General features: G+C 38.0%; 8 protein-coding genes and 1 long non-coding RNA gene across 10 annotated transcripts; 1 reads left to right on the top strand and 8 right to left on the bottom strand.

The window, feature by feature from the left end:
- Nucleotides 1–18,408: 18,408 nt before the first annotated feature.
- On the bottom strand, nucleotides 18,409–28,130 carry LOC136255822 (TNF receptor-associated factor 4-like). Its single transcript, XM_066048717.1, has 2 exons — nucleotides 27,942–28,130; nucleotides 18,409–20,199 (listed from the first exon to the last, which is right to left on the bottom strand). Exon 2 carries the CDS (start codon nucleotides 20,185–20,187, stop codon nucleotides 18,589–18,591), a length of 1,599 nt encoding a protein of 532 aa, XP_065904789.1. The 5' UTR covers nucleotides 20,188–20,199; nucleotides 27,942–28,130; the 3' UTR covers nucleotides 18,409–18,588.
- Nucleotides 28,131–29,143: 1,013 nt separating this feature from the next.
- LOC136255829 (TNF receptor-associated factor 2-like) lies at nucleotides 29,144–30,751 on the bottom strand. The gene has a single exon (XM_066048724.1). The coding sequence runs from the start codon at nucleotides 30,134–30,136 to the stop codon at nucleotides 29,192–29,194; it is 945 nt and encodes a 314-aa protein (XP_065904796.1). The 5' UTR covers nucleotides 30,137–30,751; the 3' UTR covers nucleotides 29,144–29,191.
- An 11,709-nt stretch (nucleotides 30,752–42,460) lies between these two features.
- Nucleotides 42,461–49,810, bottom strand: LOC136255825 (TNF receptor-associated factor 4-like). Its single transcript, XM_066048720.1, has 2 exons — nucleotides 49,590–49,810; nucleotides 42,461–44,085 (listed from the first exon to the last, which is right to left on the bottom strand). Exon 2 carries the CDS (start codon nucleotides 44,073–44,075, stop codon nucleotides 42,504–42,506), a length of 1,572 nt encoding a protein of 523 aa, XP_065904792.1. The 5' UTR covers nucleotides 44,076–44,085; nucleotides 49,590–49,810; the 3' UTR covers nucleotides 42,461–42,503.
- A 3,546-nt stretch (nucleotides 49,811–53,356) lies between these two features.
- On the bottom strand, nucleotides 53,357–56,623 carry LOC136255833 (uncharacterized). Its single transcript, XR_010701120.1, has 2 exons — nucleotides 56,207–56,623; nucleotides 53,357–53,693 (listed from the first exon to the last, which is right to left on the bottom strand). It is a non-coding gene; the product is annotated as an uncharacterized lncRNA (long non-coding RNA).
- A 3,426-nt stretch (nucleotides 56,624–60,049) lies between these two features.
- Nucleotides 60,050–63,591, bottom strand: LOC136255823 (TNF receptor-associated factor 4-like). The gene is made up of 2 exons (XM_066048718.1): nucleotides 63,438–63,591; nucleotides 60,050–61,913 (listed from the first exon to the last, which is right to left on the bottom strand). Exon 2 carries the CDS (start codon nucleotides 61,845–61,847, stop codon nucleotides 60,255–60,257), a length of 1,593 nt encoding a protein of 530 aa, XP_065904790.1. The 5' UTR covers nucleotides 61,848–61,913; nucleotides 63,438–63,591; the 3' UTR covers nucleotides 60,050–60,254.
- A 5,897-nt stretch (nucleotides 63,592–69,488) lies between these two features.
- LOC136255832 (uncharacterized) lies at nucleotides 69,489–73,142 on the bottom strand. Its single transcript, XM_066048727.1, has 2 exons — nucleotides 72,736–73,142; nucleotides 69,489–69,860 (listed from the first exon to the last, which is right to left on the bottom strand). Exons 1-2 carry the CDS (start codon nucleotides 73,062–73,064, stop codon nucleotides 69,608–69,610), a joined length of 582 nt encoding a protein of 193 aa, XP_065904799.1. The 5' UTR covers nucleotides 73,065–73,142; the 3' UTR covers nucleotides 69,489–69,607.
- A 3,774-nt stretch (nucleotides 73,143–76,916) lies between these two features.
- Nucleotides 76,917–85,138, bottom strand: LOC136255824 (TNF receptor-associated factor 4-like). Its single transcript, XM_066048719.1, has 2 exons — nucleotides 85,042–85,138; nucleotides 76,917–78,714 (listed from the first exon to the last, which is right to left on the bottom strand). Exon 2 carries the CDS (start codon nucleotides 78,647–78,649, stop codon nucleotides 77,060–77,062), a length of 1,590 nt encoding a protein of 529 aa, XP_065904791.1. The 5' UTR covers nucleotides 78,650–78,714; nucleotides 85,042–85,138; the 3' UTR covers nucleotides 76,917–77,059.
- Nucleotides 85,139–85,163: 25 nt separating this feature from the next.
- LOC136255816 (serine-rich adhesin for platelets-like) lies at nucleotides 85,164–104,949 on the bottom strand. 2 transcript variants are annotated; one of them, XM_066048711.1, is made up of 19 exons: nucleotides 104,719–104,949; nucleotides 104,566–104,658; nucleotides 104,370–104,410; nucleotides 104,026–104,100; nucleotides 103,817–103,880; nucleotides 103,250–103,387; nucleotides 101,743–101,833; nucleotides 101,130–101,224; nucleotides 100,644–100,706; nucleotides 99,576–99,631; nucleotides 98,280–98,428; nucleotides 97,260–97,372; nucleotides 95,568–95,762; nucleotides 94,791–94,958; nucleotides 94,433–94,502; nucleotides 94,290–94,381; nucleotides 92,764–92,865; nucleotides 91,430–91,567; nucleotides 85,164–91,371 (listed from the first exon to the last, which is right to left on the bottom strand). In XM_066048711.1, the coding sequence occupies exons 2-19, from the start codon at nucleotides 104,644–104,646 to the stop codon at nucleotides 85,276–85,278; spliced, it is 7,827 nt and encodes a 2,608-aa protein (XP_065904783.1). In that variant the 5' UTR covers nucleotides 104,647–104,658; nucleotides 104,719–104,949; the 3' UTR covers nucleotides 85,164–85,275. The 2 variants fall into 2 exon arrangements, with proteins under 2 accessions (XP_065904783.1, XP_065904784.1); XM_066048712.1 differs by having other exon boundaries at nucleotides 104,566–104,949.
- A 6-nt stretch (nucleotides 104,950–104,955) lies between these two features.
- On the top strand, nucleotides 104,956–118,706 carry LOC136255820 (inter-alpha-trypsin inhibitor heavy chain H4-like). Its single transcript, XM_066048714.1, has 5 exons — nucleotides 104,956–105,267; nucleotides 105,322–105,432; nucleotides 106,555–108,059; nucleotides 113,028–113,151; nucleotides 118,208–118,706. The coding sequence occupies exons 1-5, from the start codon at nucleotides 105,047–105,049 to the stop codon at nucleotides 118,479–118,481; spliced, it is 2,235 nt and encodes a 744-aa protein (XP_065904786.1). The 5' UTR covers nucleotides 104,956–105,046; the 3' UTR covers nucleotides 118,482–118,706.
- Nucleotides 118,707–144,179: the final 25,473 nt, after the last annotated feature.

Genomic DNA, 144,179 nt, shown 5'->3' with positions numbered 1-144,179 from the left:
TTTCCTCTTTTCCATCCTTTTACTGGCTGCATTGAAATGAAGAGAGGAGGATGGTAAAGGGAGGGTCATTGTTAGAACTGTGACTTGAAATATACAAAATATTGGATGTATTGGATGTACAGTGTCAGTATATTGTATGGTAGTACTGTATATTAGGGATCATGGAGGTTTGGGTTATTCTGGCCAAAAAATCACCCAAAAACCAGTTTCACAACTCCATCCTGGTGCTTTGGCAGTATTGGTTAGTTATAACCAAGCCCATGTGCCTTTGGTATGATCCTAAAGGCTTCCAATAAATTGTTACAATTTTTTACAAAAAGAGAAATTTTTTACTGACTAACTTCCTGCCTGCCTGCCTGCCTGCCTTCAGGCAAGCGTAACTTGATAACGGCTAACTTGATTTTTTCACTGTTCGATGTCACTTTGTCTTGACACATGCCTTTTGGAATACCACAGTACGTACAATGCACGCATCAGGACTTACCTTTGTCCTCCTCTGTGTCCCACTTCCTTTTGCTGACAGCCCAAGGTGTCAATTCGTGGTAGCATGATGCATGACTTCCCTACAGTACATTTAATGGGAACCGATTGATTGCAGAGGCGCTCCTTTTACTGTTTTCCATTTGTAGTGCTGTGTAATGGGCTAAACATAGCTGAAAGCTAAACTATATTAAACTACTTTCAAACACATATCCCTACACAATCACCACATGAGCTCTTTCGCAAGTTAGAAAGAGTGGATACTTTTATACACATACTTTATCAGTTGTGCAGACCTTTCAGTAGTATTCACAACAAAAAAAAACACCGAGTTATACCGTGAAAACCAACTACGTGTAACAATGCTTGATCAAGATACTCTAATAGTGCAGTCACCCTATTAGAATATTCATTAGCTGAGTAGCAAGTAATCTCGACTTCAACTACCTTACAAGTCACCAAGTTACCTTATTACCTAGTTCAATATTTTATTCAGTTGTAAATGTACAAATATTTAATCAGACACACAAATAATTTTGTTCAATATTTCCCATAGTAAAGAAAGAACAGTTGGATGTTGTGCTACTTCTAAACACCAGGCGCAATGGTGGAATGGTTACCCAAGGAGCATCACTAGCTCTGTAATCATTGCCAGCAAAACAACAGCATCAATGCAATATTTCTGGATATCCATTAATAAACACAACAAGACTTCATCATGCCAGTAGGTGCATCTACCTTAGCAAATTAATTTAGGTAAATGTTGTGCTAAATCTTATAAGGAGGCAACACAAATAAAATTTTAGTCATCACAGTCCTTTCTTGGCTGCCACTTCAATGTTTTTCACCCTAGCATGCCGCACCCCTTTTCACAAAACTTCCCTTCCTGCTTGACAAAAAAGCATGCATACATACACTTTACAGAAAACAATTTCACGAAACTATAGGCACATGCCTACAGCAGTCTGCTTAACACCACTAATACAATTACTGAACACAAATGTATGCACAATACAAGAGGCACAAAAACTTGAAAAATTTTACCATTTGTCTAGATCTGGAGAAAGCCACTTTCGCTCTTTCAATTATGTTCTGTAAGGACTGAGTCTCCGTCCAAACAGTCGGTGGGTAGCTTGAAAATAGTCCTGATGGCAGAAGGTTTATTAGGTCGTCATCACTAGCATTCTGGAAAATTAAGACACACAATTAACAATAATATTGCAGAAACAAGCAGACCACTTAAAGCAGAGTGGTTTATACTTACGGAAAGCATCCGTACGATACTTTCTTCCTCGGCTCGTTGCAATTGCCGGTCCATCGCTATAGCAGGCTCGGGCTGAGCTGGGCACCTGCAGTTTCACAAACACAATTACAGTAATACTGGCTTCTACACCTTTATAACAAATACGTAACGCCTTACCAAACAAGGTAGATTTGAAAGGAGTGTAAGGACTGAGGCTGGAGCTCTTTTTCTCGTGGCAGCAGTGCAAAAATGTGCGAAATGGTCCGTGTACATCCGTATACGACACGTGGCCTAACAATATCCACTTGTATGACTTTACATAATCAGTGCTAAAATGAGCAACAAGTGAGTTTCAGGGTGAGTAAGTGGAAGAGCAAGTGTGAGGACTTTATCCAGGAGGTCACAAAATGAAATTCTAGTACTCGCTGAGTGGAGGGTAGTACTGAACCTAAAGGAGCAATGTTTCAAGAGTTAGTAGGACAGAACAACTACTCAACATTGCAGAGCAGAGTTAGAAAGCAATGGGAGCCCATAAAGACTGGAATATTGCTTCGACAGCTGTGCGAGCTGGAAAAAGTGATAGCTACTTACTCTAAAAGCCACAGAATGAAATTAGTCAAGGTCAAACCAATGTGGTGTTTACCATTTCATTAACTATTATAGGCTGGTTAACATGAGCAATTGTATGGCTTGTGTCTTCTGTTTCACTACAAAGGATATGTGACAATGAAGGATTCAAAGTGCCAACATTGTCAGCAACATTATCAACAACGTTAATGGTACAGATGACCCCAAACCATCAACACCAGTTTCACTCACCATTTCACCTGTACACTTCTCTCCATTTACCTAAATTAATTTGCCACTGTTGTTCACTATTAACAACCTGTTCACTGGAAGAACATCATGACTGGTTCATAATTGGAACAGAAGGTATGTATGACTGGTGTATCTCATATGAATACGTGTAATACTGGGTAATGGTATACTCCTGCAAGAGTTCTGTCATTGAAAATGTTGAGTAGAGACACAATAAATGTCTGCAATTTGATTATGTTTGGCTTCTAATCGCTTGTAAGAGTTTTTTATGTTATAGCATTGTAGGCAGGTAACTTGTAATGGGATCATGTCTTAATAAAGTGTGCTATCAATGTCAAGTTTCTTAGCTAGGATTCCAACCTTTATTAGTGGCAGTGGTGAAATGGAATGACCTCTGGTGGGATAGTAATGGTGTTAGCACACCAATTGGCTGTATATATAATTATGTAATTTGTTTTGTTTTTTAGGCTTTACAACACAATTGCTAAAGGTTTTGTAGGATACCTGGTTCTACAGTCTGTTTAAAGTTGTTACATAAAGTATGTTTGAAAAGGTAAGGAAAGGAGAAAAAATCTGTGATTGGACCTGCAGTGGACAGCCTTGAACCAATTGTTATTAGTTTTTGTGATGTTAATAAGCAGCATGCATTTATCAATCCATCCATACTTCTCTAATTTCAGGCCTCTTGCATTGGTATCGATGGTGTATATATGCTCGTGGTGGACCTAAAATTGATCTGGGACCTCTATATACAGTAGATGGTAAGTGGCTAAGAATATGAATTTATTTTTGTGCATTTTACAGAGAACACAGACAGGACCTGTGCTGATGTGATGACAGTTTTTCAGTGGATTAGATGTGAAGATGATGGAAGTTTTTCAGCACTTTAGTGTGATCCAGAATCCAGACCGTGCTTTTGTCTCCATTCAAATGGCACTCGTGTTAGCAGACTCATATTTAGATCAAACAGGGTGACAGATGATACCTGCATGGAAGGTAATATATTAAATAACTTAAGGTAATTAAATTCTTTCTATTTTGTAGAACCTCAGTGTCCTGAGATCAGATGACAAATATTTTGTGAAAAATATGCAACAGACCACAGAACTGGATGTCAAATTAGTGAATGTAAAGGCAACCAGCACATGTGCTGACATTACAAAGCATTAGACTTAAACTGTTTGTTGTGCATAAAAATGCACTAAAGTGTGGTCAATAACATTTTCATCTTGTTCGTTCACAGATCAAGTTGACTGTCCTACTGCAGACCAAGTCAGTGAGCAATGTTCTCGTCACTGCTTGACAGAAGGTGATGATGGCTGTCCAGAGTGTATGGAACGATGCCCAGGTCTGCTCTACCATTCCAAATTGATATATCATTCATATCTATACAGATGGTGATATGGATGAATGTGATAGCAATGATGACAGATGTCCAACTGGTGGAGTTTGCATTGCTAGGGGACGTTTTGCTGAAAGAAAGTGTTTGTTTTCAGGTAATTATCACAGCTATTTAATTAAGTTACTAGCTGACTTCCTGCTACACAGGCCCAGGTCCCTGTTGTGTGTAGTGAATAATGAATACACATTGTGACACACTATGCAATTACTAGTATTGTATACAGTTGTATAGATTCCTGTTGTATGCATTACAGTAACTGTATAAATGTGACCAGATTTTACAGAACCGAACCAAATCGCACATCAGGCAAAATCAAACTAACACCACCAGTGGATAGCTACACTATCGTACTACAAGTTTTGACCCTCAGCACTACTCAAACTACACGAGGCTGCTTTTAATAGACGTCTTTTCTGGGTGGTGTAGAGTGCCCAAATGGCGGTTTCAGGCCTTGTGAAGGACCTGGCTCGGCAAGAATCAGTGGTTTACTGGTGGACAGCCTTATAATGTTGGCCAGACGTGTTCTCTGTAGATTTTGCTACATATCAGCCACTAAGGAGCCAGCACAGCCCTTTAATCTCGTGTCTGGACTCCAATCGTGGTCTGCCTCCATTTTGAGGCCTATCTTTTGCCCTCCCCGCCACCCCCCAGCCTCCACCCCCCAGCCTCCACCCCCCAGCCTCCACCCCCCAGCCTCCACCCCCCAGCCTCCACCCCTTTGTGAGCACTCGTGATACTACTTCGCTCGTCTAACTGCTCAGATTTTCTATCTTATTTGGCGGGAAACTGTACAAGCAGCTACAAGTACTGGAAGTGGCTTGAAAGGTAACAGATTGATGCATCTTTTGTGTAAATTTCATACGCGTGCTTGCTATCCTTGGAGAGTTATGCTGGCTTTAATTCTTTAAAACCGTTTATCTCGAAACTTCTAATGTGCGATTTGGATCGTTTTTCCAAAATCCAGTCACAAATATGTCTCTACTGACCAACTTGGAAATTTTCAAAGTCACCTACCTTTGTTGTCCATCACAATAGGAATGGATGAAGGTGATGTCTGTGAGAGGGAAGAAGATGACAGTGAAGAGGACATGAATGCAAGACATTTACTAAGAGGAGTTGCTTCTCGTAGAAATTCTAGACGATTTCGTCCAGTATGTCATGTAATGCACACCAAGAATTCACTCAACTATTCAAATTATTTCAGGTGACAGTTCCTTGCCCAAGAGGTTCCTCTTGCTTACCATTTAATGCCACAATCAACACTTGTCAATGAAACTGATGGTAAAAGAAATATACAAATATTATTCCATTATTGTTGTTACGTGCATTAAAGGTCCTTGCTTTAATGAGAGCAGAGGATTGGACTGTGATGACAAAGGAATGTACCGACCATTACAGTGTTCTGGTGATAGCTGCTGGTGTGTAGATCCTGAAAATGGAACTGAAATCATGAACACCAGGGTTAACCAACGTTCTTCACGTAGACTACCTGAGTGCAGTGACATAGTGTATGATGCATGTGTTGTTGTTGTGCGTGCTGGGCGCTACAGAGTGGAGCACAACCGATTTGGCCTAGATGTGTCTCAATGTAGACGTTGTCTTTGTCAGAATGGACAATTTGATAACTCAACTTGTGTTAATGGTCGCAGTTGCGAGCTAATCACTCCTAGACGTCCACTAAACTGTGTCTTTGAAGGAATCCAGTACCAACATAGAGATGTGTTTGCAGTTGATCGGTGTAACAGGTGTAAATGTCTGAATGGAAAGATCACACGGAGAAAGTGTCGTCGTCATGATGGTGATGATGATGATGAAACACCATGTGATATGTGCAGAGATATTCCCATTGACCCAGTATGTGGCCCAAATGGTGTCACCTATGACAACTTGTGCACAGCATAATTCTGTGCTGGCATTGATCCAATAGAAGTAACAGAAGGTCCATGTTCCACTCAGGTCAGTAACCAATATTATACCATAACAAAATTTAATTATTATTTATAGGATCCCTGTGAAGACTTGTGAAGAAGGGCTGACTTGTATACCACATCGGATAACATGCTCCACAAGAAGAGGGTGTTTACCCAAAGATTATTGGATGTGCAGTAAGTAGTGACAGGCTAGTGTGCCTGAATACACAAGACTCTATATAAATTCTAACAGGATATTATCTGTTGAGGGTTTACTCTGTAATGTCATGGTAACTGCTACGTAGACTAGAGTATACAACAATGTTCAAAATTGTTTGCAATAACCTTTAAATTTTTCAATCCTATTATCCTATTATTTGTTTTCCATTTTAGTCAATGAAACAGATACAGACTGTCCAGTAGATAATGAGGATGAAGAGGTGTGTGGCTCTGATGGAATAACTTATCCAAGTCTGTGCCGGCTGCTCCTTGAGTCAGATGATGTTTATGTTATATATGATGGTCCGTGTAATCAAACAGAATGTGTGGATGCTGAAGTAAGTGTCGACAACTGCTGTGTAAACTTATACACTACATACCCACATTCATACACAGTATATTTTGCATAATCATACTAAGCAGTACAAGAGGATATTGCTATGAAGTATGATAATGCTTTACTGTATACTATTCATGTCAATACAGGTGTGTGGTACAGACTTTGTAACATATGCAAGTGTCTGTGTTCTGCAGTCACAAAACCCAAATATCCGAGTTGATTATGAAGGTACAATATTTTCCACTTACAATCTTTATAGTGATGTCTTTCAGGTTCTTGCCTTGATCCAGTAAGTGAGGATACACTTGAAACATTTTGTGATCGTGTACGGGCAGAACATTGTGTGATTCCTGATGCGTCTACTAGTGTTGTACATCCAACAGATGGATGTTGCCCAATTTGTGGTTAGTGTAAAATAAATACATCAGTGTTCAAAATTATGATGTACATATGCCATAGCTTAATACTGCTTAGTGTTTATTGTACAAGAGCATGTAAACACATAGGACTTTTTTACCCTAAATTTTGTGTAAGCTAAAGGAGTTCTGTCTGAGAAAGGAATTATCAGCACAACAACAGAGACTTCTGGAAGCCCAAGAGGTCATTCAGTCAGAGAGTGCCAAAGTGGAAAAATTGGCTGCTGTAAAGGAATCCCTCCAACAACATTTACAGTTGTCACGTTCACAGGTACACAATCTCCAGGAGGAGGTCAAAAAGGGTAAAGAAAAGATTAAAGAGCTCTGGCAAATAAATTGCAAGCAGCTTACAGTTCATGGCAACCTGATGTTTGAAAGGAGGAAGAGATGAAACTAGTACAGGATAGACTGAATGAGGTAGAAATGGATCTAACCAGGCTGAAGGTAGAAGGAACAGGTATGACAAGTTTTGTCAACTCTACCAGTTTTGTCATTTGCTAGTGTAACCCCTAGTACTACATGTACAGTGTATTCTGTATTACATGACCTCCAGGAGGTAAGGACAGGTCATGTAGATTTCTTGAGACAAACAAGTGTTACTAGCAATGTCCCATTTCTTCAGTCAGGCGTGATGCAACCTACATCCAAACTTTCAACAAATAGTCTGCAACATACAGGCGGATATTTACACCAGTCTACAGTACAGTCCACACAGTGGCAACCACTTGAGTTATTTGGACCTGTGGGCCCTTCTAATAGTTCAGGGATGAATGTGGTAACCAATCCATATATGTCATTGTCTAACACCTTATTCTATAGCAGGCCTATCAGTTACAAGTAGTGGATTTCCAACTGTCACTCCCCTGCTTGGTCACTGTCAGGTACAACAACGTCATGGGAAAGCTCCCCCTATAGATGAGTTTACCGCAGAAGACAGTCGGATCACAATTGATGATTGGATACCTATACTGGAGCGTGCTGCTAGCTGGAATAGTTGGACAGAGGATGCAGTTAGCTGGTCACCTTAGAGGCCGAGCACTACTAGAATGGAAATTATTGGATTCCAAAGACAAAGCCACTTATCATACAGCCATAAAAGCATTGAGGGAACATCTTGACCCTGGAAATCAGTCAATAGCAGCTTTGGATTTTCGACACACCAGCCAAAAGCCTAGTGAGACCGTATCTGATTTTATACGGCAATTGGAGAAAGTGTTTCAAACAGCATTTGGTCGGGAAAATCTGTCAGCAGAAACTAGAGATATGCTATTCTATGGACAATTACAGGAAGGTCTGTCATACACTTTAATGGAGTCGCCATCAGTATCTGGTTCTCAGAACTATAGAGAATTGTGTGTAGCAGCAAAGAAAGAAGAGAGGAGGTTGGCTGAGTTAAAGAAGAAACGGCAGTATTTGAAGAGTGATAGATCATTATTGTGGTCAGAAAGTTTTAATAAAAGATCACTACAAAAAAGTTACAACAGTACCCAGAAATCTGGAGGTGACTGGAACAAACATAAAGCATTTGGGAAGCAGCAATCCTTGAGGTGTTATTTGTGTGACAGCCCAGGCTCGTGACTGTCACGCCCGCAAAACTGAAAGTCAAGGTAAAAAAACAGGTGCTCAGGAGAAGAAAGATAACAAGATGATCCAAACAAGGTCTTACACTGATAGTGGTAGAGAATCTCGATGTGTAGAGGTAAAAATTAAAGAGTTCCTGTCACTGGATTGATAGATACAGGATCAGACATAACCATTGTCCAGGGTAACTTGCTTTACCACATTGTGTCAACAGCAGAGTTAGAGGCTAGCAAGATCAGATCAGCGGATCAGACAGCATGTACATATAATCAAAAGCCCATAACATTAGATGGGCAGATAGACCTGAACATCAGTTTTGGTGAGAATACATTGTGTACTACTGTATATATCAAGTTAGTAGCTCCTGATGCACTATTATTGTCTGACGCTGTATGCCGTACCTTAGGTGTAGTCAGCTATCATTCTAATGTGCAGGTTGTACAGAAAGGTCTGTTACAATAACACCCATCACTATCCCTATTAAGAAGGATATTCTGCCACTTGGGGAAGACCAGGACACGGAGTCCCAAGTCAGTGACTACTGTAGAAGTAAGGTCAAGGGAGACTTACACACCAGGAGAGCTGTCTAACGACACCACCCTTGCTACTGAACCAGCACAAACCTTGGGAAGCGACATGAATGATGAAAAGGAAGAGCCTATAGCTAGTTTACAAGAGCCAAGTGAACTAGAGTGTGTTCTCAAGCAAGAGTTGGGTAACATCTCACAAGTGAGTCTGATTAAAACTGTACGTTTGCCTGCCAATTTCACTGCAGTAGTACCAGTACAAGTTCTGAATGAGAAAGGCACAGTTATGTTATACCCTTCAGATTCACTGGACACCTCATTGAACATTGTAGAGTCTCTTATAGAGGTAAATCAGGATGGCCCTTATGTAGTAGTGGTAGCCAATACTGGAAAGTCCACATACCAGTTACAGAAAGGTAGGGACTTAGGTCAAGTTGTTGAAGTAGAGTTAGTTATTGCCAAAGATGAAGACTTACCTGTTGTCTGTGAAGGGTCAGTTGAGGAGGCAGTAAAGCCCCTACTAGATCAAGTAAACTTGTTTGGTATCAGCCTACAATCTAAGAAAACAGTTGAACGAATTAAGTGGAGACAACAACAGATGAGCAAGATGCTGAGGGAGTCAAACAAACTACTGTCAGAAGAGCACTTACCTTTAGAAGATCTGTTAGTGGAGTATCATGACATATTTAGTCTAGAAGAGGATGAGAGAGGGGAGACTGACCTGATTGAATTTGATATTGACACCAGTGATGAGGCCCCTAATTAAGAAACAGTTGGTGAGAAGAACACCTTTTGCTAACCACCAAGAGATAGCAAATCAACTAGAGAGGATGCAGAGAAGTGGAGTTATCACACTATCTAAGAACCCATGGTCCAGTCCCGTTGTCTTGGTCAGGAAAGGGGATGGAACACTACGATTTTGTGTAGATTGCCGTGTTCTTAATTCTGTTACCAAGCCAGACCTATTCCCTTTACCAAGAATCAACGACCTTTTAGACCAGTTGGGGAAATCCAAGTGTTTTACGACATTAGATCTTGCATCGGGGTATTGGCAAATTAAAGTTCATGAGAACAGCCAAGAGAAGACAGCATTCATTACCCACCAGGGATTGTATGAATTCAGAGTGATGCCATTCGGTGTAATAAATGCACCTGCTGTGTTCCAGCATTTAATGCAGAGAGTATTGCATGGAATACAGTCTAACAGTGGCAAAGAATTTGTATCAGTCTATTTGGATGATGTAATAGTCTTTTCAGAATCTTTGCATGACCATGTCGTTCACCTGAGAGCTGTGTTTAATTGTTTAAGGAGAGCAGGCTTGAAACTTAACCCAAAGAAATGCAAATTTGTTTGCTATGAAGTAGATTACTTGAGTCATTGGTGACACCAGAATTTGGATGCTGTAAGGCATTTCCCCATTTCCACTAACTTGAGGCAGTTGAGACAGTTCCTTGGGCTAACATCTCATTATCGTCATTTTGTTATGGGTTATGCCAAGATTGCTCACCCATTGTATTTACTCACTATAAGAAGGGAGCAGTTTTCCAATGGACAGCTGATTGTGAAGTAGCCTTTGAAAGCTTAAGGAGCAGGTTATTAACAACACCCATGCTTGCCTATCCAGATTTCGATAAGGATTTCATGCTGGAAACTGATGCTAGCAAACAAGGCTTGGGAGCCATACAGTCACAGTACCAAGATGATAAGAAGTTACATTCGGTAGCATATGCTAGCCGTTCTGTGTCCACAACTGAGCCCAACTATGCCATCACAAACCTAGAAACATTAGAAGTAGTTTGGGCTGTTACTCATTTTAAATATTACCTTTATGGTCACAATGTGACTGTCATAACAGATCATTCAGCTGTTAAGGCCATTCTAGGAGTGCCTATCTCATTGGGCAACATGCTTGATGGTGGAACAAGTTATACGGAAGTGGAATTAAGAAAATGGAAGTAATTCACAGGGCAGGAATTAATCAACATGCTGATGCACTTTCACGGCAACCTGTCTTACCTGTACCACCTGACTCGGAGGCCAATTCAGAAGTTCAAGTTGTTCACATTTCTAGCACTGATGATAGTAAACCTGATACCATCAGCTCTTTACTGTGAAAAGATCCTGGTCCTGGTAACAACCATGAGAGTAAATCTTTTGCTGGAGAGCAGTTAAAGGATCCTAGTCTACAGCCAATCATTCAGTATCTGTCAAAGAATATTCTGCCAGCAGAACCTCAACTTGCAGCAAATGTAGTTGCTCAAGCCTCCACGTACACAACAGTTGATGACATCCTTTATTTCAATGGACAGAAGGGTGATTCTCCTAGAGCAGTGGTACCTTGTGGATTGCAGCAAAGCATGATGGAGGAGTACCACAGTGACATCATGGCAGGATGCTTTTCTGGTCCGAAGATCTACAAAACCATGTCTCGTCAATGGTGATGGTAGAACATGTATCGAGATATCACCAACCACACCTGTGGTTGTGCCCATTGTGCTATTATCACTGGTTCAGGGAGAAGAAGCTGCCCCCAATGCAACCTATTCCTGTAGACCATCCTTTCCAGATCATTGGCATTGATATCATGGAGCTACCTTTGACAACTAATGGCAATAAATACGCAATTGTATTCAAAACCTCTTTACCAAATGGCCAATGGTTTATGCTACACCTGACCAGAAGGCTGAAAGAATCACTAAGCTCTTGGCTCAAGAAATAGTGCCAATGTTTGGAGTACCAGAGGTATTGCTATCAGATCGAGGTACAAACCTACTGTCGTGTCTTATGCAGGATGTGTGCAAGTTGCTTGGAATGAAAAAGTTGAATACCACTGCACACCACCCCCAGTGCAATGGGATGATAGAACGGTTCAACCAAACCTTGAAGACTATGTTAAGGAAACATGTTTCCAAATTTGGAGTGCAGTGGGACACATACTTATTAGGAGTCCTGTGGGCTTACCGCAACACGCCACACTCTTCAACCGGTGAAAAACCTTCATTCTTGCTCTTTGGATTTGATTGCCGTCATCCAACAAAGGCTGCCACTTTACCATCTAAGTCATTGAAGCTAACTGATGTGGCAGATTATTGAGAAGAACTACCTATCAACAGCGAGAGCCTCAGCAGCCAAATCAATTTTAAAAGCACAGAAACATCAAAGACTGGATATGATAAGCGTGCTAAACCAAGTAGACTCAGACTAGGAGAGTGGGTTCTGATTCACTTCCCACAAGACGAGACAGGCAAAGCAACGCAAGCTGTCAAGACCTTGTCACGGACCTTATCGAATTACCTCATGTGATAATCCAGATAATACAGCAGTCAAGGTTTTCTTCCCTACAGATCCATCTATCCAAGTGCATCAATCTAGGATCATCAAATGTCCACCTACATTTCCTACCAACTTTTATTGGTATGGTGGAAGGAGGTCAAAGCCTGGCAGACCTCCTAAACAAGTGCAAAGGCAGTTGGAAGAAATTGATGTAGAAGTTGAATGTTCAAGCACGTATAATAATTCTACTGATCTAACACGTGATGAAGACCAAACAAATTCTCAGGTTGATAATGGTGTGTTTCCTGTCCCCAACAGTACAGAGTCAAGCAATAGTCCTGAGTCAGAGGAGAAGGATCAGACACTTGTAGCTACTAAGAGCCAGAAACAGAGAAGTGAACAGTCTAAGCCTAACAAATGTCCATACTCGTTGAGGAGTCATCAGAAGAACAAGTTCTTTGGATGTTCTGAAACATGACGCTCGGGACAAGCTTACAGTATCTAGTGTGTACAGTATACTAGTGTGTGCAGCAATGTTCAAAATTGTTTGTATTAACTTCTGAATTGTTAAATCCTCCATTTTAGTCAATGAAACAGACACAGACTGTTGATGAGGATGAAGAGGTGTGTGGCTCTGATGGAATAACTTATTCAAGTCTGTGCCGTATTCTTCTTGAATTGGATGATGTTTATGTTAAATACGATGGCCCATGTAATCAAACAGAATGCGTGGATGCTGAAGTAAATGTTGACAATAAAGCACTTTCCCGTGTAAACATATACACTACATTCCTACATACATATTCAGTATGTACATTTAATATAGACATACTAAACAGTCCATGAGGATAGTAGTTGAAGTACATTACTGTATACTATACATGTTTATACAGGTATGTGGTACAGACTTTGTAACATATGCAAGTGTCTGTGCTCTGCGTTCACAAAACCCAAATATTCGAGTTGACTATGTAGTGTTCAAAATAAAATACATCAGTGTTCAAAATTTAAATTGTATGTTGTATGTACACTGTATCTTAAAAAGTATAATACTGTTTAGTGTTTATTGTACAAGAGCATGTAAACACTCTAGAATTTACAGGACGATCACTTTTTACTCTAAATTTTGTGTATGCTAAAGGAGTTTAACTAACAATTTTATGCCTATCATCTTTTAGGAAGAATAGTGAGTTTAGGAATATACGAAGAAGGACTGAGTCAGTATACTGAACTATTTGCTGAACTACAATCAGTGGATGCAGTGCTGGAGCGTATTGTAGGCAGTGGTACAATACCTGATGATGATTTAGATGCATGTGATATATCAGGATACATCACAACAACCAGTGAGTTAACATATACATACATCTATACGCTGTATAATGATGTTATCTATTCAGACAACTTTGAGATCCTTTTTAAAATCATAACTGGAACAGACCCTATTTTTTGCTTTACTGCTGCTGATGATTTTTCTGAATTTGTCAATAACCAAGGAGATGGCAAAGTTTCTGAAATCGTTCCAGATCCAGTGATCAGCTTTCTGACAGTAGCTTCTAGTTTGGAACAGATGTCCACTCCTGCAGGGGCAGTGGTGCAGCCAGAATACTGCCACCAGTACTTCTAATGTTGTCCACTATATTTGTAATTATGAACATTTAGCTGTGTGTTATGAAGGTGACTACTAGTAACACATGTACAATGTCACACTACATATTATGGCACATACATATTGACCTGTACTATATATATACATCTCAAAATGCATAATGTAAAGATTTTAAATTATTATTATTATTTATTTGTCAGTATGCAATTATGTACACCAACTACAATATATTATATGTACTGGGCATTCAAAGCATCATCAATTGAATCCATTTGAAAAGTTGAGAATCAAACTATCTAGCAGTTGCACATGTATGAGCAATGCATGAGATGGCAACTTTTATAGCTAATATGCAGGCCATATAATTATACATTTTAGATGGAATCAGAAGCCATTTAACTCCCTTTTACCACTGTCAGAGTAGCATTGCTTTATTATCTGTTGCTCAGTGTCTTGAGCCAGAAGTTGAAACCTGTTCACATCACAAACATTTTCCAGTAAAGCAAATCCAACAAAGTTCTGTTCAGCATGTAATCAAGTACTTACATTCTATTCACTTTTACATAACATGAATGCATATGCTCCATAAGGAGGTTTTTGTACAGCAAAAAAGAAGTACAACTGATACAATACAACTGCTAGCAACTGAATGAAACATCGTAAATCAGTACAGTATCTGAAACTATACTGCATGTGTACGCAAATAAAATAAAGGGTTGATTGTCCATTCTTTATGGATGCCAAATAAGATAATTTGTGACATGGATCTATGTCCAGCCTAATCAGTAAACTCTTAGAGCAGCTAGGTAAAACTACTATGTAATAATATTACACTGTGAAAAAGGTGGGATATAAGATGGTATTTCCAGTGGCTTATTGAATACAAATAAGCCTTAATATAAACCCTGTATTATACTCATGTTATACTTTAGTATAATGCATACTATACTATTACATATACGGTTTCAGTTTATTTATCACATTACCTGAAATAGCTTATATCTAATATAATGCCCACACTGAACCATCATATATATGGTTTCAGTATGTTTAACACATTAACTAAAGCCTTACATGAGATAGTTAGTATAATACAGGTTATATCAATCTTTTTTGTATTCAATAAGCCACTGGAAATACCATCTTATATCCCTCTTTTTTCACAGTGTTAGCCTGCTGCCAAATAAATATTAATTTTTTTTAATGGCTAACTTTTCAACAATTGCAGCTTGTGCATGACATGTACAATGCCACCTCACATTCAGTTTATTATGTTCTTCTGTGAATATGGCAATATTGACAGTCAACCTTACAACATACACACATTCAGTTTTGACATACCAGTATTATCCTCCCTTACATCTGTTTGTCAATACAGAATGCTTGGAAGATCCAGACAAATCAAGTGTTGTTCAGTGGTCTTGGAGCTGCTGTTGCACTGCCACTGGCAGTGGTGTGTTCATTAGAGCAGTTACTGATGCTGAGAGGGAAGCAGGTAACAAGAAGCTGCAGTTTTGTCATGAGGGTGTAGACCAGTTAGTGTGTCTACAGGAAGTGGACAGCACACAGTAAGGACACACGCAACCAATGGTGCACTAAGAGTTGAAGGGATGGTAAAAGAGTTGCAAAAATTCTTCTAACTATATAGCAAAATCAAGATTGCAGCATTCTTATTATTACCACCACTACTCTAGAACCTTTCTTGCTTTCCAAGCACAATATCATGAATTGCACATGAAGAAAAATAACAAATTTTTCCCATGCCCTCTGTTTATGTAAACAGTCCAAGAGAGACCCCCTTTTGCCTTGGTGTAAATTTGTATCTGTGTAGAACTGATGCTCTTGTCTGTCCTGTCCAATTACGGCATTCTTGCATATTTGGCAATCTGTGGCAGTGCTTCTGGCCCTTTATTCAAACTTAGCAATGGCCGCTTTCTGACTCATTCTTTACTTTCCTCATTCCTTGATTCCCTCCTCATGGATCTGCACTTTGACAAGAGGTCAATTTAATATGCATATTTTTTGTATTGGTGCTACAACTTCAGCCAAAGCAGCCAGTATATCAGACTTGCACATACAGCTCTATTCAGTCTCAGGCAATTGTTACTTATGGTTCTTCCACATGTACAGTTTTCATGTTCATAGCCAAAACCAGTTTCATCCTTTAGTTCAGATTGTTTTAATACATGCATTCAGATCTTTCTTTGAATCTCTACATGCAAGTATGTGTTATAATTATAGTGTCTCTAGTATAATTGCTCTCTCTTTATGTAGTTCCAATTTTTCTTGGGTGGAAAGGTTCCACATTGGAACCTTTCTTTGGCCATTCACCCAAGTTTATTCCACATTTCCCCCTAGAGGCTAAAAAAAAAAGATTGGTAATGTGTGTTTGGTACAGTAAATTAGTAGGCTGGGTGGCGGGACCCTGTGCACTTACCAATATCACCACAATCTGTGATTGGGGGTGATCTCCAGCATGGATGAGTCAACCTCCGGTACAGTATAGAGTTTATACGTATTGTAAGGTGAGTGAACAACATTAAGATGGCATTGGTCTTGGAGCTGCTGTTGCACTCAATGCACTGCCACTGGAGGTGGTGTGTTTATTAGAACAGGTACTGATACTGAGAAGGAAGCAGGCAACAAGAAGCTGCAGTTTTGTCATGAGGGTGTAGACCAGTTAACTAACTTGTGTGTCTACAGGAAGTAGACAGCACACAGTAAGGACACATGCAACCAATGGTGCACTAAGAGTTGAAGGGATGGTATAGTGCCACCAAGCATAAACTGCCATTTTTAAGTGGAATTGTACTAACAAGACTAAACAATATATTACCTCGCAACAATAGAATATTTATACATTACCATCTATATGCCTGGAAAAAAAATGTTTTAGTCAATCAGAATGCAGTGTTTTTTCTTAAATTTTAATATGCATGCTCCTTAAATTGCCTTTCTCAGAAAACTTGAAGTTTGAACTTCTATAGCACTGTTTAGGACAATGTAAAAGAACTGTGCTAGCATATCAATATTCATGATTAATTTTTTCAATGAATATCATTGAAAACCACAGGAATGCCACTAGAAATACGTAGCATTGTAAGCATAAACATAATATATATACTATTCTGTTAGCACGATAGTATTACGTTGAAAGGATAATTAGGCACCATAAACCCAAGTACATTTTTTACCAAATTCGTACAAGTATAGAGAAGCCCTAGTAGGGTTTTGGATAATATCTATCTATAACTATATTGTACTACTCTTAGACTATCTTCAGGTGTATTTTTAAAGACACATGTGTGGGTGTGAAGGAGGAACAGCATTTTGCAACAATGGCCTGGTTTTTGGAATTTTCCTTGTATCTCTCTATACAATTATTCTATGTGGTATAAGGAAGCAATATATGTGTAGCAATTGCAGTCACAATGTAGTACTGTGTGGGAGAAGAAACAAAAACTAAAATTCACCATAGGTTTTCAGTGTATGCAGTTGGTAGGCAGCAGCTAGATAATTTAATTTCCAAAAGGTAGGTAGGACCATAAAGTACAAGCTTGTGTAATTTCAAGCCAATAGTATTTCCACTGAGGAGGAATGAAGTCATTTATTGTAAAAATGCAATATGGAAATCCATGGATGGTGGCACTATAAAAGAGTTGCAAAAATTATTTTAACTAGCAAAATCAAGATTGCGATATCCTTATTATTACCACCACTACTCTGGAACCCTCAGTCTTGCTTTCCGGGTACAATATTGTGAATTGCGCATCTGTAGCCATAAAGAAAAATAAAAAACTTTTTCCATCCCCTCTGTGTATGTAAATGTGAGGAATTAAACCCAGTCAAACCTCATTCTCATAGGATTGTTTTCACATGACACCACACGTACAGATGATGATGACCAAAGATGTGCAATTATGATAGTTTGCACAGCTATATACACAAGCAACAAGTTAGCTAGGTCATGGGATCTGATTAGAGATCAAGGTCATGTTACGGAGAAAGTTTTTCAGTGCTGATTTTATTACTTTTCTTGTAATTTAGTTTATAAAAAATCAGAAAAAAAACTTAATTTTGATTTGTATAGGTAATCACACACATTTGAGTGCAATTTTGGCTGTTACGAGTACAATTATTCCATAATTGCACAAAAATGCGTGTGATTGCCTACTAATCACATAGTGACCACCCTTCGTGGTTTGTAGTACACATCTATCCAGTTCTATGTGGCCATTAACTTCTACCAGGTGATTGCATCATCCTTCTTTGTATTACATCATTTGTTGTTGCACTTAAAAGGCTTCACGTGTCAGCAATTCTGATTGGCTACTCAAAATGACTACATATGTTGCACTTAATAGGCTTCTATTGTCAGCTTATTTGATTGGCTATTCATTATATCACTTTCTTGTTGCACTTAAAAGGCTTCTGTTATTCCGCTATTTTATTGGCTACTTTACAGTGCAATTACAGAAACAAGGCCATGCGATTTGGGATTAATTGCACTCCTACTATTGGGACTAATGTATGGCAAATTAAATCACTATGTGATTATAGTTATAAATGCATATCTTAAACACCTTCCTTAAAGTAATTAGATATGATGTAATGACAATACACAACTACACACGCTTGAAAAATACTACTAAAACACTTTAATCAGCACACACACATGCTCACGTACACACTACTTGTGGGAACACACACACACACACACACACACACACACACACACACACACAGTAACTACAACCTCATACAGTTGTCATGTATGTTCTGTGCGCACGTGAAAAAAGATGCTATCATCCTTAAGGAACAGGCATCTACTGCAATTGGCAACATCGTACAGTCTTTCATTAGATATGAACTGGTCATATTTGCAGATTAGTGCCGATGATCTAGAAAACCCAACCCTGTCAACAGCAAAAATGCTAGATAAGTAGTGATGATGATTATCCTTGATCTGGTTTAGTAACTTGATTGTGATCTTCCTTCGCAGTGGCCACTGTAGCCGGCCATCATTTGGACCCTTCATGAGGTACAGGCACAACGACAGGTGAGTACCTCTACCACTATCATGGCCAGCAAGATTAACACAAAACTTCAACTTGTACACACCTTCATCTATAAAGAAAGTAGTGAACCATATTTGATCTGTTTTCTTTGTGTTGGCAAAATTTGGTAGTTTAATGGTCACTGGACAGACAGCAGTAGACTTTAATGATGAAATGTTTAGATGCTGTCCATATTGAAGAGTGTTCTGAAGTTGTTGCTCTAATGCATTTATGTTCTGCCATGCAGCAGGTAATTGACGAGTTTCTAGTTCATTTACTCTCCTCTGAACTGCTTGGAGTGTGTTTTCCAGGGCAGCTATTTGCTGATTTCTGCTAGTTAGTTCACTTTTAGTATAGGACAAATGTTTTTCCATTTCTTCCTTGTTATGCTTCACCTGATTCGCACGAGTTATCACATCAGTACAGCCCACTTCATGATACTCACAATGTATTGATTCCAATGGACAGATCTTCAAGTGTTCTTCCATGTCACCTCTTTTGATAGTGCCAATATCACATTTGTTAGGACAGGGTAACAGAATGCCTGGACACAGTTTCTTGTGTTCACCTTCAATAAACTGAAATTCATCTCTGATTGAACAAAACTGACAGACAATTTTACGACGTAGACACTCCATCTCCACATGTTTAGCAAGATTCTGTCGCAGTAAAGTCTTTCCACAATTTTCATTAATGCACTCAACTTCTTCAAATGGACATCTCATCATGTGGGTACTAATTTCTTCACGAGGAATGTTATCAACATCACACTTGTTAGGACATGGCAGGGGTAGCTTAGGACACTGTTCCTTGTGTTCACCATCAATTATCTGGTACTCTTCGGTGATGTGGCAATACTGACAGTCAACCCTACGACGTACACATTCAGTCTCAACATGTTTAGTAAGATTTTGTCGCTGCATGGATATTCTACAATAATTTGGACAATTCACTTCTACAAAACGGCATCCATCACTGCTCTCAAGGTGATTACCAACATCATTCACTTCACCCTGCCACTCACACCCTTTGTCTTTGTTAGTACAAAACACCTGAAGACTCTTTACAAGTCTATCGATTTGTTTATTTGGAGTAGTTGGGAATTCCCCACTTCTACACAATATGCAAGTGTTGTTAAGAGTGGATGTTGCATTCTTCTTCTCCAAACAAGATTTACAGATGTTGTAGCCACAACAGACGATCAGATAAGGATCTCTAGTGGGGTGGAGACATATCCTACAAAGTAACATATCCGGTGGAGAACCGACAAAGTCAAACTCATATCCACCAATATCCTTGCTAGTTGCCATTTCTTCACACACCTACATTGACATAATTATGTGCAGCAATTTATAATATCCAGGTTTATAGAAATCAAACTAGGGGGCACAGCATATTGGAAGATGCATGAATGGGATCACCCAGTCCACTGAAATGCTTACATAGATGTGTACCCATTTTGATTTTACACAGTGCTTAGGAGAAATTAAGAATTCAGGTTTCCAAAAATTAGGGATCCATCATAAAACATAAAACAGGGCATACTTTAATACTTCTGTAACAATGATTTTTATCACATCATTCACATGCAATTAATTTTAGTAATGCTATTCTGAACAATATTTTAAGTGGAAAAATTGAGATACTCTAATAAAGCATTCAGGCAATACAGTGGAACCTTTCTTAACGGTCACCTGAGTTGGGCAGTCACCTCAACATAGCAGCCACGTGACTATGGTCCCGACCAATTCCCAATCAGTTTGTATAGAAATAGTTTGCATTAAGCGGTCACCTCTATAACACGTATAACAGCCAGCTTTAGCAGTCCCCAACAGCACTTCGCTACACAAAAGGCCTCTCACAAAGTGGCCAGCTACAGCCATTACGGTGAGTAAACTAACTGCACTACTTTATACTTCTGTAATACGGAAAAGTTATAAACTCACAGTATAGAAAAGTTCATGGCCACTCCATGGCTTTACCTCTTAGTGTGATTCTAATTAAAGCTCACCTTACTATCTTGATACCAGTCCTGGATTTGCAGTTGTGTAGTTAACAGTTCGCCGTCTTTAAGGAAGTCCTTGTTTTTACTCACAGACTTTGTAGCCAGGGATCATAATCAGTTCAATTGCTGTCTCCAAACTCAGAGTTCTTTTCTGCTAATTTGTCTGCTATGTAAGTAAGCGATGTACTGGAGTGTAGCTAAATGCATTTTGATAGCTAAACCTGAGTATATAAGTCCCTGGAACCTTTGTATCAAGGCCAAACCTCAGTTTATGGCCTATGGCTGCTTTAAGAAGGATATTGAGTTCGGCAGCCACCTCTCTATAAGGCCCCTATTTGCGGGTGATTATTAGTTTCTCATCCAGCCTTTCTAATTATTATGATGCGGGCGGTAGGGTATTACCATTATGCCATTATTTTATAATATTAACACACGGATGTACAGACCTTGTCCAAATTGTCTTTTTTTCTTACTACAAACATTTCCTTCACCAGCGATTCTACTTTTCGTGATCGCCAACTGTTTTTCGACAGTCAATTGAAAGCCTGCTTTGATGAAGTCGATAGAACACAATTGCAACTGGCACTGCAGCAATTTGTTAAGGAAAACAACAGTTCTCCTGGCGATATATAACGCATTTTAGCATTCATCAACAAAAAATTATAACAGTTTGGTACCACGTGTTCTTCTGAGCATGCACAGAGTTAATAATGGCTTACCATGCGGTAGCTTAAGAAGGATGCGGGCAGTGGATGAGAAACTAATAATCGCCAAATAGCGGCCTAAAGGCCAAATATTTCTGGCCCGAATGTGACCGCTTTAGACAGGTTCCACTGTATAACTGATCTCATAGACCAGACACTTAGAACCCCTTTTCTACATACAGACACCCCCAGTTTATAGAGCATTTTCATATCCTTGGTTACACAATTGGTCACCACATTCTTGTATCAGGTTGAAAATCACATCAGCTGCTTTCGGCCAGAAATGTAGTGACTAAGTGAGTAAGAGATGTATCGATACATATTCTATCATTGGCTTCCACAAACACAACTGGTTGTAGAACCCAGTAACAAAGAACCATCTTTCAGTTATACAAACTGATAACTGTTGAATCAGATTGGTGGGAGAACAATTTAATGCTTGGTAAATTCTGCTATACAATGTAATGTATGATGTTTATCTTTGAGAACCTCTCCAAGCTGCAGCCCCAGCAGACACTAAGGCTTGAGAAATGATTGAAGCAATGAGAACGTTTCTGACTGACACATCAAAGAAGGCAGACAACTCTAGGAAAATCTGGATAGCATAAATTGCCCAGTCTGGACTGTTCACTCTTTGCTCTCACAGCACCCCAAAATTGTCTTGCTGTCAAGAATACAAAACTGCATGTCTACAAATATGTAAAGGCCCGGCACATAAAACAGTTTTAAAAATGGTCACCAAATTGAGGAAGAACAAGGGAATGTCTGAGGTATATAAAACAGAAGGACAACACATCTGTACGGCAAACACATGACATATCATACACACCACACACATACTATAGAGATGTGCTCAGCAAACTTTTTGATCGCATTGCATGGTTAAAGTGATGAGCAAAATGCTGGGTGGATTATCAAAAAGTCCACACTGAAGAAAAGCAACTCAGCACATTTTGCAATAAGCTCATCTCCATAATAAACACACGCACACACACACACGCACACACACACCAAAACACACATACAAAAAGCTCAGACACAGGCATATCTTTGGAAATAACCTTCAGCCATGGACTACTACAGCCATGGACTACTACAGCCATGGACTACTACAGCCAATGGCAACTGACAAGCAGACGATATCTTGAATAAAACTAAAAACTCCTGAAGACTGAAAACACTCAATGTCAAGGGGAATTTCAAAAATGTCTTGATTAGAAGAATAATCTGAACCACAAGGCAACAAAGAATACACAGAAGAGTCACCAGGAAAGAAGATTTAACAAGAAACTGGACAGCAAACGCGCAAGCCAAGATATGTTGGGTAACTATTACTCGCTGTATCCCACAAACCAAGGCCAACTAAATGAAAGGGAAGGTAGCTTGACACCAAGTAGAATCAGACAACCTGCAGTAGTAGATAGAATCAAGGTTAGCACATAGAAGGTGCTAACTAGTGTTCCACCAATAATAATATCAGTATCAAATTGGTGCCAATATTGGTTATTAACACTCGAGCACTGAGGGTTACTGTAGTTGTCTTGTGAGGCTGTGTGAATTTGCTGTTACCACTTTAACTGCTGCATACTTCATTCATAGGTTAAAAACAAGGTATGATTAAGCTTCTCTTGAAGAGTTTAACAAATGAAACGTGTGAATTGTGCTTTATTCAAGTTAAGGAAATATTTGCTGTTTGTCTTGGCCTTCCTCACTTCTTGATGAACTCTCGATGTACAAAAGTGATAACAATAAATTCTTTTCAACCATAGTAGTGTATTACATCTAGTGACATTCCACTTATTCAGATGAGGGATCAACAAACTCGACCTAATCAGGAATGAGATTTAAGATTTCAAGATTTCCATAAGATCTTAGTTATAGTTGTTAACTGGTCCAGATTTTACCAGCGATCTACAACATTTCAGACCAGGCTTCTTGCAGCCCCTTTGGATTTAGACTTGGTTCTTTAAAATGATGAGTCTTCACAGATCACGTGGTCGGTAACCCTATATGGTAAAAATAGGGTGTGCTATAAGAGGCTAATGCCTAACAGGACTATAGTCCATGTGTTACCCAAGGTGTTGTCACACAAAGACTAAGTAAGCTATTACACTATTTGCAGCTGCTTGTTTTGTGCAAATTGGAGCTATTGTAAGTTGTTCATTAGGTACAGATTGCATTTTTATATCTGGTTTGAGGTGACAACCGTGGCCTGAAATAGGACAAAACAGCAAACCCGATCCACATGTTGTCACCTGACACCATGAATAGTACAGTACATCCATATGTTTATTCAATTTCCCTGAGGGTTTTGCACAATAGCACCTTTAAAAAGCAATATGAAATCTCAACCAATTTAAACATCCTAGGGCTAAAGGTAATTAAAAAGAAAGTACTCATGCGCTCCACCACCTAGTGCTGCTTCTGAAAAAACTATTTCGTCCTGCAGGTTAACATATGTACTGAGCTTCGTTACCGTCTTTCACCAAAAAAGTTGAATACTTGCTTTTCTTAACAATAACATGTCAAGAAAACCAGGGATTTAGAAACTCGAAGGCCCTGAGCTGTAGTGCCCTTGCTGCACTCAGGCACTACTAAGGGCCTGAAGGTTTTTTGGTTCTTGACGTCTGACTTATTCTTGTTTATTGTACCTTGAGTTGACAGCTGCTTGTAAACAAGATTGATGTGTTTCGTATCGCCTCAGAGCGTGGTCTCTATTGGAATGAGCATGGCACTATGGGATTTAGAGACCCAGCACGTTTTCAGCCAATCAAATTTCAGTATCAAACATGTTGTAGTCTAAAGGAAACATAAAACAAGTGTAAAACTGAAATACATTAGTCAACCGTGGGTGTGTGTACAAGTGAAATGCTTAATAGTCATTATTGGTATCAGTTAAAATGCTCTGTAAATTATAGGTATGGTATTTCTGTACTAGCATTAACCTAACAAAAAGCAAAAATCTGGAGGAACACAACAAAGCAGATTAAAATCAGCCAGAGTTAAGTGGTCTGCTTTTCCTACCTGCTTTACCAAGCTCAGCGGCAAGCCAGACGGATGAGCAATCTGGGACATTGATGGAGTTCTGGCTAACCCAGCAATGGCTTGATGTGGCTGTATGGTTCTGTGATGGCTAAACTTGTACTTTTAAGTTTTGAGCCTGGAATTGCCCTAATAGATCACTACAGCAGATTCTCTCTAAATGGATTCTTGGGATCCAGAATCAAACAGTATGGTCCCTCCCTACAATGATGGGTGCTACCCAAAATACTGGCATTAATAACGATCACAGAATCATCATACACAATGAAAATCACTCAGTACATCTAACTTCAAATCCAGCATTAAAAACAAGAAACACTTACAAATGGCTGGATATTTTTTTTTTTAATTTTGGTCTGCCTTCCTGCCTACTTGCCTGACCACAGCCGCAAGGCTAAAAATATTACGGATGTTTTTTCCCTCCTTTCGTGGGGCATACAAAGAGAAATTCAATGGCATATTCCTTCAGGAGGCTACATACAACTCAGCTTCTAGTGATCTATTCTGCATGAAACTTTCACAGGACATAAAGCAGAAGTTGGGAAAGACTGTGACTAAGATTCACTGTTTCCTATTTTATTGACCTCAAATATGTATGCATACAGGCAGTTCATTTTTCATTATTCATTATAGATATTGCTAAGGGCACCAATACAACAAATGCTAAATCGGTTGTGATTCTGAATATGCCTTTTGGTATTGTGCAACTGCTACACAATCACATGACAAATAAAAATGTTAAGCATAATTATAAATAAAATCATGGGAAGAGAATCTGCATGCTGACAGGCAATGGGAAACAATGAATTTACTTGGAGTGGCCTTATTTGGGCATCAGATTAGGTTGCAAGAATAAAACAGCTGTTTTGGGCTCAACTCAAGAAAGTGATTGTCACCAAAGAAAGAATGAACAACAACAAACTGTTGTGCATCAATCGGTTGATATCAACATTGTGAGACTCTTGTATCGTACTTATCAAAGTGCATTCACCCTTCCTCACCATGCCCACTGTTCCACTTCCCAGTTCACTGCAGTTACAGTTTTTTTTTAATTGTATAACCTCATATTAATGAGTATATACACAAAACCTATTTGCTCACATGAGTGTGTTGTACCTTCTCTGTTCACACTCTAAATAATAACTGGAACAAATGTTAACAGATATTGTAGGTGTGTGTGTGTGTGTGAGGTAGTTGTGAGAATTATTGGCAGCGTGAACAGCAGCATTACAATCTGCATCCTGGCTGACACAAAACTGAAGTGGAAAATCTTCATTTAAGAGTAACCAACACAGCATTACCTATGTGCTATGTTTGAATTTAACTGTATTGTTAGTTGATGCTAACAGTTTAAATCATCAGGTGGCTCATCACAACCTACAAGTATTGTTTGGCTACCATCCTCCTGAATACTTATATATCGTAATGAGTTTATTGACAGTCAGCAAATTTTCTCTTCAAAGGGTACCACTCAGGGAGATCCACATGCCGTGGTAATGTAAGCTATCAGCAAGAGTTAATAATAGTAGGGAGGGAGAGTATCTAACACCCAATAGGCCTGTATAAAATGAGTGCATAGAGTGATCTGGCTTCTTTCCAGATGTGTTGATTGCATGAAAGGAGATGTGGAATGCGGCACACCACTGAAACACGATATCGATATATGACTTACGAGGAGAAAAAGGAGAAATCCAGACTGAAATCGAACCACAGCCTAAGAAGAAGTGCCAAATGGGAAAAAAATAACTGGAAACCAGGAATTCTAATTGAAGTGCTCTGAAACTAGCTGCTTTCCAATGTGCTGCTCGAGTCTTCTCCAAATGTAGGACACGTTAATTCTTGATGTGGCTGCCTTAACTGAAGATAATTCTTCAAGACTTGCTGTACTACTGGAGTTTTCTTCACTAGAACTTGGACGGGTTGATTCTCGAATGAGCCGTACTGCAAACGATACTTCCCTGACTCTTCTGTAGCTTAAATTTCACACTGGAGTTGCCATCATAACATCCCACATAATATTGCTGCTACTGCCTTGGCTACTGCTAACCACCCCGACTGCTGACTATCGATTTTACAAGGCCATACAAAATGTGTGCAAACATGTGCAATGTGGTCGTTAACACCATTCGAAACTACAAAGGAATATGGAAATACTCCATGTGACCTACCAGCTCATTTTATACAGGCCTATTGGATGTTAAATACTTTCCCTCCCTACTAATACTAACTCTTACTATCAATGTGTTGCTGTTGGCGAATGTTATTATATGGCTGTGGTATACAGTTTGTTATGATGCTATGGCAGGTGGATCTCTATCAGGTTTGCAGTCTAGACTTAGGACCAGCCTATGGCTACTTTTGTGAATACTGCTATGACATGATTATTTGTGAAGGCAAAGAGTCTACCAACTGCTAAAAGAGTTTTTTGCTGGCTGTGAAGTGAATATCACTGTGGATTCTACTATTGGCTCATGTTATCTAGTGTGCTTTACAATGCAACAATTTTTGCTGACCAACGTCAGGCTAAGGTTGATATTATTGCTTTGAGTTGACAGCAGCAGGCATCCTTAGCCCCACAGCTAATGTAATTGCCTGCTAATCTTCAACAAATTGTAACCAATGAGAAAGAGGGTACAGTTAATAAAAGTCTAATCTGCTTATATCCTGGGGTAGCTCAAGGTTATAGCTCTGTGAATCACTACTGCACAATTATGGAATAGCTTATAAGCTGCAGGGAAGGGTAGCTACAGATTACAAAAGGTGGTGTCCGAGGTCCGAGCATCGATATTAATTTTTTTGGACAGTGGCTTTCTAAGGTTACTGCACCACACGATGCAAGCAAATTTATATGTGGACGTTGTAGTCATAGCTAGGTCTACAGTGTAATAATTGATCGAGTCTTGTTCAGGCTCTTATAGTTGTTGTTGATACTATAGGCAGACAGATGACTCTTTTTCAACAGAACTTCAAACACTTGATAACTAATTTTTGTAACAACATTGTGATTGGATTGTAACTTTTTTCCTGGACATATCAGCTGTGTTAGTCGTGTCGCATTGGATTATTATATATAATTTTGATAGTAAATAGTTCTTATATTGAGTTTATAGTGTTCAATCCTCATGTGCCGGATCCAGTAGCTGCTCGAGTCTCAATTTGATGCTGGGCTTTTCCCCATTACACTGTGATACCTTAATAATGTAATTCGTGTAGCTATTAAAAAAAAATATTGTGTCCGAAAGTACATGGCGACCGAGCCTAAAACCTTTATATCACTCGCTGTTACGTACTGTACATATTAACAGGATCTTACCTCAGTTGTTCAGACGATCGCGAGATCCAAGACTCCGCTGAGAGTAGATAAAAACACTGGCCTTAAACCGATGGCGGAATAATCAGTACTCCTTTTCCAACTCAACAAAATATTAACAGCAGTAGTCCAGAGTAACTAGCCACTACGTACACTCGATTCTACTATACTACCGGAAATCACGCGGACATGGTCACGTGATTAGTAGAATCCCGTTTACCAGATGATTTGCTCCAAATGTTCATGTGAAAAAATAAATTTGTTCACAGAAAGTTCATAAATCCATGGTCACTTTCCAAAACCTAGCCCACACATTATAAATAGGTGGATCTCTGGGTTAGTAGGGCACTGAAGAGCAAAAAAAAAAAAAAAAAAAGTCACCACCTAGATTAAAATTGCCAAAAGTTCATAGATTATTGCAGGTTCACGAACAAGACAAAAAGTTCATAAATCTATGAACTTTATTCACAACATGGCAACACTGCTGTTTACTATGATACCAGTGGTTTTTTAATTTAATTAATTTTTTTTTCAATTTAATTTTTATTTGATTAGCCGAGACTGCTCATATTACAGGGTTTTGTATAATATTATGATCAAACACCAAAAACATTAAAAGGGTATAAAGGTGGCCTTTCACATAATATCAGTTTGTATTGCAATTAAGTGTGAAGTGTCATCACTGCATATAGACTATATACTGTTAATATGCACACATAAATACCTCTACCATGTCCTAACCATTAGCAGGGTGAGATTATTCTTGTGAAGAAAAGTTAGTGCTCACAAGTATATATATACCTTGTAGCTATTCCTGTATGTTGTCATTATCATGATGGTCACTACTTCTATTATGTGTTGCTTGCATTTTTTGTCCGGCCATTGATACTGATTATGTAACAATACTCACTGACAGTCAACCTTACAACGTAAAGCTATGCATTCAGCTTTGACATGTTTTACCATCATTACCCTCCACTCACCTGTTTGCAATTGTAACAAATTGATCAATTTGTAATTGTTGTCTGGTGGCAGCAGGGTGTAGCGGACAAAGTCAAGCTCACATAATACCCAGCGATACATGATGCATTACATGCTCTTATGCATACTATTACATAACTAGTGTATTGTACAGTGTATTTACACACAGCAGTTGACACTCTTTAAAAATATAATTTGACTATCAGAATATGTACATGTTCAGTAGTTAAAGTGAACAAGCATGCATAAATTATTATAATTGCATACACAAGCTATACTACAACTACTGGTGAAAGACAGTTTATTTTAAAGAAAATGTTATCATCTTTGAGAAATAAACATGATGTAGAGAGAGTGTAGAGATCTTGATAGGAGATGAACTGATCAACATTACACACTAGTGTTTTTGTGAGGCTAACTCTATTGGCTACTATTTTAGTGGTCATTGCCTGATGGTCTCTGTCAGCAACCTGATTGAGTAACATCACTTTAACATCCATATGTACTGGCCATTGTAGATTAGCATCATTTGGACCCTTCAACAGATAGAGATACACAGACACGTGAGTGTCTTTACCATCGCCATAGCCACCAGGGATCACACACAGTCTCAACTTGTAGCCATTGTCATGGCTGAAGAATGTTTCACTGTACCAAACTTGGTGACTTGTCTTTGTTTTGATGTACTCTGGGATCTTCACAAATGCTGGACATGTTTCATTACCTGACAAGGACTTTATTGATGCCATGTTAAGCCACTGGCAATTCTGAAATGTATTCTGCAGTTGAGACTCCAATTCATTAATCCTTCTCTGAGCAGCAGACTCGATTGATGTAATCTTTGCTAGTAGTGTGGTTTCCAATGCAGCTAGTTGTTGTTTTGCAGTAGTTAGTTCAAGTTTAGTATAGGACAGATGCTTTTCCATTTCTTCCTTGTTGTGCTTCTCTTGGTCTTTGCGAGTTATAACATCAGCACAGCCCACTTCATAATACTCACACTGGATCACCTCCAATGGACATGTCTTCAAATGTTCTTCAATGTCTCCTCTTGTGATAATTCTGATATCACACTTGTTAGGACAAGATAAAGGAAATTTAAGACATTCTTCTTTATGCTGTCCCTCAATGAGATAACGGTCTTCAATGAGATAACAATACTTACAGTTAACTTTACGACGCACACATTCCATCTCATGATTTCTTAAGTCTTGTCTCATCAAAGATTTCCCACAATTATTAACACACTCAACTTTCTCAAGTGGACATATCTTCCTGTGTTGGTTTATTTGTTCTCGAGGGATGTTACTAATGTCACACTTGTTGGGACATGGCAGGGGTAGTTTAGGACACTGTTCCTTGTGTTCACCCTCAATACTCTGGTATTCTTCTGTGATGTGACAATATTGACAATCAACCTTACGACGTACACATTCAGTCTCAATATGCTTAGTAAGATTTTGTCGCTGCACATGTACCCCACAATCATTAGGACAACCAACATCTTCAAAATGGCAACTACCAAGGTGTTTATTGATGTCATTACTTCACCTTGCCACTCACATCCTTTCTTTTTGTTAGAACAGAACACCAATAGACTTTTGACAAGACGGTCAACTTGTTTGTTATGAACACTAGTAAATTCTCCACCGCAACACATTGGACACAGTTTTGAGGTAAATTTTGATTTCTTTGTACCATCAAGACAAGACTTACAAAATGTGTGGCCACAGCAAAGAGAAAGTTGAGCCTCTCTGCTTGGATAATAACAAATTTTACACAGTGAAGTTTCCATAGGTGTGTCTACAAAATCATAATCAAACCCACCAAAAGTCTCATCTACCATAACCTTAAATCTGCAAGTAAAAAACACACACACAAAACAATATCAGGCATACAGTAGCATACCAGAAAAATAGTAGCTAGTAATAAGATTATGATAAGATAGTAATAAGATTGTGATAAGATAGTAATAAGATTGTATAAAGTCATATAATACAGAAGACAAGTTTTGATGTTTGCCATGATATAAGGAATAATAGACTCTTTATGGTTTCAGACATGTTTACAATTTCCAGTCACAACCCATAATATTTCAAGAGTAGATCAGTAGGTGACATTAAGGAAACCACTTTATCCTGCACTGTCTACAGAGATGTCAAACACCTATTGGTCAACTAGAGTAGGGACCATAGCACATCGATAAACAGTATTGAAAAAAGTGTTAAATCACAGTAAAACAATAAGAAGTGTTATATCCCTACTGAAATGCACAGTAGGGATGTAATACTTCTTATTGTTTAATATTATGTACTACTCCAGTTTGTCTCAGTACTTTTTGTCAATGTGCTATGGTCCTACTCTAGTTGAAAATTCCAATTTTTTAGTGTTAACTTTTTTGTAAAATAAAATCCCACCCAAAACAGCTTATAGCTGTAAAAAAGTGCACATCCAAGTAAAGCAGAGTTAACTGCGACAAAAAGTGATGATATCATAGTGCGGCCACATGTGAGGTATGAAAGCTGTAAAATTAATATTACTCAGATAATACAATATTATTGTTAAAGTGCTAATGAGAACTATGTGATGCTGCTAGTTTTTAAGTGTGCGAGCATCTTCATAAATTTGATTCTCAATAAAACAACATGTATAGATTTTCTGATAGCAATAAATAGTTTGAGTTTGGCCGCCTTTCCTTTGTTCATAGCATTGCCGTATGCAGGAAAGGCGGCCAAACTCAAACTATTTATTGCTATCAGAGAATCTATTCACGTTTCTTTATTGAGAATCAAATTTGTGTGGCATTTATGAAGATGCTCACACACTTAAAAACTAGGAGCATCACATAGTTCTCATTAACACTTTAACAATAACATTGTATTGTCTGAGTAATATTAATTTTACAACTTTCATACCTCACACGTGGCCGCACTATGATATCATCACTATTTGTTGCAGTTAACTCTGCTTTACTTGGATGCGCACTTTTTTTACAGCTATAAGCTGTTTTGGGTGGGATTTCAAACCTTTTTGTTAGAATAAGCATACTTTCACTGTTGAAAACAGTAGGTAGGTATCCATTAGTTTGACAGAAACCCCTAAGATTACAGTGACAGAATATCAAAATACAACTGTAATTTTAGTGGCATGTAACTGCAGTCAACTAACGCTCGTTTTAACTAGTAAACCCTTACCTTTCATCTTGCAGTGCATTAAAACGATCAGGATACTCTAACTCTAATAGAGCAGTCACAAATACAGCAATCAAAGCTACAGCATAGTTAAAACTTCTGCCTAGCATTGCATTATGTAGTTAAATTGCTAACTACTTACAGACTTTAATTACAATATTAAAATACAGCACTTGTATAAATGTGACTGTTTTATTAGAGTGATTGACTGCTCTATTAGAGTATCTCGATCTACTTCAAGCTAGAGAAGCCACAACCCTGCCCACATCAGTACAAGCTCTTGTGAAATGAAATGAGAATGTTAGAGAAATGGCGAGTATGTCCAGAGACAATAGAGGGGCGAGCAATTATGTCCTAATGTAAATAAACGCCTTTAAAATTAATTTTATATTACTAATAAATAAGCGCACCAGAACTATGGGCTGCCTTATGCTATATATTAGAACTGAAATGGATATTAATATATATCCTATGGATGATGCTTTATCAGGAGCTTATAAGGACCAAAAGCGAAATTTCTTACACTTTGGGCTGACAGCCAACTTGGAAATATCCCATCTGTGATCCTATAACCTACGTCAGGAGCAGTGCCTTCGATGTGGTTGCCCCCTTGCTGCCAGCACTCACTGTCTCATACGCCGTCCAGGGATGTGCCCACAGTGGTTGGCACCGACCACCACTCTGATAAAATAGCCACCAGTACCACTCAACAACCACTACAAATTCACCTCTGACATGCAAAGTTAAGGCCCCATACTATACATTTCTTGGCCCAACCCTATCTCTTCTAACCACCACTACTTTAAACCTGGGCACATCACTGGCTGTTGTACACTAAATCCATCTCTATAGCCAGTTAGAACAGCTGCATTACAGATCCTTCTTACCAATTACTTAAAGCTGCAAAATGCAGCCACAGCCACCTCCTTAATAAGCTAGGTCAGAGAATTTTGTCCCTATAATAATGACCAGTTTTCAATGTTACAGTACTATTAGTGAAGGATTAAGTATCAAGATAGGCCTGCTGAGATATGCATACGCTACAACGTGATCTCCGTACAACCTCCAAATATAGCACTATAATTTTCACCCTGGTCCAATGGCTAATAATTGCATACTGTCATGATAGAGACTCCACTGGCTGTACAAAATATGTTATCATGGGAGTATGCGCTAATTACGTCTTTAAGTTTTACAACACAAATACACGTATGGTTAAACTCACTGATTGTATGTCTCAGTGGCACTAAATTTCTTCAACATGAAAAGGTAACCTTCGGGCGATGAGACAACAGCCTTAAGATTAAATTCTTGCAAAATCACAAAAATAACACAGCATTCCAGTGGTTTAGTGGTGACCACAACACTGCCCGAGTAAACTGTGGTGACATTTCAGACTACCAGAAGCCCTGGAATGCCTTCAATACATGCCAGTGCCAAATATCTAATGCCTGGCTTTCATCCACAGTGGACCTGTCTTGGTGGCCACTTGTACAGAAGGCTTCCTCTCTATAAGAAGATCAACTTTTAAATTTATCTGTGTGACATCTATATGGTTAAATCAGTGCCTTGCTAAAGCAGCTACCTGCTTATTAAGCCAAGAAATTTAATCCCAAAAGTAACCATCTTACTGTACCTACTTATCTGGTATATATAGTAGCCATATTGCCTAACAGTGACACATCATGAGCCATCTAAATACAATCCCTGAATGTGTCATTTTGTGCACGGAGTAATCTGCTATAAGGTTGGCCATAAAGTGACCAGTGTATATTGTTAATCAATAATAACCATTGTTACCCATACATACTTATACGCATTTATACTTTTTGTAACTCTTCCTCTGCATGTTTACTGATGGACACTATGCGGTATTGTTGACTTGTCCGTGCATAATGTGGTGATTTGGAATGCCAAAATGGTACGTAGCATTTCTTGTATGCACATGTTGTGATGTGTCCACACATCTTAGAAATAAATGTAATTATATTCTCCTCTATAAATACTCGGTTCCATTGTGTCACTGAGTTGTAAGTGGGTTGAGTCTGGATCATTCAGAACATTTGGGTCACATTTTGTCTTGGCCAATTGGATCTCATCCACTGACAGAATGTATAGGATCAGATCATGTGTATAAGTTACAGCGCAACTTGTCTATTGCCACCTTTGCTCAATATATGCAGGTGGCAGTGTATAAATTCTCACTTTGGAATTGGCTTTTCAAGAGAGGTTGTCTTTCTATACTGGTGGCCATTAATACAAGTTTCCTTGATTACAGCATATGCAGCAGAAGCGCCTTTAGTTTGCAGGTGAATCATTATCTAATTTTCAGGTGGAACGTGAATTAATATGCATGTAAGTGAAATATCACTTAGTCAGTTTGTAGCTTGATCTTTAGCTAATTTAAAACATTAGTTAGTTTACAGGTGGAACATCAACTAATTTGCAAGCAGAACATTAGATAGTATACAGGGGAAACATTATTAAAACATTTGCAGATAGAATATTAACTAGCTTTTAGGTGAAACATTAGCTAATTTGCAGCTACAATATTAGCTAGTTTACAATTGGAACATCAGCTATAGTTTGCAGCTAGAACATTAGTTAGCTTAATTTATAGGGAAACACTTACCAGCTTGCAGGTGAAATATTAGCTAGTTAGCAGTTGAACATTTCCTATGCAGCAGATAAAATATTAATTAGAATGATGCTGAAAAATTAACTATTTTACTAGTGGTAACTCAGCTAGTTATCAGGCACACCACTGCCTGGTTTCAATATAGCAAACGTAACATCAGCCATAACATTAATTTTGCAGTAAAACTTAGCTAGTTTGCAGCTTGACCAATAGCTAATTTATTAACTAGTTTGCAGGTGAATCATCAGCTAGTTTGCAAGTGAAACATTGGCTAACTAGCAGGTGAAACGTCAGCTAGTTTGCAGGTAAAAAATCAGCTAATTTACAGGTGAAATGATGACTAGCTAGAAGGTGAAATATCAGCTAGTTTGTAGGTGGAATATCTGCTAGTTTGCAGGTGAAAACTCAGCTAGTTTGCAGGTGAAACATCAACTAGCTTGTAGGTGAAATATTGACTAGTTTGCAAGTGAAGCATCAGCTAGTTTGCAGGTGAAACACTGGCTAATTTTCAGGTGAAGCATTGGTTAGTTTGCCGGTGAAATATTGGCTAGCTTGCAGGTGGAATATTATAACAATACATAGCAGCCAGCTGTAAGCAGCTAAAACCAGCTACAGGCAATGTCAGATTGCTGCACACTACAGAGAGCTACAAACAGTAGCTAACATCAAGCACACGCACAGCTGTTATCAGCTGTATAAAGTGGCAAAAAATAGCCAGTTACAACAAACAAATTCAAGAGCAATTACAGTGACAACTTACAGTAACAGCAAAGTACAAGTAGCAGCACTATCAGCTGTAGGTAGAAAGCAGTATCAGCTGCCAGTACAAGTAGTGGCAGCAGCAGCCTAAAGCAGTACATTGCAAGCAGTGTACAAAACTGCAAACAGTTGCAGACAGCTAAAGTTGCTGGCAACAGCAACAGCTACCAGCAGCATCCAGCAAAGCAGCTAACAGTTACCAGCTAACAGTTAGCAGCAGCAACAGCTAGCAGTTACTACCTAGCAGCCGCAGCAGGCAGCAGTAGTTAGTTCAACAATATATAGTAAACAACAGAAAGTACTTTCTTTTATATTCCTTAGTTTCAGCATTTTAAGTTCTAGCTATAGCTTCCATAAATCAGCCCATGAATCATTCTTGGTGTCTATTATGTTGACAATCATATGATTATCACATGCTGAATGGAGAACAACCTCTAAAATGCCAAATCAGAATTTCTGCCCAATATCGGCATTGCGGGTCCGAAATCGGGTTTTGGTGTCCGACGTCGGCCTTTCATGTCAGCGGTGGTGACCCTTCAGGGCCACTGTAATAAAACACATGGTGACAATTCTAAATATTATTGGTGGTTTTGCATACTTCCTTTTAGGGTAGCCACATGCACTAATTAAATACACATACTCACAGCTTGTTTCAACAACTGTTAACCGCAGTTGTGCTCTGTGTCATTTTTAAGCCGTGCTCTTGGAGGGCAGATTACGTGGGGGCGACTAAATTCAATGAAAACAACAATATGGGTTTTGTATTTGGCCTCTAGGTCGACTGAGGATGAGTGAAACTTTGTTTGGTGCTGAAATTACAACTGTAGGGTAATGATGTATGGCAAAATCGATGATGTGAATCTTGAGACGATTGAAAGAATATTGAAGCGATACCAGGGCAATCAATTTTCGGAATGCACAAAGGAACACAAGGCATACATCTGCGGTTGTGTCTAACCGCATGCAGAAAAAAAAACAAAAAAAAAAAAAACGAAACCTCCCCTTTGATGTCGGCAATCTCAATCTTGAAACAGTCTGCATATATTTGCTTCACTGTTTGTGTGGTAGTTGCTAGTGACATAATGAGTTCAACTCTAGAGTTTCAGAGGGATAGCATAAGTGACAGGTGAGTTACAGACAGGCTGAATTTGACGTTAACCCTCACGTGTAGTGGCTGCGTCACTTATTGTCCGCAGCGCACATTTCTGCTTTACTAGTTGCACGACTCACTACCGTGAGTCTTGATTATTATGACTGGTGAACCCAGATATACCACATTAAAAGAAAAAAATGGTGCTGCACACCCTGCTATCAATTATTGTCTGAAAAGTGAAATATCCATTACGCTTCATTGCAATCAAAGTAGCTACTAAGATGATTTCTGTTACGAAGTCATCTCCCTCTAACATCTTTTAATTTTTAATTGGGCATGTTTCCATGCACACATATCACTAGGGATGTGTGTTTCCCCGACAAAGGTGCTAGTGATATGTTTCCCTACTGGTTTCTTTGTTTACCATGCCCAACACCTGTGTTTATATGCTTTTCTGCTGCTGATACTACGACTATATAGCTGCAGGGCTTGCTAGCTTTTGCTGCTGCTCATGCGTAGCTACTAACTACTGCTGCTACTATAATACTATAGCTGCTAGTGCTACTGTACTGTTACAACACTGCAGTTACTCCTTACTGCCTCTACTTCTACCAACTAGCTATATTATATATTATACTGCGTGCTATTTACTACTGTAGCTATACTGCTACTGTTTATACTGCTAGCTGCTATTGCTACTGTTGCTCTATACTAGCTACATGCTTGCTGCTACTGCTGATATACTAAGTGTTTTCTTTATGTAGATCAGAAATCGAAAGCTGTTGACATTTGCTTAGATGTCTCATGTATACAGGTAGCTTTCATATAATAAATGCATAATTTAATTTAAAGACTTTTAAATTGTACATTTTACCTGAAGCAATTTTTACTTTTTACTTTACAGTGTCCAGCACTGAAGACCTGACAGCAACTATCACTGCAGCCTTTGAGTTACTTAACCTAGTAAAAATTATAATAAAGACTTTGGCATACTTATGACACAGCCAAAGAAGCAAAACACAAAATGGACTACTTTTGTATTTGAGAGATTTTATATGAGATTTCAGATTTTTGCTTTAGAGATTTGCAGTCAGTTATGTACCGCCAAAGTCACTTTACAGTACAGGTACAAATCCATTGCAAGATATCTGGATAAGATACATGTGCAAATTATAAGCCATTCATACTGACTACTGTGATTGGGTATGTCAGCATAATGTGAGTGTTGGATTTGTAGCATACATTGTTTACAAGTTGTTCTTGTTTTCTCTTCACAGGTGAGATGTGACAGATGTAAAGCATGGGCACACATGCATGCTATTTGGCAATCACCGAAGCCAAATTAATCATTAATAATAAATTCTATACTGTTTATAGAATGCCATCAAACTATATTTATGCAGAAAACATTAGATACTTTACAGTATAGTATTGTATGCACTGAATACTAGCTAGCTTAATTTTTATTATTGTGTGTTTTTTTTCCATTTCCATATTTGTCTTCACTTAATACTAGCATAGATAGTATATTCTACGTACGGGTACATAGAATATAGTATCTATGATACTAGCTAATGAAATAAATTTTTTTCTGGCACGACTGTAAGACAGCATGCAGACCATCGTTGAAACCGGGTCACCACTGCTGATCCGGATGACCCACTGACCCAGAATTAATTAAAGCCGAGGCATGCGATAAGAGCTATGTTTCTGGTAGTCTCGAGCAAGCGAGACTACGTTTTTTCAGCGTTCGATTTGTGTTGAGTAAACGAGTAGTTATGTGATAACTAAGCCGGTAAGTTTATAATTTAAAATCAGTCAGTGGGTTTTGGTTCCACGTAGCTACTGTGAGTTTACAGACAGCAATTGGGTGTGGCTTCGTGCATACCTAGTATTACAATTACCTGATATATTAAAGTGGGTGCGGCTCACAAAAGTATTTATCCTGCTGCAAGACTAGACTATATACAACTCGTACAATAATTGATTAGTGAGCGTGGCTCTACGTAAGCTTGCAGACAGCAACGGACAGTTTCGTGCTACAGACTGCACTTACCAATAAATGGCTGAGTGTATGTTTGTAATGTGATAAGTGGATGTGGTTGTGATCATGTGGATGTGGATGTGATCACGTGAGAAACAAATTCGTTTCTCACGTGATCCAATCCAGGTTGGACCCAGATAATTTGTAAACCGGATGACTCAGAGAAAATGTGACCCGGTTGACCCGAACCGGTTTCAACGCTGATGCAGACAGCTCTGGCTAAGTTCAACATGTTCTTTGGCTCAATAGTTAGTTAGCACTAGAGAGTTTAGCTGCAGAGAAACAGAAATAGCTATTAAAGGGCAAAACAGCAGGAGGTAGCTGGTAATAGCAGCAAGTAGTAGCTGGTAGTAACAGTAGCTATGGCAGTAGCAGCAACAAGCAGTAAGTAGAGCAGCAAAAAGAGCTCAGATCCTGCATACAGTAGCTGTGCAGCTAGTAGACAAGTAGAGTATATGCTGGTATTATGGGTCAGTGGGTTACATAGCTTAAAATAAATTTAATAGGTTGAATCATGCAGATTTAAGATGAAAGGGATGCTACAACTTTAGATCAACATAAAAAGTGATCAACAGCTAACCACAAATCCAATTAAGAGGTTACACAGGACTATAAACTATGTCACTATAGAAATACCATTCCAGATTAGCTACCTGTACCCCTTAAAAAATACAACTAAGGTGTTTTGACAATCTCTAGAATTGCTGCAAATGTTTCCATAACATTTACCATAATTCAACATGACATGATGACCTTGTGAACATAGTGACTCATAATACCCCCATATGATTCGTAATACCAACACTTACAAGGCTTCAGTGAAAAGATCAAACACCCAATACATGGCAAGTAAATTTTTTGAAATTTTAGGATAATGTAACATACGGTTACACCTTTCCCTACAAGTAGTGTGAAATATTGGGGTCACTGCATTGGGTGATAGCAGTGCTTTTAACTTAAGTGACTCTTAATTACCACAGCCACTCTAGTAGCAGTAGCAGCTATTAGCAGTAGTAGAAGCAGCAATAGCAGAAACAGTATGCATGCACTTCGCAGGGAAACACGCATCCCTAGGGATATCTGTGCGGGGAACGCCTTACCTGGGGAACATAATACCCGGGCCATAGGCATGAAGCTATTATGCTCCAAAAATTAAGCATTATGCTTTTGAACAGTGCTCAAAAAATCACCTATTATGATTTTGAAAATTGCCCATTATTCCCAAAATTATGCCACCATACTGAATTGGCTAATAATGCCAGTTTATTGTTGCATCAGGCCATTTTCACTTATGTTTAAGCTTCAATGGTCTTGAATTCTTTAGCTGGTTGTAGTATTACAGTATTTCATTTCAATGTGACTGCTTTGTTAGAGTAAAATTATATTCAGTGACTGTTCTATTTATAGAGTTTCTGACTGCTCTATTAGAGTATCTTGATCTTTTTTAACGGAATTGTGCAATATGTGACCATATTTTGGAAAACCATACATTTGGGCACAAGCAAAATTTGTGGAAAAACTCGATTGAAAATTTCAGAGATTTTTTTTAATTATTTTTTTTTGCACGTTCTGATGAAGCAACTATTAAGCCTTCTTGCTGTGAAGTTTCACACTCATAGCTTCTTTTATCTAGGAGATATACTCAATTATATGAGACTATGTAGCAGTTTCACATTGCATGGGATAACAATTAACTTACAAATTGGGTGATTTGTTCATTTATAAAACCAAACATTTTTCTCTTTAGACGTGATTTAATTGAAGAAAAGCACTAAGAGCACATGATTAAACTATCTAGGATCCCTTTTAATCCATTTTAGATTGTAGGAATGGAAACGTATGTCAACAAAGTGATTTGTCATCATTTGTCCCACTTGATCACTATACAGTACTATAAACTGATATTGAAAAGTTAGTTTGTTGTGTATTAGACAGTAAACCAGCCATATCTTTGGAATGCTTCATTGTATCATCACAAAATTTTCACACAAGGTAGATAACCACTCAGTGCTTCATTTTAGCAATAAAACAGAAATTTGACCAATGTGCCAAAATGTATGGTTTTCCAAAATAGGGTCACATATAGCTACAGATTTTTTTAAATTTATTTTATTATTATCAAGTCTACCAGTTGGGCACTGGAGGGTTTGCACAGAAGGCCGAGCCTGTACGAGGTGCTTCACCACTAGCCCAGGGAACCTAAGCGAAAATCGATGAGTTTAGTATCCTAAAGTAAAGTGGGACAAATGCTGAAAAAAAAAAGCCAATCCCAGCGTGACTTCGATCTGCAGGCCACCCGGATACCGGCCAAGCGCCACAGTGGTCAAACCAGGGAGGCCACCTAAGTTGGGAATTTTAAATCTTTCTACTGTTAAAGCCTTATAATCACCTCAAAATGCTAGCATAATTCCTAAACATACCTATTATGCCCGAAATCATGCCGGCATAATCGCCGCATCCCTAACCCGGGGAAACATGTATCACTGTGACTTGTAGATCGCTAGCCAGCTAGTGATATGTGTGCGAGGAAACACGGATCCCTAGTGATATGTGTGCGGAGAACACGATACTCGGGGAAACACGTATCACTGTGACACCGGTATACCAAGTGGAGTGGCCTTTCGCGTGTATTGTACATGATCTTACCTCAGCGGAGACCGGCTCAGACGAGACTTTGGATCCGCTGACAGTATAGATAAAAACACTGGCCTTAATCCGGTGGCGGAATAATCAGTACTCCTTTTCACAACTCAACACAATATTAACAGCAGTAGTCTAGAGTAACTAGCCACTACGCACAGTACAGGCACCCTCGATTCTACCACAGTATATTACCGAAAATCACGCGGACATGGTCACGTGATTTATAGAATCCCGCCAGTGGTTTTTATTTTATTATTATTTGTTTAGCCGAAACTGCTTTTTTTTTTGATGGGACTGTATGGTGCTTACTTTTTTAGCCAAAACTGCTACAGGGTTTATAGCTAAAGGTTGTATAATATTTTAATCAAGATTACTCCAAATATTAAAAGGATAGAGCAAAAAAAGGGTGGCTAGGTAAGACATGCATTGCTAGCAGTCTTCAGTGGATAAACAACCCGAAGGAATGATGTACTGTAATAATCACTGAGGCAGAACCGAGGTGATTATTACATCATTCCTGAGGACTGTTAATCCACTGGAGAATCCTAGCAATGCATGTCTTAGTAATTTAGACAATAGCCTGTGGTGACTGGAATTTTGTTATGAACCCACAAAGTATGCAATTTGTTTGTGGCTAGGTGTCTTACTAGGTTCCACCTGTTTACAGGTGTCTTACTAGAATAAAAACCCTGCATACTTTACAAATATCAAAGCATTCTTGACATGCCATTGTCTAAGGTATAATAGGCTAGTGCTTACTTGTGAGCTATAAGTTTTCTTCTCTTATCTCAGCTAATAGTTTGGACATGGTAGAGGTGTATATGTGTGCATATAGCTATATGTACAGCGATGACACTTCACACTCAATTGAAATATTATGTGATGTAACAACATTGATAGTCCTGCAGCCTTACAACATATAACTATGACATGTTTTACCATCATTACCCTCTACTCACCTGTTCTGTGTTTAGTTGTTAAAAAAAATTGATTACTGAATTTGCAATTGGTATAGCAAACAAAGTCAAGCTCACATGATACCCAGCGATACATGATACATTACATGCTCTTGTGCATACTATTACATAACTAGTGTATTGTACTGTGTATTTACACACAGCAGTTGACACTGTTTAAAAATATAATTTGACTATCAGAATATGTACATGTTCAGTAGTTAAAGTGAACAAGCATAAATTATTATAATTACATACACAAGCTATACTACAACTACTGGTGAAAGACAGTTTATTTTAAAGAAAATGCTATCATCTTTGAGGAATAAACATGATGTAGAGAGAGTGTAGAGATCTTGATAGCAGATGAACCGATCAACATTACACACTAGTGTTTTTGTGAGGCTAACTCTACTGGCTACTATTTTAGTGGTCATTGCATGATGGTCTCTGTCAGCAACCTGATTGAGTAACATCACTTTAACATCCATATGTACTGGCCATGGTAGATTAGCATCATTTGGACCCTTCAACAGATAGAGATACACAGACACGTGAGTGTCTTTACCATCACCATAGCCACCAGGGATCACACACAGTCTCAATTTGTAGCCCTTGTTGTGACTGAAGAATGTTTCACTGTACCAAACTTGATGACTTGTCTTTGTTTTGATGTACCCTGGGACCTTCACAAATGCTGGACATGTTTCATTACCTGACAAGGACTTTATTGATGCCATGTTAAGCCATTGGCAATACTGAAATGTATTCTGTAGTTGAGACTCCAATTCATTAATCCTTCTCTGAGCAGCAGACTCAATTGATGTAATCTTTACTAGTAGTGTGGTTTCCAATGCAGCTAGTTGTTGTTTTGCAGTAGTTAGTTCAAGTTTAGTATAGGACAGATGCTTTTCCATTTCTTCCTTGTTGTGCTTCACTCGGTCTTTGCGAGTTATAACATCAGCACAGCCCACTTCATAATACTCACACTGGATCACCTCCAATGGACATGTCTTCAAATGTTCTTCAATGTCTCCTCTTGTGATAATGCCGATATCACACTTGTTAGGACAAGACAAAGGAAATTTAAGACATTCTTCTTTATGCTGTCCCTCAATGAGATAACGGTCTTCAATGAGATGACAATACTTACAGTTAACTTTACGACGTACACATTCCATCTCATGATTTCTTAAGTCTTGTCTCATCAAAGATTTCCCACAATTATCAACGCACTCAACTTTCTCAAGTGGACATATCTTCCTGTGTTGGTTTATTTGCTCTCGAGGGATGTTACTAATGTCACACTTGTTGGGACATGGCAGAGGTAGCTTAGGACACTGTTCCTTGTGTTCACCCTCAATACTCTGGTATTCTTCTGTGATGTGGCAATATTGACAGTCAACCTTACGACGTACACATTCAGTCTCAATATGCTTAGTAAGATTTTGTCGCTGCACATGTACCCCACAATCATTAGTACAACTAAGATCTTCAAAATGGCAACTACCAAGGTGCTTATTGATGTCATTCACTTCACCCTGCCACTCACATCCTTTCTCTTTGTTAGAACAGAACACCAGCAGACTTTTGACAAGTCGGTCAACTTGCTTGTTATGAACACTAGTAAATTCTCCACTGCAACACATTGGACACAGTTTTGAGGTAAATTTTGATTTCTTTGTACCATCAAGACAAGACTTACAAAATGTGTGGCCACAGCAAAGAGAAAGTTGAGCCTCTCTGCTTGGATAACAACAAATTTTACACAGTGAATTTTCCAAAGGTGTGTCTACAAAATCATAATCAAATCCCCCAAAAGTCTCATCTGCCATAACTTTAAATCTGCAAGTAAAAACACACACAAAACAATATCAGGCATACAGTAGTGTACCACAAATATAGTATATAGCTAGTAATAAGATTATGATAAGATAATAATAAGAGTGTATAAAGTCATATATAGACGGGTTGCCTTTTTAAGGCGTGGTTGTTTTACCGTAAATTTTCCACATACTTTCCGAGTTCGCTAAGTCAAAAATGTACTACGTCTAATGGAGAAAATGAACGTTTCAGTTAACTTTAGCAAGCAATAGTTAGCCAGCCTTCAGAACAGAAAGTATGTTATAGAGAAAGGTTCGAGCTATAACATATCCAGCGTGTAAGGTGAAGGCTGAACGAGAAGATGCTTTTCTCTCAATCTCGGGATTTTGGATAGCGATAAAACTCGCTGAAAACATTCTTTGTAAGACTTTGCTACTACTTAGAACGATAGACTGGATGATTTTAACTCACCTTGTACCTTTGAAGAATCAAAAACGTTTGTGAAACTATTTTTTAAAAATGGGTTTTTTGTTGACTTCTTGACCAACATTGTAATCATGCGTAAAACGGAAAGTCGCGTTTGCTCGCGTTACACAAGGGACACGCCCTAATTAGGCAACCCGTCTATATGATACAGAAGACAAGTTGCTTGCCATGATATAAGGAATGATAGACTCTTGTATATTTCACAAGTACTGTATACATACAAATTTTTGTATGTTAATATTAATGAATTTCAGCACAATTCATTTTTATAAATCACTCATTTTCACTCAGGTTAGATACCCATATATCTCAAAAGTTGTTGTTTGATTTTTTTTACAACAAAGTGGTATAGGCAAAAAAGTTTCAACATAGATACTAGAGTATTTATGGTTTCAGACATGTTTACGATTTCTGGTCACAAGCCAATATTTCAAGAATAGATCAGTAAGCGAGATTACCACTTTATACTGCACTGTCCGCAGAGATGTCAAACACCCATTAGTCAACTACAGTATTGATCATAGCACATCAATAAAAAGTAGCGAAACAAGTTGGAGTAGTGCACGATATTAAATCACAATAATACAATAAGAAGTGTTATATCCCTACTGTGCTCAAGATACCATAATGGAAATGCACAGTAGGAATATAACACTTCATGTTATTTTATTGTGATTTAATATCGTGCACTACTCCAGCTTGTTTCAGTACTTTTTGTCAGTGCGCTATGGTCCTACTCTAGTAGAAAATTCCTAATTTTTAAGTGTTAACTTTTTTTGTAAAATTTTTGTAAAATAAAATTATTATGACTGATGAACCCACATATACCACATCAAAATAAAATAAATGGCGCCATACACCCCAGCTATCAATTATTGTCTGAAAAGTGAAGTATCCATTATGCTTCATTGTCAGCTATGTTCAACCCATTACACAGCATTATGAATCAAGAACTGCTTGAAAAGCACCTCTGCAATCAAAGTAGCCACTATGAAAAATACAGACGGTTTCTGTTACGAAGGGAAGCCATCTCACGCTACCACCAAATCGACACCTTCCACTGTCAGCAAAGATGAATGGGACACAAAGGAGGACACTGGTAAGTCCATGAAGAATGCATTGTACATACTGCGGTATGCCAAAAGGCACGTATCCAACTGAAGCCATGTCGAACAGTGCAGAAATCAAGCCCGTACCCTTAGCTGTTATCGAGTTACGCTTGTCTGAAGGCATCAGTCAGTTACTCTGTCAGTCAATCAGTCAGTCAGTCACTAGCAATTCCGTTTAAATTTTTTTTAATTTCATAGCAACTTGTTGAAAGCATTTTGGGTTGATCTGTAGGCTTGTTTAACCAATACTGCTTCATTGTTGTCAGGGAAAAGTGAGGCTGGTTTTTGGGTAATGTTTTTCATGGGCCACGCCCAAACCTTTGTGGTCCCTACTATACAGTACTATTGTACTGTATGATAACATAGAGCTAATCTTGATAAACATTAATTTTCTAGGATGAAAATTTCATAGACAGCTATAAGCAGCTGCAAAATATGCACCTCAAAAATTAATACATATATGGTGGCTGTGGATGTGGCAGTAATTAATGCTTCCACTTCTATTTCACATGGGACGTACGTCCTACATTTGTACTGAAGATCAAGGTAGTCCAATAAATAGCCAAGCTGTGTAGTTTTCCCAAAAATAGGATAGTGTGGTAAACTGGAGCTCAGGAGCGGTTCAGTTGATCAGGCTTTAACCTGAGCACTTTTTTTGAGATACTCTAATAGAGCAGTCAGATATCCTAATAAAGCAGCAGTTCCCTTCTCTTTTGGATGGCACTGCTTTTCAGCTCCAGATTCATTCTATTTTCCCTGAGGGAGCATGCTTTCGTACCCCCATAAACACAGCCCTTAAATAAATGCTACAGCTATTATTTGAATCCATATTCCTTGATTGTTCACAGAAGTTATCTGAGCAGCTTGTTCTTAGTTGGAAAGGCGAAGTAGACTATCCTGCAGTGTCATTTAGTAATATTTACAGTAAGGAAAGAGCACTACTCATTCTACGGATGACTTACCTTTCATCTGCTGTGTGTACATTGTGCTGAAATGTACTAGAGCTATTACATATGGAGTAAGTACATGAGGGTTTCTGAGGTTTCCAGAAACCAGTCATGTTCAGATCAAGATACTCTAATAGAACAGTCAATCACTCTAATAAAGCAGTTACAGTATTCAGAGCAGTAATGTAGCAAGCTTTATAGCTATAAATCAGGATCTTTATGTACTTTATCAGTGATATTATTGTATAGTTAGTGGAGGGCAGTTATTCTCAGCAGGTGATCACCTTTTTTTTTTGATCTACAAAAATCTAGCTATGCTCTTGTCAGAAAACAGTCACCAAAAATCCTGGAGCCACCTATGTCTTCTCAGGTTTTATTAATTTGATATACTGAATAGTTGTCACACTAGAGAGCTACTTTATGCTACAAACACTCACCCTCAATTAGTGGCTACCCTTGAACAGTAGCTGCATCAATTTGTGACACCAGGCTAATAGTAGCTGCGGAATTTAAGTAAATACTACTGAAACTTTGTATCCCTGAGTTACTTAAAATTTGTAACAAAGCATATTAGTTAGGGTGTTGTTTAAGTTACTGCTTTATTAGAATAGTTGACCAATACATTAGAGTGATACCTTACTTGCAGTGTTTTAGAAAATGTATCCAAGATTTCTTATAATTTTGCACTATTTATTCCTAGGAATATTCTCTAGATCTTATCACTACCTATATTATTCCCAATAATATTATTCTGCCGTAAACATCAAGCATGTGATTGCCAGCATTTTTGAGACAAGACAGCACTAGAGACAGTGTTACAGCCTTGAATAAATAATGATAGTGTATGGGGAGTACCTTTTAGAACAAGACATTGCATAGTATTATTGTCATTAAACAACACGAGAAAAACATGTATTGCTTGAAGTTTGCATCACTTAGAGTTCCAAGCATCTATAGCACTTGGAGCTTGTATTTTGCAGATAGTAAAAAACGGTAATTACTACTTGCATGGTACTGTCCTCAGAGTAGTATGTACTATGTAACTCTGAGCTTTTTCTGAGAGCAATAAATTGCAACTGCACAGTGGTTATTACATTACCAAGAAGCAACAAGCTACATACGAACATACATACAGTAACATATTATGATTTAAAGAATTGCAACTCACTAATATAGTGCAGAGAACACCACAAATTAATGAAATCATACCTCAGTACCACAACTACAATACTACACAGTAATGACATCATAGCTACCTCAGCAAAGTATTTTCCAGCCATTTACAAAATTAATAATACTTATATATTTAGACCACAAACATAACACATCTAGAATGCAGCACACCTGGCACACTAAGGTCACAACCACAAAACTGGTACAGTTCTGAAAAGTGAAACTTAATGGCATGGGAACACCGTGTCTTGTTATATTTGGCAGGTGTAATAATGCAACACCACTTGAGAGAGAGAACAATTGCTGCTAAAGCTGAGAAAATGTCACAATATTATGCTCAGCTTGCCAACAAACTTGTGACCTGCCTTGATACAAAATATTTTGAACTACTTAAATTGAAACAAAGGAACATCTGTATGATCAGACAGGTAACATTGCTGGTCAATGATGACCTTATTTAGAGTCAAAGCAACTTTTGCGAATTATCACCAATCTACAATAAATAAACTCCACGTGCTTAACTACATATAGTGCTGCTTATCAGAAAGATCATTATTTCATATCAGTTCAAACTACATCATGAAGAAGCATCACCAGTATACCTTATGTATACTAACAATGTAAACAACTATACCCCATACTGTGTTGGAAACTTCTAAGTGCCTTAATCTACCCGTGCTTCACACCCTTGATACTGTACACAGTCTCAGGGCTAGATTTTATAAACACATGTTTTGTTTACTGGTAAGTAGTAGACATACATGACGTTTGGCCTATTCATAGTGGGTGTACTGATGTATGTTAGCTAATAGTTTGACAAGCACAAAAGGTTGATGTGAGAGACGGGAATGGTGTACTAGACTAAACTGGACCAAGAAACACATACTATGACCACTACACATAACGTTAGTAAGTAATAACCATTAGGTAGGCTTGTTCACCCCATGCACCATTTTCACAAAAGTGCAAGCACTTTTATACGGAAAGTTCCTATACCAGCAATAGGACAATGCATGGCCACCCAAGAAACAATGTACTATACTAAGCAATCGAGCCATATCCAGGCAGTAAAACAAAATCCTCGAACAAAGAGTGTTTCAAAAGTTCAGATGTAAAACATGTAGTTTTGTATGAGCATTAGCTATATGTGCGCTTCCAATCCAGGTAAGGGTGTCTATTATCTATCAACCACTCCGCTACATACCGCATAATAGTTGTTTTCAAGAACAATAAAAGTTATAATGATTGGAACATGTTACCAAAATAGCAATATTGTAGGTTCTGACTTATGCACCTATCAATGTCAAGCCCCACAGCCAGGGATCCCTGGGGATTTGACATCTACATCTTGCCCTACCCTGGGGCATTTGGCGGCAGCAGTTTGCTGAACAAAAAAGTATTTTTAAATTAATAGATAAATCAAATCCCCTATAGAAACCCCTCTACATAGTGGGGTTTTGACAAGCTTCTTAGCCCCAGTGCTGGGAAATTTGACACTCAGTAGTAGACTTTGTCAAATTTGCCGCTGCCTGGTGGGGGGTAGTCTGATTACGCCAGACTATAGGTGAGGGGTGGGGCATGACATTAATAGGTGCATTATACTATTGTAATCTGTGATGTACGTTTGCACAAAAGTCAAGCACACCAGCAAGGCTGACTGCTGAACTCGAGCCCGGCTGAACTTAATACTACCATAGATCCTCACCCATTCAGCCCACTCAAGTAATTGCGCTGGCCACAATCTGATTACAACGACCCGGATTACAAATAGAAATAACTTTATTCTAAATCAACTATATCACTAACGTACTATATTATTCTCTAGAAGGATAGTATCACCGGACGAGACCTTCGGCGAGTCAGTGCCCGAATCACGCTACATTCGCCAGCCAGAGTAGGAAGCGGCAAGCACGTTGAGGAAAGGATTAATACTCCTTTTCAGTTTGCCTTAAACTAGTAAACACTAGTAGTGACCAATCGCACTGTCATCTCGTACTGTACCAGTGTACTCCCACCACAGAAAGTCCCTATCGAGGGCCGTACCATGACGTCACTACATCACATGACAAATGGAATTGTCGGGGATAACTACCACTAAAAAAAGGAATGTGAATACTTCAGTAAACTATTTTAAAATGATAAACAAGTCAGTGTCAGAAAAAAATGTTCTCAGCTAGCTATTAAATAGTAGACAGTATATTACTACTAGTTATTCAGTATAGCTATCTGATAGTCTAAGTTACGAAGTTTCTTATTGGATTAAGCTTGTTTTCAAAATAGCACACAGAAATTGTCCTCAGATTTAATCTCAGAAAAGCATAATTTTTAAATTTCTTGACCTTCAGAATGGCATGCACAAGCAGCACAACCAACAGAAATATCCTCAGATTAAAAGACAGCCCAAAAATCCTTAAGCTTGTTTTGAAAATGGCTAAATTATCTCCAAAACCATGAAAAACATCTTAACACTTCATACTATCATGTATTCAGTCTCATATGGCCTAATTATAAACCACAGCCACTTTTTTTTAAAGACACTTGAGTTCCACATAAATCTTTGCGGATTGCTATGCCCATAAATATGTGATTCCCCGGCTGGTCTTGTGACCCCTGGGTTAGCAGCCCAATGCAGAGATTACTTGACAATCACTCCCACAGCTATATAGTGCTTAGCTACTATTCAACCTGACACAACGTACACAGTGCACTACCTACAACCGGTCATTTCAACTGTTCTAGTTTTATGGCTGTGGATATAGATATAATCATAGTGTAGGGTTTCAGCAATAAAAAGTAGTGAAACAAGATATGGTGCAAGTGCATGTGGTAGTTATGAGGGGAAATCCATACTTGGCATTGTAGCAGCAATGCATTTTTTTTTTTTCACAAACACTAAAGTAGGGATTAATGCCAAATAGGGTGCCAGGGTATAGCCAGAAACTATAGTGTAAACTGAATCATCATACCCTTGCACATATAGCTACAATAAAAATCACTGAAAGTTTCATTCCTCAAGCTCTCTTATAATTAAAAGATCCTCCCTGTAAAGGACACTTTATACTTAACCTTCTTATAAAGAACAGTTGTGATTCCTATAGACCTTTACCAATACAATTCTACCTCTGAGAAAGGACAACTTTCTTATAACAGTAAAATTTCATCAAAATTGCTTGATCCCAAAGTGTCCGTTAAATAGAGGTTCCACTGTACAAAACACTATAATAGCTATTGACATTGTCAATAAGCACTGTATTAATTCATGCAGTGACAATAAATCAAATGTCACCATAAGTACCGATTAATAGGCCAGACCGGATCTGCAAAAAGATGTCTTATAGCCTGCCAATCACTTGTACCGGCCTGGCAATCCATTATGGCTTTTGGATATGGTAAATTTGGTCACTGACATACCATTTATTTAGTATTGCTTAGTGTGTTAGGAGTTATGATTGGTCAAACTTGGGATTTTGGAAAGACTATATATAAGATCCTTGGCCTTTTCACATGTACAAATCTGGTCACTATATACTGATCAAAATAAACATAAACCCACACACACGTTTTACAATGTGTTTTCAGAAAACCAGGCTTGTGTCCATGAATTATGACCAGTGCTGCTTAGTCAGTGAGTAATCTTTAATGTACAAAGACTACTATATAATTAATATATGACTATATTTGTCCTCCCCACGCACTCACACTTTTGAAATCTTGTAATTGTCCCTGGAAGCTTTGAACAACTAAACAATCAAGCAGACTATTTATATGAATGTGAGTTCTGGTGAGTTCTAACAAATTAAACATACTAATGCTATGACCTTAAGCTAATTCTTTCTTTTGTATTTAGCTATGAACAAGATCAGAATTGTAAGATAATACAGAAATAGATAATGGGGTACAGTACTGAAAGCTAGTGGCTTACATTGTACAGTACAACAATAACATTGCAAACCTATACTGATACTATTATGTGTTGTCAAAAACCACACCAATAACAATATGACAACAAGCATTTAAATTACTAAAATAGACAGTTTATTTGGAAAAACATGATGTCGTCCTTAAGGAATGAACATGTCGCAGCCACTGTGTGAAGATCTTTGTACGAAATAAACCGGTCAACATTAACAACCATTGTTATCATGAACCCTTAGCTATAATTTGTCATAACAATACGATCTTTGTCAGCAATTTGATGAAGTAACATCACCTCAGCGTCCATATTTACTGGCAACTCTAGTTGGTCATCATATAAACCCTTCAACAGGTACATATACACAGACAAATGAGTGCCTTCACCGAACCCATTGCCAGCAGCAATCATACACAGCCTCATCTTACATCAGTAATAAAAAAATGCTTCGCTGCATGCAGGCAGTCGATGGGATCCTGTTTCAAAGCCCTGGCCCAAATCATCTACAGAATGTGTCTGCTACAATGGCCAACCTGGGAAACCCTGCTGAATTTTTCTGTGTGTCTTTCCTCTGTGACATTTTCCACTCAAGGTACTGACTCCTGATTATGTTTCGACTCCTTTTACAATTTAATGAAGTGAATTGCCCCAATGACTGTAAGGTATTTCTGTACAGTGGCAAAATCTTACAAGACACTCATAGTCCAACACAAATCTAGTAGTGCATACAATAATTAATTACTCACACAAACTATAGTTACTATTCAACTTGACTCAACTGAACACACACACAGTGTACTGCTATATAGAAGAATACCACTTTATTGAGCATTGAGCTAACATGGAATACTAGAAACAGTGTCCTACACTGATAGATTCTGCATGTATTGCATCTACATGCCAAACAATGCAGGAGTGTACCATGTAGGAAGCATTTCAACATTGTATATCTAAATAGGCTCTATATAGCAGACACATGCAATATACTGTAGGATACAGCATCGATAAGCTACATAGCCAATAATCATCTATAGAAAACTGATCCACTAATATTGGTCCAGCAGCTGCTCCTACAGGCTACACTAATTAGCTGCACAATGCATGCTCAATATCTACAACTGGAAAGATAAAAGAAAAAAACATTTTGTGCAAGATCAGAGCAACATGCATCCGGTGTTCAATTATTCTAGAATTTGTCAGGAATTGGGATTTCAGTGACTAGGGTAATAGTTAAAGCTAGCTAGTAGCTACACTATGTAGCTATGTTCACAACAATAAAACCAGAACAGTACTAGTCTCATAGTCAAGACTGCCATACATGCATGTATTGTTGATTTTTATGATTGGACAAAGCAAGATACTACAGTTTATATAGAGCTAGTGTTGCAATGTAGTGATGCTAGAACAACCATTTGCTTCTCATATACGCAATTGTGTGAAGTGACTAACAGGTCTCAACAAGCTTAGTAAGATTTTATTGCTGTACAAGCACCTCACCATTAAATAATTTAATTAGCGCATTACAAGTTTACCAAAGGGCCACATCTCCAAGCCTCCATACCAGGACACTGGCCAAAACAAGCAACAAAATTCAAATCCAAATAAATTTAGAATCTGTTTACATAAATAATTATACTTTCCTGAGATAATTGAATAGCTATACGTATATCTCACATTATGTAATCAAATTGATTGATGTTATACATGTACGTGAGTGACCAATTATAAGACATTTTCATAAACAATTTTATCAGTTTAGGTAGCTATTATAATCATTTCTTCTTGTTCTCCTTGTCGCCTGTTAACCAGTAGTACAATCCTACTCCAGCAGCAACCAATCCAACAACAGCAGCACCAGCCACAGCATTCTTAACGTACGTGTTATACCCACAGGAACCAAGTTCTTTTAAAAACTTGTCACTGAATGTTTGGCAACTTGCAGTGATCAAATTGTAACTTCCCAGGTAGTATATTACTTGAGATGCTAATTCTGCCAACCACCTGTTAAACAATACAAATAATAATAGCTATAACTAACTATATTGCACATTCCACTTACTTACAGCAAAACATTTAGTATAGTGTATGATTTTATAGCTTACAAGGTTAAGACCCCTATAATCAAGTTGCTGTTTATACCGTACTGCACAATATGCTATCTGTTTTTGTTTTGTAACCATGGATACAGTACAGTATCTACACCAAAACAGTGAAGCTGGGTGCGGCCCTTCCCAAAAGGCCAGGATGAAAAGTTGTTAATCCAAGGTGGCGGCAAAGAAACGGCTGTGATGGTAGTAAGTGAATGGAAAATTTTAATAACGACAATTCAGATAAATTTGTGTTACCTTCTTCAAGTTTTTCTAGGATTCTGCACCAAATTCACCTGAAATGTCATCACAAAATGTTTGCCATTCATCTACCATCACAACCATTTCTTAGCCACCTTTAATTAATTTCACAACTTTTTTCACCCTGGCCTTTTTGGAAGGGATGCATATTTCATTTACAGCTTGATTGCTTTGAACAGATGTCACTTTTTTGTGTCAAAGCCAGCATAAGCCGGCTTTGAGTTTTGTTTTATGCTTTTTTTATAGCAGCACGACAGACATATGTGACTATATGTATGTATTTGAACTTATAAATTCACAAAGCTAATATATGTTCTACAGGGTGTTACATACATAGAAAACACATGTATGGGATTTGTAAAATCAAGCATTTCCAGGTGGTTAAAACACCAAGGTTTACACAAAAATATTACTGATTAGTATATGTAACAAGTACGCAAAAAAATTGGAATTTTCAACTAGAGTAGGGACCATAGCACATTGATAAAAAGTACTGAAACAAGCTGGAGTAAGAGTGTTATATTCCTACTGTGCTCAAGATACCATAATAAAAATGCACAGTAGGGATTAAACACTAGCTTATTATTGTTTTACTGTGATTTAAAATCGTGCACTACTCCAACTTGTTTCAGTACTTTTTATCAATGTGCTATGGTAGTTGAAAATTGTACTTGTTTGTTAACTTTTATTTGTAAATAATTATTATGACTGGTGAACCCACGCATACCGTATCTGAAATGGTGCTATGCGCCCCAGCTATATCAAATATCTCTGAAAAGTGAAACTTCGTTGTCAGCTATGTTCAACTCAGTACACAGCAATATGACTCGAGAACTGTTCGAAAAGCACCTCTACAATCCACGCATACTGAAAGAAAGAAATGGCACCGCACACCCCAGTTATATCAACTTGATTGGAGTGTGCATTTGTGTTTTATGACAGATTTTGAAAAGTGTGCGAAAGTAGAAGAGAAAAATGAAGAAAAACCTAAACTTTGGCCACTCGTATCTTGGAAATGGTAGGAGCAATTTCCTTCAAATTTGGTATGTTGACTCCCCTACCTGGCAGGCAACGTTAACTCTACAGCAAAATTGATTCCAATCGGTTTTGGGATCATGGAGCTACGTATGTGTAAAAGCTACATTTTTTGTTCCTGTCAACATACCCACAGTGCAGTGCACTGGCTTCTTGGACCATAGCCACTGGGAAGCCATATCGTGCTACTGCAAATTGATACACTTTGCATTGAACTGGGGGACAAAGGTAAGTTCGTGATGCGTGTATTGTACATACTGGAAATGGCAAAAAAGCATGTCTAGGGACGAAATTACATCAAGCAGTGAACTGTATCAAGCCTGTAACCTTATACATTGTTGAGTTATGCTTGGCTGAAGGCATCATTTAGTATTTTGAGTGCTTGATGTGCTTGGCTGAAGTTAGTGCTGATGTAGTTTCGTCCCTAGACATGCTTTTTTGTCATTTCCAGTAAGTATTTTGAGTGCTGATGTGCTTGGCCTATAGTACTTGGCTGAAGGCATCATTTGAGTTATGCTTGGCTGAAGTTAGTCATTTATAATTAGTATTAAATAGGATTTTTTTTTAAATTCCATAGATGCAGAATTAGTAGTCACATTTTAATCTTCATATATAGAATAAGATGGGTCAGTTGTGCATGCAGGTTATCTGTCACCATGCACATACCTCTAAAAGCTTACGTTACACTTTACTACCTCACCTATAAATGATGGTTAGTCTATTCTTACAACACCCTATCCCTATGCAGGCAAGGAGGGGCCGGATTTGACCAAATTGAAAGTCTTTAACTCTGGACAAAATTGTAGGTTTAATCTTTACTTTCTTTGTTACAAGCATTGCCTAAATCTGCACATCTGGGAGCTATAATGTCCTTGTTTGCCTGTATTGGGGTGGGGTAGGTAGGTAGGGCAAAATTTTGATAGGTGCATATTGAATTTTCACACAGCAGTGTGGAAAGGGTGGTGAGCAACAAGGGAGTCAACCGTACCTGGCCTATAAAGACACAACACAATAATACAATACAAAGATAAACAAACATATGAAAAGTACAAACACTGAAAAGATGAGTTCTTCAACACCCATCCTTGTGCACAGATACAGTATTTGCACACGAGGGTAGGATAATCAGACCTTAAAGTTGTCGTCACTGTTATCTTATAATCGGGATTTCCATCATCTGAGAACATTCTAACATTAGGGACGACTTTCTTTCTCCCCACGTGATCCTTTCTCTTGGAAAGCTCAAAGATTAGACGCCTGCTCCTTATTGGGAGGTCCGACGATTCAACAACGATATAATGATGATAAAAATCAGAATTAGGACCACCTTTGCCAATGTAGATGTCGTAATCTTGCTCGTCATCCAATATATCTCTTAGCCCTAGCAAAAGGAGGTGGTCTGACGAAACTGCTTTCCTCCTCTCCACTCCACCTCACTCCTTTGAAGTTAGCACTAGACATTTTTAGCTGTTATCACGCAAACATCGTTTGTGAAAGCCCAGGTGAAAGCCGATACATAGTTGATATGATACGGAGAAACGCGATATTCCGAGAAATCGTAATAGCGTCGCCGGCCCGCCGGCATAGATAATGAGCCCTATGCGCCGAAACAAGGGGCCGGCGCATGGTTGGTGTTTATACGACCCGTGTTTATATCAGTCCTGTTATAGGAATGTGTCTTCTAATGCCTCATCCCAGATGGTAATTTTCCTATTTAGTACCATCCAGTTCTGTATTTCTATGAGTATTACTCTGGCAGAGCGACGACGTTATCAAGCACGGCAGCCATACAAGTTTATAGAACTTCACATGCACCCTGTAAGATTTCACCATCATATCTACATGATAGCAGTGGTCTTTGCCTTTTACAATGCACTTTCAGGTTTACTTTTGTCTGAAACCTCAGTAATAGAACCAAAAGTTGAAGAAATTTTCTTAGTTTTTGAACCGAAACACTTTCTATCAATTTTATAGGCTAGAACTAAAATAAATTACTGTACTAAAATTTAGTTCTAGTACCCTAGAACCAAAACTACGCTGATTAGGTGACCAGACCATGCAGTTGACTGTATATGTGACTGGATTTTGGAAAAACGATCCAAATCGCACATTAGAAGTTCCGAGATAAACGGTTTTAAAGAATTGAAGCCAGCATAACTCTCCAAGGATAGCAAGCACGCGTATGAAATTTACACAAAAGATGCATCAATCTGTTACCTTTCAAGCCACTTCCAGTACTTGTAGCTGCTTGTACAGTTTCCCGCCAAATAAGATAGAAAATCTGAGCAATTGGACGAGCGAAGTAGTATCACGAGTGCTCACAAAGGGGTGGAGGTTGGGGGGTCGCGGGGAGGGCAAAAGTTAGACCTCAAAATGGAGGCAGACCACGATTGGAGTCCAGACACCAGATTACAGGGCTGTGCTGGCTCCTTAGTGGCTGATATGTAGCAAAATCAGCAGAGAACACGTCTGGCCAACATTATCAGGCTGTCCACCAGTAAACCACTGACTCTTGCCAAGCCAGGTCCTTCACAAGGCCTGAAACTGCCATTTGAGCACTCCACACCACCCAGAAAAGACGTGTGTAAAAACCAGCCTCGTGTAGTTTGAGTAGTGCTGAGGGTCAAAACTTGTAGTACGATAGTGTAGCTATCCACTGGTGGTGTTAGTTTGATTTTGCCTGATGTGCGATTTGGATCGGTTCTGTAAAATCTGGTCACATATATAGTTCTGCTTCTGGTATGTAATTGCTCTTTGAGTGCATGCTATCTATACCATCCTGGTATTTCAGTGTTATACCATATATCTCAGGCCGTCTCCTATCATAACAGTTCCTCTGACAGTTGAGGGTACTTCTGAGTCTCTACCTTAGCAAGCTACTTGTGTTTGCATGTGGGATGAAGACAGTAGTAAGACATCTTTTCTTTTGTCTTCAGTTGCATGACTTTAAACTTAATGATAGTTGCTGATTTTTTGTTTTTGTTTTGGTAACTAGAAAGTTGAATTGGTCTGATTGCCTGCATGTCATCCTTGAACATAGCTGGGGTGTCAGTGGAGCTACAAGCTGTAACTTTTTTTGTTGTGTTACAAACTCATCAGGTGTTCTGACAATTACTATTTCTGGTGTTGTGTCCTTTTTATTTCCTGATATGCAAAGGTGGAACACTTCAGTTAAAGAGCAGCAATTAGGCCATTAATTGTTTCGAATCTATGGCATCAATAATTAAAACACACTTTAGTGTAATTGTTGAAGTAGCTAGCTTTATATGATTAATGCTTGAGGAAAGTGTTAAGCATGTAGCAATGTTTTATAGCTACTATTGCAAACATATACAAGGTTATAGGAATCCTAGATCTATATAATCGAACTAGGTTATCAACATACACTGACAAGGGATCACACCAGCTGCATACCTATCAAACTTTGAAACTTAACTACTACTCATCTAGTGATCCCATATTGCATGGCCATGATTCCATTATGTGTTAAATATACATGCGTGGTGTTTCTATTTGCTATTGATAAAGAGTCACTTAAATCAACTTTTCATGATCATTTTTTTGTGGTTACATGGTTTCTTCACCCCTGTAAGTCAGCAAGTGCAACTACATGCCTATGTGGCTTATGCTGCCACATCCCCTTGAGTAGAAAAAAATTTAACATCTGCAATTTGTCAACAGCTCTATAGTATAACAATAGCTATGAATATGTAGTTTATCTGGATTTAACTGGTTTATTATAATTGGCCATGGCCTCAGTAAGGTAATGTTTTGCATTAACATATGATCAGCAAAATCAATTGCAACCCAACTTCGCTACAAACAATGTGTATAGCTATATGTGCATCAAACTGTGACTTAGCTGTTAGGGAGATATGGTACTTGGTGAACGTGTATGAAATAACTTCTGTTGCAATCTTTTTAAAAAACGGCTTTACTTTTTATACAAAACACGAGTAAGGAAGATCAGTATTCCATCATGGTTAGCCTTGCCGTAACTGATCAACAGGCTTGTTTAAAAATAATACATGGCTATTAACTATACATGAAAATTAGGCAAGTAAATACAAGTGTTGCAAGGATACTTCAGATTTTAAAATGGATTTAGCTGGATTTTGGCATGAAGTTAGGGGTTTAAAGCAACACAATTAAAGCTGTTTTTATCAAAACAGAAATTAAGTTATAGCCAGAAACTACATGCAGCTATGGTACAAATTGAAAGATCGCAAATTAGTATTGAATGACTCAATGGCTGTTGACGCTGACCACCATTGTCAACAATTGCAAGCACTACCATTCATGCAGTGACAATAAATGCCGCTATATATACATTGCATATACCATAAACACGCACACACATTTTACAATTTTAGGAATGTGCCCATGAATTATGACTATATAGTGCTGCTGGGAGGTTTTAGTCAGTGTGTAAATTTTCCATGCACAAAGGTTATTTGATAATGTATGTAAATAAAGATCATGGTGCCCTAATAAAAGATGTCAAACTTTTTGATCAGTTGTACACATAGTTTGGCCTGTTAGTGGATACTGACTATACAAAAAATTTTCAGACTGTACTTTGCACTCTATAGCTATACAAAGGCCTCCACAATGTCATTTGAATTATACAATGTCTATATGATCTCTCCCCACACAATATACTTTTTGAAATCCTGTCTCTACCCTTGCTGGCAAGTGCACAAATTATATGAATGTGATTTTCTAACAAACACATATACTAACACTACATTCTTTGTGTTTATGTATGGCAATATCAGTTTGGAATGCTGTTCTTTTTTGGTGGAAGATTTTAGGGAGTCAATGTGGTCAGTGTCATGCTGGCCTTTCATAGCTGAAACCATTAAAGAGTTAACGTTACAGCTCATATATAGCTACTCTATTCACAAATCAGATTTTTCCAATAAACGTTTTTACAGAATAGCTTTGTAAAGTCACTGGTGCTGTTCTGTAGTGTTTTGATTGCACAATATTGCTGAATGTTTGTGACACACATATCAATTCATGAACAAGATCAGAATTATGAGATAAATTTACCAAATACAGAATATAGATAACAGGGTATCAGTACTTGTACAATACAACAATAACATTGCAAACCTATAGCGATACTATTACATATGTGTTATTCAAAACCACACCAATAACAATACGATACTATCTAACAATTAGTATCTAAAATACAGTTAACTTGGAAGAACATGATGTCATCTTTAAGAAACGAACATGTCCCAGTCACTGTGTAAAGATCTTTGTATGAAATGAACTGGTCAACATTAACAACCATTGTTTTTGTGAACATAACTCTGTTAGCTGTAATTTTGGTTGTCATAACAACATGATCTTTGTCAGCAATTTGATTTAGTAACATCACCTTAGCATCTATGTTTACTGGCCACACTAGCTGGTCATCATATAGACCCATCAACAGGTACACGTACACAGACACATGAGTGCCTTTACCGAACCCATTGCCAGCAGCAATCAAACACAGCCTCATCTTACATCCATTGTCATGGGTAAAAAATACTTCGCTATACCAAACTTGATTAGATTTCTTTAAGTTAGTAAAGTCGGGTACTTTGAAAATCACTGGACATGTTTCTTTACCTGAACAAATTTTCATGGACGCAATGTTGAGGTGTTGGCTATAGAGAAATGTACCTTGTAGTCGTGATTCCAACTCATTAATCCTTCTCTGAGCAACAAATTCAACTTCTGTAATCCTCGCTACTAGTGTAGCTTCCATTGCAACTAGTTGTTGTTTTGTTTGTACCAGCTCTTCCTTTGCATGGCTGAGTTCGCGTTTAGTATAGGACAGATGCTTTTCCATTTCTTCTGTGTAATGCTTCTCCTGGTATTTGCATTTTATCACTTCTGTACAACCCACTTCATGGTACTGGCACTGTATTGATTCTAATGGACACATCTTCAAGTGTTCTTCAATGTCCCCTCTTGTGATAATGCCGATATCGCACTTGTTAGGACAGGGTAAGGGAAATTTAGGACACTGTTTCTTATGTTTTCCTTCAATAAAACGATGGCTTCCAGTAATATGGCAATACCGACAGTTAACTTTACGACGCACACACTCAATCTCATGATCTTTCATGTCTTTTCGTAGTAAAGTTTTTCCACATTTGTTGACGCAGTTGATTTCTTCAAGTGGACAAGTTTTTCTGTGCTCATTCATCTCTTCACGAGGAATGTTATCAACATCACACTTGTTAGGACATGGCAGGGGTAGCTTAAGACACTGTTCCTTGTGTTCACCCTCAATTAACTGGTACTCTTCAGTGATGTGGCAATATTGGTAGTCAACCTTACGATGTACACATTCAGTCTCAATATGCTTAGTAAGATTTTGTCGCTGCACAGATACCTCACAGTCATTGGGACAATTTATTTCTTCAAAGCAGCAGTGATTAATGTGGTAACGAATATCATTTACTTCACCCTGCCACTCACATCCAATCTTTTTGTTCGGACAAAATATTTTAAGACTTCTGACAAGCCGATCAACTTGCTTGTTATGAACACTTGTGAAACCCTTACTGAAACACATTGGACACTTTTGTGCAGTGGATGACACCTCACTGGCACACAGGATGCAAGACTTACAGAACGTGTAGCCACAGCAAACAGTTAGTTGAGCCTCTCTGCTCGGACAGAGACATATTTTGCATAACAAAGTATCCAATGGCACATCCACGTAATCATAATCATACCCACCCAAGGTACTAGTAGCAGCCATATTCACATATTGTGATAAACAATGAGCCTACAGTAGAAGGCTTCCTTCTAGCAGGATACTCCACTCCTGAATGTGAACAACCACCATGTAATCATTACACACTATCAATTATAATGTCTATAATCTAACAGTTGTATAGCATTACCACCCAGAGCACATTGGATATCTGTGCACCACTCAGGTTATAGTGTAGGTAGATGTTCATTAAGAGTTTTCCCAGCAACAGAATGGTAAAAGTGTTGATTCTACCAAATTCACACTGATAATTATAAACATTCCTTTTGCCTTATTTAGAGCAAACTAGAACACTGTGCTGCACTGCTCTACCACTCTTTAACTCATTATTATCTAGATTCTGTATAATATCAATTACATTATTTTAATATCCAACACAAATTCTTAATGTTTCTGACCAAATGTTGTACCGATTAATTAGTGCTTTACTAATACCAAGTGTACAGCTGTTGGTATAGATCACTGGTCGATGGAGTAATGTGAGTAAACCTATACAGCAGGTTGTAGGTAGGACTGCATTAATTCATCTGGCAAGAGTTTGGGGCAGAAAAGGAGGGTAATAGCGATGAGCAAAATGCTGGCATAATTGGCAGGTACAGTTTTCATAAAGTACACACTGGGGAGCATTTACTGACATTAAAAAATTGAGATACTCTAATAGAACAGTCACACATCATAACATATCAACAATATAATTATGCACCTATCAATGTCAACCCCCCCCCCCCCCCCCCCCCCACCCTGAGAGTCCCTATACACCTACTGGGGATTTGACATCTACACTTGCCCCACCCCTGGGGATTTCGACTGTGGCAGTTTGCTGAACCAAAAAAATTTTTTAATAGGTAAATCAAATCTATAGAAGCCCCTCTATTGAAATGGAAACATGGTGGTGTTTTGACACGCTTCTTAGCCCCAGTACTGGGGAATTTGACATGAGAGTTTGTCAAATCCCCTGTACTCCCCCACCCTACCCGGGGGGTGGGGGTGGGGGTGGGGCATGACATTGATAGGTGCATTATAGCTTCTTGCTTTTGGGCAGTTAAATATTGATACTCCAACACAACAGTCACATGATAACAAATACATAAATGTTTTGTTTTTGGGAAGAGCAAGTGGAGATTGAGGTACTCTAATAGAACAGTCACTGCATGCATGGTGAAATGCAGTTGGGGCTGACTACCATAAATTGAGCAAAATTAGTTTTGACCAAACTGAGTATTGAGCATAATAGGAATTGTTAGAGTGGTAAAAGACTGTGATCTATGACATGTTAACATTTCCTTTACTGTGAATCCAATCACTCACCCATACAATTTTCACATCTCGATAAATGGCAATCATTTTATTTTGATACTCAATAGAGGACTTGCACGCGTGAAGCAACGGTTGCTAGGCGGACATGTTTTGGGACAACTTTCTATGGTGAATATTCGGTCAGAATAAAGGTAACAAGATTTATTCACTAAGCACTGGGTATAGTGGCACTGGGAAGCGGGCTTGGTTTCGAAATAGAAGATTTTATCATTGGCTTCGTGAAATAGGTGACTAATTAAATTTCGATATAATACTCACCAATTCTAACTTCTTCGCCTTTGTTAACGAGCTGGGTGGTATTTATAGCACAACTCAACACTGATTCGCTTCATTACAGCCTGTACCAAATCCTGAGAAAGCGGTTTTCAGCCACAACACTGTCCCAAAACATGGCCGACAGCTACGGTTGCTTAGCAATTACGATGTTTTACATCACACTGCAGAATAATGATGTGACATCATAGTAAAAACAATTTTACACATGTGTTGACTTAAAGCATAGATAATATATATCTCCGGAGGTATATATTATCTATGCTTAAAGCCACGCGAAGTTAGAATTTTAATCACTTCCGGCAAGACCAACACCCTAGCACAAGTTTTCCTTCTGAATGTGGCTGATTTCCAATAGATTACAAAGATTTACTATTATTTCAATAAGCAAATTTATATAAATATTTCCTAGCAGCCATACATTTCAATATAGAACAGTAAACTACTCTAATAGAACAATCACCCATACACATTTGTGAACCATATACACAAACTACCTGCTGATCTGGCTGGAAGCACCTGAAAGGTGTGCTTGAATGCTTGCGAAATATCCTCAGATTAAAAGACAGCCCAAAAATCCTTATTTTGAAACGGCTCCATTATCTCCAAAACCATGAAAAACATTTTAACAATTCATACTATATTCAGTCTCATATGGCCTAATTATAAACCACAGCCACTTTTTCTTAAAAGACACCGGAGTTCCACACAAATCTTTGCAGATTGCTATGTCCATAAATATGTGATTCCCTGGCTGGTCTTGGACCCCTGGGTTAGCATCCCAATGCGGAGATCACTTTACAATCACTCCCACAGCTATATATAGTGCATACTATTCAACCTGACTCAACATACACAGTGCACCACTGTACATATAGTTGCATACAGAGGCAAATGGTTGTGCTCATCACGTCACCAGCTATACGTATAGCTCTACATACAAACTGTAGTATCTTGTTTCATCCAATCATAAAAATCAACACTTGGTCTTGACTACAACCGGTCATTGCTGTTCTAGTTTTATGGCTGTGGATATAGCTACTTATATTATAGTGTTATAGTGATAAAAAGTAGATATGGTGCATGTGCATGTAGTAGCTATGAGGGGAAATCCCTACTTGGCATTGTAGCAGCAATGCGTATGATATGTTTTCACATCATACCCTCACACATATAACTACAAAAAAAAATCATTAAAAGTTTCATTCCTTGATCTCTCCTATAATTAAAAGACCCTTCCTGTAAATTAAGGACGCTTTACATTTAACCTTCTTATAAAGAACAGTTGTGATTCCTATAAACCTTTACCAATGCAATTCTACCTCTGAGAAAGGACAACCTTCTTAAAACAGTAAAATTTCATCAAAATTGCTTGGTCCCAAAGTGTCCATTAAAGCAGTGCCATTAATTCATGCAGTGACAATGAATCAGATGCCACCATAAGTACCAATTAAGAGACCGGATCTGCAAAAAGGTGTCTTATATCCTGCCAATCACTTGTACCAGCCTGGCAATCCATTATAACTTATAGCTTGTGAATATGATGCCACCCTGAAATTTGGTCACTAAGTATTGCTGAGTGTGTTAACAGCATGAGGAGTTATGCTTGGTTGAACTTGGGATTTTGGAAAGGCTATATATAAGACCCTTGGCCTTTTCACATGTACAAATCTAGTCACTATACTGACCAAAATAAACATAAACCCACACACATGTTTTAATGTATTTTCAGAAAACCAGGCTTGTATCCATGAATTATGACCAGTGCTGCTTAGTCAGTGATTAATATTTTATGTACAAAGATTACTATATAATTAATATATATAACTATGACCTCACCACACACACACACTTTTGAAATCTTGTAATTGTCCCTGGCAGCTTGGAACAACTACACAATCAAGCAGACAAGCATACTAATTATATGAACGTGAACTTTCGGTAAGTTCTATATAACAAATTAAACATACTAATGCTATGACCTTAAGCTTCTTTTATTTGCATTTAGCTATGAACAAGATCAGAATTGTAAGATAAAACAGAAATAGATAGCAGGGTACAGTACTGAAAGCTACTGGCTTACATTGTACAGTACAACAATAACATTGCAAACATATATATATCTACTGATACTACTATTATGTGTTGTCAAAAACCACACCAATAATAATACGATACATCTAACAGTAAGCATCTAAACTACTACAATAGAAACTTTGTCTGGAAGAACATGATGTCGTCTTTAAGAAGCAAACATGTCGCAGTCATTGTGTAAAGATCTTTGTACAAAATGAACTGGTCAACATTAACACCCATTGTTTTTGTGAACCCAACTCTATTAGCTGTAATTTTGGTTGTCATAACAACATGATCTTTGTCAGCAATTGATGAAGTAACATCACCTTAGTGTCCAGATTTACTGGCCACTCTAGCTGGTCATCATATATGGACCCTTCAACAGGTACACGTACACAGACACATGAGTGCCTTTACTGAAGTTACTGAACTCACTGCCAGCAGCAATCAAACACAGCCTCATCTTACATCAGTAAAAAATGCTTTGCTACTTGGTTAGATTTCTTCACGTTGGTAAAGTTGGGTACTTTGTCAATATCACTGGACATGCTTTGCCACCTGAACAAATTTTCAGTGATCAATGTTGAGGTGTTGGCTGTCAGGTACCGATATGCACTTTGCAGTTGTGACTCCAAGTCTTCAACTCATTAATTCTTCTCTGAGCAGCAAGTTCAACTTCTTTAATCTTCGCTATTAGTGTACAGCTAGTTGTTGTTTTGTTTGTACCTTGGCATGGCAGAGTTCATGTTTAGTATAGGACATATACTTTTCCATTTCTTTCTTTGCAATGTTTCTCCCGGTCTTAGCGAGTTCATATGGAAGAATTCAATACAAAAAGTATCACTTCTGTACAACCCACTTTATGGTACTGGCACTGTATTGATTCTAATGGACACATATTCAAGTGTTCTTCAATGTCTCCTCTTGTGATAATGCCGATATCCCACTTGTTAGGACAAGGTAAGGGAAATTTAGGACACTGTTTCTTATGTTTTAATGATGGCTTCCAGTAATATGGCAATATCGACAGTTAACTTTACGATGCACACACTCAATCTCACAATTTTTCAAGTCTTTTCGCAGTTAAGTTTTTCCACATTTGTTGACGCAATTAAATTTTTTCAAGTAGACAAATTTTTCTCTGTGTCATTCATCTCTTCAAGAGGGATGTTATCAACATCACACTTGTTAGGGCATGGCAGGGGTAACTTAGGACACTGTTCCTTGTGTAAGTTGTGTTCAACCTCAATACCCTGGTATTCTACTGTGATATGGCAATATTGACAGTCAACCTTACGACGTACACATTCAGTCTCAATAAGCTTAGTAACATTTTGTCACTGCACAGATATACGTACCTCACAGTCATTGGGGCAATTCACTTCTTTAAATTGTAGGAATCGAAACATATTAATTAGGAGTCAGTACCTTAATTTAATGGAAAATGTCACAGAGGAAAGACACACAAAGAAAAGTTTGACAAGTTTCCCAAGTTGGTCGTTGTAGTAAGGAGAGACACATTTCTGTGAATGATTTGGGTCAGGACTTTGAAACAGGACCCCATGCATCAACTGCCTGCAGCCCAGCAAGCAGCTCTGTTCTGCACAGACTCAATAGCACTGGTGTTTTTGGTTGTATGGAGGTTGTATGGGGGATCCAAACTTGTGAAGCATATAATACTGGACATATGGAGGAAGATGTGACTAAAAGGAACATCCCCAAAGTGATTGACGGTCAAATGTCTGGTAGCTATTACAGCTGTTACTATTAGTTATTCAGCTGTCTAATAGTCTAATTTACACAGCTTCTTATAGATTAAACTTGTTTTCAAATAGCCCACACAACTCTCGAAATTGTCTTCAAATCATTAATCTCAAAAATTAATTAGAAAGGCATCAAATTGTTTTTAAATCATGAACTTCAGAACGGAGCCTCAGGGTGGCATGCACAACCAACAGAAATATCCTCAGATGAAAGAAAGCCTAGAATTCATGTTTTGAAAATGGCTCTAGTACCATGAAAAATAAATGAATCTCAGTTGGCCTATTATTATAAACCACTTTTTCTTGAAAGATGCTCACAGTCCATCAAAAATCTAGTAGTGCATACAATAATTAACTATTCACACAAACTAGTTACTATTCTACCTGACTTAATTGAACACACACAGTGCACTACTATATACAATTGTGTATATGAGGGGCAAATGGTTGTCCCTAGCATCACTATATATATTTCATCATTGCAACACTAGCTCTATATAGCTAAACTGCATGTAGTATCAAGTTTTGTTCAATCATAAAAATCAACAATGCATGCATGTATGGCAGGCAGTCTTGACTATAACTGGTAATTTCAACTAGTACTGTTCTAGTTTTATGGTTGTGCAACATAGTGTAGCTAACTATAAATTATTTTCCTAGTGACTGATTCCTAATTCCCAACAATCCTAGAATAATTAAACACTGGTTTCCATGCATGCTGCTCTTAACTTGCACAAAACGTTATTTGTGGCTGGAAACCCAGGCTTCCACATGCATCCATTTCTTTGACTTTAACTGCTTGTAACTTGACCACTCAGTATGCTATTGGCTTAAATTTTCAATTCTTTCGTAACATTAGGCAATGACAAGTGAAAATTTGAAAGTGATAGGATGCTCCTATAATGTGTTATGGTCCTTTCAAGTCATAAAGTTGGATGTGTGTGGAAGCCTGGTTTTGTCAAATCCATGCAGTCACATTTTTCTAAAGTAAACAGCCCGGCAACTGTAGCTATATATTATGTATATTGAACATGCATTGTGGAGCCAATTCGTGTAGCCTGTAGGAGCAGGTTAGGCAAATAAGGCAACTACTGAACCAATATTGGATACATAGCTCATCACAATTAAGGATGTTGTACTGCATGTGTCTGCTATAGAGCCTATATAGACATGTACTGTTGAAATGCTTCCTACACTGTAAATTCAAATTGGTACAAATGACCCAAATTTTTCAACGACCGATTTTTTGGTAGTAATGACCAAGGATGTACTTGGTTATTTTAACTTCATAAGATATAGTCATATTACCCAGATGCCCTAAAGTCTCTTCAACCTCTAGCCAAGTGTTTGAAATAACCTTGCCATCATGGTTGTTTTAACCATCTGTGGTAAAATTAACTGACGTCACAAAATAATTATTTGTTTGTTTGTTTACATTAATTAACAAGTCAGTCATCATTAGTAATAACATACATTAATCTATCTGACACATATTCACAATAATTGTTGCATACATACTACATCTTAATACTTTAAACATACCTGATCTTATCAAATTGTATATAAAACCTATGTTCTCCATGTTCACTTTTGATTGTGGGATGTAACACAAATGTTACAACAGTCAGTGTACTGTAAATTTAACCACGTAGCTGGTCATCTAATCTGTGCCATAGTAGACTTGACCATACACACTGAAATTACCCAAATATGTTATTTCAACATCCTAAGTGAACAGTTATATTGATCTACCCTAGTTATTTTAACTGATTTAGTCCAAAAGCCTACCCTAGTTATAACTACTTTTAGATGGTCATTTTAACAAAAAAGTTTGTAGTTTAAATTTACCCATGGAGGTTGAATTAATCCATTTGAATTTACTGTGTGGTATTGCTTAGCATCAGTATAGCATAGATGCAATACATACAGAATCTATCATACTTATATGTCAGTATGATAGGGGTAGCTTAGGACACTGTTTCTAGTATTCTACCCTAACTCAATGCTCAATAAAGTGGTGTTCTTCTGTGAAGTGACTAACAGGTCTCAACAAGCTTAGTAAGATTTTGTTGCTGTACAAGCACCTCAATATTAAATAATTTACTTAGCACATTACAAGCTGCCAACATCACTGGCCAAAGTAAAAAAAACAAATAAGCAAACCTGAGTAAATTTTAGAATCAGTTTACATAAAAAATTATGCTTTCCTGAGATAATGGAATAGCTGTATTTCACATGTAATTAAAATGATAAATGTGTTATACATGTTAGAAGACATTTTCATGAACAATGTTATCAGTTTTGGTAGCTATATAATCATTTCTTCTTGTTCTCCTTGTCGCCTGTTAACCAGTAGCACAATCCTACTCCAGCAGCAAGCAATCCAACAGCAGCAGCTCCAGTAGCAACCGATCCAACAATAGCAGCACCAGCAGTCTTAACATAAGTGTTATACCCACTGGAACCTAGTTCTTTTAAAAACTTGTCGCTGAATGTTTGGCAACTTGCAGTGATCAAATTGTAACTTCCCAGGTAATAAAGAACTTGAGATGCTAGTTCTGCAAGCAACCTGTTAAAGAACAAAAATAACAATTGCCAACTAGGGTAACTTGAACACATGGCTGAATGCTCTTATAGTTTAGTGGTCTGCAGGGTGACTTGTTTGAGCTGAACTCTCTATAGGGTGACTTATTACATAACTGAATGGTCTATAGAGTTACTGTACATATAACATAGCTGAATTCTCTACTGGTTGACTTGTAATAGACAGTACTACTGAACGTCATCTATATGGTGTCTTGTTTGTAGTTGAACTTTCTACAGGATGATTTGTTACATAGCAGAATGTTCTAATACAGAAATTTATTAACATCACTGAATGCTCTAATACGGTGACCATACTATTAGAGTATCTCGATTGCACACTTGCTACACATATATAGGTGATTTTCATCAGTGGCTTTTAATTCAATTCTTCTACCACTAGCTGAAAGGGTTTTCTATGCCCTAAGTGGTATGCCTGGTAGACGTGAAAACTAATGGTTTCTTTATTTATGAAACTCAATCAAACAACTGTTACACAAGTATAGTTTTGCATTATATCTCCATGGTCTTTATCTCGATTCCTTTCAAACCACCAAAAGGAACTCCTACAATGGCTAATCTATCCATGAACCAATTTTCAATTTAGCAGTTTTCTCTGCAAGTGTGACAGAAGTTCAATCTTTTGTAATGAAAACAATCGGTCATAACTCTGTGAATGTTCACACAAAATTTATGCACTGGTATTTGCTTTTAGACTAAGCCTCCAAATTTCACCTCAATCATGCACTTGTGTTTTATGGCAGATTTTGTAGGGTGACTTGTTTCTAGCTGAACTCTCTGCAGGGTGAATTATTTGTAGCTGAACTCTTTATAAGGTGACTTATTTGTAGCTGAACTCTCTGCATGGTCACTTGACTTGATTGTAACCTAACTTTCTAAAGGATGACTTGCTACTTATTGACTGTTCTAATAGGGTGACTGCACTATTAGAGTAACTCCATCAAGCATACACATAGTATTTTGAATTCTTCTAAACTACTGAAAGGTTATTCTACGACACTTAATCCACCTATACACTGACTTTCAGCTCATTCCTATTAGCACTTTTTCTAGTAGGCGTGGCAACTAAACGTTGTTTATTAACAAAACGTGACCACGTGATTTTTACACATTGTCGGATTTTGCATTGTATCTTTGTGGTCTTAATCTTGATTTCTTTCAAACAACCAAAAAGCACTCCTACTATGGCTACTCTTAACTACAGACCAATTTTCAACTGATTTCTCAAGTGGTTTACCCTGTATGCATGACACAATTTGGATCATATTTTATACAAATAATTGGTCATAACTCTATATGAATGCAGACTGGATTCTTACCAAAATGGTACTGAGATTCACTTTAATAGCCCCTTTTAAGTGTGCCAAATTTCAACTTGATCGGAGAGTGCTTATGGCGGACTTTGCAAAGTGTGTGAAAAATAGAAGAGAAAAGTAAAGAAAAACTGAAACTTTGGCCATTCATAGCTTGGAAATGGTAAAGACAATTTCCTTCAAATCTGGTATGTGGACTCCCCTACCTGGCAGGCAAAATTGATTCCAATCAGTTAAAGGATCATAGAGCTACTTGTCAATATACCCACAATGCAGTGTGCTGACTTCTTGGGCCTAAGTATTTGACAAACAAGTACTGCGTTCAAATAAATACTAGGTCTTAATTGAAGGCCAGGGGGTATTACCTTCATACACCAGGTCTTGTAGGAGATTACAATTGCTTTATTTATAGAACAAGACTTACAATAAATGAAACCTGAGACTTGTAAAATGAATATCAACAGCAGTTGATATGAGGAGCAGTAAGATTTTTCAGCTGATTTACAAATAAATGACCTGTGGTGTGTTTTGAAAAGATATCATGAAGAACAGTTCTGTTGCTTTAGTTTGGAAAATTAAATTTAGTTTTGTTGCGATCAGCAATAGTTTTAGTTTTGATTAACCCGAACAACTTTAGCTTTGATACAAGTAGCTATTATCTTTTAATTAGCTTATACTATAAGTAGTTGCATGGGTTTGGTTTACGTCATCTTCATTGTTTAACCTAGACAACTAGTTCTAAGCATTCATATTTAACTCTGTTACAGAGCACTATACAGTTTACTTTAGACACCAAGGCACTTCTGGTGTGACCAAAAATAAAGCACACATTTATATAAAATGGTTTAACTGTGTTCACTTTAGTCAAAGTTTCAATCAGCTTGCATGGTAATAGTATTTCAAATTTAGCATATTTAAATTTAAAATGCTAAACTAAAAGTATTTAGTTATAGCAGTACTAAAACAATACTAGTGAACAGCAGTTACTAAAGCACTGGAAATTTAGGCTCATCATCATGCAGAATTAGTAGTTACGTTTTAATTTTCATATGTAAAATAAGATGGATCAGTTGTGCATAACAGGTTATCTGTCACCACATACCTCTAAAAGCTTACTACCTTACCTCTAAATGATGGCTAGTCTATTTTTACACCTATGCAGGCAAGGACTCGAGGGATTTGACAAGTCTATAAACTCTGGACAAAATTTTGGGTTAATCGTTTACTTTCTTTGTTACAGGTATTGCCTAAATCTCCACATCTGGGACCTAATGTCCTTGTTTCCCTGTATGGGGGGGGTTAGGGAGCGCAAAATTTTGATAGGTGCATACTGAATTTTCACACAACAGGGTGGAAAGGATGGTGAGTAACAAGGGAGTCAACTGTGCCTGGTCTAAAGACACAACTGAATAAACTGATAGCTAACAATAAACAAACATATGAAAAGTACAAACAAAAGATGATTCTTTTAACACCCATCCTTGTGCACAGATACAGTATTTGCACACGAGGATAGAATAATCGGACCTTAAAGTTGTCGTCACTGTTATCTTATAATCGGGATTTCCATCACCTGAGAATATTCTAACGTAAGGGACGACTTTCATTCTCCCCACGTGATCCTTTGTCTTGGAAAGCTCCAAGATTAGACGCCTGCTTCTTATTGGGAGGTCCGGCGATTCGACAACGATATAATGGTGATAAAAATGACAATTAGGACCACCTTTGCCAATGTAGATGTCGTAATCTTGCTCGTCATCCATTATATCTCTTAGCTCGAGCGAAAGGAGCTTGTCAACGAAACTGCTTTCCTCCTCTCCACTCCATCTCACTCCTTTGAAGTTAGCACTAGACATTTTTAGCTGTTATCACGCAAACGTCCTTTGTGAAAGCCGATATGTAGTCGATATGATACGGAGAAACGCGATATTCCGAGAAACTGATCGAGTGTCGCCGGCCAGCACAGAGATAATAAGCCGCGCCGGCCCCAACTGAAACCACAACAGTATATTGGACCTCTGTTGGTGTTTATATCAGTCCTGTTACAAGAATGTGTCTTCTAATGCCTCATCCCGGCACCACCTCTCCTGATATTGCATGGTATATTAGTGACCTTGTTCAGTCAGTGCTGCGTTGTAGTATCATATTGGGTAAATACTGAATTTTAAAAACAGTTTTAGTTAGTATTAGCTCTAGTGCCCCCAGTTTGCAGAAATTTTAGTTAGTTTAGTTCTAGTACCCTCAGTTTACAGGAGTTTTAGATAATAATAGTACTACAGTTTTCAGTAGTTATATACCCGCATGAGGAGTTTTATTTCGTATTGTTAACAGCTTACAAAGAGTAAAGATGTTTTATGACTTCACTTATAGACATAAGCAACTTCAATAAATCGTGATAGCAGTGGTCTTTGCCTTTTAGAATGCACAGTCAGGTTTACTTTTGTCTGAAACCTCAAATTTTAATTTATACTATAGTAATAGAACCAAAAGTTGAAGAAATTTCCTTTAGTTTTAGTTAATCACCTCCTAATTTTGATTCAGTTTTGTATACTACAACTAAAAACAAATTACTGTACTAAAAGTACCTTTAGTTCTAGTACCCTAGAACCAAAACAACACTAATTATGTGACCAGACCATGCAGTTGGCCGTAGTTCTACTTCTGGTATGTTTTGCTCTTTGAGTGCATGTTATATCTGTACCACCTTGGTAGTTGTTACCTTCTCAGGCCGTCTCCTATCATAACAGTTCCTCTGACAGTTGAGGGTACCTCTGAGTCTCTACCTTGGTAGCTATATACTTGTGTTTGCATGTGGGGTGAAGACAATCAGATTTCTTTTCTTTTGTCTTCAGTTGTATGATAGTTACTGATTTTTTGTTTTGCTTTGGTAACTGGAAAGTTAAATTGGTCTGACTGCCTGTCATCCTTGAACATAGTTGGGGTATGGTGCTACAAGCTGAAACTTTATTTCTTGAATTAAAAACTCATCAGGTGTTCTGACAATTACTACCTCTGTGTTGCAGTAGTGATTCTAGACCTGACCTACAGGGGGGGGGGGGGGGGGGGGGCAAGTAGGGAACAATATAACTGTTATTGTTTGGCTGTAGTATAAAGTAGAATTTCACGGGGGTCTGGGGATGCAACCCCCAGAAGCTGCAGGATTTTTGCAATTTAAAGGCTTGAAAACAACCTAAAATTTATACTAAAAACATGAAAAATGCTATAAATAACAATGCCAATCTATACTGCAACCTTCCCCCAAGATTTTTAAAATGTCATTTTTCAGCATGGCATGCCCCCTTAGAATCACCTATGCTGTGTTGTGTCCTTTTATTTCCTGATATGCAAAGGTGAGCACTTCAGTTAAATTAGAGCAGCAATTAGGCCACTATGGCATCAATAATTGATACAGACTTTAGTGTAATTGAAGTAGCTAGCTATAATATATATATATATATATATATATATATATAATTAATGCTTGAAGAAAGTGTTAAGTATGTAGCAATGCTAGCTATATAGCTACTATGTCAAACGTATACAAGGTTGTAGGAATCCTATATAGATCTATAAATAGAGGTTATCAGCATGCACTGACAAGTGATCACACCAGCCGCATACTTATCAAACTTTGAAACTTAACTACTACTCATCCAGTGATCACATATTGCATGGCCACGGTTTAATCATATTAAATATGCGTGGTGTTTCTATTTGCTATTGATAAAGAGTCACTTATTAAATCAAATCTTTATGATCATTTTTAGTGGTTACACAGTTTCTTCACCCCTATAAGTCAGTAAGTGCAACTACATGCCTATGTGGCCACACCCCCTGAGTAGAAAAAAATATCTGTAATTTGTCAACAGCTTTACCATAACAATAGCTATGAACATGTAATTTATCTGGATTTAACTGGTTTATTATAATTGGCCATGGCCTAAGGTAATGTTTTACATTAACATATGATCAGCAACCCAACTTTGCTACAGACAACATGTATAGCTATATATGCATCAAATTGTGACTTAGCTGTTAGGAAGACATGGCACTCGGTGAACGTGTATGGGATAACTTTGTGAATGTCTGCTGCAAAACCACCAATCTTCAAAAAAAAGTTGCAAATACTTTGATACAAAACTTGGTAGGAAAGATCAGTCCTTAAGCTGCAATATTCCATCTTGGTTAGCCTTGCTGCATCGATCTGATCCCAACGGGCTTGTTTAAAAATGATACATGGTTATTAACTATGTAAACTAGGCAAGTACACATGTTGCAAGGATACTTCTGACTTTTAAATGGATTCAGGCAGATTTTGGCATGAAATTAGGGGTATAAAGAAATTCTATTTTTATCAAGACAGTGCAGAAACTAGGGCATAACCAGAAACTACAGTTATGATGCAAATTGAAAGATCACAAATTAGTATTGAATGATTCAATGGCTGTTGACACTGACCACCATTGTCAACAATTGCAAGCACTACCATTCATGCAGTGATAATAATGCCACCATATATATTACACTGATCACTGCATTAATATACCATAAACACACACACACACGTTTTACAATTTCAGGAATGTGCCCATGAATATGGCTGGGAGGTTTTAGTCAGTGTGTAATCTTCAATGCACAAAGGTTACTTGATAATGTATGTAAAAATAAGATCATGATGCTCTAATAAAAGATGTCAAACTTTTTGATCAGTTGTATATAGTTTGTTAGTGGATACTGACTATGCATACGCTATAGCAAAAATTTTGGAGTGTACTTCACACTCTATACAATGGCCTCTACTGTAATTAAATTATACAATGTCTATAACTATGATCTTCCCCCTCCAACACACACACACTAGTGATGTGTAATATACTATTGACATTGCAATATTTTTTTCAATACCAATATCATATTGAATTTCAATATTTTTATAATTGATATCAATATTTATTGTAGTCAATATTTTGCTACAATTTTCAATATATTGAGTAATATTTTGGTAATTTACAACTTTTGGTGTGTGATTGTGCAATCACGGTAGAAATGAAGCTCAGTTCTGTACAGTTTACCATTTTAAAAAGTGTCTACCAGTTTCAAAGTCTTGTTATTACCTTCATCACAAATTCTATAAAGCATAGCTGCTAATTATAAATATTTACCCCACGCAATTAATCAGAAGAAAAAAAATACCGAAAATTCAATATTTTACCAATTATCATATCGATATCATACCGAAGCCAAAATCCTAATATCACACATCACTACCACACACACACACACACACTTTCTGAATTCTGTCTTCACCCTTGCTGGCAAGCACACTATAATTATATGAATGTGAATTTTATAAGTTCTAACAAACATATATACTAACGTTTACGTATGATGGCAATATCAGCTTTGGACTGCTGTTCTTTTGGCATTATAAGTTTTAGTGGTTTATAATAGTTGGCAACTTCTTATTGCCATTATTGTGGTTGTCATGCTGGCCTTTCATAGCTGAAACCATTAAAGATCTAGAGTTACAGCTCACATATAGCTACTCTATTCACAAATCAGAATTCCAATGAAAGCTTTACAGAATATATAGCTATGTAAAGTCACATTTACTGGTGTTGCCCTGTAGTGTTTTGGTGTAGCTTTATTGCACAATATTGCTGCATGTTTGAGACACACATATGAATTCATGAACAAGATCAGAACTATGAGATAAATTATACCAAATACAGAAATAGACAATAGGGTATACAGTACTTGTACAATACAACAATAACATTGCAAACCTATACTGATACTATTATATTATGTGTTATTCAAAACCACACCAATAACAATACGATACTATCTATCAATTAGTATCTAAAATACAGTTAACTTGGAAGAACATGATGTCATCTTTAAGAAAAGAACATGTCCCAGTCACTGTGTAAAGATCTTTGTACAAAATGAACTGGTCAACATTAACAACCATTGTTTTTATGAACACAACTCTATTAGCTGTAATTTTGGTTGCCGTAACAACATGATCTTTGTCAGCAATTTGATTTAGTAACATCACCTTAGCATCTATGTTTACTGGCCACACTAGCTGGTCATCAAATAGACCCTTCAACAGGTACACGTACACAGACACATGAGTGCCTTTACCGAGCCCATTGCCAGCAGCAATCAAACACAGCCTCATCTTACATCCTTTGTCATGGGTAAAAAATGTTTCGCTATACCAAATTTGATTAGATTTCTTTAAGTTAGTAAAGTCGGGTACTTTGAAAATCACTGGACATGTTTCTCTACCTGAACAAATTTTCGTGGAAGCAATGTTGAGGTGTTGGCTATAGAGAAATGTACCTTGTAGTCGTGACTCCAACTCATTAATCCTTCTCTGAGCAGAAAGTTCAACTTCTGCAATCCTCGCTACTAGTGTAGCTTCCATTGCAACTAGTTGTTGTTTTGTTTGTACCAGCTCTTCCTTGGCATGGCTAAGTTCACGTTTAGTATAGGACAGATGCTTTTCCATTTCTTCTGTGTAATGCTTCTCCTGGTATTTGCGTTTTATCACTTCTGTACAACCCACTTCATGGTACTGGCACTGTATTGATTCTAATGGACACATCTTCAAGTGTTCTTCAATGTCCCCTCTTGTGATAATGCCGATATCGCACTTGTTAGGACAGGGTAAGGGCAATTTAGAACACTGTTTCTTATGTTTTCCTTCAATAAAACGATGGCTTCCAGTAATATGGCAATACCGACAGTTAACTTTACGACGCACACACTCAATCTCATGATCTTTCATGTCTTTTCGTAGTAAAGTTTTTCCACATTTGTTGACGCAGTTGATTTCTTCAAGTGGACAAGTTTTTCTGTGCCCATTCATCTCTTCACGAGGAATGTTATCAATATCACACTTGTTAGGACATGGCAGGGGTAGCTTAGGACACTGTTCCTTGTGTTCACCCTCAATTAACTGGTACTCTTCAGTGATGTGGCAATATTGGCAGTCAACCTTACGATGTACACATTCAGTCTCAATATGCTTAGTAAGATTTTGTCGCTGCACAGATACCTCACAGTCATTGGGACAATTTATTTCTTCAAAGCAGCAGTGATTACTGTGGTAACGAATATCATTTACTTCACCCTGCCACTCACATCCAATCTTTTTGTTTGGACAAAATATTTTAAGACTTCTGACAAGCCGATCAACTTGCTTGTTATGAACGCTTGTGAAACCCTTACTGAAACACATCGGACACTTTTGTGCAGTGGATGACACCTCACTGGCACACAGGATGCAAGACTTACAGAACGTGTAGCCACAGCAAACAGTTAGTTGAGCCTCTCTGCTCGGACAGAGACATATTTTGCATAACAAAGTATCCAATGGCACATCCACGTAATCATAATCATACCCACCCAAGGTACTAGTAGCAGCCATATTACATATTGTGATAAACAATGAGCCTACAGTAGAAGGCTTCCTTCTAGCAGGATACTCCACTCCTGAATGTGAACAACCACCATGTAATCATTACACACTATCAATTATAATGTCTATAATCTAACAGTTGTATAGCATTACCACCCAGAGCACATTGGATATCTGTGCACCACTCAGGTTATAGTGTAGGTAGATGTTCATTAAGAGTTTTCCCAGCAACAGAATGGTAAAAGTGTTGATTCTACCAAATTCACACTGATAATTATAAACATTCCTTTTGCCTTATTTAGAGCAAACTAGAACACTGTGCTGCACTGCTCTACCACTCTTTAACTCATTATTATCTAGATTCTGTATAATATCAATTACATTATTTTAATATCCAACACAAATTCTTAATGTTTCTGACCAAATGTTGTACCGATTAATTAGTGCTTTACTAATACCAAGTGTACAGCTGTTGGTATAGATCACTGGTCGATGGAGTAATGTAAGTAAAACCTATACAGCAGGTTGTAGGTAGGACTGCATTAATTCATCTGGCAAAAGTTTTGGGCAGAAGAGGAGGGTATTAGCGATGAGAAAATGCTGGCATAATTGGCAGGTACAGTTTTCAAAAAGTGCACACTGGGGAGCATTTACTGACATTAAAAAAATTGAGATACTCTAATAGAACAGTCACACATCATAAGATATCAACAATATAATTATGCACCTATCAATGTCAACCCCCTCACCCTGAGGGTCCCCATACACCTACTGGGGATTTGACATCTACACTTGCCCCACCCCTGGGGATTTTGACTGTGGCAGTTTGCTGAACCAAAAAAAAAATTTAATAGGTAAATCAAATCTATAGAAACCCATCTATCGAAATGGAAACATGGTGGTGTTTTGACACGCTTCTTAGCCCCAGTACTGGGGAATTTGATATGAGAGTTTGTCAAATCCCCTGTACTCCCCCACCCTACCCGGGGGGTGGGGGTGGGGGTGGGGCATGACATAGATAGGTGCATTATAGCTTCTTGCTTTTGGGCAGTTAAATATCGATACTCCAACACAACAGTCACATGATAACAAATACATAAGATTGAGATACTCTAATAGAACAGTCACTGCATGCATGGTGAAATGCAGTTGGGGCTGACTACCATAAATTGAGCAAAATTAGTTTTGACCAAAGTATTGAGCATAATAGGAATTGTTAGAGTGGTAAAAGACTGTGATCTATGACATGTTAACATTTCCTTTACTGTGAATCCAATCACTCACCCATACAATTTTCACATCTCGATAAATGGCAATCCTTTATTTTGATAATCAATAGAGGACTTGCACGCGTGAAGCAACGGTTGCTAGGCAGACATGTTTTGGGACAACTTTCTATGGTGTATATTCGGTCAGAATAAGGTAACAAGATTTATTCACTAAGCGCTGGGTATAGTGGCACTGGGAAGCGGGCTTGGTTTCGAAATAGAAGATTTTATCACTGGCTTCGTGAAATAGGTGGCTAATTAAATTTCGATACAATACTCACCAATTCTAACTTCTTCGCCTTTTTTAACAAGCTGGGTGGTATTTATAGTAGAGATGGACCGATACTACTTTTTACCGATATTTCCGATACAAGTATTTGTACTGAAATTATTTGCCGATACCGATACCGATACCGATACTATACATTGAAGCCTAGACAAGTTTATTATAGAAATTTCATTTTTGTGATACATCGTGATACATAGCTAGCTATTAAAACATCACAGTAATTGATTGATCTCAGTTCAATCAAGTTTTAAAATATTCATTGTATAACAGCTAAACATGATAAACATCATGGTAGATTACTAATTTCTTGATTTGAGGTAGTTTTCTTGTAAGCTTATTGATAAGGCAATTAATTGCGTGGGCGGCCGATAAATGTACAATGTTTGTTACAGCTTTTCAACCAAACCTTTTCATGAAAAAGCAAGCCAAGTAGTCATAAACTTATTTCTTGAGGAACAACTGCACTACCATTTAATTACAAAGGGTTCACGTGTTCTAATACATTAGAATACACACGAAGCAATTGCAGCAATACTTGGAAAAGAGTAGCAAAGGCTTTGTTTCGCTACTTTGTTAGCTCAACTAAGTTACTGATTAGCTCAACTAAGCTATTAGCTACTGGAAACTTAGCTTAGAGATGGTTAAATAAAAATGGTGAGTGTCTACTGTGGTATCTGTACCTTGTATTACCGATACCGATCCGATACCGATACCACTGGTATCGGCATCGATACCGATACTGGTATCGGTATCGGTCCACCTTTAATTTATAGCACAACTCAACACTGATTCGCTTCATTACAGCCTGTACCAAATCCTGAGAAAGCACTTTTTAGCCACAACACTGTCCCAAAACATGGCCAACAGCTACGGTTGCTTAGCAATTACGATGTTTTACATCACACTGCAAGTCCTCAATGTCATTTCAATAATGATGTGACATGATGTGACATCATAGTAATTTTACACATGTGTTGACTTAAAGCCACGCGAAGTTAGAATTTTAATCACTTCCGGCAAGACCAACACCCTAGCACAAGTTTTCCTTCTGAATGTGGCTGATTTCCAATAGATTACAAAGATTTACTACTATTTCAATAAGCAAATTTGTTACGATAGGTGATTTAGGTATCCAGATATAAATATTTCCTAGCGGCCATACATTTCAATATAGAACAGTAAACTACTCTAATAGAACAATCACCCATACACATTTGGAATTGCTTGCGAACCATATACACTAAGTATCTGCTGATCTGGCTGGAAGCACCTGAAAGGTGTGCTGGAATGCTTGCGAGATTGTATGCAGACTTGTAAATTTTTAGAGTAGGCCACATGAAAGAGCTGGTCTGTATAAGTACTACCAAGAGTCGGACTCTAGGTACTACAATTCCAGAATGTTTTCATGTCAAGTGTGACCCTCTGCAATTGCAAATATATTATATTATAGTATTATAACTAGGGATAACTATTGGAATATACCGCTGTATAGAAAAGCTTTGGAGTTGGAAACCAGACCATGCAACCCATCTGTTGTACAACTGTTAGGGCACTCCAAATAAATTCTCTTGTTTCCCGTCCAACACCCAGATCTGCTTATGTACTGATTGTTCCATTAATCTGTACCACTATAAAAGTACACAAATTATTTTAGGAATTTTCAACTAGAGTAGGGACCATAGCACATCGATATAAAGTACTGAAACAAGCTGGAGTAGTGCACGATATTAAATCACAGCAAAACATAAGAAGTGTTATATCCCAGGGATGCCACAACATAGGAATTTTTATGTCACATGTCATAGAGGTTTATGTCACGACAAATACAATTCTTAAAGTTTCACAGCTGAAGTTGTTACTTATGAAACTGTATAGCTATTTTGATTTAAACATGTAAAAATATCAACTTAAACATCAGCAATATTAACCAAGACATCAACAACCAACATTGCTCATACTTATTTGTCAACTACATGGCTATTTATTGCACCAAATTTGATCAAAATGAATGGAAAACTGTTCAAAAATCAAGAACTGTTCGAAAGTACCTTTGCAATCAAAATAACCACTATGAAAAATACAGACAATTTCTGTTACAAAGGAAAGTCATCACATGTTACTGCCAAATCAACACCCTTTGCTGTCAGCAGAGATGAATGGGACACAAAGGAGGACACTGGTAAGCCCATGAAGAATGCATTGTACATACTGCAAAAGGCATCTCTCAGACCGAAGCGACGTCGAACAGTGAAAAAATCAAGCTGTTATCGACTTACACTTATCTGAATGCATCAGTCAGGCAGTCAGTCAGTCACTAGAAAATTCCGTTACATATATATTTTTTAAATTCTGTAGCAACTTGTTGAAAACGTTTCAGGTCAATCTGAAAGCTTGTTTGGGCTTAGTTTTACCTACCAATACTGCCTCATTGTCGTCAGGGAGAATTGCGGCTGGTTTTTGGGTGATGGTATTTCGTGAACCATGCCTACTCCTTTGTGGTTGGTCCCTACTATACAGTATATCATACTGTATGATACTTGACTTCCTAGTTTTTCATTGCAGCATACTTAACAGGCTCAGTAAAACAATTCTTTATTTGTCAATGTGCTATCAAGTCGGCAAAAAATTCATATTTTTGTGACTTAAAAGATGAAGACGCAAGCTAAAGCAATAAGCATACTTTAATGCAGCTTGCCATGGCTGTAGCAATAATGGTTCAAAATGCAGCAATTTCTAAAACTGGAAAAAATGACTGCCTGCCCACATACAAATAAATTACTTAATGGACACAAAATAATTATGCAGCACATGGTTAAAAATTTCAGTTAATAATTTATTCAATAATAATATTATTATTATTAGGGCTGGAATTCCCTAGCAAAATCAATTTGCCAGGACTAGGCCACAAGCCTTTGAGTATGCCCACATCCAGGTTGTTTCCAGAACAACTCATATAACCACTGCTTGAATTATGTGCAGTCTCAACTGAGGAGTTGAGTATAGCATTTCAAAGTGTTTGAAAAGAAGTGCTGCCAAACAAGTAACCTAGGTCTCACTTTAACAACTTAAGCTGGTAGCTTCTGGTGGTGTTTGAACTATTGAGTACAAAAAATGTAGATGGCTCCGTCTCATAGCATCTAGTTATTTTGTAAACTTCAATCAAATTGTCTACAGAAAAGTAATTTCCAGACAGTTTTTAAAGACAAATACAGTGGAACCTGTCTATAATGGTCACCTTGGGACCAGATATATCTGGCCTTTATATACAGGTGGCTGTTATAGAGAAAACCTGTATAAGGTGGTCAGCAGCATTTTAGTGGCTATTGCCGTTATAAATGAGTGATTATTATTAAGAGGCTCGCGCCAACCGCAATGCAATAATATTTTAGTACAGAAAGGCAAGGTGAGCTTGTTATGAATGTTGGTTATAGCTATTGAATACGTTTAAGCAATGAAGCCTGATAGGTTATATAGTATTCATTGAAAGACAGGAAGTGTGATAATTGTGCATTAATTGAAACGGTGCTATGGTGCCAGACAGTTGGCTTAACAAGCCACCATAAAAGGTAGCGACCGCTATATGAAGGAGAAAGTTATGTATACAGTGATTCATAGGCGAATTCTTGGTTGGCCGTTATACGCGTTAGACAGGTGACCGCTTAATGCAGACAACAATGCATACATTTGTATGGGAAAATATTTAGGACCTCGTGTCCATGGCTGTTATCCAGAGGTGACCGCTTAATCCAGGTGACCGTAACCATAGATCCTTTATACCCCGGGATAGGAATCTCCGCATACTTGCTGTACTTACTTGTTGGACTATCCGCACCGTTAATTAATTGGTGTTGACTGGAAGGAGAAAACTCTGATCCATTGTTCTGTAGTGAATTTCGTGTTGTTTGATACAGTAATCTTGTTCTTTACTTCGAATAAGGTGGAAAGGTGATTGTGGACGCAAAAACAGTGACAAAACTCGCTGACAGACCCAAGTGATTAAAACTTTGGCTAGCTGTAACTCTGGAATTATTCACTCTATGAGCGTCAAATTCAGTCCGTAAGTATAACTTGGGATAAGGAATCGAACCAGCGAAGTCATTAGTCCATATCTCCGTGTTCAAATTTTGCCGTTTCAATGGTGGCGACAAAAGTTGGCAGTTGGCTAGCTCTACCCACCTAAGACAATGTCTTCTTAACTTACAATTTGTTTTGTGTACTTATCCATCCTTTGTTAATCGAACTGAAGTAAACTCATTACCCGCACTGTCCACTAAACAGAGAATTAATACGCTAAAGTCGAGTTACTGATGCATCAATTCATAGAACTCTTTGTAGAAAGGTGTCGACGGAGGTGCGGATGGAAGTGTTAAAAACAGAAGATTCCAATCCCGGGGTATAAAGGATCTATGCCGTAACACAGGTTCCACTGTAAAATGTATTGGGACATGCCTGCCAAAACTTGAACAAAGTAGCACATGTCCACAACAGTAACACCCCTCACAATACCAGTGACAAAATACCCACAAGTCTGCTTATATGGTGTGTGGGTAAACCAGACTGGGAAGCACTGTAAGTGTTTACAACAGCAACAACACAACAATGAGCAGTTTAAATTTGTAATAAGTTTAATTACGTATGTAAGGATCGAAACACCGAGTAATCATACAGATGTACACTCCTTCAGTCTCGCTATAACTGTACTACTATTAACGTAGTTACTAGCTGCCTAACATCAAGCATAAATGCCACGGCACGTTCACACTTTAAACGAAACCTCATTATACGTTATATACCTTTAACACTTCGTGTAAGGAAATAAACAGTAACATTTAGCAATAATATACCTGGTCAAACCATCGGCTTGCCCAACATCATGTTGCCATTGCAATGGTAAATATTTATACATCACGTGATTTATACAGGGAATGTCTCGGCAGAAATATTTTCATTTTCCTTGCAAAATACGTAACACTAAGCCAAAGTAGCTTTTATAAATTTTCCAATACCAGTAGTACACAATATTCAATGTTATTACAACAATTGCAAGGTGTGTTTGTGTGTGTATAGTGTGCAAAAAATTAGTGTCTTCGGTTGTAGCCTGTGTTGTTGCTGTTGTGTTTATTGTGATGATAAGTGTGATGATGTCTTTGTTGTTGAGATGGTGTTTCCCTTCTTGCGTACAGTCTCTCTTGATTGCTCCGACTACTAGAACTCTTCACTGATGATGCTCGTGATACTGGTCGACTTGCAGAACTATGGTTACTCTCTAACTCACTGTCTGAACTTGAACCAACTGCAGAATTACAGTCATCTGAAACTGAAGTCAGCTCTGCGATAGGTAATACCCCAGCCACAGCTGAGTGCTTGTGGCCAGCAGTTGTGGTTGGTTCTTCATCAGAAATTGTCTCATAACTACTGCCAGTTTGTTTATTGTTAGACATTGCCTGGTGTGTGGAGTAGTGATGTGAACTACTGGTACGACCATAATGTGTGTCCCCAGTACCAGCCTCCTGAGATGTCCTAACACTTTCCCTATACCCTCCACCAGTAGCATCATAATTCTCCTGTTGTTTTCTAGGGTGATAATCTCTATTGGACCATTGCTGTTCTCTGTTGGCATTTCTACTGTTTCTGTTATCCTGTCTAAAATGAGGATTGTGTCTTCTAAAATTACCTCGTCCGCCACCCCTCCTGTTATCCTGCTGATCATACCGGTACTCATGACCTTGTTGTTGTTGATTACCAGACCAGTTTGAATACTGTTGGCCACCATAGTTTTGCTTCTGATATGTGTTATTCCACGAGTGCTGTCTACCACCCTGGTATTGGTTACCATCTTGTCTTCTATCATAATAGTTCCTCTGATAATAAGGTGTTTTTCTGTAGCCTCTGCCTCTACTTTGGTTCCTGTATGGTCTACCACTCCACTCTTGCCTATTATCAAAAGAATGTACCGACTCTCTGCTGAGTTTAAACTCCATGTCATTGTCTTTAGGACTTGTTGTTGAGTCTGGCTGGGGCTTTCTTCTAGGTGAAATGCTTCCATTTCTTTCCTGCTGACTGTCAGGGAGTTCTAGATTTCCTTTTGTCTTTCCAGAGTCTCTTTTGAAGTCTTTTCCATGAGAGTTGTCCCGGCTGTCAATACTGTGTGTTTTGTACTTCTGTCGTGCCGCTACATTACCATTGATCGGTTTGATTTTAGACACAACTTCAGCTTTAGACACTGCATAGTGCTGTGGGACGATCATAGCAGTAGCTACACTGTCAACCCCATTCTCTGTCATCCCTCCATTAATAGTCTGTATGCTACTTCCAACCATTGGTGGTTCAAATGTGTCACCATCGACCACTGCATCATCAAACATGCTGCCAATACAACTAGATACTGACATTCGTCTTACACCACTAACATGGTCATCCATCAGAGGAGTACTTGCATCAGAGTCTAGTACATTTCTGCTATCCTGTGGCAGGTCAATGGTGAGCATGGGTTTACTACTTGGTTGTGTGTCTTCATCAACTTTTTGTTTCTTTGCAGCTGGTGGGGTGAGATCTGTGTCCAACAATTCATCATCGGACACTTCCTCCCAGTTGTTCTTACCATCGTCAGGGTCATCATTAGCTAGGCTTGCTAGGGTATTAACTTCTTCATGTTGGTCTGTGTTGACATCTTCTAGTAGTTCTTCTGTGACAACAGATTGCTCAGCAACTACCATCAATTCATTACCACAAATTTCCATTTCTGATATAGGAAACTGGTTGTCAGCATCATCAGATGGGACACTACTACATATGGTGCTGTATGTGCCATTGGATATGTCATTGAGTGTATCATCAGGTTTGCTGATGTGTGTTTCAACAGAAGTGACAGTGGGTATGTTACTGTGAGAGTCATCTAGTGTGTCATCGTGTTTATCATTGATGTGAATATCACCAGTTGTGTCACTGTGTACAACATCAGATTTGCCACTACAAATAACATCATTAATATTAGGATGTACATCATCAGTTGTGCCATTGTGTCCACCATCAGGTAATGCATCACATTTGTCAATAGGTGTGTCATCGGGTATACCATTATGTGTGGTACTAGGTACACTCACGCATGTCTCATTAGGTATGGTCTCAATTGTGTGATCAGGTATGGTACTATGTGCGTCATCAGGCATGACACTAAGTGTGTTCACAGGTATGCCATCATGTTCCTCACCACCAGGTAAGCTATTACATGTGTCAACGTGTATGCCACCGTGTGTGTCAGTAGACATGACACTGTGTTTGTCATCAGGTATGTCACTAGGCATACTACTACTATTTGCATTGCCAGATGTACCACCATGCATGTCATCAGTTGTGCTCTCAACTGTGTTACTTCCTGTATGGGTTTCATTTGTTACAAACTCAGAATCATCAGCAGATGATAGAAATGACTGGGTTACATCTGACGCTACATCTGTTGTAAGGTCTGCAGTACTGGTAGTCTCCTGATCATCACATATACTCTGTGTTGACTCATCCTGTGGTAAATCAGGTACACCATCATCTAGTTCCTTACTACACACATCATCACTCATGTCTTTAGGTTCATCACTGGACGTGTTTAGTGATAAAGTGGCCGTTGTTTCACTATCACAATTATCCGACAAACTATTCTCTTCCATTTTGTCTTCACCGATCAATCCCCTCAGTGGTGGTACTGGCAGCTCATCTTCTACAACTATAACAGTATCATCCGATGAAGTGTCTGTTTCTTTGCTAATAACAGTAGGTTCTTTTGCTGCCATTGCTTGGCTGCCTTTCTCACCTCCAGCCTTAGTGAACATCAGCATTGCTTCTGCGGCTGTTACACTTGATGGTCTCCTAAATTTACCCACTGACATTGCATCATTGTCTTTGTCACTTGTATCCACAGGGGGCGGTGCAGCTGTGTCAACACTACTCAAACTGGGTGTAACAACAGGTACGCTCTCACTAAGTGACAGCAAGGAACAAGCACTGTCCAACTTAGCAGGAGATGGGTTGCGAGGAGCAACAGCAGCGGCAGCAACAGCAGCGGCAGCAGGCATTACATATGGCACTAAAGTACTACTAGTCATAAGTGGTTGGCTGTCCACATTCTCTGTAGCTTTGTTGTTGGAAGTTGACTGTGTAAATTCAGTTACTGATATCATTTGTGGCGGCACAGATTCTTTAGGCTGTGTGTCTCCCTTGTTCCCAGGGAGATCTGCTATTCCAAGACCTGATGGAGCGATCACATTAAGTAGCCCAGTACCAGCTAGTGTCTCCACAACACTTGGAGTTATTATGGAAGATATTGGGGTGGTGACTGGCTGCTGTTGTTTTCTTCTCCCTCTACCTGCCCCCCTAGGTTTAGATGGACTGTCCTTTTTTTCTTGTGTGGTGTTAGCCTTTGGTTTCCTTCCTCGAGGCTTCTTTACCATCATTTTACTGACTAGAGAGCTGAACGGGAGGACAGCTGGTGATCCTACTTCATTTGGCAAACTTGTAGCAGCTCTAACAGGAGACTGGTGTTGTTCAGAAACAGCAGAGCTGACATTACTGATCATCAATGTAGTACCAGTTGATGGAGTAGTTGTTATCGCACCTGCTACCACATAACAGTCACTATGAGGTACTGGAATAACACTTTTACTATTGACATTACTACTGCCATTGCTGCTGCTACTATTTGATTTTTGACCAGCAAAAGCAATCACACTTGGCTTCTCTGAAGGTATTACAATTGGTTGCTGCTGCTGTTGGTGGTGTTGCTGCTGTTGGTGGTGTTGCTGCTGTTGGTGGTGTTGCTGCTGTTGGTGGTGTTGCTGCTGTTGATGATGGTGATGATGTTTTCTACTACTGTCCCTCTTCTTAGTTTCAGGCATAGAATGGCTACCACCTGGAGTGACACTGTCTTTCTTGCTGGCTCCATCACTATTAGCTAGTGCTCCAAGTTGTGATACTAATAGAGGACTACACCCTTGACTCCCAGGGTGATGGACACCCAACAGTGGTGACTGGTTACCGCCTGTGCTACTGCCAAACTTCCCCCCTGGCATTAACTGGGGACCAAATCCGAGCATTGGTGACATTTGGGTCATTCCTTGAAAGGGCCAGGCAGCAGTGAGACCTGGTCGACTTGGACTCAACTCAGCTGCAGTAGTAATCATCGGAGGTGTAGCTGTACGTCTAAGAGGGTTGACTGAAGAACGAGGGCTGGCACTGGGATACAACAAGTTGGTAAAAGAAGAGTGAAGTAGTGGACTATCTCTAGACAAAACTGGTAATGAAGTAGGGGGGTGGAGTGGTGGAGATAATGTGGAAGTTGGTGTAGCAGGGTTACTAGCCGTCAGTGTTCTTAATGTATTCTGTTGAATTGGTGAAGCATCAACACTGGCATTTGCAGACATACCAGGAAGAAACGATGGCAGAAGGGCAGGTGTAAACTGTGCTTGTGGTTTAAATAGTGTACCAGTAGGATCAAACCCAATCAATGGGTTATTAAATGTGGGGTACATTGGAGGTCTCAAAGCACCAGCAGGGTTCAGTCTTGAAGTATCCATCCAGTTCATTGGCATCATAGGCCTGCCAAACATATGTGGTGGCAAAAGGCCTGGCTGAAAATTAGGATACGCGGTTAATACAGGTGCCTTTGTAATATCTGACTGAGATGACATCACATTAGTGGTGGTAGTACTGTGTGCAATGGATGATATGCTAGGATAAGGTGGCAACATATTCTGAGCAATATGAGGAGTAGAGGTGTCCATATTGTATCCACGTGATCTGCTCGTGTCCACAAAAGTATCACTACTATTATTCACCTGTGACAAATCTAGTGATGAAGTACTACCAGCATCTGAACTGTTTCTGCTCCGCTTTTTCATCCGTCTCTGCAAAATCAGTCTTTCATCTTCCATATATCCTTGTGGTCTCATGGCTATAATATATGGCTGCTGTGTAGCTCCCAAAATGTGTGGATTGTTTGTAGCAGTGGTAGCAGAGCTGGGAATAACAAATCTATTACTGACAGCAGCAGCAGAATCAGATATAGCAGTATTCAATGGTAAAGCAGTGTTTAGTAGTGGAAATGGTAAGACAGTATTGATGGGCATATAAGAGCTAGTTGTGATAGTTCTTGATGTCTCCTCACTGGACGCGACTGAAGTTCCTCCAACAACGAGTTTATTAAGAGATGTTGAAAATGGCGGAATAATACTACTAGTCGTAGTAGTTGGTAGCCTCACTCCAATGGGATACTGTGTATTGGATAAAATGTTAGGATACATCAGAGTGGCTGCAGTTGATACTACAGAGGATGGACCAGTAGGTGGACTTGTAGTAATCAAACTGCTATGAGAAGGAAAGACGGCAGCAGTGGATACCTTGCTAGTATTATTAAACACACGAGGTGTAAACACACTTAATGGTTGTGGTTGAACAACACTTGGATCACTCACAGTAGCGGTTTGTGTTTTATCGTCAGTCTTGTGATGGTGATGATGTGGAGATGATGTAGGAAGTGAGTCACTGCTCTTCTGTGGCCACTGAGGTAACATAAAATGCATTGACGAAAGTTGCAAGGCCGTACTAGTGGAAGGCACAGCAATATAACTGCTAGTTTCCTGATGTGAAATTGTAACAGGTGAAGAGTTTTTCATTGACGAACTACATGTAGTGGTGACAGGAGGAGGAGGGGGTGTTTGAGTCATGGTTTTATCATCTGGTAATGGCGCTACGCAGTGTCGCATCTCCTGTTCAGTACTTTCAATAGAAACACAATATGACTCTAAATCAGAGTACATCTTTGGTCTCTCCATGTCCATTCTCTGTGTTGATGCCACTTCTATTTTGGTTGACGATGATCCCAACATGCTAAGTATTTCAGCAATTTCTAGCTCTTTCTTGCTGCTACTTGGCTGTTTAGCTCTAATCCTGCCTCTACTTGGTGACAAAATAGGAGGGGACACTATACTGGACGTTGGTGATGTTAAGATGTCCAAGTCTTTACTGATTGAACTAGTTGGAGAGAGATCACGAGATCCAGTGTCTATCAGTAAATCATTTGAATGACAACTAGTTGTGTCCATTGGTGATAAAATTAATGATGCAATTCTATCATTAGTTGTACCCTTGTCAGTTTTCTTTTCGTTATCATTGTATGGTTGCTTGTGCTATAAAAAGACAATATACTCTAATAGAACATACAGTTGTGGTTCATATAATGCTCACCAGAGACTCTTGTTGAATTTGTAGTTGGTTTACTGAGTGTTCCAATTGTTGTACGTTATTACGTAACTCTCTGTTGTGTGTCACTATGGCCTTAGCCCCCTGCAGTAATCCAGCTGGGGTGAACTCTGTCATTCCCAACTACACAAAGTGAACAACATGATGTAATGTCAAAATGATCACCTATCAGATTATAGTACTTATACGTATGCTGTAATAAGACAAGGCCTATCTTTGAAAGGGTTTGAAACCACAATTGCCTACTTTTATTGAAACTTCCCTTTTACAATTTATGAGCAGACTATATAAGTGATTCGATCAGCTGAACACTCCACAGTTTTATTAATTGTATTTATTAACTGTAACCAACGGAAGGAAAGTAAACTAGTTTGTATTTTTTATCAAATTACTATGTTGTTTAGAGGAAAAATTGCTGGGCTGTTGGAAGTTTCAGCCTTGTCTACACTAAGTATAGAACAGCAAAACAATCGACTATACTGAAAACTAACTACAGGATCTTATTTAATCAAAAAGTCATTCATTTAATCAATAGGTCAGTTAGTTGTGTTCACCATTAACTGGAGAATTTGTCGAGCATACAGTATATCCATATTTACTAGCAAATAGGTTATTCAAGCTTAAAAATGGCAACAATAATGTTATATTATATTTCGTGAGATTCGCTGCATGTAACACTGGTATTTCCTTTCACACCACACAATATTACAGCAACTTTTTAGCTCTTATTACAATACTAAACAAAATAAACACGTTCCAGTTCTATATCCGGAGGTCACGTGAGCCCACTTCCGCTTTTTTCCTTTGCCACACGTGGCAACGTAGCTCGATTTCTGATGGCAACAGAACAGTCTCAAAACGAGGATTCAAACTCGTCTCAAGACGCGAATGGATTACAGAAGAAACTCGACGAGTTATTGGCGGACCCGTCAGCGCAGACGGCACTTCTTACACTCCATAACAGGTGAACACAATGCTATATATAACTATATATCATATTAATTTAAGTATTGTTTCACTGTTTACCAAAAAAATTCAAATGAGTGTCATATTTTTGCTCAGCAGGTCACAGCATCATAGTAGTTTTACAGATTCACAGGTATACAGTATTAATGCAGCACAGGGACCAGCAGTGTAGCCAGACTTTCAATAATGGTAGGAAAATGATAAATACACATGATATGAGTCCACCTTACTGAGTACTCAGCATAAACTCATAATGAAGTGATATTGGGTATTACTGAGGATATGGCCTAGAGAGCTTACAATAAGGCACAGGCCTCAAGTTACACCACTAATACAGGTACAACAAAACTCACCCTAGTCATACACTGCTTCATCGTGTCTACAGTGGATGCTGACAATTCCTTCACCTCACTGTCCAAATTGTTCATCACCATGTGAAGGTATTTGTTCCTCAGCTGTAACATAGTATCAACAAGTACCATAAGAATCATCACAAACAATAGTATTTAAATGATAAGATAAAGCACTCAAAAGCCTGCTACCCTACACAGCATGTCTAACAATAATGTGTGATATGTAACAAACAGTATGGTGATCGAGTATCAACAGCACAGAATAACCATAGCAGAGATAGTTCATGTAACATCCTAGACATTTAACCGTGATGACATCAAAAGACAGTGGCTATTAGAGCCGGTGCGATAATAGTAAAACCTATATCTTGATAAGTGACAACCATTTTATCTCGATAATTGATATTATCTCAATAATGATGTAGCACCACAGAACTGTTTTGTAAACACAGTTTTACGTATTTGTTGACAAAGTCACAGTGTTTGCTGTGTCAGAAATTTACTCAACTAGTTTGACACCTTTTTACAAGTTTTCCATCTAACTGTGGTAGTTAGATTACGAAGATTTATTATTATTATCTCAATAAGTAAATTCATTATCTTATTTTACGATAGGTGATTTAGGTATCTAGATAATCTTTTTATCTAAATTATCTCCCAGCCCTAGTGGCTATGGCATATCACACAAATAAGAAACACATCTTCATTTTGGAACTAAACTTAATATTGAAATTCCCAGTAATGATGCATTGATGAGGTTATGGGTATATCTGATTTCTGATATTTAAAATCACCTAATAACGACGCCACTAATCTAATATTTATATAGTCACAATGCTAAATCTTCAAAATGGATTTCAGAGCTCTATAGGTTTAAATAAACAAGTGCAAGTTTAGCAAAGATAGAACATTCTAGTATGGCTGGTTGCATGTACATACTATTCAATATTCGCATGGCTGCTGTTTACCCAGTACCATTCAGAGTTGTTACAAGGTAGACTACAGATCTTATCACATTATTGCATCATTCCTTATTTCCAAATCCCCCCGATAAGCTCACTTGATGTCTGACAAACTAGATATCAAACTAAACTAATATATCCCACCAACAGATTCAAGTGAAACAACACATCATCGCTGATCTAGCAAGCACTGAATAATTCCTATTTTGATAAAAAGTAGTGAAACAAGAGAGATTGCCTACACTGCCTGAAGATACAATACTAGTGGACATGGTTGGATGTCCACTAGTATTGTATCCTCCCTTGTTTCACTACTTTTTGGTTCTTTGATCCCTAATTGAACTTAAAATTCCTAAGTTTTCCTTGTACTTGTATGTTAAAACACTACCACTAGCGCTACACAGATTACAAAGCACGAGGAGCACAGCTGAGATGCTAATAAAGCACGAGGCATAGTGTTGAGTGCTTTATTGTTCATGCAGTGATGCTTTAAATTATCCATGGGACATTCTAGAGGATTGACACCCAGTTCAAGTACATATTTAAACAATAATATACACACACCTCTTCCTTCTCAATACTCTTTTGCAGTGCCTCAGTATGTTGTGGCTGAGATAAGCTGCTAAGATAACTGATCATCTGCTCCCTAAACTGATCTGTAACACAACAATGATCACTCTATACTATACACTACCATCACTACATACCTAGGGTGGTGTCCAGTCCTGCCAGACAACGAGGCTTCAGTCGACGTGGGGACTGTTGTACAGCCCGAGCCTAAATACAAATTATACCACTTTAGGCCCAAAGGTATTACCTCACTGTACACAAGTACACACACATAGTGGACTCCTAATAGAATGAGTCAAATCTCTGAAGGATAACCTTGGGCCAAAAAGTTTACGCTACCTACATACATACCGTGGAACCTCAGTTACCCAAACACTAGATAGTTACCAGGGGCTCGGATAATGAAGACCCATAGAGCATTTATATAAACATCAATACCACTTGCAACACTTACGGGTTCTTCATTGTATACACCTATAAATGTGTATGGCTCACCTTAGCAGCTCTCTTCTGTTGCCTCTTGGCAGACTCCACAACTGATCGTGATTTCTGCAGACCAATATTGAATGTTCTCTTGCCAAGTGGGTGAGGGTGTAACTTGCGCTGCCTTGCTAGCTGTGCTTTATGTTTCTGGTGTATTGACAGCCTGTTGAGCTCTAGCTCCTATGAGTAAGGTATGTGAAAAAAATATTAACTACTCCAGCAGACAAATGGGACCATATAAAGTTTAAAAAATGGAAGACAACAATGAACAGGAAAGAGAAGGGTGGATTCTTAACCCCCTAATATTCTAAGACACAGTGATAAACAGGCTGGCATAATTCTATACAATAATGACATTGCCATGTAGTTTTCTTAGTGATTCAATTTACTAAACCCAACACCTATAAGATCCAACAAAATTATGCTGTATAAATTCACTTATCCCAAATTCACTTTATTCTAGACCCAACATTGAAAGGTGGACAAGCATATAAATCAGTATATACACAACAAGTACTGTGCTCTTCCCATACACAACGTTTTAAATGAAATATATGCTATAGATAATTCATCTGGATATTGTTACTGATTAAACTATAGTACTAAGAAATATTATAAGAATCCGATATAGAATGGTAAACTGGTATTTTAGTATTGATACCCCACAATTAAGCACACACATACATATTTATATCCAACAACTACACATATGTACATATTACATAGTTACAGCAACTAAATTCAGAGAGACAGAAAGGCAGAGAGAAAAACGTGTAAATACTGGCCCACCTTCATCCCCCGAGGGGTGGAATAACGTCCAGCATCAAAGTCTTCATCACTGGTATCATCAGTGGTGATGCTGGTCTTGTATGTTCGTTCAAGAGGATTGTCTGACATGTCATCCCCATCACCCTCCAGGGGGGACATTGACGAACTGGTGGGGTACTCTTCAGGGTATCTTTGCTTTCGGAAATAATCCTCAAGCTAAACCAGAAGAACAACATGAGGAAGTGTAACAAAACAGTGGCACATAAAAACACAAATTAAACCACTATCATCAGTACATTTTTATACACAAGCCTACAAATAATTAGCTTAAAGGTACGAAGCACAGACTAAACAGATGAGGGAACAAGTGTCCAACAATTGTAACACAAGTGTCCATTAATAAAGTTTCTAGCTATGCACCCATACATGCTTACTATACTAGTAATGAAAAATTAACGAAACATTTTTTTGTTCCCACATTACAACATTTCAGTAACTTATGCTCTTGAATAACACAGCAGCAGTTTGTAGTTTAAACATTTGTATGTACCCTTGATACTTCAGATACTGAAAGAGTAAAGATGACATGGTCATGATAACACTTCATGTATTGAGCAAGTAAACAGTGACTACAGACTTTGTACAATCAGTAAATTATAACTTGTAAATTGTATTTCGGAGGCTCCGGATACATTTCAACAACATAGTCAGCTTACTACATGGTATTGCTTTTATCGTCCCTAGTTCGGCAGGTAAATTATCATTCACAGCACATTGCTTCTTATGTAGTTAGTTGTATAGTTGAGGGCTTCAGCAAAGCCAGATATGTCACACAGCACATAACCACACATGCTAGCATTTCTTTGGCATTGGAAAGCATACCATGTCAAACATGGAAGTTTCTTAGTCAAATCAATTACAACTGCTGGGTTTCTTGTCAGAAGATAGAGAAATGATCATTGTCATGTTTGTAATGTTATCTACATAACAGAGGAGGTTGGATGCGCTCTAAGAGCCACTAAAACAAATTAGGCAAAAATCGTTTTGTTTAGGAGAGTAATAAGCCGATCTCAGTTTAACACAGTGGCCATCATCGTTCCTTGTACACAATACATATGCGACAAGTCTGGTGAAGTTGCATACACCAAACTGTGACTTATTAATTTAACCCAGAATTCAAGTGATTTTTACGAAACAAAGTACATTACCTTGAAGTTTACGCAAATACGTTCTGAATATCTAATGAACCCCAGTGAACCCCTTCGTTTTTCAGTTTTGTATTGCGACTACTGAGGGTCATGTGAAATACCAAATAAAACAAGAGTAATATAGTTAGGTAGCGTTTAGAGCACGTCCAATATCCTCTGTCTACATAGCATCTTGGATTGTTCATTTCGCTTTTAATATTATTTTTATCACAAGTGTTGATCAACTAACTTGAGTTATCATAGTAAAGAATTGGTTGAGTCATTTCATAATCAAAACAATATTTGTTTTAGGCCAATAAAACCACACTAGGTATAATGTACAACTCGACAATCTGGGACATAGGATTTTGGCTCCCCATTCTTCATCAATTGAAATAGCATCATAGCACATAAAGATTGATATATAATACACAAGTGTTGTCGACACAGCAACAGTAAATAGTATCTTAGATTGAATGCTCAATGGTCCACACCATTCATATATTTCATACTACATACTACGCACCTTGCTTCTGTCAACAACATGGAGATAGAAACTGATGGGTTTGTTGGTCCATGACACACAGTTAGCAGTTGTGGGCAATGACAACTTTTTTACTCTCAACATGGACCCTATATCTGGGATGACAACGCAACATTGATCACTGAATACATACATCAAATTGTGTATATAGCACATGATGGTATATGGATAGCCTCCAGTATGAAAATCTCTATATATAACCTTATAGGGATTATATACAGTATCACCATCCATATTCATTTTTACAGTTATAAGGTAAGCACTTATTGTCTGGTTGATTGCTAACTTATTGATTCAATATAACTGTGTAAACATTGTATGGAATAATTATAATCATGATGATACTACATAATATATGTACATCAGAAAAGGCAGTGACAATAGTAACATAGACATTTGCTGCAGCACAGTACATTACATACACACACAGGCCTGTGCACCAGACACTGGTGCGCATGCACACACACACACACACACACACACACACACACACACACACACACACACACACACACACACACACACACACACACACACACACACACACACAAACTCTACACACTCATAATAGTAATGAAGAGTGGCTAAGTTAACTTCACTTCTATCTCATCTTAAGTATGCAACCACACAGTGGTCTTGCTATTATAAAAACTCAGTGATCTAAACAGTAACTCGATCACTATTGCAATCTAAGTAGATCACTACTTTATCTAGATACTAAAATTAATCTCTAAACATTTGGTCAGATGAGCCATGCACACATGATGAATCATCAATGATATAATTAGCAATACAGGAAATGGATTTCAATTACAGACCAGAGTAAACAAATAGGAGACACCACAAATTGAAATCTGATGAAATCAACAAAATGGATTTAATAATGAGGCGGCCACAATTGAGGTGGTCTTATTAAAGAGGTAGCTACTAAGTGAGGTTCACAAGGTACCCCTACACACAAATACTGGTTGTCAATGTCATAGGAAGGTTAGCTATACTTACCATCTAAATTTCGGTCAGTAATTCTAAAGTTCAATGGACAGAATTCCCGAGATGAGACAATCCTACAATTATCAGGAAGGTTGGCAAACTTGAGTTTCAGCTGGTGGTTCACAGTTGGACCAAACACATAGTTGTTAGCAAAGATCACCCTACAATGTGAAGATCATTTGCATTAGAGATATATACATTATCACAGTATACTGTATAAGCAGAAAAGTAACAGGAAATTTAATTTGGCGGTTGGCAAACTTTCACTGAAATCGTCACATCCAAATATCTGGCTGGATAGCTAAAGAGATTGAAAACACGGAGGAACCTATGCAGCTTATTCTGACAAAGATCTAGCCAACATTGAAGATGTACTAGTCACTGAGCATGGTCCTACAGCTACAGTCAGACATTTCTTTGTAACTTCAGATTTTTCGTACGTGTATAGCCTGCAAGGTGTTCCCCTACCAAATGACTCTCCTACTGATGTGTCTCAGATAGCTACTTCGACTACATTCGTACTTGTGGCTCGGCCTTGTATGCAGCTATGTTACTCAAAGCTATTGTTCATGACTATTACGTGGGTTTTCACGGTGCCACCTGAAATTCTCAAACGCAGTCTGTGCATTATTAGCACGGGCCCCTGTGAGCAAGAGGAACCCAAAAAATTAAATCTGTCATGTAGACATGTTATTCAATCCGCCAAATACTTTCCCTGTACTTTACGGTAGATGGAGTTGTGAATCACAATACACAGCATATACTGTAAATGTCAAGTTTGATAAAATGAAAGAAATTCACTAAACTTTACTCACCACTTAACTTTAATATATTGGCTATGTGGATGTCAACAAGAGTTCATAATACTTTTTTTTAATATTACGAACTCTTGATGTCAACAATGGCAAATACTGCATACATGTGTACATGCAACCATGTAAAGCAAAATTGGAAAACATCAACAAGGAAAAGCTGGCCAGAAGATCCACGTATATGTCTGACATTAGTTTTATTTGTTGAAAGCCATACTCAGGTTTTATTTGTTGAAAGCCATACTTGGGTTTTTTTTACAAGGCATAGAATTCCAGGTAAAACCAGTACAAATATAATACTTTTATATTTCTTACCCACAACTAAATTACCCAGTACCATCAAGGAAAGCGCCACACAGAGGGCTTGACACAATGTTGACATTGTTATAATTTGTTGGCAGACAAGTGACTTGACTGGTACCAATCACACAATAATATAAGTTACACTTCACCAATCTGTTAGTATTCATTATTAACACAATCAGGTGCTACTTACGTTGCTCTACTAATGATGGCTGAAAATTCATCAGATAAGAAATCTCCTTTAAGTATCTGTTAAGAATTAATAAGAATAAATTCATCACACTTTAATTTATTGTGAATATATGTAACCCGTTGAGAGCAAAAACTGACTGTTTTCGCACATTCCTCGAATTCCATTTTATTGCATCTTTGTAATCTATAGTACCAAAAGAGTGGGCAGCCAAATTTCAGCCTTTTATGATGAATGGTCTAGTTACAGCACTTGACAGTTTGTACAGCAATACAAGAAATAAATTACAGGCGCTTAGATAATCGATCATAACTCACGATTGAAACAAGCTACAAAGATGGGACTTGGCTCAATCTGTGCATTATAAACTGGCAAATCAATCAAGGTATGGTGCTTTCCCTGTACTCCTCCATGTCGACAGAGAAAAAGGCCATTCCAACTAAGAAATGACAATGGTGAATGCTGTTTTTACCACATCATAAATAAATGCCCATAACTCATGTTTCTTTGCTGTGTGAACACGAAACAAAGAATTTTCTTACTCTTCATGAACAGGTGAATCCAGTGGTGTATAGGTTGTATTAATTTGAGCTTAATTTCAGTGCGTACAAACATGATTAAGGAGTGCGTAAAATTTTCAGGTAGCACGTGTATTTTTACTCAGTGTATTTCAATACGGTTTATGGCAAACAGCTGGTTGTCACTCAGCGGGTCACATATGACAACAATTGTGCATCTGTAATACATGTGCACATGTGTGTGTAGTGTGTAAATGCTTGTGTACATAGTGTGTAAATGCTTGTGTACATAAATTCAGCAAGGGCATGTAAACTAATTGTAGGACAAATGTTCAATTCCTTCCTATTCGTATATTTAAACCACCACTTGAACATTCATTTTTCTTGTAGTAAGCCCCATGTGTGTACTTCACTGGTGAAATTAACTATGCAACCAAAACATTCAATGCCCTCATGCAAACTATATAACATACAGGTACCAGTGATCCTTGAAAATAAAATCATAAGCCCCTGCCATTCACAACACAAGTCCCCACTATAATCCTGTACTAACCTCAAAGTCTCCATATGATTTGCCATACCATGCCGTCCACTTGAGAAATTGTTTTTCCATCTCCTAATAGAACAAAAACACAATTCTTATTATGTCGAGTAGACAGTTTAAATAGCATGTTTTATGTATTCAACAGTCCTAGTATCACCATTCATATAAAAGTGTTTATCTAAACATCAATGCCCTAGCTTCTTGAATGGGTACGTATAAACTAACAAATCCACACAACAATATTGGATATGAAATTCTACTAAAATGAACTCAAATTATAATGAAACAGTACACCACTACTAAAGGGATTAGTTCATCCACAAGAAAACATTAATGGGCTGACACTGGTATGATTTACTAGATCAAATCCACTAGATGTGAAACACTAGCACAAGAGCCACACCAAGACTTCCTATTAACTAGATAGCAATCACATCAGCCTTATAATTATTATCCTACGGTGATTTGACTAACATTTACATACATGTAACTTACTTGAGCATACCCACTGGGTATCTCAGCCTTTTCTATACCAATACATTCCTTGCAGTTGACAGACGATGCCACCTGTAGTATCACATTCCCCACCCCTATAGGGTGACAAGTACAAACATGATACAGCAGGTAACAGGTGTTTTACATAATCCGACATGTTTCCCTAACAACAGATTTCACCAGATAGTATTCAGCAAGAAGCCCAGTATGGGAACAAGTAAAGTTAACTGACATATGGCTGCAATTATGAACCCCAAGCCATATCACTTTACAAGTTCTATTTATGGACTAAAACAGCTAGCTTGACAACACATGGCCAATTTCCAACTACAAAGATTACTACAACCAATCTCTTTTACAACTAATAATCTAGGTAGCACTTAAGTAACAAACCCCAATGCATACACCACAACCATAGTACCAACAAAAGCAGGAAGTAGCTGGGACAAAGAGGATGAAGCCAAATAGATGTGAAGCCAGACATACAGTGCATAACAAAAAAAAAACTTACAACATTACTACCAGTAGCTATGTGGGTAAATGCATGTCACCAGTTTGAATTGGCAAGACAAAGATCTTAAACCACTGTATACAGAATGATTTGGTAACTTACCACTGCCCAAGTCAACAAAAACATCATCTTCTCCCAACTTCACTTCCCTAATAATGTAGTCAACCAACTCAAAAGTGGTCTCCCCATAAACCTATCATGATGCGAAATGGTATAATTTACCACATGTGGACTTCTCGTGATGCTCACATTTAAACACACATATCTTATTAAGAACAGATACCTGATCCCTGTTTAAGTACTACATTTGAAAGGCAGCAATAAAAATGAACTGAACACACTTACACGTTACACATCACAGTTTCTTCTGTACTGTTTTACTTCAGTTTGTCACACAACAGAAGAATTGATATTGAAAGCACTTTCTGATTGTCAACCAACATTCAGCAATACAACCAAATGTAGTGAACACAAATCTTTGATGCCTTTTTTATTGCACATCACATTGGTACAACATGTAGAATATGTAAACTAATTCATGGAAGGGAAATATCTGCTTTGTGTGGTCATTCAGAGAATTCATTAAATAGGCTTCTAAAAATGAATATGGGCATATAAGGTAATATCAAGAGTTCATAATATATATACTAAGGAGAGTCCTACTCTCATATACTCCTGTAGAAGGGCGTATCGTGAAGTTATGATGTAACACTTCCGAGTTTACCCGTTTTTCTTTGTATAATTAATGATGTCATTAGTTGAACATGGTATCGATTGAACGCGTGCCTAACAACGTCACTAGCAACCAAATTAACTCCAGCTCTAAGCTTTTCTCACCTAATTACAATCGTTCTTTCATGGGTTAAGACCGTTTTGTAGGCATTTCTTGCTAGGCCATTCGCGAATACGGCTATCCTGAGCGTCGCAAGTGTGAAATAGTGCTAACAATTCTTGCACCTTTACGGCTGCTCATACGTCACAAACCACAACATCTTGTCGTTACGTCATAACTTCACGATACGCCCTTCTATAGGGGTATATGAGAGTAGGATACTCTCCTCAGTATATATATTATGAACTCTTGGTAATATTAACTTCAATGGGATATAAACAAATGCCAGTCAAATTATATCAACAAACATTACATAGCATACAATGGACCTACACACATACACAAACATTCAAACGTGTGACATTAGTATGTTCACATGTGTGCATGTGTCATGCACACGCAACAGACACAGATGTTTTAATTACATACTCATCACAATAATTTTAATACATCATTACAGTGGATGTGCTGTATCTAACTAGAGACAATACAATTAACACAAGTTTCACAGTGAACCCTACCATGGACAGCATATTACAGAAGCTAGCATTCTCATTATAAACCAAAAGCAGTAAAGCAATTAACAGGTCAAGGTCTGATTTGATTACCTTTATAACAGTTATCTGTGAGGTTACTTTTCTGTGGCTGTTGTTGGCATATGTACAAACACCACAACCCTACTCTGTTGCTGACATGACAGTTGAGCCTATGCTACACATATGTATGCATGTACACACACACGCACACACACACACACCACATAACATGCAGACGTACTTCAGGAGAGAAAGGTTCATACTGATTGAGATCCTCAGGATTGGCAATAGCATGATTATAGACCTGGTTCATGATGTGCTTCAACAAGGGAAGTGATGGCGGTGAATTAATACAAGGTGGTGGCTCTCGTCCAGACCACTAAAGAGTGAGCAGCAATTAATTAATTGTAGAACTCGTCAACCATAACCAAAACACATTACCAATAGCATGGGTAACACTGCAAAACTTCAGTGATGAATAATTACTTAACTACCTCAGTGCTTCCCCCACTATATCATAATCACCATTGATGGATATTCTTGGTGAGGGGTGATAAACTGACATACCAACTAAAAAGCAAAGTTTGGATGTTTTCAGATCAACAAGGCTGTCAAACCTTGCATGTTCATTAATGAACAACAATCCACTTTGTTTTATATTTTTATGTGTGCAAACTATCAACACTATAACTGATAGACAAGACACAAATGCAAAATACACTTCAGCAGAAAAATGGACGAAAAAATGTACATTTACAATTAATCACACAACTCAAATGACAATTTAACCACAGATTCAAATCCTTACCAACTTCCTGATGTTAGTAATTGCTTTGTTGTACTTATCACACAATTGCTTCATACTCTCATAACTAAATGATAAAAGGAAGGATTAGACCAGCTTGCACATCCTGATAGGTACAAAGTATGATATTATCTATGTGCATAAACTTGCAACAAGTGACACAAAATATGTGAGTACATGTTACACAGATGGCGACACAAAGAATGACATACTCGGTAGGGTTATAATCATTTAGTATGTTATTATCCACAGCCAACTGTAAGTCTGGAAAATCTTTACAAACCCATCTGAAATACAAAGTCACAATATAAAAATCACACCATACTATCACAGGTATCAAATTTCACTATGTATTGAAATAAACCATGCACTTTGTGGTGAGGAAAGGCATGACAAGAAAATACCCTCTAAGTCACGTTATTTCAACCACTTAACCGCACCAAAACACACTGCATTCTTATATCACTGGACCCTCCTATCATTTAACCAAATAAGGAATGTGGTGTTTAAATAATGAAGCCAACAGGTTGAACAGGTGCTGTACAAGACCACTCACCTAATGGTGTCCACTATCTCAACAGCTTCGTTGTGTGTATCCTACAGTGAAACAAGCGTACTAAATTCAACCACGCGCTGTCAACAATGGCATAAACATTACAACTTTGAACTAAATTCATACATTTAGTGTAAAACATGTACATTTCTCTATATTAACTGTGCACGCACAACCTGAGTTTTTTTTTTAAACTTACGCTTATTTGAAGCGGCCACGAGTACACGGCAGCTGGCGAGCCGGCGGGACTGACCAACTTTAGTTTCATCTTTTCCGGCATTGTTCTAATGGTCTTCACAACACAGACATGACGAGATACTACACTTTCTCTTTTTTGCGTGTCTACGCTCACCTAAACCGGAATTTGGCGGTCTTTTTTAGTCCACTTAGACCGCCATTATTTACAAAAGAGCGACAACAACCTTTGTTAGCTGAATTGACGAAAAATACAACTCGCACCTATCAGTAAACTTTAACACACAACTTGACTTCAAAGATCCTGGCTCCCTCAAATGATTCCTTCTCATAAAGTGTGTGCGTGCGTGTCGGAAATATTCGCGCTGATTACAACTATGGATTCAATTTCTATTTATGGATAGGAAATAGTTTATATTGCATAGCTGGCTGTTTAGCACCAATCCACACTTATTAGCAGTGTTCGGTTCTTGCCAGTTGCCGTTATGACTGCCATACTGTTAGTAGCGTTCTTGTTGTTATTCAGCAGTATTTGTGGTGGAGAGGATGGTGTGAGATATCTAGAGTTTCATTACGAAGCTGAGGTTGTGGCGAGATATGGTCGGACTCGTATAACTAGTGTGGTAAGGAACGACCTCAACGAGTCACGATTACTACAGTTTAGTTTAAAACTCCCTGAAACGGCCTTCATCTCAAACTTTTCAATGTAGGTGAATTAATTTATTTAAGCTGTGCGTTATTTAGAATTTTGTGATAAAAGGAAAATTGGAGAAAGAAACTTTTATGGAATAGCCAAGAAGAAGTCTGAGGCTTTAATGGAATTCAGAAATCGTTCAGAGAGTGGAGAAAATGTTGGACTGGTAGCACAACGGTAAGGAGTTGCATCATGGTGTGTAAATTCTATGGAATCTTAGTATTAATAACATAACCATCTGTTAATGTGTTCACTGTACAAATGTGGCTGAGATCATTTTACAAATATGTCCCTAGTATGGTTGTGTTGTCTTAGTATCAGTTTTGTAATGTGCGTGGGGTAGGGTTGCTAATTACAGTGAGTTTGCCTGGTTTGATGTTGCATACTAAGTCAACTAGTAAGTATCATTGCTGTGGTCATGATCTACTGAATGTTTGGGAAAATGTTTTAGTTAAACCACAAGTATTCTGAAATGACAGTAGTGTAGTAATATATGTAACCGAATTTTGGAAAACCGTCGATATATGCACAATGGTACTTTTGTAATAAACGCATTTTAAATATGGGTTAAAAATGCAAGTTCCAGAAAAAAATACGCAAGTTTTTAGAACTTCACTGGTGGGCGAATTAAGCCTCCAATAGATAAATCCTGGCATTTTGTTCGTCTGTTCATATGGAGTACAAAAATCTTTGTTTCATCTCCATACACGAAAGGATTTCAGTTACAGACGTTTGTTTACATTGCGATGATGAAAGAATTTACCGATGATCATTTTTCAGTGAATTTTCCTTCCTTCTTGAACACAGAAACATGCCTGGGACAAAAACTATACCTTGGTGGATGCACAAATTCATGGCGAACACAATGAGCGAAGATTCAATTCTGTACGCCATTGTATCAGTAAGTTATGATGGTTTATGTAAGCGCCTGTAGATTCTTTTCTCGATAGCTTCTGTACATACCAATTTATTTGCTTGTCCAGCTGTCTAGTGCTGTATTTCCAACACTGCTTAACTTCTGAAGCTGAAACTTAGCTAGTCCATTCCTCTATCCCTATAGAAAACAAAACGAATAAAATGCATTTTGAAAATTGTGCGGATATCAACGGTTTTCTAAAATTAGGCCACATAGTATTGATTTATTATGCTTACCACTGTCGCTAATGGTGACAAATTTGTAAACATCGATGAAGTATTTTGCTGTAGACATCATTGTCATAACATTGTAGTGACATAAGAACTTGCAGCAGTAGGCTGGGTATTGATATTGATGTAATAGTGATGTTTTCAACTTTGTAGTACTAAAGATTTGTTCACTATTTACATGAACACAGCAGCCAATGCCACTTCAACATTCACAGTAGATTATGAAGAATTGATGTATCGAGAACAATCTTTGTATCGCAAAACCATCACCATTAATCCTGGTGACATTGTTGATGATTTATCAGCCAGTATTCGTGTTAAGGAACCAGAAGGATTTAGCAGTTACTCCACATCAGATTTTGCCAGTATTGATGTAGTGTCCAGTGAAGAAATAGTTTGTCAGTACTCAGCCTCAGTAGATACACAGAGAGCGGCTGGTAGTGATGGAGTATCATTAGTAATGAGTTGTGAATATGATGTTGTACATCCGGTGGATGGGGCAGGAAACTTTGCTGTTAATGGCGGATATTTTGCACAGTTCTTCTCACCAGTTGTCACCAATACATTGAGGATTAATTTGGTATTAGTTATTGATGTGTCTGGTTCAATGGGTGGTAGGAAGATTCAACAAGCTCGTGAATCTCTTGTTGCTTTACTTCACCAACTACACAACGACGACTATGTTGCGATAGTGACATTTTCATCTCGTGTGGGTCAATGGATGACAAACCTAGTTCGTGTTGGAAGCTTCCGGAGTAGTGCAGTCCAGTTTGCAAGGAATCTTGCAGCTTATGGTTCAACTGGTCTAGATGCTGGGCTGCAAACTGGTTTATCGATACTGAAGAGAAGTGCACATGAGTCTTATGTAAAACTGTTAGTACTACTAACAGATGGGCTACCCAATGAAGGAATAAGTGATCCTCGTGTGATCACTGATCGTGCTCAGGAAGTAACAGAGAATACGGGTATTTCTGTGAATTGTATTTCATTTGGATTTGATGCTGATTTTGAATTTCTACAAGATTTAGCTCTGCTGGATTCTGGAATAGCGAAGAGAATTGCTGAAAGTGAAAATGCTGCAGAGCAACTCACTGGATTTCTCAGAGAGATAGCTACTCCAGCTTTAGCAGAAGTGATAGTGACCTTTCCAGTTGGTAGCGTAGAAGAAGTGACATCTCTTGAATTTCCATTCCTATTCTCTGGATCAGAAATAGTAGTTTCAGGAAAATTCAATGAGTCCAGTCCCGAGACTATTACCGTACAAGTAACAGGACAAGGCATCGATGATACGGTGACCTATGAGAGTATAGTGTCCACTGTAGCTGATACGACCATTGCAGGTAGTTTACCATCCACAGAACGATTGAGAGCATACCTGAAAATTAAGAATCTGTTAAATGATAAACGTGTTGCAGAGATCAATGGAGAGAACAGTTCATCAATTGAACAAGAAGCATTACAATTATCGCTAGACTACAACTTTGTTACAGAGTTAACATCACTAATTGTTGTAGAGGAGATGTCTAACATGACAACAGATGAGGACACTAACAGTAATGACAATGCTGACCCTACTTTGGTTTCTGCTTGTGTTAGCTGTTATGGTTACTACCCTGGTAGTGCTGGTGTACAGGCTGCTTTAAGCAGCAGTTCAAGAGGTACGTGAGGTACAGAAGTTGTGAGATATATTTGACTATGACCATGTATAGAATGACAATGTATGTGATCGGATCTGCAAGAACCCCATGTGTTAGTGCATTTTTCGAATTCCATTTTTAATATATTTTCTTTATCCAGATAGCCAAAGGAATGGTCAACCAAAGTGTCAGCTCTATAGAATCCAAGAACTTTCAAAATTACAGTGCTACAAAGTGCCAACAACAGAAAAATCGATTTGTACTGTGGCAATATGGAAAATAAACTACGTGCATGTAATCAAATAGTCATAACTTACGAATGCAGTCGTCTACTGATATGTAACTTATATCACTGAACTCTCCATGAGCAGGTGAAAGTATATATTGCTGGGTAAGTTTTGTCTCCCAGGCCCTTCATACCAGGGTGAAGGTGAAAATGTGGGGGAAAATGATAACAAAATCGCTCATCCAATGCAAGGCAGGCTAACACTCATATCTTCCGCCTCCTTAGGAGTACTGACACAAAACAAAGATTTTCGAACTCCTTTTGCTTTGGGGATTATGGTGCTATCAAGGGTTTTGCCGTTATCACCTTCCTTCATCATGAAGCAAGCGCTCAACGATTTATGTTTTTGTTTCGAATTTTGTAAATATTTCACCAATTTTGTTTATTGCATCCTACCGTAAAATTAAGCTTGCACTAATAAACATGTAGGGTTCTTGCAGACCCGGTCCCATACAGTGGAACCTGTTATCCGAACCCCTTGGGACCAGGGGTGATCTGTAAATCTGAAAAATTGGTATCCCGGAAATAGTGTATAAATAACCTTAAAATAGCATAAGGATTTTTTTTTAATACCAGTATTTTCAACTACCCTAATAGAACAGTCACTACTCTAATAGTGCAGTCATTTCTGTAGTTCAGTTAATCAAGAATCCGGATAACTGAGGTTCCATTGTATGTAAGTGACAGGGTTGAAATCAGGTCACCTGGTTATATTTTATCTGGGCCTGCTTTATAGAATGAATATCTGGGTTTGACTGATCACGTTTGAAATGAATTAAATGATCTTGATGATTTGCCTACATGTCATGGATAGCACCTATCTACAAATGTCATAGCCTGATCCACGCAGCCCAGCTTCTTTTGTAGCCTATGGCCACGCCTACTTATTAGGAATATGTTTTGCTATATATGACTTAGTTAAAAAAGTAAAACAGAGGTATGCATTGATAGCTACAATTATAAATCCAACATCTGGTGTAAAATGGAGCTGAATCTATATGATAAAACACTAACACAGTTGAGAACACATGTAAAGTCATATAATTAGCGATTGATTAGTGGGTGATGTTCTACATAAGCCTGCAGTCAGTAACACATTTCTTATAAATGGGATGTAGCTGCATTTGCTGCATAAAGACGGCAAACACTTGTCTGGTAAGTAGAGATGGGCAACACATCTTACCAACAAATAGATGTTGCTCCACATATGCCTACAAATAGTAAAATGTTAGTGGGAATAGCTCCATGTATACCTGCCAATAAATAGACATGAACCCGTGTATTCCTACAAGTTTAAGGAAAACCAAGACTGAATTAGGAATTAAATGTTCACTAGTATATCTGCAGGTGTAGGCGACCTCCCTTGTTTCTCTACTTTTATTTTTCTATGATCCCTAGTTGAACTTAAAATTTCTAATTTTTCCTTAAACTTGTTTGCTTACTTTTTTTGTAACATTATTATGACTGGTGAACCCATGCATGCCGCATCAAAAGAAAGGATGGCGCCTGAATTAATGTTTTCATCTGAACGTGCGCCCCAGCTATCAAAAACTGCTTCGAAAGTGCAGTGGCTATTATGCTTCGCTTTCAGCTATGTTCAGCTCGTTACACAGCGCTACAGACGAAAAACAGTAGAATAAGTGCCTCTGCAACAATCCAGTCACCTTGAAAATACGACGATTTGTGCCCCCAACTATCAATTACTGCCTCGAAAGTGCAGCAGTCATTACGTTTCACTTTCAGCTAGGGCTGGGACGAAGCTTCGAATGCTTCGTGGGTTCGAAGGTTAAGTAAACTTTGAATTATAAAAGTATCCTTCGAAGCTTCGTGATGCACTCATAGTCTACGAAAGAATTACAAATAAACGTGGTTATCTTTATTGCAACTGCTTATTCCTCTTGCGTGATCAATGTTCGTCTCTTCGCGATCGATCTTTGTGTGCCACGCCCACTTTTAAATCATCGCAATTCAGTTTGCTACCATAGTTACAGCCTTAAAACACCTTATAAAGTGATAGATAATACATGGAAAACATACTTTTAGCCATTACTTGATGTTTACCTGTGCATGATTGCAGTATAGCGGACACGCCCATTTGCAATTGATCGATCATGTCATTCAGTACTGCTGCTATGCACTTTCCAAATGCTTACAAACGTATTAAATAGGTTTAGAAAGATAAAACCTAGAAGGATGTGCATAAATACAAGAAAACCTACAACTTGAAAGCTAACACCGAAGCTTCGAATGTTCAAACATTTTATTAGCGAATATTCGAAGATAAATTTCAATATTCGTCCAGCCCTACTTTCAGCTATGTTCAGCCCATTACACAGCATTACAAACGAAGAACAGTGTTATAATCATCTCTGCAATCAGTCCATTCACCACGGAAAATACGGACGATTCCCGTTTACAAACGTACTGTAGGGAAGCCATGCATCGCACTACCACAAATCGACACCTATGGCTGTCAGCAGAAAGAAATGGGACACAAAGGAGGACAAAGGTAAGTCCATGATGCATACATTGTACATACTGCGGTATGCCAAAAGGCACGTCTTGGGACGAAGCGACGTCGAACAGTGAAAAAATCAAGCCCATAGCCTTAGCCGTTGTTGAGTTACGCTTGCCTGAAGGCAGACATGGGACCAAGTACATTTGAAAGTACTTAAGTAAAGTACAAGTACTTTTGAATTTTCCAAGTATAAGTACAAGTACTCTGGCGACAATCAAGAGAGTACTTAAGTAAAGTACAAGTACATGCTGGAAGTACTCAAGTAAAGTACAAGTACATTTTGCTGCGGCAAAATGTATGCTTATTCAATGTATTGTAGTATGTAAGTGTACCTAGTGGGGTTGGTACTTTCAGGTTTTTGTCAACTATTCACTCTCTTAAACACTTAAAATGCACTAACTTTGGCAGCAGCAGCATTGTTTTTTTTCCCAGAATTCTATGACATCATTAATTGTGGCTACATGATACATAGTAAGGTTAGGGAAGGCACTAGAAAAATTGTACAATGCACCTTCATGCAATTTTGTTATGTACCCACTGTGTACAAACTACGTACAATGTTTGCAGTACTTACAAGTACTTAGGTACTCAAGTACATACAAGTACTTAGCAAAGTACTTGAGTATAAGTACAAGTACACTGGGGAAATCAAGGAAGCATTTAAGTAAAGTACAAGTACTTTCAAATCTGTACTTAAGTGTACTTAAGTATAAGTACTCATGTACTTGGCCCCATGTCTGCCTGAAGGCATCAGGCAGGCAGTTAGTCAGTAGAAAGTTCCATTGAATATTTTTTTTTAAATTTCATAACTATTTATTGGAAGCCTTTAGGATTATACTGAAGGCACTTTTGGGCTTGGTTATGCCTAACCAATACTGCCAAGATGCCAGGATGGAGTTGTGAAGCTGGTTTTTGGGTAAATTTTTTGGCTAGGAAAACCCAAATCTCCATGATCCCTAATATACAGGTACTGTTACAGATACTGTATGATAGACAGATCTGGGTTGGACCTGCTATCCTGGTCAGCAGTAGTAACCTGGACCCTGATACATGACCAGGTTTACAAAAATGCCATCTTTTAACCTGTAACCATACTTTTCACTGTTATCCAGTATCTGTATAACAGATATCTGGATAATAATTTGCTATCTAAATAATAATTTGAAGCCACCAGGATAGTATCATGTTTGATACATAGCTTCCACTTTAAACATTACTTACTACAAACTTTATTTTAACACATGTATTTTATGTTTTCTAAAATATATGCTAGTAAAACAAGCATGTTCACGATAAAATATACAATGTTTTTATAGCAGTGATGGTGTCACTATCCGTAGGATATCCAGAACGATATTGTTCAGGATAAAATTGCAGTTTCATCACTAGTGTGTATGTGGGTGTGCACGCATGCTTGCATGAGTGTGTGCATACATGCATGTGTGTGTGTACAAGACCCCCTTTGGAAAGTTCATGTTCAATCAGACTCGTACCCATGAAGAGTATGATATTTTTATGATAACATACATGGTGAAGCAGCATGAGGCCCTGAATCTAAACCTTGTCTCCGAAGTTGCTTCTAGGAATCTGTATGTGTTTGGTTGGGCTCATACTGCTTTCGTGGGCCACTTGTTGGCGGTGTGGCTTGTGCCGATACCCATGTTTCTAAGGAGACCAGCAAGCCAGGGGTCCCTAGTGTTGCATAAAATCCATACATACCATGCATGAGCGGATGCTCTTTCTTCTAAAATAAGTCATTTAATTTCCTTGCTATTGTCCTTGACACCCTCCCTTGGGATCCTCTCACCAGTATGTCACCTTGTGTGGAGTGGTGAATGGAGGTCCTTAGACAGAAATAGGTATAGTGTGTGTTTGTATAATTTAACTTACATTTATCTTCTTATCAAAATTGTACACTTCAACAAAATATCGGTCAGGTAGTGTGTTATATAGCTTGTAACTGAATGCCAATTGTAACAGAATAATTGGATGTTCTATTAGAGTAATCATTTGTTCTATTTCTGCACTGTTGGAAGTTTACCACTAAACATCAGATAGACCTCTGGCTCCATTGTTTGTGTTTATGTGTGAGATAGTACCTGAGTAAAATAAAATTATCTGTAATGATGATGATGTAAAAACTTAATTTTGCTAAGGTAATGATGATATTTCTTTTAACACACAGAGACTGGCTATGGTCTAGTAATCTTAATAGCTATTATCATCCTGTTGATATTGATTGGAGGATCTTCTACTATTGTCGGTGTTTGTTTATGTGTGAGGAAGAGAAGACAGAGGAGGAAAGTGGGGTGAGTGTGTGTAAGAATTATGTACGGTGGATATTTGTTTATATATGTGTGTGCATGCAGATTTTTTTTAAAAATTGCCATGAGAACATGTCATTGTGTCTAGTAATGCTTTTAACGATGTTCAGTATAGATTCTACAGTGATATGCAGATTCTACACAGTTATCTTAGGCTCTTGAATTCAGTCACAACTGTGTAAAAGTCTACACTTTTTCATATTGAAAATGGCGAAATTTCTAAAGTTTCATATTATTAGTTGTGTGCTTTGATTGGCAAGGGGCTGCATGGGTACTTCATCCAGAACCCATCAACTTCACTTTAATAGTCTAACAGACACTTTGGTATTTTACTGTTTTAAGGAGGTCAGAGGTAAAAAAAATTGCACTGGTCAGACTTCAAAAACTGTGAAGGTTAAATGTGCTGTGTTCTTTTCACGGAGGTTTCAAGAGAGGTTCCACTGTATTAGTTAGCCAGCTGTATGGTAGGAACACATACTCCCTCTCATTCTTCAAAGTAGATGATGTGTATTTGCCTGCACTTAGAACAATCAAACACTCTAATAGAATAGTCACCATTTTGATGTTGAATTCTATAAGTGCAATTTAATTTGCAAACTTTTCCTAGTGGGTATATATTATATAGTTATACAACGGCCACGAGTGCTCTGCCTGATATAAACGCACGAGCCTGAGGGCCGTTAGGCCCGAAGGCAAGTGCGTTTATAGAGGCAGAGCACGAGTGCACGTTGTATAACTGTTATGTACCACTCACCTAATAGGTGGGGAGAGTCTCACAAGACAGCTGTAACACTTATAAAGGCCAGGTTTCTAACATCAATTGTGGGTAACCAAGCCGGACGTTGCGATGACGTTCCCCCTGCAGTACTGCAGCCACCTGAGATATTGAAAGCTAGTACGCTATGGGTTATATCACTAACCTGCATTCGCTGTTCGACTCTCATTATGTAGTACTCAACATGCCAGCGTGATCACTCAATCGCCATATAGACTAATCGCCATAGTGATTCCCTCGAGCGAAAAAAAGTAACTAAATAGACGTTTTAAGTAAACTACTAAACGATACTAGTCTAATTCTTACTATTCACACTGGCTAAACTCGAATCTGGTGGCATGACAAAACTGGTTACCACAATCGAGCGTAAAGGTTAGTATTATTTAGAATATATTTGTTTTATTGAGTCATTGTCGAAGTGGACTACAGTTTAATCTGGCACCAGACTAGTAAGGTGTATAAGTACGTTTATATATATGTAGACTAGAGTTGTGGCCACCCGTGTTGCCTTTTTCGATCGCCATTGGCTGCTTGTAAACATTATACGTATTGGTGACGTTATGGCCCACAATCGACCTTTACATGTCAGGTTATAAAAGAATTCGAGTGATCTGTGAAGTGTCCTTCCACCTATTAGATGAGGTGTCGTAGTGGTCTTTGCCACCGGCACTTGTGCTATGCTGCATAAAACCGCAGCCAGTGCAATATCTGTATATTGCACTGCGGTCGGTGCATTATATAACTTATAATGCACTCGTTGTGGTCTACAAAACCGCAACCAGTGCGTTATAAGTTATAATGCACTCGCTGCGGTCTGCAGCAGTGCAATATACAAATTATGGCACTGGCGGTGCCTTTGAACTGCCCACGCAGAGTGGTACATAAAATTATGTCTAGACATGTTAACGTAATTGCACTGAGCCATGTCTGACTCTTGGTATACCAAACCTACACTGATGTATCACAGTTTAAATTTGGGCCGTAAGAAGACCACTACTGGCAATCATCTTTAGACCATATCAACTTATTAATCTTTTCTGCACTCCTTTATGCTAAGACATTTGCAGTCGTATACTGAAAAATTGAATTCAAGCCTGCATAAACTTTATTAGTTTTTCAGCCACTATTATTCAAAGTAGCTATGCGGATGGGAGGATTTTTTACCAACTACACACCCTATTGTCTGTAATTATGGCCTTAGCGTTTATTCCTTTCAAGCAGTTTTTCACCCAACTTCTAAATGAGACTGGTGACTATACGAGATGCATTTATATGCAGATTCAGCATTCATGTACTTCTTAGAATCAACATCGTACCTCAGTGTTGTACTCTCCTTGATGTTTTCCTCAATCAAGACACACGGTAGTGTGTCATGTGGCCCAAGAAGCCGGCGCACAACACCCGTGAGTATATTGACAGGAAGAAAGAAAACGCAATTTTCGCACCTCCGTAGCTCTGTGCTTCCTTGATGAAACAAGACGATTTTTGCTGTGGACATGCCCTCCAACTGCAGCACTCCACATTCCAAATTTGAGCGAAATCGCTTCGCGCGTTCCCGAGATATGCGACTTCAAAAATTGGCTGTTTCTTCATTTTTTTTTTCTTATTTTTCTTTTTCTTGTCGCACACTTACAAAAACTGCTATAAAACTCGAACGCCATATCCGATTGCCTTGAAATTTGGCACACAAAAGGGGGATATAAAGGCGTGTCTCGGTACCAACTTTGGCTGGAATACGATAAACAGGCAAAGAGTTATGAGCGATTATTCACGAAAAATAACACCAATATGTTGTCACGCCTACAGGGTAAACCGCGTATGGGAAGAAGCTGAAAATCGGTGGGTGAATAGGTTAACTATTGAACCTCAAACCTTTTGTGGTTTGAAAGAAATCGAGCTAAAAACCAGAAAGATATAACGAAAAAATCAACAGTGTGTAACAATTATGCAATCGAGATCAGCTAATAAAAAAACGACTGCTTGCCACGCCTACCAGATAAACAGCTTGGGATAATGCTTTGAAAATCGTTGTACAGATGGAGTAATCATCTTAGAAAGGCTCATCAATGGTGTAGAAGAATCAGACATAAAGCCACGGAGTTATAACACGAAATCCAACTTGGTGCAGCAAGTGCGAGATTGAGATACTCTAATAGAGCAGTCATCCTAATAGAGCAGTCACCCTGAAAAGAATTCAAGAGATCAGCTAGAAATAAGAAACCTGTATAGAGATCAGCTACACACAAGTCACCCTGTAGAGAGATCAGCTAGAAGAAGTTACCTTGTAGGGAGTTCATGCAACTATGGAAAGAGATAGTTCAGCTAGAAAAAATCACCTTGTAGAGTTCAGCTACAAAGAAACCACCATGTAGAGAGTTCAGCTACAAACAAATCGCCCTGTGGAGAGATCAATAGAAGAAGTTACCTTGCAGAGAGTTCAGCTACAAAGAAACCATCATGTAGAGAGTTCAGCTACAAACAAATCTCCCTGTAGAGAGATTAGCTAGAAGAAGTTACCTTGTAGAGAGTTCAGCTACAAAGAAACCATCATGTAGAGAGTTCAGCTACAAACAAATCTCCCTGTAAAGAGATCAGCTAGAAGAAGTTACCTTGTAGAGAGTTCAGCTTCAAACAAATCACCCTGTAGAAAGATCAGCTAGAAGAGGTCACCTTGTAGAGAGTTCAGTTACAAAGAAACCACCATGTAGAGAGCTCAGCTACAAGCTAGTGACCTTGTAGAGACATCAGCTAGAAGAAGTTACCTTGTAGAGAGTTCAGCTACAAAGAAACCATTCTTTAAAGAGCTCAGCTGCACAAAGAAACCACCATGTAGAGAGTTCAGCTACAAACTAGCCACCTTGTAGAGACATCAGCTAGAAAATTTACCTTGTAGAGAGTTCAGCTGCAAAGAAATCACCACTGCCCAAATTTCAAGGCAATAGCTCTTTCCAATCTGAAGTTATCAATTGTCAAAGTTGGCAAATTGGATGTGTGTGGAAGGCCCCTTTTCGCAAATCCGGTCACATATGTATTATATATATAATTTGTACATTTACTGATAAAATATTTAAAGTACATCTACTTCATCTTTTCTTCTTCCTGTAGTAAAGAAAATAAACATAGGTTAAAAAAGTCCCAAAGCTGGCCATAGGCCGGCTTTGGGATATACAAATACAAAAAGAAATGAAACCTAATCCAAAACAGCCAAGCTGTAAAAAAAGTGTGCGGCCCTCAGAAAGGCTATGGTGAAAAAAGATGCGAAATCCAAGGTGGCGGCCAAATGGCTGTGATGGTAGGTTAATGGTAAAAATTTTAATAACGACAATTCAGGTGAATTTTTGTGCCGCTTCACAAAATTTACCTGAATTGTCATTATTAAAATTTTTACCATTAACCTACCATCACAGCCATTTCTTGGCCGCCACCTTGGATTTCACATCTTTTTTCACCATAGCCTTTCTGAGGGCCGCACACTTTTTTTACAGCTTGGCTGTTTTTGATTAGATTATGTTTCACAGATCTAACCCTTAAAGCCACATGTAATAATTATTAATAAAAGTGCACTGAAAACGCATAGGCCAATATTTTGGCTGTAATGCACTATTTATACTTGTCTAAGCAGCCCAATGAATATACTTTCCGTTGGTTTTCGGTTAATAACATTAGACAATCTTGTCTGTGCTGGCTGTTTAGAAGCCTTTCTTTAAGCATGTGTTAGTTGTAAAAATCATGTGTTTTATGTGCATGCTTTGAAAAATGGCTGATATATTGGCCTATGCAGCTTTAAGGGTTAAGTTGAAAGGAAGTCTGTAAAAAAATTCTGTACTTCAATCTTCAAAGCAATGGACAGAATTTATGTCATTCTTTTAAGACCTGGGTTTTTTTCGAAACCTGGAGTTTGTTTCTGTTGTAATGCTGTATGCCACTGGCGGCTAAATGGGGGACCAGACATTTATGCAAGACTGGCCATAATTTGAGACAATACAGTAACTAAATTAGGTGGCCCACATGCCATCCCCTCTTCCCAAGCTATCTTGTTAAACTCAGGAGCCATTTCTGTGAAGAATGTAAAAAGTGAATTTCTGTTTTGTGACTTGTCCACTGAAATCAAATCCCACTGCTATACAGTGGCTCCATTGGTCCATAACAATGATCAACCCATTACCTGAAATAACAGTCCACCATTATATCAGTTTAGTGCCTGTTGTAGTTACTGCAAATTAAACCACACGTGTGCTATAGATGACGTTTTCTATTTTCCTATAGTGAAACACTTCACAATGAAGAAAAGACCAGCACAGAGTTGGCCACTGAAAGTGAGGATGTTAAGAAAGAGGATGTCAGCAACACTTCAGGAGTCACTAAGCATGTCAGTGAAGGATCAATTGAATTGCAGCCCCTTGTAGCAAATGATGATGTTCTGGATCACACCAGTGATGTACCAGGCAGTCCACATGTTACTGAAACCTCACAGGATAGTAAGAATAACAATGGTGCATTAACAAGCACAGTAGGAACAGTTGAGAATGATTTGCAGTGAACCCAGTTCACTATTAACAGCCATTGCTCTTATCAGTCTAGTTACAGCTATACAGACAATCTGCTATATAACTCACCTTTCTTTGTTCAGTGCTAACTCATATTTTTTTAATACTTTTTGTTTTCAGTCTTGTCATTACAGCTTGTCAAATAACTGTGCATATTTTTTTGCTGCAACTTGTATACATGAGGAGCTAATAGTCAGCTAATATTTTTTGATATTTTATACATGTGAGGTAGAGCTGGGCTTGTACAGCAAAAGATTATGGCTGCTTCCACACACACCAGGGAAAAATGTGACGACATAAATTCTGGAAGTGTTTTGTCTCTTCTGAATTAGAGTGACTGCTCTGTTACAGTGTTTTGGTCTTTTTATGGTAAACATTTACTGTAAGCATCCAACGTGTTGTAGTTATGTTATTGTAATAAGGGGGTAAGCACCCTCCACATATGCCTCCTTTTTTCTTCCCTGTGATGTATATTCATGAAGTGAACATCAAGTGTACAACACTTTTATGTATGTATTTTAGCATAGTTCATGTGCAGCTAAAAGATTGAGAGGAGTGAGGAAGGTGACCTCATCTGTGTCCAGAATAACATTTATTGTATCAAGGCATGCATAGCATAGCAAAAAAGTTTGTTTATAGTTTATACAGTAGCTTCCTTTCCATGTCTGTACACATGTCACTACACACTTTTTGCTTTTATATGTTTTAAATAATGCATTACTCCACCTACAACACTTGTGAACAAACAAGAGAAAAACAAAGAAGTGTCCCAATTGTGTGCCAAATGTACATACAGTGGAACCTCCTTAAACTCCGGATACAGTAGAAAAAACCTCCATAATGAGGGCAAAATTTTATTTAATTCAAAAAGTGGCCAAAAATTCTGGATTCCAAAATCTCTGTAGTAGAGGTTCCACTGTACCAAAATTCAAACATTTTGTGATGCCATGCAGCATTTCAAGTAACCTGATGATTTTATAGCAAAGGAGACCTCAGGAGAGGTGCAGTTTTACTCTGTTACAAGTTCAGGCAAAGTCATAACAGATGGTAGAAAGAAGGTTTGCCTCTTTACAATCAGTGGAAAACACTGCTAATTATCTGAATAAAACAAACCCACAATCAAAACTTTTGTAACAACCCACAAGCAATCAATATTTTCTTGGAGGAAAATGAGCAGCCCTCTTCTGTTAAACAATAGTTAGACGTGCTTATAATTCATGGTTCATATGGTCATGATAAGATAAGCATACAGGATTTCACAAAGCTAATTGCCAGCCAAGTATATACTGGTTGATCAAAGAGGGTTGAGCCACATGCCCCATGCAGATGTATCTAAAGTGGCCACCTTGTTATTGGGACCACATTTTTATCACAAAAGTGACGTTCACTGTATGTCTGACATTGTGTTTCTGATTCCATTCCAGTTTGGTGAGTGAGATGTAGACTCAGCTTCATTGTTATAACAAAGACAAGTAGTGTGTCACTGTATAACAAAAAGAAGAACACTAATGCTGAGCAATGCCTGGAGGATCTTCATGTCTCAGTATGTAACTGCATGCATAGTGTAGTGTGTGCTTTAATATGTGTCTGAGGTGCCCTGTGAGTTTTTTTAGGTAGGCCTGAGTCAAATATGAAATTTTCACCTACAGGGCTGTATTATGCTTTTCAGTGTACCCATTATGCTCTTAGGTTAATAATTTCTTACAATTATCTTAATCAGTGAATGCTCTATTAGAGTATTTCTCTACAAAGTGACTGTTCTATTAGAGAGTATCGATCTAAGGAACTATAGCTTAATAATGTGTATTTGAGTGCTCTGTTCACTGACTGCTCCATCGATCTATTTTCTTGGAATTAAGCTCCACAGTTTTCACCAACATAATAATTATGCTGGCATAACACTCCAGCCCATTATGCTTTTTATTATGATGGCATATATTAATTTTGATGCAGAACTAGTGTTAGGGATGAGCCTAGGTTTTTTTGTTTGTTTCTTCCTTCCTTCCTTTTTTTTTACTGTAGTAACTCAAACTCACAAACATAATGTGATTGTTCTATTAGAGTGTACGATCTTCTTCATACAAAAATCCACCTATATTATGTATTTCTAGACTTTAGCTCATTGCTTTTACTAGCATATCTTTCCAAAGGTTTTGCAGGCAAATTGCTACATTCCTAGCATGTTTGTGCATACATACAGTATATTATATCAAGTGCAAAAAGTGTAATGTAGTGTGTTGTTCTTTTGATATCCAAGATATTCTGAAGCAATTGACCCGCTAGGGAGTATATCAGACGTGGTTGGCTCCAACTATGGCCCACAAGGTGGCGGTTTTGCTTCCAGGAAGTCTAGGTAAGTTAGCTGATGGCCTGATGCTAATAAACTTATAAATTTTGTATTCCTTTTCGTACATCTAGCAACAGTTCTGTGGAGGCCGTGGGAGAAGTGGTCATGACAGTGGTTGCATGGTGGGCAGTGGTCATGATGATGGATTTGGTGACAGTGGTGGAGATTTGAGAGGGTATTTGGTAGCATGTCATTTGGCAGTTCCACAGCCATAGAAAAGAGGAACTAAACTGGAGCCGTAGTGAAACCCATGAACATACAATTACCTTCTCTCACAGTTTGTTTTCATAATTTTTATAAAAACTGAAAACCTGCTACCATATTGTTAGCTAGTCTGGTGGCGCTTGCCCCTTCCCCTTTATGCAAAGGACCAAACTAATTGTTAACTATTGCTGCATACTACCAGCTACACCCACTTAGTTGTCATGTGATCATTTATTGCAATCAAAATTGATTTGTGAAGTTTTAAGTAGCTAGCTACTCTATTTATGTAATTGCCATGTTATGGGGGAACTATAATTGATACCATCATCAATGAGGACATTTTGTATCAAGGTACATAAATACTGAAATCAAAATAACTAGTTCTATTGAACCATAAACATTTGGGTATTTATCAAGTCACCTCTGTAATCTGACATTATACAATATCTATAATTATGTTATATCATGCAGTAAATTACAGGTAAAATGGATCACACAATGTTATAATTGTGAATCAATTAAATATTCTGGTTGCTTAAAAATTATTTTCTGTGATTGTTTTTAATGCTGCTATTGTTCTCTGTCGGATTACAAAGGTTGAAAACAATGTATTTTCCAAGTCTAGGGAATCAAATTTGCGTTGGATTACAGAGTACAGAGGTGTCAGGTTACAGAGGTTGTTTTCTATACAAAAGTATTGGATTAGAGAGGATTCTGGATTATGCAGGTGTCGGATTAGAGAGGTTCGACTGTATATACATGATGCTGTTTGCTATATTATTATTGTTGTACAATGAGTTTTCTTTAGTAGGAAATTTTCACAACTGATATTCCATTTGTGAAATTCTATAGTTACTGATAATATCAGTTTTTTAATTGTTGAATTATTGTAAGTTCTAGTCATTTTCCCCCTTTGGCTGGTATATACATTTTCTCATTTACATGGGCAGTTTTGCTGAGTTGCTGGACATCTAACTAGATATGTGATGATATGTAGTAATGTTTTATTATAACAATTGCTATTAGGCCTGAGTCAAATATGCTCAAAATTTTGCCCAAAATGTTTTCATGAATTTTCCAATTTTCACTTATTATGTTCTTCAGTGTTCCCATTACAATTATCCTAATCAGTGAAATACTCTATTAGAGTGGTGCAAAGTGACTGTTCAAGCATCAATCTATAGGAGCTATTTGCAGTTCTACTGACTGCTCTATTAGGGAGTATTGATCTATTTTCATGGAATTAAGTTCCATAGTTTGAAATATCCATCCAATATCTCAATAGGTAAATGCACCCAGGAGAAACTTCACCATTTTGTACTCTTGGGGGAGCAACTAACCCCCCAGAAGCTAATACGCTATTTCATATGTTTCAGGAGTAAAATCTTTTATGTAGAGTGGTTTTATGCATAAATATCTAAATCATAGCTACTGGTTTAAAGTAGTTATAGACTGCATTGATTAAGAGTTGTATAGGGATAAGTGACAGTCATGAGTAGTTCAGCTAACTACATAAGGAATGGCATACAAAGGATCATGTGCAGTTTTATTTGCAAAGCATTCTTAGCAAGCAAAGTGTACCCATGCAAGGGATAGTGCCCCAGATGTTAGCTTTCAACCTCAGTAACTACCGTAATTCGCTTTTATTTTCATGCAAAAAATTTTCGTGATTACTTAAAGAATAATTATATTGAAAATCCTTAATGCAATATATCCATGAATCTTGAAGCATTTTAATGTTCAAAATCTGTCACTATTATACTAAATTGGAGACCACCATGGACACCATCTTGCAAGTACACTGAAATGATATGAACATGCAGGTAAGTTCAACAGCATGTAGAGCTGGATGTCAACTATAAAACAATGGCCATGTATGACATTTAGCTTACTAACAACAGAAAGATGAATTTGTCCTATAGCTAGCTACTGTGCAATAAATGTATGGCATGCATCCCAACCTTAATACATGATCTTGCTTTAACTTTAAACAATAAAAGTCAGTGTGATGTAATTCTTTTTGATTTTAGTAAAGCATTTGATAGAGTACCTCACTGTCATTTATTTCTAAGCTTAAACATTATGGTATTAGGAACTCTGTTCTACTATGGATTCAATCCTTTTTATTTATCAAATCATACACAGCAGGTTATTTGTGGCGGTAGTTGTTCTAACACTGCAAATGCTGTGAGTGGTGTGCCTCTAGGCTCAGTTTTGGGGGCCTGCTGTTTCTATTTTATGTCAATGACATCCCTGACTATATCACCTCAACATGTCGCTTAATTGTATGCAGATGATTGCATTTTATAGACAAATTAACCCCTCCGCTGATGAAACTATTTTACAGAATAATTTATTGAAGCTTGAAGAATGGGAGAACAGATGGAAAATGTTACTGAACATCGATAAGTGTATGGTTCTAGAGTAACTTTGAAAAGAAGACCATTGATTGCAAGTTACTTTGCATAGCCTACCTCTAGCACAGCAAAGTATTGTAGGTGTCACAATAGATTCTAAGGTGTCATTTAATCACCATATTGCTATTATCTGTAAGAAAGCCAACTCTACCCTCTCTTTCCTTTGCAGAAATTTCAGTTCCTGTCAGCGTAGAATTAAATCTGAATTGTATCTAACATATGTTAAGCCTATCATGGACTACTCTGTATCAGTTTGGGCTCCTCATACTAACCATGCCATTAACCAACTAGATTCTATCCAGCATCATGGTGCTCATTATGTTGTCAGATTATCGCCACACCAGTAGTATTACATCCATGTTGTCAACATTGCAGTGGTCCAGGACTGAGACACAACTCAAGGAAGCTCGTTTGATTATGTTTTATAAAATTATTCATGAAATTGTTAATATTCCTCTACCTGTTTACATTTGTCAGCCATCAAGACCTTCAAGGGGAAGCCATCTTAAATACACACAGCCACCAGTCTATGTAGATCCTTACAAATTTAGCTTCTACCCTTCCACAATCAAGCTCTGTATCTTCGCATATTGTTGATTGCAGCTCATTAGATGATTTTAAGGACAAGATTAGAATGTACTTTAATTGATAATGATTTTATTTCCCTAGCTCCCCTTCCCCCAATTGTAATTATACTCATTAATATGAGGTTATACACTATATTATTACTATTATATTAAAGTAAACTGCTTGAAACAGTTAATATACTTACAAGGTGAAGTTGCATACATCACTCACAGGTGATAACCATCTACATGATGCTAATACTATAGCTACCTATTGTGCAGGTAACATAATTTGATGACATTAAATTTTAAACCAAAAGGATATATCATAGCATTGTATAGTGCCTGCATGCCATGCAGTATAGGACTTGTCATGTCATGCATGTTACAGTAATTTACCACTACATTTACCACTACATTTACCACTACATTTACCACTACAAGGTTACATTTATGCAAAATCCCTATACAACATTTGAAACTCAAGTTATATAGCTCTAACTGTTTTGATGATTGGTTTCTAATCTAGACTCTTTGTGATGCTGGAGCCTATAGATTAGTCTTTCAGCCACATTTCAGGTACTATTAAATATGCATAATTGTCATCTGTCAACAGGACAGAAAGCGATTGTGTTCTGATAAGAGAGAACCATCATGAATGATGAAAATATGTAAAACCAAAACAACAACAAAATGTATAAGCATGTGAATCCTCCAGCAACATGTGACCACAAATAGGACCATGAATGGAATCAATGTGGGCATGGCAAGGAAAGGGGAAAATATACGCAAATAAAATTATAAGATACAATATAAGTACTTAACCTACTATTGTTCAACTACTTACAATCCCTTGCCAGATAAATTTTCCTAGATGCCAATATACTGACCCCTGGAAGTGTACACATTTGTACAGTTTAACGTAATGTACAAATTACAATTGCACTGATTGCATTACCAAGTGGCGGATCCAAGGAAGTGGGGCACAAAAGGCTCCCCCTACCTAAATACTGTATTATAGAACAGTCAGTCAAATACTCTAATAGAACAGTCACCACACAACTATCAATCCAAAATCTTCAATGCATATGCAAATTCTCCAAAAATGAGATGAATACTTCATGTTAGTCTTGCAATTACATTTTTACATAATTAGTATTCCATTATGAATGTTCTATTAGAGACACCTCTATTAATACATCTGACTGCTCTATTGGAGTATGTCAATCTTCATAAAACATTTTTCAAAAAAATTTCCTTAATTGGCAAGTTGATCCACATTTAAGATACATTTCCATTTACACTAGAGTTGTACTACCCTGCTCCCATCTGTATGGTTCTGAGATAGTCTTATGTTGTTGTTGCAAGCCAACAAGTTAAAATTTTAGAGGGGGTTTCTGGAATTCCAGGAAACCCCCTGATGATATAAGGCAACCTCATAATCTTTAAAAGTAACATCACCATGCATGCTACATAGTTACATAAATAACACTAATGTTTACTAGCTTGGTTCCCCTTACTTTATTTAATGTTGAGATGGTTCTGCCAAGGCATGCATTTTACTTTCCTATGTAAAATGTAAAATGGTAGCTTTATTATACACTAGCATTGGTACCTGCCCTACGTGCAATTATTATGTTGTTTCATTGCATTTTATTTCTATGATCCCTATTTTAAAAATGCAATATCCTTGTCTATATTTGACCACTCAGCTTGTGTTCTATGCTTAGAATTGCCTTGACTGTTGAGTCATTACCAAAAAGCAAACAAGTGTAACACACATCACAATAAATTGGTCCATCACCATTTCAAACATACAAACATTCAACACACAAAATGACCTAGAGAATATACAACTAATACTACATTGCATGATGCCAAACAGAAACAAAGTCCATGTTACCATTCACCAATAAGTAATCAAGCTCATTAGTAGAAAGCTTACCTTTCACCAAACGGTAACTACCACACAAGAATAATTTCCTATGAGAATATTTTTTCTCTAGCATTGGTCTGAAATCTTTTGGATCCGATATAATAAACCAGTCAGCTTCATGATGAGTCTGTACATAAACATGGTAAGTTATGAGGTTTGGAGATTTTTCTATGAGAGCAGCAATGCCTTTTAGAGGAATACGGTGTACATTCAAAATTACATGTACCAGTCCACCATGAGCAGATATTTTGTTCATGAAACTGTGAGGAAGAGCTAACTGATCTGATTCAATGTACAACTCTTGTAAGTTGCAATTTGCTATTGACCAAGGCCACCATTGATTGTCACCCCTATACCACAAATACCTCAGTCTTTCATAGATATAGACATTATTAATATCGATTGTAACACAATGGATGAGTAGCGGAAAGTTGGACAGCTGCAATGATTGTTTATTTTCAAGACATTCAGCACAGTGAACATGACAGTGTGATTCTAGTGCTTTCATCTTTAAACATTTCTGGTGTAGACCGATAATGATACCTTTAGTTTGGTCATTTCCTTCAAAACACAGCAAACAGCACAAGTCAACAGCTAGATAAGTCAGCTGTAAATCAACTAAAATTTCCCACAGTTGTACACAACTCTCCACATCTTTAACTGAAATTGCTGCAATGTTTAGACCTTCTAGCTTTTTACAAGTAGCAATTACGCGTAGACCTCGCAAGTTTTTCAAACAGTTAACATTTTCCCACAAGTTAAGTTGTTGTATGTTAGGACAAGCAATAGCTAGTTGTTCTAGATGTCCAGAATAAAAGAAACCACATTCAGCAGCATTGAAATGTGTCAAAAATTTAATATTGTTAATGTTCAATGGAGCACCATGAATACCATTCCTCATTGTTCCCTTGTGTATCACATTGCTATTGCTAATAATACGGTTAGTCAACAATATACCACCATTCAACCCCAACAACCCGTAGTTCCTGGCATTTACAAATGAACGTTTCAAGCAATAATGTGGACCAAAAATCTGATACTGAAACAAGGGAGGTGTAGGAACCAAACCAACAGTGAAACCTGTCCTGTATATATTAAGATGGCCAATGTGATCAGTTGATGTTGATGTCCCAGAATGCTGCACCCAATCACCAAGTACTCTACCAACCAAGACAGAAGAAACTTTAGTAACAATATTTATTGTATGTGGCATTAGTCTTACTGTTGTCCACTCATTCAGAAAAAAATGTAATGCTTCATCAAATGATGAATCCTTTACTTGTTCTCTGATTGTAAGTTCTTTGATGCTATAGTACCATACCGTCAAAAGCAGATGTTCAATGTCATTTTTTGATGCCCACAAAATATCTAAATACTGTAATTTTTTCATATATTGCATGATTGTCCTTGTTTGGTCAAGGCTCAGTTTAACTGACGGCAAGCTAAGTCGTATGATGTTACCACAATGCTGCAATGATTCCACAGGTATCACGAGATCCGGAAATGACAATTGTCTCACGTGTCTACCACATGACTTAAACAAACTCCTGATTGAACGTTCTTCACGAGAATCAAAATGTGGCCAAGTAAAGTTCCTCCACAATGACGGAATGTCCACTGCTGCTCGTAGTTGTTGTGAAACATAACGCATCTTCATTCTGTCGCGGGCACTTACAAAGGAGATTATGCACACTAGTAGTTCTATTGGAAGGTCCACTAAAGCATACAAAGGCTGTTTATTCAACAATCTGGAGCATCCTTTGTTTCGCCGTTCCATCTCAGTTTCCATAGCTATGTGCCTACTAGGGATATACATACACTTCGTACAACATGTGCCACGAGGCCTTAAGTAGAGGCAAAACGTTAGTGCTGCGTTTCTATTAGTTCAACATGCTTACAACGCCAAGTTATCAGCTTACGTTAGCTCTACGTACATATATGCGCATGCGCACTTTGTAAACTCTCAACAACGTGGGCTTCAAAGGTGGGCCGCAACCCATCATCTTTCATTTTAGGGGGGACTATAGAGAAAGTCTATGGCTCAACACTATTCAAGATTGAAATATAGTAGCTAGAGTGCATTTGTGGCTATAATTGTGTTTTGATGATAAAAGCATGAAATTTGGCTTTAGGCCACTCCAAATGAGACTGTAGTTTCCCGTCCTCCGCCCGCATCACGTCTAGGCACCCGCATTGCATGTCAATATTGTCATTATTTTTCCAAAACCACTTCCTGTGCTGCTTTCTGGAAACTTCTCATGGAGCCTTTTATTTTGCATTGCTAAAAAGCACAATGAAACCTAAAAATGAACGGTTCTGGTGGTTGATAGCTTGCAAAGAAGCCCTTGAAATCCTCTCAAGATCGAGATACTCTAATAGAGCAGTCACACCTCTAATAATGAATAATGATAATAAGCCTCCCGCCCGCATCGAATAACGAAAACACCAGGACGGGAAACTACAGTCTCATTTGGAGTGGCCTTATGTGTTTTGCAAGCTGGTTGAATGGTAGGGTCCGCAACGCGAAAAATCCATATCCTCCAATCAACTATCTGACTATTGTCATGTGTTGGGCTAAGTGTAACTTGAATAACACCAGCGTGTCAGCAAAGTTTGCCACTTTCTTCTGGTAGAAAACGATACAAATGTCTTAAAATCACGGGATTTTTCGTTCCAGCAGTTCGTAGGGTTCTTCGTATGCCACGATATTCACTCTCAACATTGTTCAAGTAGTCTATCATCAACTCAAAGTATTGGTGGTTTGATTTTATTGGTCAGTTTACGGTGGCAGCACGATATGTGCAGCTTTTTGGCGACAGACAAAATGTTTCTTGCTCTGGAGCACAGGACAAGCAGAGCAGCAACTGCGCCGTGGGTCAGCAATGACCAGTACTAGGTAAAGTACTTGCATGAGGAGTATGGTTATAATTGAAGCTTGTTAGCCATCTGGCTGAGCCATCTATATGCTGAAATTCGGCCAAAATGACGCGATTTTTGTAAACAAATACCAGAATGGTTAATACATCAGTGAGACAGTCTCCAACAGCAAGGATACGAAGCTTATAAACACCTAATAATACGGCTATCTCGCCCAGTAAACGTATAGAGCAATCCAATGCATGAAATAAGCACTCACGTGATCGAAATTCAAATCGCGGAAATACCCATGAAATTGCTTTCATTCTGAATAGGAACCATGCAGTGTGCTCCTTTTGTAAATATTTGTGTTAATTGTTCACTCAGGCGTGGTCTGGGCCAGTGCGGGTGTGTTTTATGCTGTGATGGCATCATAGGGAGAGTCTCAGACTGCTGGGTTAATCGAGATGTTGAACCTAATGCACACAAACTGATTGTCACTTGATTCCAAGTGATTTTAATGTAATTGGAATAGATTATGGCTGTATTTTCCGAGATTTGAATATCGATCACGTGAGTGCTTATTTCATGCATTGGATTGCTCTATGCGTTTACTGAACGAGATAGCCGTATTGTTAGGTGTTTATAAGCTTCGTATCCTTGCTGTTGGAGACTGTCTCACTGATGTATTAACCATTCTGGTATTTGTTTGCAAAAATCGCGTCATTTTGGCCGAATTTCAGCATATAGATGGCTCAGCCAGATGGCTAACAAGCTTCAGTTATAACCATACTCCTCATGCAGGTACTTTACCTAGTACTGGTCATTGCTGACCCACGGCGCAGTTGCTGCTCTGCTTGTCCTGTGCTCCAGAGCAAGAAACATTTTGTCTGTCGCCAAAAAGCTGCACAGATCGTGCTGCCACCGTAAACTGACCAATAAAATCAAACCACCAATACTTTGAGTTGATGATAGACTACTTGAACAATGTTGAGAGTGAATATCGTGGCATATGAAGAACCCTACGAACTGCTGGAACGAAAAATCCCGTGATTTTAAGACATTTGTATCGTTTTCTACCAGAAGAAAGTGACAAACTTGGCTGCCACGCTGGTGTTATTCAAGTTACACTTAGCCTAACACATGACAATAGTTAGATAGTTGATTGGAGGATATCGATTTTTCGCATTGCGGACCCTATGAATGGTCATAATATATATAATTTCGTGATTTCCACGTGTACATACGCATGTGATGTGTACATCATAAATATACACACTATCAATTCTATTGGAAGATCCACTTAAAGTGTCCAAATGCTGTTCATTCAACAAATTGGAAGATCTGCTGTTGTCAACACCATGCCCCTCCATCTCAGTTTCTGCACCGAATGAGCACAGACAGGATTTGAGGCAAAACATTAGTGTATGTCTGTCATCTGTATTAAATTCAATTACCGTACGTCCTTACAATGTCACTTTCTATAAGCGTACAACCATAGATAATAGAGTAATAGGGATAGGAAACGCAAGCGATTTCCGTTACGCGTGACTTGAAAGGACAAGACAGTTTTGTGAGAATTAGTGTTCTAAGCAGCGTAAATAGTAATCCAACAGACTACAGTAAGTATTTAGGCCTATGTGAGAGATTTTGGGGAGAGAATTCAGACCGTAGATTTTGTAACAAAGCGTATCGCATTAACCGTGATTGTTACACGCTGTCACACTTTCGCTCATCGTAACTTCATGCCTCGTCCATACCGCTTCTTTTATAGCCGGTTCCACTTTCGAATCTTGTGGTAAGCTAGGCGTGTCACCAACACAGTCTTTTACCGTTGCGTTGTACTGCAAGGTGGTTTAAGCTTTTGGTTAAAAATGGAAGATACTTAGTCGTTTCTTCAAGCAACAGTTCCTGTTTTGCTCCGATATTTCCTCTGGTTCCCTCTGTTAAATGGTAAGGAATAGGTTTATCACAGTTAAAAGGATAGAATATATTTACGAAGAAAGTAAAGTGGTTTAAAGTAATTTTTGGGCCGTTTTTTTCACTTTCAATCTCCTTTAATTTTGCGTATAACTTCCTTGAGGGTTGGTACCATCCTATTTCCCTCGATTACTTACTTGAGTTCACTGTAGCGAAGTTTCACAGTCGTTGGTTACAAAATTCTGTCGTTACAACATTTTGTTTCTCTTTGATACAAGCGCATCAAGCGTAACGAGTATGTTCGTGACGTACTACACGGAATTCCAATAGAAATGTACGTATTTTGTGACGTCACGTTATTGCGTTTCCTATCCCTATTACTCTATTATCTATGGTACAACACATCTTGACATAGTTGTGCATGACTAGCTATGCAGATCACTCTCTACCCAATGACAAAAAGAGAACAAACTGGTGTGGCCATGTAAGACTATACAGTAAATACATTGTCCAGTGGGATGATTATGTAACTTACCTCTCTTTGTGTTCATCTGCTTTTGTGTGTTTTTGCATGATTAGTATTGTATTGTTGTCATTATATATGTGTGCTTAAGTAAAGAACAGCTCTGGCAACTACTGTGAAGATAACTGATAAATAAAAAATCTAATCAATCAAATCTTACCCTGCACTGAATGAACACATCCCATGAGGACTCAAGGAAAATCAGTGGTGCATTTCTATGTCATCTGTTTCAAAAATAATGACATACTTACAATGTCACTTTCCAAACATTTTGTACAGTTCATAGTCTTGCATGGCCATAATCAATTATCCCACCAGACACTGTATTGTACTGCATAGTATTTCATGGCCGGACTGTTTTGTCCTCTTATCATTGGATAGGGAGTGGTCTGGTATGTAACTTACCTATCTTTTTATGTTTGTTTATTTTTTGTGTGTTCTTACATGATTAGTTAACTATGCCGGCATTGCATTGTTTTTGTTGTTGTACATATGTTGTGCTCCAGTAAAGAACGGCTCTACTGACTACTGCATGTAAGGATAGATGAGACCTCTCCCTACCAAATGACAAAGAACAAAATGGTTCGACTATGCAAGACTGTATACAGTAAAATACAGTCTCCGGTGGGTTAGAGCCCCACTCCCCTCTTTTATTTAACTGGAGCACTCAGGGCCGGAGGAGATGGACTGGTTGAGTTGTACCTACTAGCTGAGCAGCTTGAACTATCCATGCAATTATTTGCTATCTATGGATGATCATATCTACATGTACACTTAAAATACAGATGTTATAATGCATGGCAAAAGCACAAAACTACATGTACAGTACAATTACAACACAAGACAACTTTCGCATCATTACATGTTTTGTAAATTAAGTATATAATGATTGTGGGATCTACATAAATATCATGTGTGCTGATTGTTGCATTGCGTGAATTATCTTGTGTACTAATTCAATCTTCATGAAATAATCATCACATTAATTGGCTTGGAACTCTTGGCTTCTTTTTATTGAACGAAGGGTTGGCATTGACAACCTAGCTATAGGTACCTCATCAGCTTCATATGTGCAAGATAATATAATATAATATTGCCTCTAGTGTATTTGTAGATCAATAACCTTACCTTAGTGTGCTGTTAGCATGCAAAGCATGCATCCTTATATTAACACGCACACACGCACACACAGAGTAGAAACAATACCAATACACATTGCTCTAAGCCCTTGTTATCCAGTTAAATGCCCATGCCATTGCTGTGCTCTGTATCACCCCAGAGACAGGGATCTACTGAGATGAAAACAGGAGATCTACATGATTTACATACCTGTAAGTAGCAAATGAAATTTATCTTGTTGTGATCTGATAGATAAAATTTCACAGAAATACAAATTTCATTGGCTACTTACAGGTATCTAAATCCTATAGATCTCTTGCATATCAACTGAGTGACCATGGGATATTAGTAATTATCACTTATACCATGGCCACTGAAGATTTGCCTGATAGATATGCTCAAACCCTCAGGCCCGCAACCCATAGGCTTGGGCATGCTATTAGGCAAATCCCTCATGGCCACAGTATAACCATTATACATATAGTTAGCCAGAACTACAGATTGTTTTACATGCTCTACATGCTCCCACCATTTCAGCATACTTGCACACATGATGGTATCAGCACCCATTGAACATGCTAAATTCCCAGCCTAATATTCTTTCTAGCAATTCACTTATTATTAATATTCCTGAAATTATTCCCTGGAGTAATTCCTGAAATACAGATAATACATCTTTTCTTCTGCCACTGTAGGGGCAATTACTAACAAGTATTTAAAGGGTCGAGATACTCTAATAGAGCAGTCACTTTACTTCTGGATGACTGCTTTATTAGGGTAACTGAATGTTCAATTAAAGTATAAAATTATTCCAGTTTGCAGTATTTAAGAAGCATCTCAAAGAGACTTCTAGATTATTGTTGCAAGTAAACTTTCAACCTTTTAACTGAAATATTATCCTTCAATTCCAGAATTATTCCTGATTCTTTTCACCACCTATTATTCCCTAAATTATTCTACTGGTTCCTAGATACAAGGCAACCTCATGTTCTTTAAAAGATGCATGTCAATTACATATATAGTTACATGAATGGTGCTGATATTGATGTTAGGCTCCCTTTGATGTGGAGACGGTACCAGACTACAGGTGCCAGGTTATGATAAAGCCACTTCTTTACTATACGAGTATGTCATAAACCTGGCATAAACAAAAGTAAATACATGACTTGTTAAATGTACACAAAGTTAAATACACAAAACCACATACAAAGCTGCCAATAATGCTACAGTGCATGACGCCACAAAGAATCAAAGTCCATGTTACTATGCACCAATAAATCATGGAGCTCATTACTAGTGATCTCTCCTTTTTTCACCAAACGGTAACTACCACATATGAATAATTTCCTACTACAATATTTCATCTCTAGTGTTGATCTGAAATCTTTTGGATCAAATGACACAAACCAAGCTTGTATGTAAACATGATAAGTTATTAGGCTTGGAGAATTTTCTATGAGAGCAATAATACCTTTTAGAGGGATACGGTTTACATTCAAAATTACATGCACAAGTCCGCCACGAGCAGATATTGTAATCATGAAACTGACAGGAAGAGTTAGCTGATCTGATTCAATGCACAACTCTTGTAAGTTGCAACTTGCTAGTTTTGCTTTTGACCAAGGCCACCATATATAGTCACTTCTATACCACAAATACCTCAGTCTCTCACAGATATAGACATCATTAACATTGATTGTAATGCAATGGATGAGTAGCGGAAAGTTGGATAGCAGCAATGATTGTTTATTTTCAAGACACTTGGTACAACGAACATGACAGTGTGATTCCAGTGCTTTCATCCTTAAACATTTCTGGTGTAGACCAATAATAATCCGCTTAGTTTTGCCATTTCCTTCAAAACATAGCAAACAGCACAAGTCTATAGATAGATAAGTCAGTTGTAAATCAACTAAAATTTCCCACAGTTGTACACAACTCTCCACATCTTTAACTGAAATTGCTGCAATGTTTAGACCTTCTAGCTTTTGACAACAAGTAGCGATTGCACGTAAACCTTGCAGGTTTTTCAAACAGTTAATATTTTTCCACAAGTTAAGTTGTTGTAAGTTAGGACAAGCAACAGCTAGTTGTTCTAGATGTCCAGAATAAAAGAAGCCACATCCAGCAGCATTGAAATGTGTCAAAAATTTAATATTGTTAATGTTCAGTGGAGCACCATGAATACCATTTCTCATTGTCCCCTTGTGTATCACATTGCTATTGCTAATAATACGGTTAGTCAACAGTATGTGATCACCATTCAATCCTGACAACCTGTAATTCCTGGCATTTACAAATAAAAGTTTTAAGGAATGCGGACCAAAAATCTGATACTGAAACAGGGGAGGTGTAGGAATCAAACCAACAGTCAAACTCCTGTACACATTAAGATAGCCAATATGACCAGTTGATGTTGATTCCCCACCACGCACCCAGTGTTCAAGTACTGTACTAATCAAGAAAGTAGAATTATCAGTAACAATATTTATTGTACGTGGCATTAGTTTTAATGCTGTCCACTCATTCAGAAAAAAATGTAATGCTTCAATGAATGATGAATCCTTTACTTGTTCTCTGATTGTAAGTTCTTTAATAGCATAGATGGGATACCCAACCATCAAAAGCAGATATTTAACGTTAGTTTTTGATGCCCACAAAATATCTAAATATTGTAACCTTTTCATATATTGCACGATTGTCCTTAGTTGATTAAGACTTAGTTTAACTGATGGTAAGCTAAGACGTATGGCGTTACCACAATACTGCAGTGATTCTACAGGCATCACGAGATCCGGAAATGACAATTGTCTCACGTACCTACCACATGACTTAAACAGAGCCTTGATTAAACGCTCCTCACGAAAATCGAAATATGGCCAAGTAAAGTTCCTCCACAATGACGGGACTTCCACTACTGCTCGTAACTGTTGTGAAACATAACTTAATTTCACTCTCTCACGGATACTCACAAAAGAGATTATGCACACTAATAGTTCTATCGGAAGGTCCATTAAAGTGTGCAAAGGCTGTTTATTCAACAATCTGGAACATCCTTTGTTGCCAACACTTCGCCGTTCCATCCAAGTTGGTTCCATCTCAAGTTTACATGACTCGTGCAATATAACTAGCTAGCTAAGTATTGAGCGTCACTGAAGCACGTGTCACGAAGCCTAGAGGAAAAACGTTAGTACTGCGTTTCTGTCTGTTTCAAAATAACGTGCTTACAAGTGCAGTACTACGTATACATATGCGCATGCGCACTTTGTGTAAGCTCTCGACCACGTGGCCGCTTCAACATAGGAAGAGGTGGACTGCAGCCCCTCCTCTTTTATTTGGGATGGGGGTGAGCTCAACACTACAGTGGATTTATGGCTATCTTTTGATGATAAAAGTGTGAAATTTTGGCACATTAATATTGTACAACAGATCCTTCAAAAGATGATATAAGTTCAGTACAGTTTAATAGTTAATATTTTGTGTTAGCTATTTGTATGTAGCTATATGTGCAGCCAATGAAAATCAGTTTTACTGGGTGGATTCCCTGTGTAAATATTGCAATTATAATTACAAAAAATTACAATGTGACTTCATGTACAAAAGGCTAATATGTATTTGGCTTTTGAAAGATGTCCGCTGAAGCTGGTCAAATGTAGTCCAAATTGTCAAATTAATGTACATATAATTATGTGATATCTGTACGATGATATTATAAGTGATGTGCACACTAGCAATTCAATTGGAAGATCCACTAAAGTGTCCAAAAGCTGTTCATTCAGAAAATTTGCTGTTGTCAACACTGTTCCATCTTAGTTTCCATGCCTCTGAACCATAGGTCATGTATCCTGCACCAAATTAACATGTCATGCCACAAGGCCTTGAGACAAAACATCAGCATAGATAGTATATTCTACGTATGTAGTATATAATATCTATGACATCAGTGTTGTGCTATGTAAGCACATAATTTTGAAACAGACGATGTCGCATAGAAAATACAATGTCATGTTCTAAACTGACAGTAAATAGGGGAGGGCTATGCTCTTGCATGGCCAGACCTCAATGACCAATCTGGCCATGCAACTATACAGTACAACACAGTGTACAGTACAAGTGACAGAAACTGTGCATGCTCTTTGTCAACTCTGTAGAATAGCTTCAACTGCATGTCTGAGACATAGGAGGAGGAGGTGGGCTAGAGCCCTACACTTGGAGGGCTTATAGATCAAAATAACATTGAGATTGAGATACTTCTATAAAGCATGCAAACAATGCGTGGAGCTGCACATACCCATACTAAGCAGTAGATGTAAGTCAGCATTGAAACAAGTGGAAGGGTTAATCTATTCTAAGAACCACTAAACTAGATGTAGCCAAAATTTAAAAAATCTAAATACTAATACTCTAACAGGACAGTCAGTCATACAACTCCTCTAATCAGGAGCGTAGGAAGATATTTAACTTATGGGTGCAGCCCTACTATACTAATAAGATCAACTTGATTTCACCTCCAAAGAAGTTAAGTTCTAAAAAAGGCGGAATCAGCACCTGAACTCTATTGATCTGTTTAGAATATTAACTGGCTGATAAACAGTTAAATGACTGCTGATAATAATGATACTCTTGACTGCTTTATTAGGATGCATGACTGCTCTATTAGAGTATCTAATGTTTGGTAAGTAAACTTGTATTCTCTGGAGTAGATCAGAATAATTATCTTAGAGTTATTGACTGAGGATAAGTGTCAATAACTACAATATTCTATGACTACTTCTGAGTAAAAGATTTGTGGGTACTTTGATGTATTTGACTTTGTATGCAGCTTGCATAAACATGGTAGCTATGATATTAGCACTGCATTTTAATTGCCAACATTGCACATTTGGTATTTTGCTGCATTTGCTGTCACAGTTTGCAGTAAACAGTTCTTTCATCAAAGGCAATAATTTAGCACCTTACCAGGGGTGGATATGGGGGGGGGGGGGGGGGATCAAACCTCCAAAATTTTTTAGTATACCAAGATTGAGATACTCTAATATAGCATTCACTCTAATAAAGCAGTCACAGTATTAGAACAGTGTGTAGTGAGCCTTTATCAGCTATAAATGTGTGGTTGGGGAGATGGGCAGCTATCATCAGCTGGCTGTGACCTTTTTTTTATTTTTTATCTCACCTTATCAAACCAGAGACAATGTGGTGCCTCAGTTCATATTTGATCCCCTAAGTCTGGATCCGCCCCTGCCTTACTAGTCTGGTAGTTATTGTAATTTTATTATGAAACTTGTATGTACAAGATAAATTGACTCCTATAGTATACAAGTACTTATAAAACATTTTATAAACATATTAATTAAGGAGACTGGGTAGAAATTATCATTGCAGGAGGGGGTTTGTAAAGTGGTACCCATCCGCTGGGCCAGAGCTAGCCGTTGCTGAGACAACAATGATGTACCAGTTGTAATTCTCTGGTCAGCAAATTTCTTGCTAATCTGTATACCCATTTCATACCAGGCAGTCACAATCAGTTTCTCTTCTCGATCTCTCATTATTTGTGCCTGTTCCATCTCCTTCTCCATTTTCTCAATTATCCGATCTTTCTCAACTACTTTAGCATGACTGTCTGAGCTCTCCTGACCTGCACCACCCTTCTTTAAGTCTTCAATAATTTAATTAGTGTTTTCTTATGTTTTTCTAACTCTTTATCTTTACTTTCTGATTCTCGTTTTAAGCTTCAATGTCTTTGTTTGCTTGGGCCAACAATGTTTCTAATTTTTTCACACGACTAGTGGCTTTGCTGTCACTTTCAGATTGTTCAACACTTCTCAATGATGGGCTCTTTAGTTCAAGAACTTGTTTTCTTGCAGATAATAAATCTTGTTCCAGTTGTTTATTTCTTTCTTTTGAGTCTTCCAGTAATCCTTGCAAAGCTAGCACCTGCAGAAAGTATATTACACAAAACTATAACATACCATATAAGGTGTGCCTACTACATGAGGGTTTAGTAACTGTCACTGTACTTATAATTTACTTTTGAGTCTAATAGTACAAAATGGTTCACAATGGTTTCACTGTGACACTGTCCAATTGGCTAGATTATTCTACAGAGCAGATTCCTACTACAGTGGTCCCTCCATTATTTGAACTCTATTGGCCCTAGGTGTGTTTGGATAATGGAAAAGTTCGGATAAACGAAGCGCATACATTTATATACAGAGTTCAAGTTAAAAACAATAGAACATACACATTAGGCAAAATACTCTAATAGAACAGTCACTTCCACAGTTAGATGACCAGATAACAGAGGGACCACCGTACCCGAGATGAAGTAGTGTAGATAGTCCAAGACTATCTGTGTTATCATAAAGAGCACTTTATGGACCTTTTGTGAATTCTTATATTATGAATGTTTGTGATGCACTGTCAATACTGTTTAATAACTCCACCATGTGAAGCAGAGATTTTTTTGTGTATTACGTCTCAGTTAAGTGTGCATAAGGGTGACCTTGGAACAGGCCACCTTTGGACCAATTTTTAGCCATACACATTAGTGCTTTTTTCAGTTTAGAATTCTATACAGTGGTTGCTAAGACTGATTAAATTGTAGCAATTTTCATATCATTACCTTTCCATCTTCCTCACCATCAGGTTGAGTCAACCTGCTCTGTAGTATCTTATTCTCTTTCTCCAAATGAGCCATCTTTTTCCTAACAGTACAGGTGTAAGATATTGGTTAACTAACTGAAGTATGTACTGAGGGCATTGATAATGTGTGTGTTTGTTTGTGTGTGCGTGTGTTTGATAATGTGTGTGCGTGTGTTTGATGATGTGTGTGCGTGTGTTTGATAATGTGCGTGCGTGTGTTTGTGCATGCATGCATGCATGTGTGTGCACACACGTGTGTTTGTATGTGCGTGTATGCACACATAGTTTTTCTACTAAAGCACACAATACATAAACCTACTTAAGTTCAGGAGTGAAGGGTTCCACCCATCCAGGGTCAAAATCAATTCCTTCCTTAATAGCTGGAGCTACAAAACAATTAACATTCTGTCCTGGCAAATTGCAGAAAAGGAGTAAACGACTTACAGACTAGTGAAGACTTGGACATCAGTTTATCTCTCTCACTGCTGACCTCCTACAGCAATACACACAACAGTTTATCAGACACTGAAAAATGACTGTTCAATTAGAGTATTTTGAGCACTTCTGTTGAGTAATTTTATGTACATTTGGAGTGGTACTTGTTACAAACTTATTGGAGAGAGCAGTGCTAGTGGCCAATGGCCATTTTCTGACTGATTTCACCATTTGGTCAATCAAGATAGAACCATTATTGTACAACACAATTTTCTGTACATTTTCAACAGGTAGGAAGACAATAACAATAAAGAGAAACAGCCAACTAATTTCTGGCCCATACTGCTAGCACTGATCTGAGAGAACCAAGTCCCTTCTATAATAATGGAGCTTAACTGAACATAAACAGGTTTTAAACAGCTGAGAGAATGGGTTTATCCATAAAGACTTCTACTGTGTACATATCCTACGTACAAGTTAGAATGGCATTGTTCATGTAATACTAATGGAACTAATTAGTACCTTGAACTTTTCTTCCACTATTGCTAACTTTTCTTCCACTATTGCTAACTTTTCTTCAGCTTGTCTTGCCTCATGGATAGCCTGTGAACACAAGACATATGTTATATACACACCCCTACTAGTTAGTAGTGGATAAAACTATTATAAACTGAGTACTGCCTAGGGACTTTCTGAACCATTTTACAGTAAACTTATGATTGTCTAAATCTCATACCTCAAACAAATACACGAAAAAATTTGGAATTTTCAACTAGAGTAGGGACCATAGCACATCAATAAAAAAGTACTGAAACAAGTTGGGGTAGTCTATGGTATTAAATCACAGTAAAATAATAAGAAGTGTTATATCCCTACTGTGCTCAAGATACCATAATGGAAATGCACAGTAGGGATATAACACTTCTTATTGTTTTACTGTGATTTAATACCATAGACTACTCCAACTTGTTTCAGTACCTTTTTATTGATGTGCTATGGTCCCACTCTAGTTGAAAGTTCCAATTTTTTTTGTGTACTTGTTTGTTAACTTTCTTTTTGAAAATAATTACTATGACTGGTGAACCCACACATACTACATCTGAAATGGTGCCACTCGCTCCAGTTATATTAATTATCGTCTGAAAAGTGAACTATCTATTACGCTTCATAGTCAGCTATGTTCAACCTGTTACACAGCAGTACGAATCAAGAACTGCTCGAAAAGCACCTCTGCAATCAAAATAGCCACTATGAAAAATACGAATGATTTCAATTAGGAAGTGAAGCTATCATATGCTACAACCAAATCGGCACTTTTCACTGTAGCAAAGATGAATGGGACACAAAGGAGGACACTGGTAAGTCCATGAAGAATGTATTGTACGTACTGCGGTATGCCAAAAGGCACCTCTTAAGCCGAAGCAACGTTGAACAGTGAAAAAGCTAGCCCTTAGCTTTAGCAGTTATTGAGTTATGCTTTTCCAAAGGCATCAGTCAGGCAGTCAGTCAGTCAGTCAAACATTCCATTAAATATATATATATATATATTAAAACTCTGTAGCTACTTGTTGAAAGTGTTTCGGCTTGATCTGAAAGCTTGCTTGAGCTTAGTTTTACTTAACCAATACAGCCTCATTGTCGCCAGGGAAAATTGAGGCTGGTTTTTGGGCGATGCTATTTTGTGAGCCACGTCCACTCTTTACTATAGTACTGTACAGTATTATTGTACTGTATGATGAGATAACTGACTGTTCTATAAAGTATCTCCACACTCACACACATGCGTACGCACTACCCACCTGTTGTGACTGCATCTTCTCCTCTGTCAGTGCCTTCTCTAATTCTTGAACCTGTAAAAAATGATGAGGTAGAGTATACCAGCTAGGGGACCAGACAATTATATGTAGAATTAAATTTGCAGCACTTATATGGGATACTGCATTGTCTGAACCAGTGAGACAGATCACATTTGCAGAGCATGCAATGTACAGTACTTAAGACATCACTCCATTCTCTATGAGCCTCTGCAGTTAATATTATGGACTACTTTCTGGCTGGTACACATGCCAGGCTAGTTTTGATTGGTGTTCAATATAAAACATGGCTTTCTTTTTAAAAAACCTTGATAGGACAGTAGTGATGTACCGATTAATCGGTAAACAATCGGAAATCGGTTTATCGATCAAATTTCAGTAATATCAGTATCAGTAATCATTTAGCTGATTAATTTTACTGACTCTGTTGTTATCCCTTTCATTAAAATGAGATAAAAATAAAAGTTATAAAATGGCAATTTTACTAAATACACGTGAAATTGTAAACATCAACATCAGATCAGTTATCAGTATCGGCCATTGTGTGAACTTCAATATTGGTTAATCGGATAATCGGCAAAATCTCTTATTGGTGCATCACTACATGACAATGCACAATTAGAATACGTTAGTGCCTAAGCTTAGTTCAAGTTTGTAGACCTTCTCTATCCTTCACTCATATGGTTGCTGTAATATGACATTAAAAGATGTTGTCAAATGTTGAACTGATAATTAGATCAGTTGTCAGAAAACACACACACACACACACACATACCTTTTTCTTATACACATCAACTTGGGACAACATGGTCTTCATGCGACGCAACTGCTCCTCAAGATCCAACGTCTGTTGTGTATATGACACGTTCATGTCTTCTAATGATTTGATCTGATGTCTCAACTCCTGTGCCTCCTCTATGTATGTATGGGCCAAGAATAGAACAAGTGATTACCATATATAGGGGAGTATCGGAGAATATACCATGTGTTAGTGTGAGTGAGTGTTAAAAATACTATAACTGTCTCATTACGTCAATGTACAGTACATGGCCATTTAAAGTTATGTGGCAGTAAATTACACTAAAACTAGCCAACACTGTGGTTGCTATAGCTGCAAACAAAAGAAACAAAATGACAGCTAGGTGATTAAATTTGGTACATCAATGAATTTACATAAGCTGGCAAAAAATATTGCTAGCATTTGGTTATAGCAGAAGAAATGATACTCTTACAAGTCAAACTTATCATGATAACACTTCAGTACAACACAACTTATCAGGATATCTCTCTACTGACAATACTACTCCTCATTGTACATTACAGATAGTTCAACAATGTAACACAGCGTGGGCACATCAAAGGTGTCACACTAAATACTCACCAGTGTGGGACTACTTTGAATTAAACATTGTATTGTGTATTCAAAGCTCATTGGAGCCTGCCAAAAATTCTGACTAAACATATTACTTTCTGATAAGATACATTAAACAAACACTACTTATATAGTAGTACATTCACAAAGTGATTGTGGGGTTTAGTTTTTACAACTACATTACATCAATGGATCACACGACCACCAATTAATAACACATAGTGGTTTGTGTTTGTGTATGTGAAAGCCACAGCCACAGCGTACATTTAAAGGTAACATCATTAATAGAAGTTAACAAAGCACCAAAACACTGCCTGTTTTATAAGTATACAGAGCATCATCAACTGTGCTGTTTTCCCAGGATGCATGTAAATACTCGGGTAGTTGGAAAAGGCGGATACGATCGATCGGACACGGACATTTTCAAAAAGCACTTTTTCATTTATATAACAGTTATTTTTCATACTTAACGTTGTTTTTACAGCAGTCTTCGCTTCTTCTAGACCTGGGCATCGATCTTGTTATAGCACTTTCTATTTATAAGCGCACGTGCGAAGGACTAGACCAGCACTCCACATAAATGCCAAAGACCATAGTGTTGTACACATGCTCTAAAGTCTTATAGAGAGTTATATAATTGTAGAGATTAGCTTGTATGCCCCATGCAACTTAGCTTAGCAGACCAAATCCACAATCTTACACCTTTTAGTATAAGGCACAAGTGCTTATACCAAGCATTGAGGGTTTCAAGGACCTGACCTAAAAGATTAGGTTGGGACATGCCAGCTTAATCTCTATGACACTGAATTAGATTTCTAGAGCACGTGTACAACACTATAATGGTCTTTAGAGTGTTAGTCTATCCTTTGCACATGCGCTTATAAATGGATAAGCGCTATGACAAGATTGACGCCTGGGTCTGGAAACGAAAGCTGCTGTAAAAACAACGTATGAAAAGTAACTGTTTTGTAAATGTAAAAGAAAATATCCGTGTCTGTGTCCGACCGTATCTGCCTTTTCCAGCTACCCTAAATACTCTCAGCTTTGTAACAAATTGTTAATGTTGGATGCTAGCATAACCACACCAATAAACTCTTGTTTCATTAAGTGCTCACCTTTCTTCTTTTGGTAACTCTCCATTAACGTATCATACTTTTTCTGTGGAGAAGTAACGAAATAAAGATGTCAATTTACAGACAAAATACTTACCGCCTTGCCAGCATATTGTTTGGTCACGTCCAGCTCATCTTGAAGCTGAGTGGCATGTTCTGCAGCTGATAACAGATCTTGGTTCTGTGGATGGATAATGTATGACATGAAAGGGTGTGTACTGAGTCACATAAAACAAGTCCAGTTAGGTGTATACATATATTGGTAATTCTGAGGCATACGTGACACATGAAAACAGAAATCATATATCAAAAATACAGAAAAACATGTATTAGTGGCTAGTAGTAATTTAGTAAATACATGGAATGGCAGTGACTTGCAATTGTGGGTACACAATATGTGACTGGGTCTGGCAAAACTGGCCTTATCG

The sequence above is a fragment of the Dysidea avara genome, chromosome 5 (genome assembly GCF_963678975.1).
Source record: "Dysidea avara chromosome 5, odDysAvar1.4, whole genome shotgun sequence".
NCBI lineage: Eukaryota > Metazoa > Porifera > Demospongiae > Dictyoceratida > Dysideidae > Dysidea > Dysidea avara.
The sequence above is the reverse complement of the archived record's forward strand: the minus strand, read 5'-3'. Positions and strand labels throughout refer to the sequence as shown.

Excerpts from the sequence above, each read along its gene's own strand:
- LOC136255829 (XM_066048724.1), bottom strand. The coding sequence starts at position 30,136 with ATGAGACAAGACTTAAGAAATCATGAGATGGAATGTGTGCGTCGTAAA.
- LOC136255816 (XM_066048712.1), bottom strand. The coding sequence starts at position 104,646 with ATGCCGGAAAAGATGAAACTAAAGTTGGTCAGTCCCGCCGGCTCGCCA. Across the intron at positions 99,632-100,643 it reads AATCATATGGAGACTTTGAG|ATACTTAAAGGAGATTTCTT; the intron begins GTTAGTACAGGA and ends AATTCTTAACAG. Across the intron at positions 91,568-92,763 it reads TGAAGCAGTGTATGACTAGG|TTGGGAATGACAGAGTTCAC; the intron begins GTGAGTTTTGTT and ends CACTTTGTGTAG.
- LOC136255824 (XM_066048719.1), bottom strand. The coding sequence starts at position 78,649 with ATGGCTGCTACTAGTACCTTGGGTGGGTATGATTATGATTACGTGGAT.
- LOC136255820 (XM_066048714.1), top strand. The coding sequence starts at position 105,047 with ATGACTGCCATACTGTTAGTAGCGTTCTTGTTGTTATTCAGCAGTATT. Across the intron at positions 105,433-106,554 it reads GTTGGACTGGTAGCACAACG|TACTAAAGATTTGTTCACTA; the intron begins GTAAGGAGTTGC and ends TCAACTTTGTAG. Across the intron at positions 108,060-113,027 it reads TTTAAGCAGCAGTTCAAGAG|AGACTGGCTATGGTCTAGTA; the intron begins GTACGTGAGGTA and ends TTTAACACACAG.
- LOC136255823 (XM_066048718.1), bottom strand. The coding sequence starts at position 61,847 with ATGGCTGCTACTAGTACCTTGGGTGGGTATGATTATGATTACGTGGAT.
- LOC136255822 (XM_066048717.1), bottom strand. The coding sequence starts at position 20,187 with ATGGCAACTAGCAAGGATATTGGTGGATATGAGTTTGACTTTGTCGGT.
- LOC136255832 (XM_066048727.1), bottom strand. The coding sequence starts at position 73,064 with ATGTCTAGTGCTAACTTCAAAGGAGTGAGATGGAGTGGAGAGGAGGAA. Across the intron at positions 69,861-72,735 it reads ACAGTGACGACAACTTTAAG|GTTGCTTGCAGAACTAGCAT; the intron begins GTCCGATTATTC and ends GTTCTTTAACAG.
- LOC136255825 (XM_066048720.1), bottom strand. The coding sequence starts at position 44,075 with ATGGCAGATGAGACTTTTGGGGGATTTGATTATGATTTTGTAGACACA.